The sequence below is a fragment of the Ceratotherium simum genome, chromosome 5 (genome assembly GCF_057802395.1).
Source record: "Ceratotherium simum simum isolate JZ-2026a chromosome 5, ASM5780239v1, whole genome shotgun sequence".
Taxonomy (NCBI): Eukaryota; Metazoa; Chordata; class Mammalia; order Perissodactyla; family Rhinocerotidae; genus Ceratotherium; species Ceratotherium simum.
This window is the reverse complement of record NC_141904.1, coordinates 22,087,020-22,202,667: the sequence shown is the minus strand read 5'-3', so window position 1 is coordinate 22,202,667 and position 115,648 is coordinate 22,087,020. Positions and strand designations below refer to the sequence as shown.

The 115,648-nt window shown below is 40.8% G+C and overlaps 2 protein-coding genes across 3 annotated transcripts; one reads left to right on the top strand and one right to left on the bottom strand.

Annotated features, from left to right (window-relative positions):
- Window positions 1–3,974: 3,974 nt before the first annotated feature.
- Window positions 3,975–41,759, bottom strand: BTD (biotinidase). The gene is made up of 4 exons (XM_004419394.3): window positions 41,677–41,759; window positions 11,226–11,490; window positions 6,432–6,581; window positions 3,975–5,445 (listed from the first exon to the last, which is right to left on the bottom strand). Exons 1-4 carry the CDS (start codon window positions 41,757–41,759, stop codon window positions 4,273–4,275), a joined length of 1,671 nt encoding a protein of 556 aa, XP_004419451.2. The 3' UTR covers window positions 3,975–4,272.
- Window positions 41,760–41,929: 170 nt separating this feature from the next.
- On the top strand, window positions 41,930–89,636 carry HACL1 (2-hydroxyacyl-CoA lyase 1). 2 transcript variants are annotated; one of them, XM_087430588.1, is made up of 17 exons: window positions 41,930–42,067; window positions 42,246–42,350; window positions 46,677–46,717; window positions 47,509–47,589; window positions 48,567–48,639; window positions 50,603–50,680; window positions 51,749–51,843; window positions 53,451–53,563; window positions 55,866–56,001; window positions 58,864–58,969; window positions 60,399–60,482; window positions 61,766–61,867; window positions 63,934–64,088; window positions 64,507–64,665; window positions 66,219–66,326; window positions 67,252–67,438; window positions 89,497–89,636. In XM_087430588.1, exons 1-17 carry the CDS (start codon window positions 41,978–41,980, stop codon window positions 89,524–89,526), a joined length of 1,743 nt encoding a protein of 580 aa, XP_087286714.1. In that variant the 5' UTR covers window positions 41,930–41,977; the 3' UTR covers window positions 89,527–89,636. The 2 variants fall into 2 exon arrangements, with proteins under 2 accessions (XP_087286714.1, XP_004419450.2); XM_004419393.3 differs by lacking the exon at window positions 89,497–89,636 and adding an exon at window positions 74,261–74,422.
- The last annotated feature ends 26,012 nt before the right edge of the window (window positions 89,637–115,648 follow it).

Sequence of the window (115,648 nt, the reverse complement as noted above, 5' to 3'; positions counted from 1 at the left end):
CTGCAGGATGGCTACTCTAGGTGCGGCTCACATTCCGGCACAGAGAACCTGGATAAATATCATGGCCCAACAAGAAAGGGCTGTGGGAACTGGAAGCAGGAAAAGTGAGGTCAGTGGGAGAAGATTCACAAAGTGCTGATGATGGAGTGGACCTTGAAGGATGGACAAGTTTCCCCATCAGATGAGGCCATTTCAAGCAAACACAACAGAGCTGAGACCAGATCGTCCTCAGCACATTGGGAAGTTGAGAGGACTTGGCCATGGTGGGACCAGAGAGCCGGATTCATGGTGAGGGGTCAGCATGAGGGCTCAGTGCAGGCAGGGGGCAGGTTGTGCAGCTATGAACTTCAGGGAGGTGAGAAACAGGAGAGATGGGATTTGGACTGAGGGGAGTGGTAGCCAACTCCAAGATGGTCCCCAGTGATGCTCACCTCCTGGCATCTATGCCCTGTGTCCCCTCCCTCAATGAGCAGGGCTGACCTGGGCAATCCAATAGGATAGTATGGAAATGATGAAGGGTGACTTCTGAGGCTGGATCATAAAAGACACTGTGGCTTCCACCTTGCTCTCTCTTGGATCACTTGCTCCAGGGGAAGCCAGCTGCTGCACCATGAGGACACCTGAGTAGGCCTATGGAAAGGTCCCTGTGGTGAGGAACTGAGCCTCCTGCCAGCAGCCAGCACCAACTTGCCAGTCAGGTGACTGAGCCATCCTGGAAATGATCCTCTGTATTAGTTTCCTATGGCTGCCGCAAGAAAGCACCACCAACTGGGTGGCTTAAAACATAGAAATTTATCATCTCACAGTGCTGGAGGCCAGAAGTCCAAGATCAGGTGTGGGCAGGGCCATGCTCCTTCTGAGACCTGTAGGAGGGGCTCCTTCCTGACTCTTCTAGCTTGTGGTGTTTGCCAGCCGTCCTTGGTGTTGCTTGGTTTATAGATGCATCCCTCCCATCTCTGCTCCATCATCACAAGGCCGTCTTCTCCCTGTGTGTCTAAGTCTTCTCATCTAATAAGGACACCGTATATTGGATGAAGGGCCCACCCTACTCTAGTATGACCTCATTTTAACCTACATCTTAATCACAGCTACAAAGACCCTATTTCCAAATAAGGTCACATTCTGAGGTAGTAGGTGTTAAGACTTCAACATACCTGTTGGGGGACACAATTACCAATAATGCCCTCCAACTCCAGTGAAGCCTTCAGCTGCCTACACACCGGGGACACCTTGACTGCAGCTCATGAGAGACCCTGAGCCAGAACCACCCGGCTAAGCCACTCCCAGATTCCCAACCCACAGAGACTGTCAGTTGATCATGTTCAGGACTGTCTGAAGCCACTAAGTTTTAGGGTCATTTGTTATGTGGGAATAGGCAACCAACACAAGGAGTGGTGAGGCTTGGCAATGAGAGACGGAAGGCCTCCACAGCAGTCCTGTTCACAGATCTTCATGTCACAGCAGCATTTGTTGTAAATCTGGGCCTTTTTACACGTTTCATACTATTAAAGCTTTTTAAAAAGTTTTGCGATATATAAACCCACTTTGTTGAGAAATCATTTGTTGATTTAGTGGGTAACTGGTGTTTGAGCAGTTCTGAATGTCACTGAGAACCTAAGCAGCTGACTCACCACGGTCCCTGTCGGGACAGCGCTTCTGTCCAGGCCACCTTGTAGGCTCCTGGCCAGCCCTCTGACTGGCTGGTCTTGGGGCAGTGCGTGATGGCCAGGGGGTGGGGCCCCAAGGTTCTGAGCAGGGCCACCTAGGGGCGAGGGGTGGCCCAGGTGGGTTTCCCTCAGCAGGGGCTGCAGCAAGGCCCTCCCTTTGGGAGAGGCTGTGGTGGGCGCGGCCTTGCCTTCTCTTGGAACAGGCCTTTTTAAGCCCAGTCTAAACACAGCTCGTGGTGCCTCTCACTTCCTCTGTGAGGAAAACCACAGCCAGGCACACAGCTGCACCTACATGAGAACCCACACGGACTAGCGACTTCCCCCGAGTCTGATTCCACCAAAAATACACTTGACTTCCTGCCTCTATGTGATGGTCAAGATTGCCATTGCTTCCTGAATTTCAAGATCACAGTTGACAAAAGCATATCACAACCATTAGTCATCAGTGTATTTTTTTTCCTGAAAATGATTTCTTTTACTCATTTTCCCATCCTCTACTTTATTCTGCCATCTGGCAACTACTTTTTACTGTAAAAATCACTTTGTTTTACCACCATTATTTATCCCACCCCCCACCCCCCCACCCCCACCCCAATTTCTACTACATGAGCAGTTAGTTCTAAATTGTCAGTAGAGAGTAACTCGGAAAGATCTAGGTGCTCTCCTCAGAAGGGCATCCAGCAGGTGTTTCATAAATGTTTATTGGGTGCAGTAGTTCCACCAAGTCTGTATTTAGGACTGGCCGGTCTCTCTCTTTCTCAGGCTGATTTGAATCATCTTGGCATGAAGCAACAATATGCATTTTTAAGATAATTTCTGTTTCCCTGAGGTTTGGGGCAGGGAAATTGAGTGGGCGGCGGACAGCCACATCCGGAGCCACATGCTGCCTGCCAGCTTGCTCCTCCTCGGCCGGGTGTGCGCTGGGGAGGGCGGGCGAGCTCTGTCATCTGGTGGGAGAGGGCCCGCTCCCATTCTAGGGGCCTTCCCAGGGCTTCCTCAGGAATTCTGACTGTTCCTGCTTATTCCCTGGAGACGTGACTCACTCCGGGCCTCTGCGAGGGGGCAGTGAGTCAGCCGGGGCCCCACTTCTTTCCCACATGGGTTAGTCACCGCACGTTCTACAAATGAGAAAACTGGGGCCCGAGTGGTCTATATAAACTGTCCAAAGTCTATGCAGTGGGAGAGTCAACAGTGAGACCAAGAAGTAAAACTGTTCGGTCTGACCTTGCAATCTCTGCTCTTTATTATCCTGCCTAAAAGCCAGAAAAGGGTCTGGAAGGCTACACTGCAGGGGGATGGGGAAGGAATTTCATTTTTTTCTGTATAAAATTATATATATGCACATACTGTTTTTAAAAACCTAATTTAAAAAAAGTATAAAACTAAACAGCCACAACATTGAAGAGACAAATCACAGAGGTTATCTATTCTCTTTAAAAATTATCCATTTTCCACTTTAAAAATTATCTGAGACAGTGACTAGGTATCAAGTCTAAACAACTTTGAAATGTAGGAGACAAATAACACAGAAACCAGTGACCTAAAAATGTCTTCCCACACTGAAAATGATTTTGCATCTGGAACTAATATTGCAGGAGGTCCTTGCTGTGTATCTGGTGGCTCTCTAGGCACAGCTGTTGATGGATTAAATAATGAATGACTAAGTGGGCCACCTCCACGGCAGTTTTTGCAACTTCTCTTCATGAGGCCCGGTGCCTTCTGCAAAGGGAGGGCCCTCCCGGGGGGCTGTGACTGAGTTATGCCAGCATCATTCCGTCTGCACAGTTGGGCAACTGTAAGGCTCTCGCCCAAAGCCAGCGTGATTTATTAAGGTCCCTGGAATCCCTGATGAAACACGCTGTGCCGAAAGAATCCTATTACTCATACCTTCCCATTGCTGCCCTCTCCTCAGCACTTTTTTCCAGTCTCTCTCTTTGGGGCACCGCACTCCTTCTTCCCGGTTATTATGAGTCCTGCCTGACACATTCCGTTTACTGACAGAGACGCAAATGTGAGAAAAACCTCCCTTCTATTTTTAAAAGCTGCTTCAAGATCCACAATTCTGAGGTTGCTGGTGGCTCTGGCATTACCGTTTCATCTGGATAGAATTCTGGGCGACTAGAATAGAAAGGGGCCCCACTCCAGCTGTTTCTAGTACAGCTTTTGCTTTCAGAGTTTGTTTCTCACCTTAGAAAATGCTCGAGGCTTGTGAAATACTTATATGTCCTAGGTGTCACCTGATCAACAAGAACAAGGAAAGCACACACATGCACATACACTCACAAAACCCACTGCTTTGTGGATGTGTAAAATATAAACTGACATTTATTTTTGTTTTAGCTCTTAAAATTAATTGTGTAATGAGAAATTTGCTGAAAGAAGTTGGGGGCTTGAGAAAAGATCTATGTGAGTAGAAAATACCAGAAAATGTCTCAATAATTTGCATTTAAGAGGAAGAGACACTGGGGAATCTGCCTCCCCCACTTCTTCCCACAGCTCCCAGGATGAGCTCTGGGGCACAGAGGTGGCCCCAGTGCCTGTGGGATACGGGCTGTGTGAGTGCAGGGCTGTCCATGCAGTGGCCAGAGCCCACCGCACAGTCTCCCTAGTCCCTCTCATATAGGCGCCCATAGAGTGCTGCCGTCACCAGGCCAGAGGACAGTCCACCCTTCCTCAGGAAATAGTGGTCATTCTCCCAGCCGAGCTGGTCAGGGGTTTCCAGGGTCATCCCTGAGGTCAGAAACAGAGGGAAGATATAGGAAGTACTGAAGTTCCCCCACAGGTGAAACTCAAATAGTCCCGTGGCCTCTGTGATCTCCTGCCCGCAGGTGTCAAAGCCAAGACCCCCACATTTGACCAGGGCACAAACTTGAACATAGTAAGTGCCATGTATGGTGTGGAGGCCATCAAAGACCCCCAGGGCATACAGCTCTTTGGACAAAGTGGGCCTCTGGTAAAGCAAGTAACAGCAGAGGCCATTCGCACAGACTCGGAGATAGCCTTCCTTTCCCCACACAGGGACCAGGGTGAAATTGTCGTACATCATCTCAGAGTAAAATATGGGAGGAGCATTCATGTTCCACTTGGTGGCTCCATCACAATGGACTTCTTGAGCATCCTTTTCACAGTATGGATCACCTGCCAAGATTTTTAAAAACTTAGTATGGGATGGGTCCATTTTACCTGTGGCATTCTCTGTACCAATGAGACCCAGTGGATTTTTGGCTACCTGGGCAATTATAAGGTGACCTTTGGAGTTTTCCATGTCATGGTGCCAAAAGGACTTCAGAGGGGTATGTATGCCACTTCCAGTCATCCCCAGAGACTGGTGGTGGATGTTAGCAGCCAGAAAGTTGACGCCAAAGGCAATGGCAAAAGCACTCTGAATCTGAATAGCTGCCAAGAGCGGGAGCTGGTTCATCCAGGCGGTCGGATACACAATGTGCTTCACCTCAGAGTCTCTGACGAGTCTGATGGCAGGGTCGAAGAACAATATATCAAAGCAAGTGAAGACACCAAACTTGCCAGCAAAAGGGGTATCGAAGATGATGTGATCCACTTTGAGAGGGGCATCAAAAGCTGCCTCAAAGTAGAGGTTTTGTTTGCGGTAGCGGTCAACAAGGGTTCCATTACTGCTGAACACAACATTCGTGTTAAACTGGTATCTTCCATCATTTGGGCACCCTGGGTCACTGCTGTGACAAGGCTGCTTTGTCCCGAGATTGGCCACCAGGAACATCTCTCCCTTGATGGCCATACAACTCAGGCGCTGGAGGACCTAAAGAAAAAGAAAGGTATAAATAAATGGATTTTTAAAATCTTACCTTTTGCCTTATAATTTTAAAATAGGAAAGTACCTGTATTGTGTCCATAATATATACACAGCTATCATAAATCAATAAAAAAGCAACTACTACCGAAAACATGCAAAGAATATGAACAAGTGATTCATAGAAGAACAAATGGCCAACAAACATCTGAGAAGATGCTCAACCTTATTAGTAATAAGGAAATGCAAATTAGAATAATAATGAGATACCATTTTTCACTTTCATAAGATTGGCAAAAATTCAAAAGATTATTCTATCTTGCATTGACCAAAGGGTGGGAAAACAGGCACTCATACACTATGACTGGGGATGTAAAGTGAAATCATAATCTTTTAAAGGGGAAATTTGGTACTCTCTAAAATAATCTAAGATGTGCATATCCTTCAGATGAGAAACTCATATCTAGGAATCTTACAGAAAAACTTGGACATGTTTACAAAAGTATGCAAACAAGGATATTCATTGAAACATTGTTTATAATAGCAAGCATTAAAAAAAACAATAAGCATATAGCATGCTAAAAAAGATGTCAATAACTATGAAATGCATAGAAAAGACTATAGTTGGGATGCACATCACATCGTTGATGGCAGTTTCTCTAGGAAGGGAAGTAGGAAGAAGGGTGGGGTGTGGTGAAGGTGGGCTTCTATTTTGTCACTTCTGTTTGATTTGCTTGTTTTATAAGCATATATCCATGTATTTCTTGCGGAATTAATAAATAGAATGACCAATTGATGAGTAAATGCCTCATAACACAAGACATTATTTACTGACTGAATGTTGGCACATGCAGTTTGGGGAGTTTGAGTTGATTGTTAGGATCTGAGGGTCTCCTTTCAGCCTCATTTAACATATCTTGGCTTTTGGCCCCCGGCGTGGTTCATCTCTACATGCTTTTGGCCTACTGAGGAGGAAAGCTGGGACCCTCACACACCTCTGTGTCGTTGAATCGATGGGGCTCCAGGCATGGGTTCCATTTGACCAAGCGAGGAGACGGCATGAAATCCAAAAATGGGTAAATGGATGTTCTTGTAAAGTTGAATCCATGAATGCCATCTTCTGGAAACACTATAATCTGTACACCCTGTAAGTCAAAAACATCAAAGTAGAATATGTTACCAGATAATGGGAAGCACCACTTCATTCGTTTGTTCATTCTTTCATTCATTCATCTGAGAGCCATCAAGCAGTTGCTCTGTACCAGGAACCAGAGGTAAAAAGATGGCGGCTGGACTCTCATCAGCTATCTTAGTCTTGGGGAAGCCATCATATTTGGCCTGATTCTGAGAGAATAAAGACAAAGTCTTCTAGGAACAACCATTAACTGTGTACGTGGGGCATGTCAAGGAAGGAGGGAATGAGTGAGCTTGGCTGAAGGGAGCAGGAGTTTGCCAAGCAAACAGTTAGTACAGGTTTGGAGTTCTTGGTGGTGCAACGGGAGATGGGGCCTATTATAAAAGGCCTTGAATACTGAGCTCATTAACAGACGTAATATCTCCAGTCCAGTGGTTTTCAACCTTCATTGTTCATCTAAATCAGATGGGCAGCTTCTGAAAAAACACTCTTTGTTTAGGGGTGATGCTGGGGGCCACCCCAAAAAGTCTGCCTTAATTGATTGTGGGTGGGGACCTGGTAACAGTGTTTGTTTAAAAGTCCCCAGGTGATTTTAATGTGCAGCCAAGGCTGGGACTCGCTGGGCGGGTGGGTAAAACTCAAGAGTGTTGATTTCAGCATCGAAAAAAGGACTTGCTATAACTTGCAATCCCCAGACTGGGAATTAGGAGGCTCCCTGCAGAATCCTGATCACCCTACAGGCCTTTCCCCACACCTGGAGACACCCTGGGCTCCCTGACTGTGACAGGCTGGGGCCCCCTGCGACGTCTGCAGCAACCTGAGGAAATCCAAACAGGGCAGCCCTCAGCGCCGGGGCCTCATTCTGCTGCTGCTCTCCACTCACTCGGCCTAAAACGTCAAGCCTGGAGCACTGCTCCAAAGTGAAAGGTGGGGAGGAAGGCAGAGAAGGCGTGAATAATCGAAAATAACAGGCAACTTGAGTCATTTATTTCTGGAATGCACGGCAAACTCTTTCTTGGGAATTTTTTTATAGTTCTAAAAGCTTCAAAAGCTTAACTCTAGAAAATTTGGAAAACAGAAAATATAAAGTAAGAATTTATAATCCTATAAGATGAAGATACTTATTGTTACTATCTTGGCTATTTTTATTTTGTGTGTGTGTGTGTGTGTGTAATTGAGATAATAAATACACGGTTTTCCATCTTGACTTGCTCACTACACAGCACATCAAGACTATAAAGACACTTTCACGAATATCATTTGTAATGGCCACATTATACTTAAGAGGACACCACAATTTATTCTCTATTTTTGGACATTTGAATTGTTCCCAGCTTTTTGTAATAAAAAGAAAACTGTGGTGACCATCTGCATACAGGGCGCTCAAAACACTTACTGAATGAGTGTTGTACACAAATCTCCAATTGGATTATTTCTCTAAAGTCTTATAAGTGAAAGTACTGGGTCATGGGTCAAAGGCATGAAACATTTTAAGTTCTCAACATACACTGCCAGATGATGCCAATGTACACTCCCTCCAACAGAGTATGAAATTGGCCATCTTACTGCACATTATAAAGAAAAATTATCACAAACTTGGAAATAAAGCAAGATGAAGAATGTATGCCTTCCCAAGATATACTAGCGTACTGATTACCAGGCTCACTTAAGGATTATTTATCTAGTGAATGTACCACTGTTTGACTTTGTTATTCAATAAAAGATCACCCTAAAGATTACAATTTTATTGTCCTGTAGGACATTAACCAGTTTTGTATTTATTAGAAAATTCATTTCAACATTCATTTGACTGACTGATACACACATTTCTGCTTCTCATATTCTCTTTCGAACCAGCTTTACCATCTTACTGGTTCCTGCCTTAATTAATGAGTTAAATAAAAGCTTTGACACATGTCCATTCTATATGTGTGCAGTCATGTTTTTAACTTTTTGAAAATTATACTGGGACAATATTTTCCTTTATTAAAAACAAAACTTTGAGAACATTGAATGGTTTCTATGGACAATAACATTTAAGTTATGTATACATTTTAGATTAATATTAAAATTAAATTGCATTTCCTGAATACCTATCTGCCAGGAACGAGGAGAGCAACCACACTCGAGCTAGGGCAGCACTTCGGGTCTGATGCGATGACCAATCTGTTTTAGGAATGTTCTAGGAAGTAATTAGCGTTCCTGATAAATGGCTTGAGCAATTTTCTGATAGACCTTAATGAGATCAAGAACTCCTGAGGAATTAAGGATGCCAATCCAGTGACTGACCAGCCTAATATCTTTAAGCTGGACTCTTTTCCTTCCCTATAAATGCCTCTAGCAAGAGAGAAATATTTCATTCGGCTTGTTCAGGAACCTCTGCCCTTATAACAAGTCTGATATAAAACTCTGACACATGCTTGGCATCAATTTATCTTAGCAGTTGCTTTAATACATATAACCCTGTAGGGCAGCCGAGATATCCGTAAGCACTAGGAATGACAAGAACAGTAGCTTCATCCCTGCTCCTCGACCACAAAGAGAAGGAATGGTGCCTTGTAGCTGGCATGGGTTCAACAAGAACATGGTATATGTTTGGGGGGCAGGTTCTTAAAAGGCAGTGCCTACAGGCGCAGTCTCTGGTTTCAGTACGGCATTTGCAGATGTCTTAGAATGGTCTTGTGGACAGGACGGAGAAGCAAGAGTAGGGGATATTTTAGCTCCGTGCAAGCAAACACTCTGTGCAGAGAAAGCTCTCGAGTGGGTCTGTGTCATCGGGAGGTCTGAGTGCACAGCCTGGGATCTTTTTACACTGACTTCAGCGGAGACACAAATGAGGTGTGTATCAAATGTGTAAATGACGTGAAGGTAACTGATACACGGGATGTCAGTAAAGGTCTCCAACTAGCTCAACAGGCCCGAATGATGAAATTTAACAGCATAAATGTGAAGGCCTGCTCTCAGGTTAAATACTCAACCGTATAAGTACAGGATGGCAGTGGCAGCGGGTGTATCTGCATGTGGGAAAAAGGCTCAGGGGTTTTAGTTGACAAGCAAGTGCCTTATGAATCCACAGTGAGATGTGGCTGCCGAAAGTTTTCTGGGGACGATGTCTAGAAAAAGAATGGTGATAGGTCTCCTCCAAATTTTGCTCGTCAGACAGAATCAGGAGAGCCGCATACAGCTCTGGGCACGGAGATAACCTGGAAAGTCTTTGGTAGTAGAGCTGGAAACAGCATCTCTCAAGGAACTGTGAAGGGACTGGGGACATATAGCCTGGGGGTGAGATGCCAAGGGGGCCATGACAGCTGTCCTCAAATTTGGGGAAGATGGCATACCCTGTAAGGGACTCAGTCTGTTCTGTTTAGCTCAGAGGGCAGAACAATGGGTGGCACTAACAGGAAGGCCAATTGTTGCTCACTGAAAGGAAGACCTTTCCAGAAGTTCCCACTGTCCTCAAATGGAATGAGTGGACCTGTGAGACAGGGAGTTCTGGGCCACTGCAGGTGTTCAAGGAGAAACTGGATGTCAGGCTAGGAACAAAAGAGAGGAGTGTCACCCGTCAGAAGAAGCTGGACCAGGTCTTTAAGCTCCCTTCTAACATTAGTTTTAGATACAGTATTTATATGTACCATAAGCTAGAATTTTTTAATGTAGCCACAGTGGCCGTCCAGGCAGTCCTCACCACCCTGAACAGAGACAGGGACCACGTGCGGCAGGACCTGCTGGCAGGACTGGGTCTGCCCTCCCGGACACAGGGAGGTTTTGCTGGCATGGAGTCTACCTCCTGTGCAGGCAGAGCAGGGCTTCGTCAAGCAGCTAGGCTTGGTCACCCCACCACCAGGGTTAAAGGCCAAGCTTCCCTTTGGTTATGGGTTTCCCAACAGGGCATTTTCTCTTACAGCAACATCTGGCACCGACATGTCCCTCTCTGCCCCACCCTTCCTGCCAGGAGTGGGAAATGCGGGCCAAGCAGGAAGCCTTCACAAAGGCTGGCACCATTCTCCCTTTGTCCATTTGGGCTCGGTTCTGTCTGGACTGAGACCTCAGACTGTTCATGGGCTGGTACAGAGACCAGAAATGAGCCCCCAAAACTCTGACAGCAGCAAACTGCAGTTCTGTGGACGCTCACTACTTCAGTTAAACACTGAATGCCTCAAAGAGCACGAGAGGCCATCATGTCCAGTGGTTTTCAAATTTTTCTGCACATCAGAATCCACTGGGGAGCCTTAAAAGTCTCCATGCTCAGCCCACAGCCCATCCAACTCTGTGGGCGTGGGCACCCACATATGTTTACAACTGGCCATGACTGCTCCGCACAGCTACATTTGAGAACCAGGGATCCAGCCCCTGGCTTCTCAGACTTGAGGTGCAAAGCATCACCTGGAGATCTTGCGAAAATGTAGATTCTGATTCAGCAGGTCTGGGGCGAGGCTCAAATTCTGCACTTCTCACAAGCTTCAAGGGGATGCTGATGCTGCTGGTCCAGGGACCACTGAGTAGTGAGACTCTAGCCAACTGACTGCTTCAACTCAGCTTTACCAGCTGGACTGATTTTCCAGAGGGGCTGCAGGAACCACTGACCGAGGGCTAAAGAGCAATTTGCTCTGTTCTGTGAGACAAGCTAAGGTTCTAACTCAGGAGCATTTCTTGCCTTTTGGGCTGCAGTCATCACTTGCTCTTCGTAGATGTCAAGGTTCTGGTTCATTAGCTCCAAGGCCTCCTTGCGGCTGGTGAGAGCTAGCGGGTTCGGACTCAAGATTGACTGGTGCTCGTACACGGCAGCCACGTAACATCCAACCTCTTGATGTTCAGCCACGCAATGCTCTCCGGTGTGGACTCCCAGGGCAGCCACGTAACAGCCGCAGAGAAAAAAAGCTAGCTGGCTGCTGGCTCCAGACATAATGCAGACCATACATCTGGAATGTAACGGGGCAAGGGGAAAACAGCTGAATAAAGAATCCTGCCAAGAATTTCACTTTCGCAGCTGTGATTTATTAATCCCAGCAGTTAAACTCACCCACCGTGATCCTGCAGCTCAAAGAGTTTGTTTCATGTTCCTAATAAAAGGGTACGTGTTTCTCTCCAAACACGTAGCAAGCTATGTTTAAAATGCCTCACTGTGTTAATAGCCTGATTTTAGAACATTTCCAAAACAGACCCAATGTTTGCCAGGATTTTCTTACCCAGTCTTCAGCAAGACGGCAGTGTGTCACTACACGCTTTTCTAGCTGCGCATTTAGGTTTTAGGCAATAATAATTATTCCGATTATTTTACAAAATTCTGGGACATATTCCACATCCCACTGCCTGCCCTCCTTACACACATACATCCTACAGGTCAACCATACCAGCTACCACTGTGGTGATCCTAATAATACAGCTCAGCCTTCCAGGCCACAAAACCTGAGGGATTAGAATTCTTCCCGCATTTCTTTGGTTAGTAATGCATATAAAGGCTAAGTCTCCCTTTACTGAGCACAACACTCTTTATTGGGACCAGGGAAACTGCTGACTTCTACTCAAATGCCAGCACCTACTCTCTGGAGTGGACAGGTGAAAAGAAGTCTCTGGATCAAAGCATGGCTTTTTTTCCTCCTTGAACTTGAGAACTGCCATTGCACATCAACCTCTGTCTCTGTGACTCCCGAACTCTTGGTCAAAAGCATACTCGTCTGGAAATAAAATCTTTTTGCAGGGACAAAATGCAATTTTCTAGAAGACAAACTAAAATTTTCTAGAAAGTAAACTCAGCTTGGTAGCTCCTACCATAAGAGATTAGAAGTAAATTACATCACTTATAATGACATCTTTGTGTGCCTTTTCTCCCCAAGAATAGGGATTTTTATTTCTAAGAGTTACGTGTTACTGTTTTAGAGTGAACAATCCAATTCTGCCTTGAGAATCAGCCTGCCCTCTGAGCTGAAGCCCCTCCCGTGGCACACAGACCTACTGGGGGGTGTGCCCAGGCCAGGCCACTTGCTCTGTGGAGATGTGCTGGGGCTGACCAATCGCCCAGGAATCCAGATTAAACATCAAGGTAACAAAGACAAATCAAGGAATCAAGTTGCTGCTCTTTAAAAAGAAAATGACACCCTGCCCAGTCTGACTCATAACTCCTGCGTTTGCATTTCAACACCAAACTCTCCAGGCCACAAATCTCTTTTTAATTTTCTCTCAAAAGTTCCAGAAACAAAAGTAACAATAATTATTTTCAGCAACAGAACAGGGACTAGGGATGCTCAGTCAGAATCCTCACAAAGTCCAATACCTAGAATGAGCGAGTTCTCCCCGCCAACCATGCCCCATCTCAAACCATTACTTCTTTCCCCAGGGAATAACTGTACCACCCAAATACCAAACCCCAGGACTCGCTGCCACTCATCTGGGACACTGTAAACAATGTTTTAAGATGAGAACAAGGGGCCTTTGAGTAAGCAGTCATGAGTTTTTGAGTAGAAACAAAAGTATATTTGATAAGCTTTCTTATCTGAATTTTGCCTCTGAAGACCAGCAAGGAATAATTTAAAAAGTCTCAAAATCTATTTTCCATTCCATCTCTAGTTTCATAATGATGGTAACAGGGAATGGTTTTGGGGGGAAAATTTTATCTTCAAAGTCATATTCACCATATTTCTAAAGTATAAGGCTATGGCCTCACTAAGAGGTGGGGAAACTGAGGCTGGGGGACGGGCGTGCGAACCAGTGCCAGTGGAGGCAGGTCGAGAGTTCCCGGGGCCGCGAGTGGTGTTCCCAGCACCCCCCTTTCTCAGGTAAGAGCTGTAAACCACCAATTTGGGGACACAAAACATTTGTTTAAGTTTCAAGGACTTGCAATCCTGCAAAACAAGGAAACTGCGGAACCAGCAAGATATCACATTTCTTTCTATTTTGAGAAAATAAAATTTAGATTATTTACAACAGGAGCCTGGTAGGAGAGCTGGAAACGGCAATCACTGTGTGTGAACAAAGGCAGGTCGATAACAGGAGGTTATGCAGATTCAACCAGGTATTCATGCTTGAAAGAAGCAAGCTTAATGAGGTGGGAGAGAATGAGCAATTATAATAAAAATAGGTACAACAGTTTGCCCTTCGGAAGAGTGGTGAAATAGCAGCCATTTTCACCAAGTCCGCCAATGCTGGCTTTCCCTCTTTATTTGGCACCACTCAACTGTCGCAGGAAAAACCAAACAAGGCCTGAGGCAGGGATTTTGAAGGGCTCGGCAGGCAGGAGAGGGGGCGTTAGTGACCAGGCAGGACGGGAAGGGCTGAGGCAACACCAGCCGTTTCCAGGGGTTGCCAGGTGCTGGCTCATGATAGCGAGCACAGGTGGGCTGGGGTGTGGGGGCTCCCTGGGAACAATGGGGCCTGGAAGTCAGGGGGTTCTTGGGAATCCAGCAACTGATCTATCTTGAAGGCTGGCCAGGACCTGGACCACATACAAAATGGTGACCAGAGACGTGTGCCTGGTCTGACAAGGTAGCTACGCACTCTCTGCCATCGGAGGGCATTTGCCATGTGAGACTAAACTGCAGGAAGGGCCCGGCATGGATGCACCGTCGAGGAGACAATGTGCTTCCCTACCCTGCTTCATATACTCTCAGGGCTCACCACAGCCCACTGGGATGGGGGCATCAGCTAGGGAGGCGCCGGGAATCCTGCTGCCAGGCAACAGCAGAGCTGGGAGGGCGCTCACCTCAGACACTCACGGGACACCTGGGTGTGAGCCAGACGCGGGGCAGGTGTCAGGGACACAGCAGTGAACGAGCCCAGCCCTTCCGCGTGGGGCCCCCGCTCTGGATGTATGAGGAGACCGACCACAGTCAAATACATACCTAGTATGGCGCATGGCGATAAGTGCAGAGGAGAAATACAGGGGAGAGGACAGGGAGGGCCCGGCCTGGGTGGGGGACAATTTTAAACAGTACAGTCAGGGAAGGCCTCCACGAGAAGGCGGTGTCTGAAGGAAGTGAGAGAGGAGGCCTGGGGGAAGTGTTCCAGGCAGAGGGAATGGCTCCGTCAAAAGGCCCGAGTGGGATTTTGCTGGGTGGTTCAAGAAACAGCAAGGAGAGCAGTGGGTTGGAGCCCGGGGACCAGGGAAAGGCGGCAGAAAGTAAAGTAGGAGAGAGAAACAGGGGCCGGCTCACTGGCCCTGCAGTTGCCCGTCCTCTTCCATTCTCCTCTGTTACAGCAGCCCCGTGAGAGCCAGTGAAAGCCTGAGTCAATCTCCCAGTGACTCCCCACTGCCTGCGGAGTAAAAGCCAAAGAGCTTAGAGCAGCCAACGGGAATGAGCCCGGAGACAGGAAATCACTGATGGGTGGCGAGAGAACTGCTGGGGTGACATCTTTAAGCAAGCATCCTGATCTTTTAACTGCCCTACAGAAACCCCTGCTTCTCATTTCATAATGAAAAATGATCCCCCGACGCTAATCCTGATCAGGAAGGTTCTTTCGATCTATGAGGACAAGAAATCAAAGTCTAAATTACATGGAAATCTATTTTGTGGAAATTTGGTAACATGTCAATCACTAGATATTTTTACACCAAAGGAACTTTTATTTTCCACCTTGCTAAATGACTCATTTTGATAATTAGCTGCGTTTCCTTCCTAGCCATGCTATTACAATAATGTCTTTTGCAATAAAATGAAAGGATTATTATTAAGGTATTCTTAAGATAATTTCAGAGGCAGGTGTATATATTTAAAATTTTATATATAGACCTATTCATCTTTTTAATAAAAGATCTTGTCACTCTTACTCGTCAGGGAGAAAAACAGTCCAATGATTGGAAAAAGAGGCAGGAAAAGTCAGCAGAGGAAATGTCATATCCTCTGGAACAAAGCCGGAGGGACCTGCTAAGTCACTAGGAATCAGCACAGTACACGTTTCTATGTATATCTTGACAGTGCTTGCCAAGAAAAGCCCTGTGAGGTTCCAAAGAGAGTTTTAAATTTATTCTCAAGATTTTTGCCAATTCCTTGACCAAATCCTTTTACATAAGGAGGAGAAATAATGTCCATCTCCACCTAATTTACATAATCTGAATTTAAAGCAGTCTCAAGAGAGATCTTTTAGGGCCGGCTCCGTGGCTTAGCGGTTAAGTGCGCGCGCTCTGATGCTGGCAGCCCGGGTAAATAAAATCTTTAAAAAAAAAAAAGAGAGATCTTTTATTTTCTAGAAAGCCTTTGTTTCCTGGTTTTCCCCTCTGATGATGCTAGAAGTGAGCTGTCCAGGACCGACCCCGGAAGAAGCAGCCCCACAATGGTTTTAGCTTGGACGGCTTCGTGCAAACCCATCCACCAACAAAACTGTTGACGTCTCAGTTGTAAATGTCAAGTGTAAACACTTGTGAGCGGCAACGACGATGACGTCGAAATTCAAAGCTGAACTCAAAATGGTGAATGAATTACCAAGTCCTCTGAGTTGAACTAGTAAGTTGTGATTTCACTTTTTAAAAAATTCCAGCTATTATCTTCAAACAAGAGAGTGACATACAGGAGCGTACCTTTGGACCAGGCCTTTGATTAAGGCCTGTTTCTGCTCCATTGACTAGAGTAAGTCATCTTAGGACACGAAATGAGCAATCAGAGGACCGTGACACTGGAACCTACATACGGTACGTCATCCTTCTCTTCCTCAAATTATCTTCATAATTTAAAGCAAATAAAACTTCTCCCTGAAATGCCCAGGTGTTGAATGCAAGAAGGCGCTTTCTTTCTCGTTTTGTCGTGCGGACGAAGAGCCCCAGCTGAGGCTGCCTCCACAGGCTTGCTACTGCCATCCTGTGGACAACTCGAGTATCATCAGCCCAAGTGGGTATGTGCTCTTAAGTCCCACAGTGCAGAGGGGTTCTGAAGCACTAAATGGACAGTATGTTTCTTCTTTGTCTTCTCCTTTTCACTTCTAACACTTCATCTATCTCTTTTACAGTAGAAAAACTAGAAAACATTTGATTTTCCAAGATCTGGGTCTCACGAAATCTGTTTTTTATTCGTCATGCTTCCAGGACCTATTGTGTCTTCTATAGTCAAAGTTCCAAATTTGTTGCAATTTCTTAGCTTACAGTTGTGCACTCCATAGGATGTGACTGGACGTGCAAAGCGACACGGCCAGCCACACTGTGACACACAGCACTATGCACGGGGACATCTGGCTGAGTTAAGGGATCTACAGGTTTATACCGACGTACATTGCATTTTACATGTTAACATTTTCAAACCATTTTAACATCCATTATTTCATTTTATCTTCCTGTCACATAAAGCAGTGAAAGCAGATGGTAAAATTCTATTTTCATGGTAAGAGAAAATCTCAGGACTAGTCAGTAGTGAGAACAGAGTAAAAACCAGGGCTCCTGGTTCCTGGTCCAGCCCTCCTAGCACCTGTTGAACAAGTGGGGCAATTTATCAGTCAAACCTACAAAGACCACTGTGGGGTCTTCAATGCAGCTGTAGCAGAAATAAACAGAAATTCAAAGTGGCACTCCCAAGGGAGATGCTGGGTGGTCAGACCAGAAAAGAGGTTCTCAAATGTGAGTGTGCCATCAGAATCACCCGGAGGGCTTGAACACACAGATCTCTGGACCCCATGCCCAGACGTTTTGATTCAGCAGGTCCAGGGTAGGGCCTGAGAATCGGCATTTCCTACAAGTTCCCAGGTGATGGTGATGCTGATGGTCCTGGTGTGGGGTCACACTTGGGGAACCACTGGGCTAGAGGCATATACAACCTATACTCCAACTCCTACCTTTCCCTCACGTCAAAGAAAGGCACAAGTCATAATCATCACCTTTATTTCCCAGTGCCTCTCCAATAGGGCTGATAGAATTTGGGCAGATTTTAAAGCATTTCCACCAAATTTGGTGAAAATGAGTAACACAGTATTTCAATACTCAAACTAAGGGAAAAAACCTCCCCCAATTTGGTCAGGTGCATGCCTTAGCCTTGACAGGAACGTCATTGCAGACGCAGGCTGTTTCTGGTTCTCATTTGTTTAAACAGAGTTCCTGATTTTAAAAAAATAAAACAGGGGCAACAGACAGATATTCTATTATATAGAGATATTCTACTATATAAATAGATAGTATGAAAAGATATTCTATTATACACAATATGAATAAACATATGAATAATTTATATTTATAAATTTAATTAAAATATTTTTAATTAAAATTCTTATAATTTAAATTTATTTATAAATATATATTTACAAATAAATAGGTAATCTGAAAAATCTTCCAACTATATTCTGCAAAAATGTATCAGATTTTCTTTTCAAAAGTATGTCTGAAATCCTTGGGGGTCAAAATTGAATAGCTGTGGAAGTAAGTCTTAAACTGAGTCCAGAGACCTTGACCAAAGAGCAAGGAAAGAGCAGAGAGAAGGCTTCTTTCACTGCCAGTCAGTCTTGGGAGAGAAGAATGGTGGGGCCACTTGCAGCTACTCTGCTCTTCTAGAATGTTTATGGCTTCCAGCTGGGCTTTACCTTCTTGATCCTCCAAGAATTATTATCGATTTCACTAAAACGAACCTCAATGGGTGTCAGCAAGGAATTGTTTTTCAAAGCCCTTGGGAAATTTCTCCTCCACTTCCTTGTTGGACTACCTTCAATCAGAGTCATCAAAAGAACCACCTTCTAGATAATGAGGACCTGAAGGCTGGACATCTAGGATAAACACAACGAGTGCATGGAAAATCTGATGTCCTAGAACCACAGGTCAAATTTTTCAGGGAAGATGTGCTCAGAAACGTGGGCAATTTAAAGGCTCTTCGTGATTATTAAGTGTATGGTGGACACAACGTCTCTAAGGGTATGGTGGGCAAAACATCACTACATCAAGTCCTATCACCCCTCTGCTCTTATCTGCCAGTGCTCAGGAGTCAAAACCAAATCACAGGACCACCATGATAGTGGAGATGCCCTGGATGCAGACAGTTGAGAACAATGGAATGGGTAATAGAGCCAAGGAACCGTGTTGCCCAAGTCAAAAGAACAATCCTTAATAGGACAGTCTGGAAACACTGAGAATGAATGACAGTAGGAAGTATGAAAGAAACAACAAAGAAAGCTCAAGTAAAACACAGTGCTAGAGAAAAAATGCCAAAGGCCACTTTCTCCTGTGGAGAGGCCAGGAAGCACATACCTGGGAGGGCAGAGTCAAGATCACCAAGAGAGACACAGCAGAGAATCAGCAACTAGGTCCAGAGGCTGTCAGTTCCGAGTACCTGTGGAGAATGCCCTTGACACAAGCATGGTGGGAAGATGTAGGCGACCCACAGCATAGGCAGGTCAATGGTGTTCATTTAGAGGGCAGCATACAATCAAGAACAACAATGACCTTTCCAGACCCATTCACAAACTTGGCAGTCTTCTCCATCCATGGTAGGGTAAACGTGTAGAGAAATGGTTAGTGTCTCCACCTTCCTCTCTCTTCCTGGAGGCACTGAGCATTTCTGTTTTCTTCTGCTTTGGCCAGACTGGTAATTACCTGTGTGCCTTTGTTCCTCTAGCAAAGGTCCCAGCTCAGCCATAGTTGCATCCTCGTCACTGAAACATGTGCCATTGCCCTATGCCATCCAGACCCTCCGGGGGGCAGACAGCTGACTGGCTCTCCTATGTCCAGCAGCTTTACCCGGCATGAAGGCCCAAGTCCTCCAAGCTTGGGGCTCCCTGGGGTTGGTGCAAGTGTGGGGTTGGGTAAGGGAGGTTTCAGACTCTCCCATGGTAGTTGGTGCTACATTCCTCAGCACTAGGGGAAAAGCAGAGGAGGATATTCTAGCTCTTTTTTGGAAAGAGGTTACTGCTAAACTTGAAGAAGGATCAATATCCAGAGCCAGGATTTAAGCCAAATCGATTTTGTCCAAAAGCCTACATTCTTTTTATGCCACCACATTCAAAACAATGAGAGGAAAAGTGTGATTGAATAAGTGATATTAGGATGACTGAATAATAATTTGGAAATAAGTTTAAACACTTTAGGCCATATACAAAAATAAACTCAAAATAAGGAGTTAATATTGAATGTAAGGAAAACTAGCATAAATTAGAATTTGATATGAGACGTCTGATGAAACAACTTTCTAAAATTTAAAGCAGTTAAAATAACAGCAGAAACAGATAGACAAATTAAAATTTACATGCAAAATATACACATCAAGACAACATTTATAAACAGGCAAGGAACAAGAACAGATTGAAACAGGAAGAAAAATCATAAACAAACACTTTGAAAGACTTTGAACTTATGTGCAAAATAAACACTAACTGGTACTATTCAAATATATTAAATTTGGGAAAAAATTAAGGTAAACTAGTAGAGTGATAGTGAATAGCAATTTCTTACTGGGGAAAAAAAAGTTTGACAATTTGTATTATGAATCACACACCGTCTACTTCTGGAAGTTTATCTTAGGAAGTCATTCAAAAGAAGAAAAAAGTTGAAAAAACAACACACCATGGAAGTCAAGACCATGGGCTTTTGGGTTGCAACACATCTGAGTTGAAATCCTGGCTCTGATACTTACTCATTATATAACCTTGGGTAAATTATTTTAAAATAACTAAGCTTCAATTTCTCCATCTACAAGTTGGAAATGAAAATATCTGATATAAAGTGCTTAGTGTTCAATAAGTGGAAGCTAGCTAAAACTGAAGAATAAGTCCCAATAGGTGAAAGCTGGAAACCAACAATACAGAATATGATGAAAGTTATGAAAGTTAATGTATATAAACCAGGTGGAATATCAAGCAAAAATTTAAAAGACAGTTATGAAGACTCTGCTAATGGAATATGTTTAAGATATGCTAAACACATACTGAAAAATTTTCTATATTTACAAGGATAATAGCTAAGTAAAACATGCACACATTTTTTTCTCCTGCTTCGTTCTTGAGCTCTGCCAGATAAATTTCATGTCAGTTCTTCCCTACTTAATCTATAGATTTAATGCAATCCCAGTCAAAATCCCAGCAAGTTATTTTGTGGATATGTACAAACTGATTCAAAAGGTTATATGGAGAGGCAAAAGACCAAGAACAGCTAACACAATATTGAAAGAGAAGAACCAAGTCGGAAAACTGATACTACCCGACTTCAAGACTGACTATAAAACTACAGTAATCAAGTCAGTGTGGTATTGGCAAAAGAACAGACAAATAGATCAATGGACAAATAGAGACTCCAGAAATAGACCCACGTAAACATAGTCAACTGATCTTTGACAGAGGGGCAAAGGCAACATAATGGAGCAAAGATAGTCTTTTCAACAAATGATGCTGAAACAAGTGGATATGCCCATGCAAAAAAATCAATCTAGACACAGATCTTACACTCTATGTGTGTAGTCCAACACCACCAAGCAATTAACTCAATTCTGATACTATCTACCTGGAGATAGCCTCAGATCCCAGAGGTTAAGGCTCAGTCCTACAAGATTGCCCCTCTCCCTCACTTTAGATGGCAATTGCAAATCCAGGTTGTTATCTATGCTTCTGACCGACTGGCTATAAATTGGAGGTTCCCACAACCCTCTCCTCCTTTTCGATTAATTTGCTGGAGCAGCTCACAGCACTCAGAAACATTTATTTACATTTACTAGTTAATTATAAAGGATATTATAAAGAATACAGATAAAAAGCCAGATGAAGTACATAGGGCGAGGTATGTGGGAAGGGGTGCACTCTCCCTGCCTCTCAATGTGTTCACCAACCCACAAGCTCTCTGAACTCCATTCTTTTGAGTTTTTATGGAGGCTTCATTATGTAGACATGATTGATTAAATCACTGGCCACTGGTGATTGAACTCAATCTTCAGCCCTTCTCCCCTCCCAGGAGGTCAGGGGTGTGGGGGGAGGGAATGAGCCTAAGTTACAATCCTTTAACACATGCTTGATTCCCCTGGCAATCAGAAGCCATCCTTAGGGGTTTCCTGAAAGTTATCTCATGAACATAAACTCAAATGTGGTTGAAAGGGGCTTGTTACGAATATCAAAAGACACCTTTATCGCTTTTATCACTTAGGAAATTCCAAGGGTTTTAGGAGCTCTGTGCCAGAAATGTGGATGAAGACCAAATATATATTTGTTATTATAAATTACATCACATACTCTTCACAAAAATTAACTCAAAATAGATCATAGACCTAAATGTAAAGTGCAAAACTATAAAACTCCTAGAAGATAACATAGGTAAAAATCTAGATGACCTTGGGTTTAGTGATGACTTTTTAGATAAAACACCAAAGGCAAGATTCATGAAAGAAAGAATTGATAAGCTGAACACTTCATTAAAATTAAAAACTTCTGCTCTGTGAAAAACAATGTCAAGAGAATAAGACAAGCCACAGACTGCGAGAAAAATATTTGCAACAGACACATCTGATAAGTGACTGTTATCCAAAATATACAAAGAACTCTTAAACTCAACAATAAGAAAACAAACAAACAAATTAAAAAATAAGCAAAAGATCTGAACAGATACCTCACCAAAGAAGATACATAGATGACAAATAAGCATATGAAAAGATGCTCCATGTTATCTGTCATTAGGCAACTGCAAATTAAAACAACAATAGATACCACTAAACACCTATTAAATAACCAAAATTGAGAACACTGACAACACCAAATGTTGACCAGGATGTGGAGCAACAGGAACTCTCATTCATTGCTGGTGGGAATGCAAAGTGGTGCAGCCACTTTGGAAAACAGGTTGGTAGTTTCTTAAAAACTACCATATGATCCAGCAGTCGCACTCCTTGTATTTACCCAAATGAGCTGAAAACTTATGTCCACACAAAAACCTGCACATGAATGTTTATAGCCACTTTATTCATAATTGCCAACACTTGGAAGCAACTGAGATGTCCTTCAGTAAGTGAATTGATAAACTGTGGTATGTCCAGACAATAGAATATTATTCAGCGCTAAAAAGAAATGAGCTATCAAGCCATGAAAAGATATAGAGGAAATTTAGATGCATACTACTAAATGAAAGAAGCCAATCTGAAAAGGGTACATACTATATGATTTCAACTATATGACATTCTGGAAAAGGCAAAATTATGGAGACAGTAAAAAGTTCAGGGGTTGTCCAGGGTTGGGGGGAGGGAGGGACGAATAGGTGGAGCACAAGAGAATTTTCGGGCAGTGAAACTATTCTGTATGATACTATAATGATGGATACATGACATTACACATTTGTCAAAACCCACAGAATGTACATACAACACCAAGAGTGAATTCTAATATAAACTATGGACTTTGGGTGATAATGATGTGTCAATGCAGGCTCATTGATTGTAACAAATGTAGCACTCTGGTGCAGGATGTTGATAGTGGGGGAGCCTGTGCATGTGTTGGGGCAGGAATATATGGGAATTATACTCCTGCTATACGATACGATACGATACGATATGATACTATAGCCATATCGAGTATATGTACTTCATGGTCAACTTTGCTGTGAATCTAAAACCACTTTATAAAGTATTTTAAAAATAAAGTAAAAAATAAATAACTGAGAATCAAAGCAGTTAGGTGGTACTGAGACATTTCTCAATCTTGATATCCAAAGATTTTAGATTTTAGTGGCTACACAGGGCAGAAGACAAGATCTTGAGGTTGGAGTGAGATCTGTGCATATTGGAGTGATCTCTCAATGGGCTATGTCTTCATTGAAAGGATGGACAAAACCAAACAAACATATAAACACCTGCTTGCCAGCAAAAGTAACTATCTGATGTGGAAACTTGTATATCTCATCTTGGGCTTCGAGTAGGGAAAGAAAAGCATCCCCTGAGAAGTTATAAACAAAGGTTTCCTTATGTGGGTTTAAAGATTCATATTAACACAACATACATGACCCATGTAACCCCCAAAAATGAACACAAAATAGTCTTGAGATGTTAACAGTCCTGAAGTGCTTGGAAAAGTCAATCTACATCCTCTCTAAAGGAACTTATCTTCAACCCAGGCCACCCATAAGTCCCACAATGAGAGATCAAGTAAGCATGATGTCACAATTCAAAATTATTGAACGCATAAGAAAACAAACTAGCATGCAAGAGAAACCATCACAGAAGAGAGTCAAAATAACACAGCAAAATCATACCCCCACAACAACCCCCAACAAGACTTAAATATAAAATATATATGATTATGTTTATGGAACATAATAAAAATTTTATAAACTCTGACAACATAGAAATTATAAAACTAATAAAAGGTGGGTGGAGATGGGGGAAAGAGTAGTGTAGTATGCAGGAAAGCAGAAGGAAGGAAATACAACTGGAAATTAATAAACTAGAAAACAGAAAAATGATAGAACTAATCAATAAGTCCAAGAGGTTTTTCTATTTTTTATTATTTCATTTCATTTCATTTCATTTCATTTTATTTTATTTTTTGTGTGAGGAAGATTGGCCCTGAGCTAACATCTGCCAATCCTCCTCTTTTTGCTGAGGAAGACTGGCCCTGGGCTAACATCCGTGCCCATCCTCCTCCACTTTATATGGGACACCGCCACAGCATGGCTTGCCAAGCAGTGCGTCAGTGCGCGCCCAAGATCCGAACCGGCGAACCCCGGGCCACCACAGCGGAGCGCGCGCACTTAACCACTTGTGCCACTGGGCCGGCCCCAAGAGGTTGTTCTTTGAAAAACAAAAAACAAACCAATTATATAGATAAATCATCAGCTAATGTAATTTTTTAAACAAAGGAACAACATATACAAAATAGGTAATAATGAGGAGGAAATATCTACAAATGCAGAAGAAATTAACAGAACAATGAACAATCTCCTCATTCAATTATATGCTGATAAACTTGAAAATTTAGATAAAATAGATAATTTCCTAGGAAAATGTATTTTATCAAAACTTACTTTAGATAAAAGAGAATAGTGAACCAGGCCAACAATCACAGAAGAAGTAATAAAGTTATCAAACAACTATTCCCTCCCATCTTCCACCCTTAAAACAGGCCCAGATAATTTCCAAAGGAATTCTTCCTAACTGTAAAGGGGCAGATTATCCTAATAGGCTACTTGGTGTTCTAGAACATACTAAAAGAAGAAAAGTTTTTCTTATGAAGTGATAAAGTTCTGACAACAAAACCTGACAAAGGTAGGAGCTCCACAGTGTTAGCTAGGACCAGGAGCCTTCTCTCTTTGTGCCTCTCTGTCCTCAGCACGCAGCCTCCACCTTCAGTGTCACCTTGTGATGGCAAGAGGCCTACTACAACTCCAACACCATGCTGCATGGAAGAAGAGTAAGAAGGCATCTGCCGGTTCAATTAGCTTTCCCAAAAACCCTGTCCGCAGACTTCATTTAAATTGCTTTGGCCTACAAGGAGACTCATGACCACTCCTAGCTACAAGGAAGGCTGGGAAGTAAGGTGCATTACCATCTTGAATAAAATCAAGATTTTGCCAGATAAAATACAGGAAGTCCAGTTAAGTTTGAATTTTGGATAAACAAGTATGTTAGGACATAACTTATGCTGAAAAATTATTCATTGTTTTGTTTTTCTAAATCTGGGAACTCTACTCATAAGTGACCAAGTAACCATTACCCTGACTTTTACAGTTATCACTTCTTTTATTAAAAAAAAAAGCTTTATCACCCAGTGTGCATCCCCAGGCATTATAGTCTAGTCTTCCTAATTAAATAAAATTGATATATCCTTTAAGTCTCTTTTAAGCTACCGGTTCCTTTTCCATCCCCTTTATTTCCTTAAAGTCAACTGATTGAAGAAGCTTGGTCATTTGACCTATAGCTTTTCCAACAGAATGAATTTTGTTTGTTGCACATGCATGGCGAGGTTCAAATTTTACCTCTTTCCTTGGTATTTCTTGCAAATTGGCAGCTGGATCCAGAGACTGGATCAGATCACATTCCATCCCTTAGGCAAGACTAGGGGTGGTAGTGTGTTCTTTCATCATGAGGCATATGTCTGACGCTCTTTTCATGATCTTAACACAAAAGATTAACACTTTATGCCTTTATTTATTCATTGGGGGTTGCAAAATGCCAGTATTCTAATTCTATAATTTCATTTTTATTTATTAATTGAAAAGCTTCTTATAAAGAGACATTTTATTTTATCTACTATTTGGTGATCTAGTGGTACAGTTCATATAGGAAAGGCAGGATAAATGCTAGATTCTCTCCCATTCTTTTTAAAGTCCGTTTTCAAGATAATGAATTGGTTCTTGATTATTCTCTGAAGGTGACAAATTCTTAAAAATATCATTTTTGAACTCATAGATTTAAACATATTTGATGGGTTTCTCTCCATTGAATTATTATCATTACTGAAACTCAAACTATCCCATCCTTGGCCAGTCATAGCCTCTTCAAGTTCGCTCTTGATTCCTCCTGACATTACCCTAGTAGTTTCTGATAGCTTCTTTGTAATCTGACATTAAGAGATGTCCTAAGCTTATCTTGTACATTTCCTGGCTCAGATCTGGAACTGGCCATTTCTCCAAGAAGCCTTGGGTCTAAAACTGATCCTTTGAAAAGACTAATGAAATAAACAAACCTCCATCAAGATTGATCAAGGACAAAAGCAACAAACATACACGAGCATAAAGGAAAAATTAAAACGGAACATAACTACGATTACAACAAAGATTTTAGAACTGATTATTGGATGCTCTGGAACAAATGTATATGGAATGGATATGTGGATAAAATGCATAATTTTCTGGAAAATAAAATTTACCAAAATCCTCAAAAGACTGAAAAATGAAGCAGACCAATTACCCAAGAAAAATTAAATTATCAAAGACTCAATCTAGAAACACTAATCCTGGTCTATTTTTCAGGGGAATTCTCCCAAACATTCAAAGAAAAGACACATACGGTGTCTTTTTTATACAAACATATTTATACATATGTATTTTATAGAAAATGTTCTAAAAATTTTGTGTGTGTTCTTTCCTTTTCTTATTCCAAAATTTTTTAAAAAGATGATATAACCTTGATACCTAAGCTAGATAATGATAGTTCAGGAAAGGAAAATAATGTCTGACTCTCACTCTTAAGCACAAATGCTGAAAGCCTAAATAAAAATAATAGAAAATTGCATTAAGCAATGTATAAGAAGAAAATCATCATGGCCAAATTGGGTTTATCACAAGAATGATGAATCATTTAATATGAGAAAGTATATCAACTTAATTCACCACATTAACAGATTAAATGAAACAAAAATGCTACTTACTAGTGCTTCTTATCTATATTGTACTGGAAGTCTTAGCCAGTGCAATAAGACAAGAAAAAGAAATACAAAAGCTATAAGAACAGAAAAAGAAGAAACAAAACTGTCACTTTTTTTTTTTTTTTTTTTTAAAGATTTTATTTATTCATGTTTTTCCCCCCAAAGCCCCAGTAGATAGTTGTATGTCGTAGGTTCACATCCTTCTAGTTGCTGTACGTGGGACTCGGCCTCGCGTTGGACGGAGAAGCGGTGCCCTGGGGCGCGCCCGGGATCCGAACCCGGGCCGCCAGCATCAGAGCGCACGCACTTAACCACTAAGCCACGGGGCCGGCCCAAAACTGTCACTTTTGATATGATTATCTACAAAGAAACCTAAGAGAATCTATAAACAAATTATTATCATTAATAAAAAAGCATAGTAGGGGCCGGCCCCATGGCATAGCGGTTAAGTGCGCGAGCTCCGCTGCTGGTGGCCTGGGTTTGGATCCTGGGTGCACACCAATGCACCCCGTGTCAGGCCATGCTGTGGCGGCATCCCATATAAAGTGGAGGAAGATGGGCACGGATGTTAGCCAGGGCCAGTCTTCCTCAGCAAAAAAAGGAGGATTGGCATGGATGTTAGCTCGAGGGCTGATCTTCCTAACAAAAAAATAAAAATAAAAAAAATAAAAATAAAAAAATAAAAAAGCATAGTAAAGTAATTAAATTTAAGACCAACATATGAAAATTAATTGCATTCTAATACATTGGCCCCCCAAAACTAGAAAATGCAAATAAATAAATAAAAAGTAAAGTACTTAGGAATAAATCTAATAAAATATTTTTATTGAAAGACATTACGGAAGACTAAAATAAATGGAGAGATATATCATGCTAATGGCAAGATAGACTCAATAATATATAGATATTGTTCTACCCAAATTAACCTATAAATTCAATGTAATTTCAATCAAAATCCCAATGAGTATTTTATGGAACTTGATAAACTGATTCTATAATCTGTACAAAAGAGAAAAAGGCCAAAAAATAGGTCTAGTAGACAGAACAATGGCCCCTCAAAGATGTTCACATCCTAATCCCCAGAACCTGTGAGTATGTTAGGTTACATGGCAAAGGGGAATTAAGGTTGCTAATCAGCTGATGGTGAGACAGGCAGATTATCCTGGATTATCCAGGTAGTCTCAATGTAACCACGAGTGTTCTTATGAGGGGAAGAGGGGAGTAGAAGAAAGAGAACCAAGGAGATGGCAGCATGAGAAAGATTTGACCTGATATTGCTCACTTTGAAGATGAAGCCAAGAATATGGGAAGCCTCTAGAAGCTGGAAGGAGCAAGGCATGGATTCTCTCCTAGAGCTTCCAGAAATGAATGCAGTCCCCCCAACACCTTGATATTATCCCAGTGAGACCCATTTCAGACTTCTGAACTACGGACTGTAAGATATCTTATCTTACAGACTGTAAGATAAATTTATGTTGTTTTAAGCCATTAAGTTTGTGGTAATTTGTTACAGCAGCAATAGAAACTAATTACAATAGACAAGATGGTTTCAAAAGAAGAAAGTAGAAGGACTTGTCCTACCAACATAAAGACTTACTTTAAAAATATAAAAATTAAGATAGTGTGTGATTGGTGTTGGGATAAGAAAAGAACAGAGAGTTCAGAGACAGACCACAAGTATATGGAAACTTGATATATGACAGAGAAGACATTATGGATCACTGGGATAGGAATGAACTATACCATAAATGGGGCCTGGACAATGGATATTTTGGTAAATTGATTGCAAAAAGGGCTAGCAATTATTCCTCTCTCCTTATTCATGTTCCCTTATCATGTAACTTGAATGCCATCCCACTCAGAGTCTGAGTTCAGCCATGTAACTTGCTTTGGCTAATGGGATGTTAGCAAACATGACACACAAAGGCTTCCACAATGGGATCTGTCCCCTTTTGCAACCTGTTGCCATCATATGAAGAATCCCAGGAAAGCTTGCTGAATGAGGAGAAACACATGGCTCAGTGGCTATATGTCTGCCATTCCAGTGGACAATCAGTCAGTTTCCAATGGCAGAGTGACTTAGCTGATTAGCAACTGACCACAGACACCGGAAGAAGCCCAGCTGAGCCCAGCCTCACAGGATTATAAATTCAATAAACGATGGTTGGGTTACTGCACAAAATTGGTGTTCACTTGCCCGATGCACATAAACAAGCCAATTAATTATGGCATCAGCCTTTGGGAAAAGAAATCAGCTTTATTTTGCGAGATCGATCTGCAGGGAGAACAGGGGGCATGTGCTCAGATCTGTCTTCCCAATTTAGGATTGGGGTGAAATTTAAGAGGGTAGGGAGAACAGGCTGGCATGCTGGTGGGACAGGCTTTGATTGGTGGGCTTCAAACATTTATGGTTATGTTTTAAACATTTATGACAGGGTTCTAAACATTTATGATGAGGTTCTAAACTTTAATGATAGGGTTCTAAACATTTTTGATGAGATGGGGAAGGAATTTTAACACCAGATCTTCCTGAATGAGGGATCCCTTGCTTCTGATAAGAGTCCAACTTTCAAGTTCCAGTCATGTCCCGGTCCTTGGTTCTGCGGGAAGGAGGATCTTTGGTTCCGTGGTCATTTCAGGTCAAGGTTTCTTCTTTTGTGTGTGCTCTGGCTATGTGACTTTGCAGATTTTCTGAAAGGCAATTTTTTTTTTTTGGTGAGGAAGATTGGCCCTAAGCTAACAACCATTGCCGATCTTCCTCTTTTTGCTGAGGAAGATTAGCCCTGAGCTAACATCTGTGCCCATTTTCCTGTATTTTGTACATGGGATGCCACCACAGCATGGCTTTATGAGAAGTGCATAGGTCCGCACCCGGGGTCTGAACCCGCAAACTCTGGGCCGCTGAAGTGGAGCATGCGAACTTACCCACTACACCACTGGGCCAGCCCCTGAAAGGCAATTCTTAATCACTCTGTTGATAAGAGATGGGGTCAGTTGAACTGGTCCTGGAGGGCCCGCAGTTACAAATCTGCCCTTTTTGTTGCTCATTCCTCAAACTTGAGGGACACAGAGCGATGACTGCTCTAGCTTCTTCCTGCTGAAAAGGGGTGTAGGTTGTTTCATCTCATTAAACCAGTCTCTTAGTAAGACAGTGATGCAGGTGGGCTCCCCAAGTTTGGCCTATGTTGTGTAAGCAAGTAACCAGGTATTTAATAAAAAGCATTTTTAGAGAAACAAAAAGAAAAAGAAGGTCAATAGTTGGAGCAAATTATAAACCAGTTTTTGAGCCCAGGGGGCAGCCAGTCAAAGGATTTCTAGATGTCAGAATCAAAAGCATGTTTGCAGCTTGAAATGTCTCTGATAATGTCATCAGGTGTTCAAGTATCTTTCTGAGTGGCTTACACAGCAACAGACATGAATCTCCCTTAAGCTTATAGCAATATGTCCAGCTTCAGTTTGCAAGGCTTCAGGGAAAAGGGCAGGTTCGGTTCTCAATGATTCCAAATGAAAATGATGGAAAAAATTGAAAACATTAGTTTGGAGATTTGTAGCCAGATATTTCAGGAGACTAGAATAATTCAGGATCTAGTCTAGTTAACAGATATAAAACAAAACCTCAAAGACAATTATCAGAACTAGAACCTAATATCCATGAATGTGTATCACAGTTTGTATTGAAACATAATTTTCCTCTCTAAAATCACCCTCATTTTTACTAAAGATAGCCAAATTAGGACTAATTGGTTGGCAAAATGAGTCTAGTTTCAATAAACTTGGCCCAATTATTTACATAAACACAGCAAGAATAGCAATTGATCATATAGGCTCTTTTAAATCTGCTTTGCTGGGACTTTTCATAAGGAATCTCAGATTGAGCCTTAAAGGCTCCTCAAGGCCAGTAAAGCCAAGCCAAGGACTTTTCATCAGACTCTGCCTGCAATACCTACAGATCTGGGTGAAATCCTCACTTTTCCAGGTCCCCAAAATATCCTGAGGTTCCTTGCACCTGTCAGGGAAGTGACCTTCATTCACTTGGTAACTGCTGGGAAGCCTGTAAGCAAGGTACCAGGCCAATATTTCCAAGTGGCTTTATTGCATGAAGTCCAATCTTTGTTCCTCAGAAGCTGTCTTGTCATATCTGACTCTGCAAGTTTCTCTCAAATATGACATTCCAATGAAAGCTTTGGTAATATAACCAATGTTTACAATTTTGCCCTGTTATAAGGAGAAGAGACTCTTATTGAACTTATGCAAATAACTGTATTGCCATGAAAAAAATACTCACTCACTAAGAGTTTCCAAATTCTGGAGGGATCAGGCAGGGAGAAAAAAGAAATAAATGTTTCAATTCTGCTTATAAAAGTATAATTTACCAAATTGCTATAAGTCATAGTTAGCTTAAGAGAAAAGAGAAAAAGGTTTCCTTAAATCTGGAAAAAACCAAAACATTAAAAATCAGCAATATTTCAAATGAAAAGTCATAAAAATTATAATCATCCTCATCAGTTCATTCAGTCTTGTGTAATCAATTCTTGATCTTAATCTTCTGTTAGCAGGTTCATGATATCATCAGTTTCTCTGTTAGAGTTCTGTAATTTCTCACCCAGTTCAGTTTTATGATCTGAAAGTTTATCAGAAACCTGTATTCTAGAGCAAGTGTCAGAGTCCTTTCCATGAATCTCTCTGAAAATGAAATACATCTACAAAAACATCACAGTACAACAACTATCTGCAAATGACAAAAGACTCAAAAAGGGCACTTGATAAAGAAACTTGGCTATTTCTGTGACATACAACACTTCAAGATAATAACCAGAATTATGGCTGACAGCTGGGACAGATCAGAATTTTAGGAATGTTATATAATTTTTAAAACAATTATATCAATAATATTTACCTGCATAATATCATAGGTCCCTGTGAAACAATGCTTAGTTATCCATTTAACCATAGTGACAATTAAAGATTTTCAGGCCAATGCAGAAAATTAAATAGCTGTAAGAAAAACCTTAGCACCTGTGATTAAAGACCTGATAAAAACAATACAGGAAATTTATTTTGATAAAACATAAAATCCCTACCCTTCTGGTAGGCTACTCAAAGGAAAAAAACCTTTCATAATCTCTTCAACAAGAGCAGACTAAAAGTTCAAGAAAATTATCCTTTTAAGAGTGAGAAAACCAAATTCTAATTTTGTACCAGCTTGCTTTTGACAATAAAACTGATTTACTTAATTAGATTTACTTCAATCTTAGCCAACGTGACCATACATAAAACTCTTTTTTAGGGTTCCTCTTCCACAAACCTTCTATAACTTTTTTTTACTTCAAAGTTTGTCCCATACCTTCCTTTTATTTCCCATCTAGTACTTTGGGACAAATTTATCTTTCTTAACAAAACAACCAAAAATGTTTCCATTATTTATACCCTCTTTACTGAAAACATACATCTTACTTTCCATGAATACAAAGAATTTCCTTTCCCAGCTTTAATTACGTATATTAACCAGAACTTTTAACCCTTACACACCTTAGTGAAAACTTAAGTAAGAAACTATGAACTCTCTTTTATATTAGCATTCTAAACACTTTCCATAATTTCTAGAAACGTGCTACTTCATAGTACAATACATATATATATTTTTTGCTGGGGAAGAGTCGCCCTGAGGTAACATCTTTTGCCAATATTCCTCTTTTTGCTTGAGGAAGATTCGGCCTTTGCTAATATCTGTGCCAATCTTCCTCTACTTTGTATGTGGGTCGCCACCACAGCATGGCCGCTGACAAGTGGTATAGGTCCATGCCTGGGAACTGAACCCAGGCCACCAAAGTGGAGCACGCCGAACTTAACCACTAGGCCACAGGGCCAGCCCCTCAGTACAATTTTTAATAAATTACAAGACATGTTTACTAATAGACCCAAACATCTTTTAGTTTCTTTGTAATAAGAAGCCAAAAGTAGATAAACTTAGACATGTTTAGCAATAACGTTTCAGTATTTTATCTTATTTGAAAATGACCCAGATAGTCAATGAATTTTTTTATCATTTAATTTCATCTAGCCAAACTTCAAAGTTTCAAGTTATAAGAGAGATTTTGGAAGTTATCTTAAATATACATGACATAACACATAAAAAGTTCACCCAACACTTTTATCTTTTTCACATCTATTTAGTTTATTCATTCCCAATAATTATTTGGATTGCCCACAAAACTTCGTGAGACATTAAACAAAATTAGCTATCATTTTTAAGTTATTTTTGCTAGCCAGTTTTGCAATAGCGATAATATCAGCTTATTTCACCAAAAAATGTAGAATAAAGGCTGCATGTCTGCATTATATCCAATGCTGATAACTCTGAGGACACGTCCATTATTTTTTTTTTGTGAGGAAGATCAGCCCTGAGCTAACATCTGTGCCAATCCTCCTCTTTTTGCTGAGGAAGACCGGCTCTGAGCTAACATCTATTGTCAATCCTCCTCCTCTTTTTTCCCCCAAAGCCCCAGGAGATAGTTGTACGTCATAGTTGTACATCCTTCTAGTTGCTGTATGTGGGATGCGGCCTCGGCATGGCCGGAGAAGCGGTGCGTCGGTGTGCCCCCGGGATCTGAACGGGAGCTGCCAGTAGCGGAGCACACGCACTTAACCGCTAAGCCACGGGGCCGGCCCATGTCCATTTTAATCAAACCAACAAGCTTAAATAAGTTTTCAGTTACCAAAGATTAATTTATATCACGTTAACTTGGAAGACATTTGGGTTAGTTGCTATTATATTTAGAAATAATTTATATACACACTTACTTTAAGCCAAGTGAATAGAGCTCTTTAGAAATTATACCATCTGGAGGTAAAATATCACACATATGTAACATACATATAGACATACATACACAGAGACTCCACAGCTATTGTTTTGAAATTACTGCCATTAATCAGGTACAGTAATACAAGGCTCCCTAGTTATGAATCCAAATTTTGTTTTAAGCCTTCTTTACTAATATTTGTGGAGAAGACACTCAAGATGCTAGATTTTTGGTGAGGGTGCTCTTATGGCCATTTTTCTTTCCTTTTTTCCTTCAGTCTTAGGAATTGGTGACGGCCTAGATATTTCCTGGTGAGTTTGTAAGCTCTTTGAGATAAGGGAAATGGGTGGAATCTGAACTGCCTCTAGAGCTGCATTTCCAGTCTTGCAAGGATAAAAGAGGTTGACCCATCCTTTCAGATACATTTTTTCAATTTAGAAGTTTTTCCAATTTAAGGACCCATCCTCTGACCTTTGACAAGCAGGATATTAATAGTGACTCAAACCAATAAGCATTTATGGCTTAAGTATGGATGCAATAGGCATTCCCCAAAAGAGAGTGCAAAAGAAGCAGCCCTGACAAGATCCAGAAATTCACTCCCAAAAATAATCCAAGAAAGCAAAGGCTTCTGCTGCACAGGTGGTAATGCACTGACAAGCAATGAAGGTTGAGATGACAAAGGCCCCTGATGGACTGGGACCACTCATGAAAAACACCTCTGAGAGCTGATACAGCCGGACAAAGAGAGTACATCTCGGAACCCCAGTCAACTCAACTGGCCACCAAGATGCACACCAGTACGTGCATCCTCCAGATGGCAGAGACCAAAGCAGTCACAAAGCCAAGCTCTCAAGACATAGAACAAGACAAAAGGAAAAAACCCTCATCTTATACGTACATTAACAGCTTTAACTACGCCTTGGGTCTCTTGGAGCCAGATTAATACCTAGGAGGAAGGTGTTGTGGGGCTGGGGATTGCGTGTGCTTTACAGAGTCCGTTGCATGGACATTTTCTTGAGGTCGGTGGAGGACTCATCATCTACCCCATTCCATAACCAACTTACCCTACCACAGGAGTCTTCTCGAGGTGGTGAGAGCCCTAATGGCTCTTAACTTCTCGATCTGTGCCCACCAATTTTTCAGTCTTCTATGGTTTCCAAGATGACCCTTAGCAACACCTTCTACCTTATGTGCATACTCCATAGGTGGGCGCTACAGCAAAGTTTATTGCGGCCCACCCAGACAACAGGCTTATGGAGATGCCTGCTTCTTGCCCTATGGTATTTTTCCTTTTTATGACAAATGACCCAGAAGACAGAGACATGGAAAAATAGTGAGCATCTCTGGGAGGAGAAGGATCAATAAACCAATGAGCACTTAGTAGCTCATACTACATACTCATAGCTAAAAGTTGCCCAGTTTGGGAAAATGCAGCCTAAGGGGCTACAGGTGGGGATCTGATTAGTGTTTCCTGTTGTTTCAAAATTTAGACATGGCGGGTCAAAAGTATACTTATGCTGCAGCTAGAACCAGATCATGAAAATTTCAGGTATCCCCGAAACCAAGACCTTTACAATGAAGGCCAAGCCAAGGCTTCCTTCTTATGGCTAATGTAATTCCCTTGAGGCTGACGCGGTTTGGTAGGACCCTTAGCCACAAACAGGAGTGCAACCTGCATTTCTCCTCGACCATCTCTGACCGCAAAATGGAGTGCAATCACATTTTCGTCCCACCGTAGTTTTGAAACCATCTGCACCCCCAATCCTGAAGATTATCAAGCCAAGCCCTCAGGATACAAAATAATCTTGGTAAGATTCTGCAGTTCTTTGCAAACATATACAGCCTATGGAGGCTTTAGGTTGAAAGGTAGAGCCCTTGACTCTAAAGATTTCTTTGTTTGTCGGTTTAAAAGCTCACAAGGAGCCCAAAGTGGCCACTGTAATTTTAAATTATCCTGGGTTATCTTGTCAGCTGTTTACAGTTATCCTCATTTTAGGGGGCTTTTCCCAAAGTGACTGCAACAAACAAGGTAATATCTAAAGAGAGTTTGTTACAATCACCAAGAAACTCAGTCCCCAACAGCTAATTTTAATGAATAAAACAGTCAGACATAGACAAACATGAACAGACACCAAAATCCAATACTCTGGGACCCTATCCCATAGCTCGGGACTCTAACTCAATCCTTTTGAGTGCCCCAGTGGCTGGAACCTTTTACATTGTCTCCCTTAAACCCACAATCCTAGCTTTGGGACTTTAATCCAGCAAAAATCACCAGTGGGGCCTCTAACCTACGATCCTGATGAGATATTAGACAATTTTAGGCACAGGCACATTTTAATGAGGTCACTCACCCAAAAGACATCTGATCCTTGAGCTGTTTTCTTCTCCCAAAGCAAAAAAAAGGCCTTGGGGCCTGGAGCACCGGAGCGGGAAACAGGAATCCAATCAGTCGAGCCTCTAGACAAAATCATCTAGGCGCCGCTCGATGAAAAGACCCCATACCCCATCAGGGGTTCCAGAGCCTTGGGCGGGTGGTCACAGGACCCAGTCCCTTTGTGGTCACCAACTGTTACTGCACAAAATAGGGGTTCACTTGCCCAATGAGCATAAACAAGCCAATTAATTATGGCATCAGCCTTTGGGAAAAGAGATCAGCATTATTCTGAGACAGATCTGAGGGCACACTCCCCCTGTTCTCGCAGATCGATCTCAAAGTGAACCCCAATTTTGTGCAGTAACAGTTGTTTTAAGTCACTGAGTTTTAAAGTGGTTAATTACACAGAAAATCTAATTGACATAGATATTAAATGGAAAAAAACCCCTGGATTGCTACCTCCCATCATATATAAATATGAAAAACTAAACTTTTTGATGAAAATATAGAAAAAATATCTCTGTAACCTCAGGTTAAGGAAAGTTTTCTTAAACAAGCTACAAAGAGTATAAAACATAAAGGAAAAGAATTGTCAAATGTGACCATATACCAAAAAAACCCCCACAACTTTGCACCTCAAGAGTAACTATAAACAAAGTTAAAAGGTAAAGAATAGGTATTCAGAATATATAAAGAACATCTACAAATAAATAAGAAAAAGATCATCCAATAAATAAATGGGCAAAAGATATAAACAGGTAACTCACAGAAGAAGAAATCCAGATGGTATATTGATGTCTAAATCTATATATCTAAATTCATATCTCTATCTCTTCATTAGTAGTCAGGTAAAGGGAAATGAGAAGCCATTTCACATCCATCAGATTGGCAAAAAATTTTAAATTCCACAATTGAGGATGTGGAGAAAGGGGAGTTCTCCCCCATATACAGATGGTGGGAGTATAAACTGGCACAGTAACTTGGAGACCAATTTGGCAATATATAACAAAATTGATGACGACCCACTCCTAGACACATATACATAAAACTCACACATGTGCACAAGGAGACATGCAAGAATGTTCAGAGAAAACTGTGAACATCGACAAACTAAAAACAACCTAAATGTCCATTGCCTAAAGTACAGATAATGTGGGAATCATAAACAACAAATTCAAGACAGCAGTTACCTCTATGGCATAGGGAAGGAGGCGTAATGGGGGAGGGACACACAGGGGGCTTCGTTGTATTTGTAATGTGTTTCTTAAGCTAGGGGCTGGGTTCATGAGTGTGTATTAATCTCTGTTCCTATTCATGTGTCTGACAGATGTCATAAATATTAAATATATTTTAAAAATTGAATAAAACAATAAATCACAGCTAAGCTCTGAAGAGGAACTCAAAAGTTATGATGCAGAAAGAAGTCCAAGGGCTTGAGTTTTTCATCTTGAAGATGTCCTTCACCTGGGATTACACCCCAGTTCAAATCAAACCCTAGGAATCATTCAGAGATTCTGCCCTACAGCTGATTCTTTGTTTCTTGGACAGAGAATAGGTTAAAATCAAAACAAAACAATAAGGTACAATTTAAGAAGCTAAAGGAAGGGGCTGTAATGAAGGCTAATGGCAAAACAGAAGAAACAAATGAAAACAGAAAAGCATTTGAATCCTGGTACCATGTTTCCAAGGTAATAGCTGCCATCTTCCTCCCCCATGGACCACCCCCAAGTGTGTAGTTCCATCATATTGAGAAATACTAGATTATGATTTCTAAGCCATTTGAGATAAATCTCTTATGTCCTCATAGCATGACATATAGTTGTCACCATTTCCTGGTGCATTTTACACAAAATAAAAATCCTTATCAGTGATTTAATAATTGCTGATGTCAAATTACCCCAATTTTGCTTTAAAACACACACACACACACACACACACACAAACACAATGGACTAAGACAAAGCTAAAACAGGGAAACAACAGGTTCCTTCAGTTTCTGCCCCGCAGTGTTCCCTGCTCCGGTTCTGGGTCTTGCTGGCATTAAAATGCAGAGCAAAGATGAAGGGCTTGCAGGAATCCGACCTTTCTCCAGGTCGCACGATGACTGGGAAAAACTCCAGTTCCTGTCCACTGGCTAAGGCATTAAAACTGTCCCTGACAGTTCAGTCATAAAGTTGCTTTTCTCTGGTTTTGCTTTAAGCCTCTCTCCGACCTTTGGTACTCTGCGGTCCATAAATTTAATGAGAAGTAAACAAAATCAACTTAACCTGTTTTATTTAAAGAACCAGTTTATTATATTATTTTATTTCCTGCTCTATGTTGACATATTTCCTACAGCAGATTTCCTGCTGTACAGTTTTCAATGGTGGTTTTAAAAATAGTGTTCTACATAGATTTCCTTTTTTGTTATTGTTGCTTGCTTTTTGTTTGTATTTAAAATATTCAGTTTCAGTTGTTTTATTTCAGCCATTTTACTTTTATTTTCAGCCATTCTATAATGCATCACAAATAAACCCTAATTCATTTCTTCATTTGATAATCAAATGCTTATCATTTTGATAAAATAGGTTTGTGAGAATATTTTTCACAGGTTCAGTTAGTGTTATGCCTTTAAATAATCACAAAGATTTTTAGTGACTTTGTTAGTTTACTGAAATTAAAACATACTATCATACTATTTGGGCCTAAGGAGTTACTACCTGTGCAAGCTGGATATTTTAAATCTCTAGAGAGTATATTTTCTCTAGACACTATATTTGCAACTTTTACTAAATTACCTGGTTGCCTGGACATTCTTTTCACCCTGATGGAAGAAAGCCACCAAATAACTCTCTCATAATCTCAGGTCCAGAACCCACAAATAGAGTGATCAGTATAAAGACTCTTTGATGACTGGCTCTGCACTTTGGAGAGCATGTCATCACTACCTTAGCCTTTTCTTTAAAAAAAATTAGATTTGGGCCGGCCCAGTGGTGTAGTGGTTAAGTTTGTGTACTCCACTTCGGCAGCCTGGGATTTGTAGGTTCAGATCCCAGGCACGGACCAATGCACCGCTCGTCAAGCCATGCTGTGGCGGCACCCCATATAAAACAGGAAGACGGGCACAGATGTTAGCCCAGGGCCAATCTTCCTCAGCAAAAAGAGGAGGATCGGCAACGGATGTTACCTCAGGGCTAATCTTCCTCACCAAAAAAAAAAAATAATAATTAGAGTTATTCCTCTTTTGACCTCCTTCCACCAATAAATAAATAAACAAAATTCCAATAATATATCCAACAAATAAAATTCCACACCTACCACCAATGAAAGTAATAAAGAATGTGGTTAATGCTTACAAAGCCTGCACCAAGGGCCCTGGATAAGTTACAAAAGAATCCCAGAACCCTGTAATTACAATTGGATTGAAAGGAGTTGCTCCCAGTGCCTGCTAATCCTGGGGGTGAGGACTCTCACCATTTCTGCTGAATCATCAGACCTAAGTGAACAGTGGAACATTGTACCCTGAACAGAAAGGTGTAAGCAAGTTTAAACAGTCTGACTTTTCCCTTTGCTAAAGGGCAGAATCCAGTCAGTTGAGAATTTATCCATTTGCAAAACCAGTTAATCTGAATTCAGTGGGTTTGTTCCAATTCATAGTTCAATTCTCACTAGACTTTATTACTGAGTGATTCTGTCAGTGATCCTTTTTACACAGAAGTAGGCACAAGGCCCAGGAACTGACTACCATCTGTACAGTCTGTGCTGCCAATGTTAACCCAGCCCTGAACCTGTAAATCCAAACTGATCAAGAGTATTACTTTGGTAACAGACAATCACACATTTAATTGCTATTAATTCATGCCTCTAGTATGAGTACAGAGCCAGTGGTTCTCATGTTGGGCTGCAAATCAAAATTAGGTAGCAGCTTTAGAAAAACACAGGTACCTAACTTCTCCTGAGAAGCTGATTCAGAAGATATGGGATAGGGTTCAAGCAACTGTATTTTTAAAAAGCTTCCCAAGTGCTTCTGATGCAATGTGGGTACAGATTGTCACACAGATATGATATAAACAATACTACAGAGGGGGGTTGAGTCCATGCTTCTCAAACAGGGACAGAAGACACTATGCCAAGGTGTATGGCCTGGGCCTTGTTTGTTCAGCAAGAGCCCACAAGCCCATTGCAACCATGTGTCCTTCTGGCTCCCTTCTGGGCAGGATTTGTAACCATCCAGGGCCTGGCCAGCCGGGATCTTACCTTATCTCACTGAAAGAACATCACGTCTTAAAGGGACACAGAGCCCCTCCACCTGAGCTACTGTTCCTGGGAACGCCAGTCATACCAGGGACAGCCTCTTGGCAAGCATATAGCCTTTGTGTCCCCTGCCTATATAAGCAACCCCCTCCCCGCCCACGGTTGCAGGTGCACAGTGCTGTCCAGCTGGCAGCCACTGGACCTCCCTGTAAGTAACTCCCAATAAACCTATATGTCTCGTTCGCCGTCTCTGGGTCTTTTCTTTGGTCTGTCCGCAACCTATCCTGCACTGCTCACCCAACTAGGGGTGCAGCCAGACACAAGGACTATTCAAAGCCACATGAAGAACGTTTTGCATCTTTCTGGAATGTCAATTTTACTTGACAAGTAAGTAGATTAACTAGGTTCAAGAAACTCATCTCTTGCGGTCTAAGGGCTGAACAGTGACTACAATACAAGATTGGGAGTGTGTGGCATGGTCTGGATCCAAGAGCTCTGGGCAAGGTACTTATTTCCTTGCCTGGGAACTCAGTGTCCTCATCTATAGTAATATTGACACCAGCTCAAGACAAGGTTGACATAAGGGAAGCCATATTGTAGAAAAGAAACTCTATTGTAACTTTGAATGACCTCTGATTAACCCAGCAGGATATGCACCCTCCAGGAGATCTAACCACACTGTAGATTTGACCACCCCTGCCTGTGCAAATACCTCCCAGCTGCGATAAGATAACCCCGTTCTTCTGCATTCCTTAGGAATGAGATGACCTCCAAAAAGAGAGTCTATGCTGATAGCCATCATCAAGGAAAACTGAAAGATCTGGCATGGCAACCCACAGTCTGTAACATCAGAGGGTTGATATCCCTACCCCCCTCCCTTATAATCCACCAGGCTAACTGCTATCAGATTTTGTGCCCCCTTAAGATGGTTTTTTTGGACATTAGTCAGCCAACTTCCCTCCTGCTAGTGAGCTGTAATAAAATGCCCTTTCTCTCCTACCACCTTGCCTCTTGACTTGTCTTGTAGCACGCAGATGAACCCCCTTTCCAGGCGGTAACAATACGGGAGTAAAGGGTGCATTCTAGATTTAATTGACGCGTATTACTACGCTTCACGGACTACAAAGCCTAAGTTAGGAAAGCGTAAACCAAAAAGGGTATAAGTAAAAGCCTAGAACCCAGGGGAGCAGAAGCAATGACAACACGAGCCAAACATGACCTTGCCCAACGACCCGCGACATCTAGCCCACCTGGCTCCTGCAGCCCGCAACCCGCCCCCGCCACCCCCCGCAGCGGCCGGGAAGGAGGCGGGGCCGGGAGAGTGCACCCGTGCCACACCCCCTCCGCCCCCGCTCCTAGCCCTCCTCCCCCTCAAGTATGCGCATGCGCTACTCGCCCTTCGCGGCCCGAAAGGGCTGGGGAGGTCGGCAGACATGGCGAGAGGCTGCCGAGGTTTAGCTTCTTACCTGCTCGGCACAAGCCGCAGCCTCCCGCCCGTCCCGCCTCCTCCTGACACTCTGACCCGCTGAATGGAGAAGCCGGCTCTCATTGGAGAAGGAGTGTGTTTACATTCTGCCCTGACAGCGGACTGGTTGTAGCCCCGCCTCTTCCTTCTCGCTGTTTAATTCGGTTGGTCGCTCTCCTTCTGTCAGTCAGAGGAGGGGTCCCCCCAACCGCGGCCCACCTGTCTTCCGGGTTTCTTTCGCTGGGTGACTCCGTGTCAGCTTGCTGTCCACCGCGAGAGGGCCGTGCACTTTTAGGTAGAAGATGTCGGAAAGTAACTTGGCACAGCGCAAGGACAGAGACGAGATGCAGGTGTCTGGTGCTAAAGTCATCGCCCAGGCCCTGAAAACGCAAGTACGACAGTCACGACAGGATTGAAAGGCTCCTACGGAAGCCGGCGCGGGCCGAGATGTTGTCTTGGAGACGGGGAGCGCGGTGGGAGTGGGAGGGAGGGAGGTTTGCAGGTTTTCCTTTCAGCGCCTCGGGAGGGAACGGAGTGGCGGGCGTTTATTTCGCCCTTGTTGGTCCCCAGGGTGTGAAGTACATGTTTGGCATCGTCGGCATCCCAGTGATGGAAATCGCCGTTGCCGCCCAGGAGGTGGGCATCAAATACGTTGGGATGAGGAATGAGCAAGCGGTAAGTATGGACGCTGGGAGCCGAATGCGTGATTGGGAATGATTAATAATGATGGCAAATATTCTTTGTAGACACTCAGCGCTTACCGCTATTCCAATACTTTACACATACCAATCACAACAATCTTATGAGGCAAGAACTAGTGTTAATCCTAGTTGACAGGGGAGAAAAGTGAGGCACAGAGAGGTTAACTAATGTGCCCAAGGTGACAGCTGGTATTGGCAGAGGCAGGATTCGAACCCAGGGACAGCTGGTATTGGCAGAGGCAGGATTTGAACCTAGGTAGTCTGGGTCTGGAGTCCCTGCTGTTAATTCTATACGATATTGTGCTCTGCCAAGTCTAGAGTGTCAGAATTGGAAGGGACATTTCCTGGTCTGAATCTGGGCCCCCTGTCCTTCAGTCTCATATCTGTTATGTGTCTGTTTCTGTGTATTGTTTGTCTTGTCTGACTGTCCTATTAGACTGTGAGCTCCAGGAGGCAGGGATATTATTTATTCTTGACACATCTGTATCCCCAGCCGAAGTGGTGCCTGCAGATGATAGGTGCTCAGGGAGTACCTGTGAGGTGAATGGGTGAAGGCCAAGTCTCCTGTTGTATAGTAGGCGGCCCTGCAAAGTGATGGATAACACAAATGGTAAAGCCATGGCTGGAACTCAGGTGTCCCAAATCCTACTCCAGTCCTCATTCTTCCATATCACACTGCCGCCTTTCTTAGATCTTACTGGGGAGCACGAGAAGGGAAGATAGAACATATTGTCAATCCAGTCTCAGTTTTGCCTCTGTCAGCCCTGCCTCGTCCTTCTCTCAGCAGTGCTAGCTTAACAGATCGAGAACCCACTTCTGCAATGCCGTATGCTATCAGTCCATCTAAAGCTAACTAACTGTTCCTGCTTGCCACTCCCACTGTTGTGCTCTAATTGAAGTTCTTGCCAGCTCTTGCGCAGACAGCTACCTTGACCTCCTTCAGAGGTGCCCTTCCCTGCCACCCCCTGTGAGCTCCTGGAGAGCAGGAATTGTGGTTCATTTGTGTGTTACATAACCTGTGGGAGATATAATGAAGAAATGAGGTTTAGTCTTGACTTTCAAGCTGGTCACAGTCTGGGAAGGTGAGGGCAAGACACAGAAAAAAAATTATCTAGTATAATAACTCAGAATAGATACATGTATAAGGAACAGTGTATATAAAGAGTGACTGGTTCTCTTTGTGTGGGGCAGAGAAGATTACCTGTAGAGGCAATGTTTGTTCATGCTATTTCATCAAGATAGCTTAAAGGCGTGGTGGGCTGTGAGACTGGATAGGTATGCCAAGCTGAGGTGGTAGAGAGTCTATGGCTGGAAAAAGAGTGTGGATGTTTCTCAATAAACATTGGGTGAAACTGTAAAGGTTTTTTTAAATAGGTGGGAGATGTAATTAGATTTGTACTTTAGAAAGATGATTTTCATAGTCATATAAAGTATGGATCACAAGGGCAGCTTGAAGTTTTATTTCAGTCCCTATAAGCTTAGCTGAGGGCCTCCTTCAGTCCCAGGCGCTTTGTTGGGCACGGATATGGAGATGAATGATAGACAGTTCCTGTCTTTGAGGGGCTTATAACCTGCTGTGGAGACAGACACAAACAGACAATTTTATTATAATGTGATAAGTGCTGTGTTAGATATATCCAGGGTGCTATGGAAGCCCAGAAAAGGGTACCTAGGCTCAGCCTAAGACCTCAGAGAAGGTTTGCTGGAGGTGTCTTGAAGGATGAGTAGGGACTAACCAACTAGGAAGGAGAGGATAGGCTCTTCTGGAGATGATTCCTCGGTTTAGACTTGCTTGACTGACTAAGTGGATCATGGTGCCACTGACTTAGACTGGGAATACAGAGGGAATACAGAAGGAGGAGTCAATTTGGAGGGAAAAGGCAATGAATTCAGATTTGGACATAATGAGTTTGAGATGTCTGTAGGACACTCCCAGTGCCTATGCCCCTCAGTCAGCCTGACTCTTTGGAGTAATCGAAGGAAGCCTGAGCTAGTGCCTTAACTAAGGGTAATGACCAGGTGATTGAAAGAGAATGTGAGAACAGAGAAGCCGTTCAAGAGGCAGAAGAGGACTTGGCGTCCAAGGGCAAGTTTGTACTAAAGAGAAAGGTGTAGTTGGTTGTGATTTGGCTGTCTTTCACCAGATCCTTAGAGTAATCAAGACATATATTGACCAGTATTCCAGGAAGTAAGCATACTGTGAGGAATTTCACTGTTATGGAGAGCTTACTGTGTGCAGGCACTATTCTGAGTGTTTTACGTGTATTAACTGATTTCTTCCTCACAGCAATGCTGTGAATTATGCTCATGTTATAGATGAGGAAACTAAGGTGCAGAGTAACTTGCCAAAATTACACAGTAGAAATTAGGAGAGCCAGGATTTGAATCAAAACAATTTGAGTCGGGGCCCAGTCCCATGGCGTAGCGGTTAAGTGCACGTGCTCCACTGCTGGTGGCCTGGGTTCGGACCCCAGGCGCGCACCGATGCACTGCTTGTCAGGCCGTGCTCTGGTGGCGTCCCAATAAAGTAGAGGAAGATGGGCGCAGAGGTTAGCCCAGGGCCAGTCTTCCTCAGCAAAAAGAGGAGGATTGGCATGGATGTTAGCTCAGGGCTGATCTTCCTCACAAAAAAAAACAACAAAAACAGTTTGAGTCGGGTCTGCTCTCTTAAGTACTATGAACGCTGTTCTGCCTGTAAGTAATTTGGTAGAGAAATAGATTTTTTATGATCATAAAACCAGTTCCTTTTCCACTTTGGGTGTCTGTTACCAGAGAAATATAATTTTTGTTATATGTAGTTTTGTATTTTGCATTCTGCAGCAACATTTCTCACCCTGCTTTTAGTAAGTGAGCAATGTTCCTGCGTCCAAATAAGTGTTCTTTTTGCAGCAGATATTTTATTTTATACATTGCCTTTCTTAGGAATTGTCTTAATTATTGTCCTATGTGAATTTGGCCTTATGTGCAGAAGGGAAAAGAGACAAGGGGCAATAGAGAATAGCAACACAGAAAAAGTAGAGCCTTTGTGCAGCTTCTTAGTTGGGCATATGGTAGTGGTGCTGGTTAAGAGTATGATTCGTAAAAACTTATTTTTAATTTTTTACACTTATATTCCTCACATAGATTTATTTAAGTTCAGTATACTACACATAAAGTTGAATGAAGGTTAGAAAATGCATTATTATTATTTCTAAAAAAATGAGAAGAAATAATACTGGAAAAAATGATGTCCCAGACTAAGAAGAAGGATTTGTTTGAGAGGGCATTTAGCATTTTTCCAGGTTATCTTATATTTAATTTAGCACCTCCCTTCTCTTGCTGTTATGAGCTGAAGTGCAGTTTCAAAGTAAAAACTAACTATATGCAGGCCATAAAGGAAATCTCAACAGATCTCCAAGGATTGAAAACATACAGTATATGTAGCCTGACCGTGTGGAAATAAACTAAAATTCAATAACAGATAACTAGAAAATCCCAAAACATTTGAAAATTAAATAACACATTTGATACTTGGTAAATATTTGAAAAGATTAGTAAAATCAGTAAACTTCAGGGTAGACTGATCAATAATAGAAGAGAAAAAATATAAATTACTAATATCAGGACTGAAAAAGGAGACATCACTGTGGACCCTAATTAATCAATGGGTTGAAGAAGAAATCACAATGGAAAATGGAAAATATTTTGAATTGAATGATAATGGAAAGGTGAGATGTCAAACTTGTAAGCTATAGCTAAAGCAGTTCTTAGAGGAAATAGTTTGAAATGAGTCTATTAGTCAAGAAGATCAAAAACCAATACCCTAAGCTTACATTTTAAGAAGCTAGAAAAAGAAAACCAAATTGGACCCAAAATGACAGGAGTAAAATAATAAATACAAGAGCAGAAATCAGTGAAATAGAAAACAAATGAACAGTAGAGAAAAATCAACAAAGCCAAAAATTGGTTCTTTGAAAAATTTGATAAATCCCTAGCAATGCCAATGAAGAATAAAAGAAAAAAAACACAAGTTGCCAATATTAGCAATAAAAAAGAGAACATTCCTATTGATCCTCTAGATATTTAAGCAACTGTAAGAGAGTATTATGAATAAACTAGATAATATGGACAAATTCCTTGAAAAACTAAAAACCAGATTAGATATTAAACTGTTATTTGAAATTTACAGGTAGAACATTACTTGTTAAAATGGAAAGCATTTCGATTCCTCCTTTACCATTAACTTCTAGTCTCTTACTTAGTAGTAAATTATCATACACTGATCCCAATATGCTTAAGTCCCGGTGTTTTTTCTTTGTAGGCTTGTTATGCTGCCTCTGCGGTTGGATATCTGACAGGCAGGTAAACTGACTTTAAAAGAAAGTCAATTTCTTTTAAAGACTGTCTTAAACAGAGGTTCTTAAGAAATTACTTTATAGGGGCCAGCCCAGTGTCGTAATGTTAAGTTTGCGTGTTCTGCTTCAGCGGCCTGGGGTTTGCCGGTTCGGATCCTTGGCGTGGACCTATTCACTGCCCATCAAGCCATGCTGAGATGGCATCCCACATTGAAGAGCTAAACTCTACAACTATGATACACAATTATGTACTGGGGCTTTGGGGATAAAAAAGAAAAAGAGGAAGATTGGCAAAAGATGTTAGCGCAGGACCAATTTTCCTCAAAAAAGAAAATAAATAAATAACTTTATAAATGCAAAATGGCAAACCGAATTATATGGAGATACCTTTTCCTTGAGTGCTTTAAGCTTAGAAAGTCATCTAGGGTAAAGCATTAAAGTTTGATTAAAAAAAATTGGGGCAGAACCCTCACCTGACCATGCTGGCATCCTAATCTCAGACTTCTAGCTTCCAGAACTGTGAGAAATAAATTTCTATAGTTTATAAGCTAAAAAAAAAAAGAAAAAAAAATTGGGGCAGAATGCTATATTTCAGAATTACTTTCTGTTAAAGATCAATTGGTGTTATATTTATTTGTTAAGAAATTTTTAAACAACATTTTATTCCCCACACAAAAATGTACTCAGCAGTCAAAAATTTGCTTCTGTATGCTGTCAACTTGATTTAGCCCAAATATAATAGGAACAAGATATGAAGAGGTTAGTGAAATTTAAAAAAAAATTCTGTTTTGCTTTTAGGCCGGGAGCATGCCTTGTTGTTTCTGGCCCAGGTCTCATCCATGCCTTAGGTGGTATGGCAAATGCAAACATGAACTGTTGGTAAGTAGATTGTTATTATTGAAAACGTTTTCTTAAAAATTTCAGTACATGATTTTACTTAGTGGAGCAACACTGATCTGGTGTGGGAAGACGTGGAATCAAGTGCTTTGAGGGAATGGCTTAGTAAAAAGTTAAATTAGGAAGAGTATTAGGAAGAAAATAAAAAAAACATTAGTAATTTCTTTACCTAGAGATAAACACTGTTAACATCTTGGAATATATATGTATATATTACCTGTATCTATATATGTATGTGAATGTGAAGAATTATTTTTTAAAGATCCCAGCTCAGTATGCAAGAATGTATTTAATTCTTCACTTTGTTTTGCATAGTTAGCAAGAAAATTGAAATTCTTATATTTATTGAGTTTGTTGGTTATGTTTTAATCAATTCATAAGATATTTAATCTTCCTAGTGCAAGGACATTGTTTTCTTTCTTGACATGTGTTTCTTAAACTTTCTTCTTTCTTCCTTCCTAGGCTTTCTCTTTCTTATCTACTTTAGAGTCTGATATTTTCTGAGTAACTTTAGCTTTCTTTTTTTCTCCTTGAAGGATAAGAATTTTATTGCTGAGGAATTTCTCTCATTCTGCCACTTCCAAAATAGACTCACTTCGGAAAGTGTGAAAAAATTTTCTCCTCCTCTTAATCCCAAGAATAATAGTAAGGGCCTAAAAATTCATTTTACATCACCACACCTGGAGGTTTAGCATCAGCATCTAAAAGGGGAGGGAAAGAGAGGAGCATGGAGGAAAAACATTTACTATAAATTTTAGATTTTTCTGAAATTGAGGAAGGGTTCTCCACATCAGGTTGTTTCCTAAATCTTTATAAATCTACAGTTTTTAAGGGAAAATGTAATTCATTCTCTCTCTCTTTTAACATTCATTGAGAGTTTATTATTCGTTGGGCACTCTGCTGAGTATTTTATATGTTGATCTCATTTGTAATTCTCCTTTAAAAAATGAATGTTTCAGGCCCTTGATTGTGATTGGTGGTTCCTCTGAAAGAAGTCAGGAGACAATGGGAGCCTTCCAGGAGTTTCCTCAGGTACCCAACACTAAGATTTTTCCTCCAGAGTTTAGTAGCATAGTCACACACCATTAAAATTTATGGAGAAGAAATTAAAACTTCTGGCTGCAAAATAAACAAAATAAAATAGAGGTGGCTGAGGTAATTTAAAGGTGATTTTTCTTAACTACAGGACAACCTCAGTGTGGATATTAAGAAAGTGTAGGCTTTGGTTAGGAGCAATCTTCCAAGAAATACAGCTTTTTGACAGGCTTTTAAACTCAGAAAGTATGTTCTTCAAAGAGTCAAGAAAATGCGGGAATAAAAATGATTTGGGACTATGCCTCTCAGACTGTGGAAAAGTAAAAAGTTGAGAGTAAAAATCCTACTCAAATGACTATCAGTAGACTCTGGACAAGTTCATTTTTATTTTTGAAGGCTGAGGGAAAGTATTTAAAAATTTTTAAAAACTTGAAAGAATTTATCAACAAAATGCTACGGTTTTAAGAATAGTTATAGAAAGCACATAGGTGAGAGTGAATGATTAACACTTAAATGTGAATTATTTGAGCATTTACAGCACAAAGTTATGAGCAAAGTTAAAACCATTAGGGAAAGTCTATTGTTAAATCAGAAATCATTATGAGAACTTCAAAGTATAAACATGGAATTAATATAAAATACTAGATCTTGGTATAGGTTAATGAAAAAGTTATATTTTTATACTCTTAAAAGGGAATTGAAGTTTTACTTAGTTAATGGTAGAGAATAACAACAGTTATTTACAAGATGCTGATATATTTGAAAAATAAGTAGAGAAGATGTTATTTAAAAGGAAAATTAGGGGGACCGGCCCAGGTGGCGCAAGCAGTTAAGTGCGCGCGCTGCGCTGCCGCGGCCTGGGGTTCGCCGGTTCGGATCCCGGGCGCACACAGACGCACTGCTTATCAAGCCATGCTGTGGCGGCGTCCCATGTAAAGTGGAGGAAGATGGGCATGGATGTTAGCCCAGGGCCAGTCTTCCTCAGCAAAAAAGAGGAGGATTGGCAGATGTTAGCTCAGGGCTGATCTTCCTCACACACAAAAAAAAGAAATAAATAAATAAAAGGAAAATTAAAGTTACTGCAAAAACTTGATAGATGAAAAAAGAAAGCAGAGGATAACGTTCATGACAAATATTTTTTCCTGAAAAGGGAAATAGTAGTTTATTAGATGAAATTAAAAATTTGAGGAGAAAGATCACAGATTTTATTGAAAATCCAAATATCTGTTTCTTGTGGGAATACTTAAAACTAAACAACATGACCAGAACAGATTGAAAGTTAGCGGGTAATCTTAATTCTGTCGTGCTTGTGGGATTGAGACTACCGACTGTTCCATAGATTTCTATCATTCCTGTGGGACTAACACCACCAATTGTTCCATACATTCCATACCAAAAATATCAAGAGAAGTAGTTTCTATATAATGCTTCAAAGTACATTAAACAGTGAAAAATTACCACTACTGAATTTATGTAACCCAAACAGCACAGCAACAAAATATGTAACAGGAAAACTGCGAGAAATGTAAGAACAGATTATTATTGTAATGAGATGTAAGAGAGGAAGGTGTGTATTCCTGGCTGTGGAATTTCTGGGTCCCAGGATATCCTCATTTTAATTTTTAGCAGACATTGCCAACTTCCTTTCCGTTTATACGCTCACTAGCAGTTTATGAGAGTGCCTGTTTTCCTGTGTTGTGATAGATGCTGAATGTTATCTAACTTTTTCATTCTTGCCAATCTGAGAAATGAAAATGGTATCTTATTTTTATTTGCTTCCCGAATCATATTGAGGCATAAATTTGACTGTGCTTTGCATAGGCTTTTAAGAAACAGTCCAGGTAATGCATTTTCTCCGTCTTTCCTCTAAACATAGTAGAAAGTAATGACTTCACATTTTGTCTTTCTTCAGAAGAGTAATATGATCTGTGAGCTGAAGTGGTTTTCTTTATGCATATAGGTTGAAGCTTGTAGATTATATAGCAAGTTCTCTGCCCGGCCAAGCAGCATAGAAGCTATTCCCTCTATTATCGAAAAGGTACAGTATTTAATTACAAGCCCTCAAAGTCAAGTGGTTTTTCTCAGTTGCTCCTACCAGTATTATTTTTGTTGTCAATAGAATGAGCAACATATTCAGGGCCGGCCCTGTGGTGTAGTGGTTAAGTGCACACGCTCCGCTGCTGGTGGCCTGGGTTCGGATCTGGGCGCGCACTGACGTGCCGCTTGTCAGGCCATGCTGTGGCGGCGTCCCACATAAAGTGGAGGAAGACAGGCACGGATGTTAGCTCAGGGCCAGTCTTCCTCAGCAAAAAGAGGAGGATTGGCATGGATGTTAGCTCAGGGCTGATCTTCCTCACACACAAAAAAAGGAATATATTCAGGCAGTTAAAAATGATATTGTTAAAGAGCTAGTTACATTTTAATGTTTGTTGCAATTATATTTAATTATAGAAAGAGAAAAGTTATTTTTTGGAAAAGGTTTCTCCTGTGCTTTAGTTAAAAAACTTTTTTTTTTTAATTATAGAAAAGTAAAACAAAAGATATAATGAAACCCTAGGTGCTCTTTCTCTTATGCTTTTGTAAAAGATTATTTTTGAAAATTAGTACTAATGCATATAAGACCATCTCTTAGTTGATTAAACAGCATATTATAAATTAATTTTAGTTAACCAGCATTTATATGTAAATTACATTTGAGCTGTTTCAAAAGCATGTGTTACAGAAACCATTTGACACAAAGTCACAGTTTCTGAACTTTGCTCAATCATTAGGATTAGGAAGCGGTGAAAGTACATGTTACGAAGACTTGGCAGGCAGAGCCTAGTGAATAATTTCTAAAACTAAAGAGTAATAGAATATGAATTTTAAAGCCCTAAGTGAGTATTTTCTTTCCTATCTCTCTCCTTTTAAACAAAAATATCTTTTAAAATATATAGAATTAATAGTGAGCCTTTTAATTTTAATTAAAATCATTTATTTCTCCAACTAAGGATGTCCAGAAAAATTGAAATAGTGTTCATTTCATAATTTTAAGTTTTTTTTAGTGGAATATGATAATAAGGATTGAGATTTTTAAAATATTTTCTTCTATTGGTAATAAACTTAGGCGGTGAGAAGCAGTATTTATGGTCGTCCAGGTGCTTGCTATGTTGACATACCTGCAGATTTTGTGAACCTCCAGGTGAAGGTGAATTCTGTAAAGTGAGTAATAGTTATAGTGGAGTTCTTTCTTAATTGTGTTATAATGCTTACTTTTTAAAAAGAATTTACCTAGCAGCTTATAAGTTAATCTTCATTTGTCTTTGATGATTTAGTAATTAAACTGAATCCTAGCCAACGAGCTTAATTCTCTTAATTAAAATGGTATAATTTAGTAATTATTTTGGAGTTTAATTACTAACTCAAATACTTAGAGCTCCTGAGCTCCTCATTGAAATTATTCTTTCAGTAACCTTAAATAATACATCCTCATTAATATAGTGTGGTTATTTAGTCTTCATGGTGTAAATCAAAAGATGAGATAGCTGTTAAAAAATTATTGGAACTCAGCATAAAAAATTTTAGTCTGTCTCTGATTTAAAAATATTGCAACACCAGATGTTACTATGATTTGCCAAGTTCCCTTATTCCTTAAGAAACACTCAGTGAACAATAGGTACAAGAAACATTTTTCACTGGTATCTAAGTCACCCCTGGTAAGGATGGGTACTTGGGTTAATGCATCACCCTGGGTACCATTTGGTACATTCCTGCTCTCATGGACCAAGTGGTCCTCTAGTGACTACAGAGAGACAGGAGGCGTTTCTGTACACTCAGTATACCAAGGAGCAGTTTCTATTGGGGAGAGTCACATAAAAAGGACATCTATTCCTCATCATACCTATACGTGATAATCAACATAATGTTATTGTGAGGGGGAGGGAGAGATGAGCCTCAGGTAAGTTAACTCTGTAAGCCTTTTTAAAAATTTTTGTAAAGATTTGAATGTCCTTTTTTTGTATTGTATCCTCAAGTTTTGTACAGTATAATGTTTATTAATTAGAGTAAATGAAATAAAACACTGAGGTCTTGGTGTCCAGAAATACTTAACTATGACAGTTTTAATATTTCTTTTACTAATGCATATTGTGGTACTAAAATATTGACTTACCCAGTTAGTAGAAGTATAGTTAGGTAGTTGAAAGCATGGCCTTTTGAGACAGAATGACCTAGCTCAATCTGTTTTTGCCACATGCCATTTGGGGACCCTGGCAAGTTACTTACTTTCTAAGTTTTTTTTTCCCCAGTGGTGAAATGGAGATAATGGTGATACTTGATCTCATTGTTTTGAAAATTAAATGAGAATAAATGGCACATAGTAGATGTTAAATATTAGCTTTTAGTATGTTTTTTGCTATTACTGCAACAACCACTACTACAATGCAAAGCCAGTGACTCAAATTTGCTGTCAGTGAATTACTCATTTTGCTATTAGATGATATTAGGGAATAACTGTTCATTGACTCGATGTGATAAGGATATGATAGTTATATAGGAGAAAGTCTTTATCGTTTAATGGTGCATGGGGAAGTTTTTAAGTCTTAACGTCTGTAATATACTTTAAAATGGTTCAGGAAAAAAATTCATATGCATGTTTGTGTGTGTGTGTGAAGCAAATGTGGTAAAATGATATAAGTTGTTGAACATACATGGTGGATATATGGAGTTCATTGTATCATTTTTTTTCTACCTTTTTATATACTTGATATTTTCACAATAAAAAATTGAACATGTGGCCTCTTTGAATTAACAGAATTCTTTATCTCCAGGTACATAGAGTGCTGCATGCCACCTCCTGTTAGTATGGCAGAAACCTCTGCTGTGTGTATGGCAGCATCTGTGATTAGGAATGCTAAACAGCCCCTTCTCATCATCGGGAAAGGTAGCATTGAATGGAACTCTAAATCTTGCAAGGCTTTTGAAAAAATGCTGATCTGTTTAGAAATTGTCTTCATTATTTATTAACATCTGCTCTAATGTTTGAAATTGGAATGAGAGTTCTCTTCATCCACTTAGCATTATTTATTAGTTTTGAAATCATAGAATTATTCTAGAATGCCCAGAGATCTTGCCCTTTCAAGGGAATATCACCAATTACATTTCTTTGGTCTTATGTGTAAAATGTATGTATTTTTTCCATTATAAAAGTAATATGTGATCATTATAAAAAATTTTGGAAAATCCAGAAGATTAGAAAAAAGAAAACCTTTCATCCAAAGATAACCATTTTTAACATGTAGTGCTTTTCTATTCCCTTTTGCATGTATATTTTGTATACTGTGGTCATACTATATAGACAGTTTTATATTCTACTTAATTCATTTAACATTATAACAACATATTTTCATGGTCTTAAATTTTTTTCCTAAGTATAAATTTTAATGTCTATTCATGTATATACTAACACTTTGCTGGCAAATATTTAAATCTTTGCCAGTTTTTGTTTGTTTGTTTGGAATACCTGTGACAAACATGTTTGTGCTTAAGGCTTTTTCCATATTAAGGCTATAAGATAGATTCCTGGAAAGAAAACTGAGTTAAAAGGTACTCGTATTTTAAGGCTTTTCGTACATATTGTCAAATTGCTTTCTCGCAAAGTATTGTAGCAAATTCAGCAATTTATTATAGTATTCATTATATGTTCTAGAACTGAGGGGATGTGAATCACCTATGACCATGCTAGTCAGTTATCAACTACTTAGGAACTAACTACATAGAAACTAAAATAGTTTTAATGAAAATGGTGGACAACAGAAAACAAGCATGTCAGAGCTGAGTCGAATGCAGCTATATGATGTATTAGCTTTGCCATCTTGGCGACCAACTGCTTTTAGTCTTAGTTACCTCACTTGTAAAATAGAGATATTAACTACCTCAACAGTATTGTTATAATCAAATAACAAAAGAAGTGGAAAGAGCTCAGTGGATGCTGATTTTCATTCTTCCTTTAACCAGCATTTGATGAGTGTTTATGATAAGGCAGGGATTATAGAAAATATTTGTGAGGTATACAGAGAAATAATGGTCCCTACCTATAGGAAGATAGAGCTGGTAACAAATAAGTGTGGTATACTCTTAAGTGGTGTGTGTAGAGAGGTGGGGTGGATTCTCAAGGGAAGCAGCAACAATTTGCTCCTGTAGATGGTGTGGAAAGACTCCAGAAGAGATGACATTGTGGCTACACTTTGAAAAAATGGATGATAGGTCACCAAGTGGATGAAGAGAACAAGGGCAATCCAGGAAGAGAGAACCAACTGGACAAAAGATATTGAGGCAAGAAGGAGAATACAAGGAAACTTTCTGGATGAAAAAAAGGAACTATTTTTCATCCTACGTGTATGAGAAAAGATCCTAAAAGTAGTTTTATTGGGGGGATCATTTTGTTGAATTTGGATGTACACTATCCTATATACTGGGATTCAATAGAGAATTATAAGTTCCAAATATGGTGTGATATTTTACTAGCCTTGAAAGAATATAAAACTAAATAACTAAAAAGAAATATAGTGACCTTGATGACATTAGAAATTAAATCATCCCTATATTCAAACAGTGAGTTGTTTTCATTGTCATTGAGGGCATAGGGCATATGGTTATTTTGCAGGCACACAACCATAAAAACAAATGATATGTGAGCCCTGTTGGAATCACAAAATTGTAGAGCCTATGAAGAGATCTACAGAGCTTTAGAAACTTATGCCCCTTGTTAGAATTTCCTTGCCTAGACTAGGAAACTGTACAGTCCAGATTAGCTGGTGGTGGGGATCAACATGTGAGGTTAAGGAGAGCCTTTCTCTGTCAGGGCAAAGTCCTTCCTTGCCCACCTGGGCCTACCAGTAAAGATAGTGTGTTCAGAGAATTGTGAGTAGTAATTCAGTAGAACTGTAACATAGAACAAGCACATGAGAGCAGCAAGAGATGCAAGATGCAACTTTGTTTTGGGGTAGACATCCTTCAGAATAATTGGGAATATTATGGGGGGTAGGGTGATTAGAACTATTGCTTCCTTAAACATTTTAAAATACCAAAGATAAAAACCATAGTCACAGTTTGTTTTGGGTTTAAGCCCTGTATAAGCAGGAGAATAGTTGAGAAATTCTAAAAGCAATTTCTCATCAACTATTTTAAGGGTCACAGTGCCTGGAGCTTAACTGACTTGTCCAATATATTTGCATTTCTTGTAGGTGCTGCTTATGCCCACGCAGAGGAGGGTATCAGGAAGTTGGTAGAGCAATGTAAATTGCCTTTTTTGCCCACCCCCATGGGAAAGGGCGTTATTCCTGACAACCATCCAAACTGTGTAGGTGCTGCCAGATCCAGGTGTGTGGCATTCCAGATTTAAAATACAATGACTTGGCAGATTTCAGGCTAATTTAAATTATTTTATGACTTTAATGAATCTAGAAGTTCTGAAAGAATCATGTCGTTTTAAGCACACCTGTTTCTTTTTAGATTTTTCAGTACTTTAAAGATGTTGGCCACTATCTTCTGATCTTCATGGTTTCAAATGAGAAATCTGCAATCGTTTGAATCATTGTTCACCTATATGTAATATGTTGTTTTTCTGTGACTGCTTTCAAGATTTTTTTTGTGTGTATGTGAGGAAAATCAGCCCTGAGCTAACATCCATGCCAATCTTCTTCTTTTTGCTGAAGAAGACCGGCCCTGAGCTAACATCTATTGTCAATCCTCCTCCTTTTTTTTTTTTTTTTTTCCTTTTTCTCCCCAAAGCCCCAGTAGATAGTTGTATGTCATAGCTGCATATCCTGCTAGTTGCTGTATGTGGGACGCTGCCTCAGCATGGCTGGACAAGCGGTGCGTCGGTGCGCGCCTAAGGTCGGTGCGCGCCTAAGATCCGAACCCGGGCCACCAGTAGCGGAGCGCGCGCACTTAACTGCTAAGCCACGGGGCTGGCCCCATCTCAAGATTTTCTTTCTCTTTGATTTTCAGCGTTTTGATTATATGTCTGGACATAGTTTTCTTTTAGTTTATCCTGTTTGGAGTTCTCTAATCTTGAGTCTATAAATTTATGTCTTTCACCAAATTTGGAAAGTTTTGGACATTATTTCTTTAAATATTTTTTTCTACATCAATCTCTTTCTCCTTTCCTGGGGTAACACAAATATTAAACATTTTGATGATGTCTCACAGGTCCCTGAATATCTGTTCAATTCTTTTCAATCCCTTTGTCTCTTTTATATTTTTTATTTCTCTTCTGAGAACTTCTATCTTCTCATTTATTTCAAGGGTATTTTGTTTACCTTATGGAGCATAGTTATAATTAACTGCTTTGAAGTCTTTGTTTACGAATTCCAACATCTGGGTCGTCACAGAATTGGCATCTATTCATTATCTTTTCTTGTGAGAATTGGTCACATTTTTCTGGTTCTTTGTGTACTGACTAATTTTGGATTGTATCCTAGATTTTTAAATATTATGTTGTGAGATTCTAGGTGGTATTAAAATCTTCTGTAGAATGTTTGTTTGTTTGTTTTAGCAAGCAGTTAGCCTGGTTAAGTTCATAATGCCAGTTCTGTCTTACTGTGGGCAGTCGTTCCAGGCTCAGTTCAGTTTCAGAGCCTTTGCTATGCTCCTTTGGGTCCGCCCACACATGCATGGCCCAGGGGTGAGCCCCAGATGTGTGGCGGTTCATATCCAGAATTAGGGATTTCTTTTCTCTTTTCTCTAGTCCCCCACTCTGCCTGATTTCCAAGAGTCCCTTTTCCTGGCCCTTGTACCACACAACTAGGGCTGCCTTTGGGGCAGAGTGGCAGAAAAAAAGAAAGACAAAAAATAAGGGCGATTGCCCCCATACTTTTCAGACTACAGAGGCCCCTTTTCTCAATTCCTCTTGCCTGAAAAATGAAGTTTCTCTTGGAATTTTGGCTGCTTTGGAGCTGCCACAATGCAGCTGTGCAGCAGGGCTGCCCTCAGAGCATGGCTGGGAGAGAGAAAAAGAGAAAAAGAAAAAGATCCGAGCTTTTTTCCCCCATGCTCTCTGACTTGCAAGGGCCCCTTTTCCTGATCCTCTGGCCAAAAAGACAGGGTTTCTCTCCAAGTTTTTGCTGTCTTCCAGTTCTATAAGCAGGGCTGCCCTGAGTCAAAGCCAGGAGATAAAAGAGGGGGGAAAAAAACCTTGGAAACTCACACCCTGTGTGGGTCACTTCTTTGACTCCCCTCCTCCCTCTACCTACTATGGTTTACTTTTCCGAGTCCTCAGGTAGTTGTTTTTTCTATTTTGTTGAGTTTTCCATTGTAATCAGTCAGAGAGCTAGACTGTAGTGGGCTCACCCAATCCTGGCTGGCACTAGAAGTCTCCTCTTTTTAGATTTTTAAAACACACTCTTTGATAAGCTATACATTTTTTCTTTTAATTTCTTGAAACTTCTTTATTATGAAATATTCTAAGTATACAAACAAGAAGAGAGAATAATTTAATGAACACATGTAACTACCACTCAATTTTATCAAATATAATGTAATATTAAGTAATACATTGCTTTAGGGTTCTTTATTTTTTTAAGAAATAAAAAATTACAGATACATTTGTAGTCTCCTGCATATCTTTCCTCATCTCATTCCCTCCCTCTCTCTCCACAGTTCACCACCATTATGCATTTCATGTTTTTCATATTCTCATGCATGCACTAAAATTAATTTTGATGGTTTTTAAAATGTAATCTTTGCTCACTTAATGCTTTCTTAATAGATTATACCTTAATCTGTAAAAGTATAGATTACACCTTTACTTTTTATTCATGTTACTATACATTGTATAGTAGCCAAATTAATTCTTACACTACTAAGTTGTTTTGTTTTAATATAGTTTACCTTGCGTTGAGCTGAAGTTTATCTTTGTTCTAACCAAATTTTAAGAAGGTGATATTAATGACATTAATAGTGTAAAAAAAGATTGCAAAGGGCTATAAATGAGTCAACGATTTCAAGGGTTTTAGAGCATCAATAAGAAAATCCATCCTTCCAACTGCAGTTTTTATCTCTTTGTTAAATTGGGTGCCACAGGACCAATACAGTGTATGAATCAGAAGCTGATTCTGAAGACTAATAGAAGCTCTAAATTATTTAGACTTTTCTAAATACTTTAGAAATTAATTTTAGAATAATTCAAATAGGAAATATAGATATACTTTTTGTGTTATATCAGATTTTTCTTTTTAATAGGGCCTTGCAGTTTGCTGATGTAATTGTGTTATTTGGTGCCAGATTAAATTGGATTTTGCATTTTGGACTGCCTCCAAGGTATCAGCCAGATGTGAAGTTTATCCAGGTACGCAGAGAGGAGAGATTTAAAATCAGAGCTATCTATAGTTTACTGTTCTCCCTCTCGGCCATTATCAGCTCTGCTTTCTTCTTGGCTTTTGTAAAGAACCATTTCTCTTTTTACAAAAGTAGAATTTTATAAATTGTCTAACGTAATTATAGGTACCAAAGGAAGCTGCCTTTTCAATCCTGTGAAACATAATGTACCACTTTATTTCTAACCAGAAAACCTTTCAAAATCAAGTTTCAAATAGTTTGAAAAGCATAATTTGCCTCTTCTTCATAGTTCAAGTATATTTAAAGGTAGACAAAAGAGTTTTAAGTAGGATGGTAAATTAGAACAAAGCATTCAGTATTGTTAGGTACTGAGTTGTTCTTTTAGATGCCAAAACTTTCAGACACCTTTTGGTTGGAAATCTCTAAACAATGCTGCTTTTACCTATGTCATTAAACAGAGTGTTTGGAATATACTCTGATCTCCCTTTGATGACTCTTATATCATTGTGACCCTCTTTATAAGCCAGTTTTCTTACTGGTGTGGCAAGTACTGCCTACATAGTGGCAAGCAAACCTGTTCACCCTACACAGATTGTGTATTTAGGTCTTTAGGTATTTGATGATCCAGCTGCAATTGCTATCTTCTCCGTATTTACCTTTTACTTCTTAAGAAGTCAACTTCTAATGGTCCCTTTCCTCCTGGGGCCATTGAGAACTAAAACCACAAACAAGCAAGACCTGGGTTGTACCTGGAAGATGCTGCCACTCTTGATTGTCCCTGTTGATTACAGAATATAGTGCATCCCCTTTGGGGTGGGTCAATTTCTCTTCCTTACACAAGCTATTTTCACTTGCCCATGGCCATTCAGAAATGGAGCTTCTGAGTAAGTGGGACTTAATCATGCCATGTCCTAGGAGTGGTTCTCTACTTCTAGATCCTTGGGTGAGCAGCATCCGCACCACGTGGGAAACATGTTAGAAATGCACATTTTTGGGCCACCCCAGACCCATTGAGATCAGAAATTCTGAGATAGACTTTTGCAGTCTACAGTTTAACAAGCCTACCAGGTGATTCTGATAGTTCAAATTTGAGAGCTCCTGCTCTAAATAGGAATTCTAGTGTAATTAAGTGGAACTTTATTATTGATTAGATTCAAAACTATAATTGATCAAGTCAAATGCATGCCTGTGGGTATAATGGAAAAATACCAAAATTCTACAGAGTAGATTTTAAAATGAGAGAAGATGATGAGGTTTCTATACTAGCTATGACACTCATAAAGTTGTATGGATTTTTACTTTTATTGAGAAATTTCTTCAATATCAGAATTTCTTTATCATATGTCATGTATACACAGTTCATTTATTCAGCCTTAATTGACTTCTTAAAGATTTTAAGAGTAAACATGGTTTGTTCTTCAGCCTTATCTCTTTTTTAGGTTGATATCTGTGCAGAAGAATTGGGGAATAATGTAAGGCCTGCTGTGACTTTGCTAGGAGACATAAATGCTGTCACTAAACAGGTAAGAGCTTTTGCCTGGGTTTTAGTTTATGTGGCTTGGTCTTTAGAGAATAGTCAATTCTTGAAAATGTTACAATCTTGATTCACTTGGTGACAGGTCTATTAATATCTATTTTAAACAAAATTTATTATGGAAAGCTATTTAAACATAAGTTTGGAACTTGGTAAATCCAACTCCTTGTATATAACTCCTTGTGTATACAACTCCTTGCATAACTCCAACTCCTTGTATCATTTTTATGTAAGTTAAGCAAGCATTTTTGGAAGATGATTTAAAATTTAAAGGCATTCAGGGGGTGGGGCCGGCCCCGTGGCTCAAGCAGTTAAGTGCGCGCGCTCCACTGCGGTGGCCCAGGGTTCGCAGGTTCAGATCCCGGGTGCGCACCAACACACCGCTTGTCGGACCATCCTGTGGCAGTGTCCCATATAAAGTAGAGGAAGATGGGCACGGATGTTAGCCCAGGGCCAGTCTTCCTCAGCAAAAAGAGGAGGATTGGCAGATGTTAGCTGAGGGCCAATCTTCCTCACAAAAAAATTAAATAAATAAAGGCATTCAGTAGGCAAATAGTGATTTACTAAGTAGGATTCAGCTATCTGAAAAATTATAATACAGCTTCCAGAGGAACTGAACTTACAGCCAAGAAATGGCTTTATGTACTGGAAGAATCTAACTTAGTATTTCTTTAGGCAATAAAGAGATTTTTAACTCTTCAAATTGTAATCAGTGACTTGTCCAGATTCTTATTATTTGTACATAATTTATACATCTCATTGTGACAGAAGATAAAATATAGTCACATTTATCACTTGATTTTAGATACAAATTGGTATTTTTATCATGATTGTACAATATTAGGATGCAGTCCCCAATCACATATTAAAGCCCTCTAGAGCATTTGGTCTGTATCATGGGAATCCTAGGTATTCGGGGCTCTTGGCCTTCCTGCAAGGGTGCTATGGAAGGGGTGATTTTGTTTCTTGTGTCAAAGACTGAGGAGGGCTTAAAAGCCCCTGCCTGTGTGGTGTGGAAGAGGTAGCCCTTCCACTGTGTCCTGTGGGAAGCCCGGCATCTGGCAGAAGTCCACACTGACCCAAATAAAAGCTTTCCATCTTACCTATTTATTGTCTATCAGTTGTTTGCTGCCTAGGGGAAAAAACAAAGCGTATGAGTGATGTGAAGGGCAGGATAGTAGAGCAGTGTTGTCTTCTTTAAGAAGAGATTTTTGCATTAATATGATTTAAGTTTATTTTCAAAAAAGAAAGAAAAAGTTTGTGTTCTTTTAGCTTTTAGAACAATTTGATAAAACACCATGGCAGTTTCCTCCAGAGAGCAAGTGGTGGAAAGCTCTGAGAGAAAAAATGAAGAGCAATGAAGCTGTATCCAAGGTAACACGGGACCCACTGAAACGCAAGAATGCTTCAGTTCATGGTTCATTCAGTTCTGTCATGACGTAGGCGTTCCTAAAAATCTCCCTGCCATGCGAAGTCACGCAGGAAAAACCACAGGGCTCATGGGAAAAAGGGTTTAGGGGCACAACTCTCAAACACTTTGTGAAACATTAAGATAGGAACCTAATAAAACTGGTGGCCAAGTTTTATACATGTTAAATGGTTAAGAAATATATATAACAATAAATATGGCACTTTACCTTGAAAAAGACCTGAAGCTTCTTGTGGAAGTGGGCATCGGAAGGGTTATAGCTTGTGAATTACTGTAAAGTGGTGGAAGGAGGATCTGACATTGGACAGAAAGTTGTAAGAGCCTGTGTGGATGAGTGTGAATGTGTGTCCTCGGTTTGACCTTGGCACCAAGTCACACACAGATCTTTTGGAACCTTAAATCCTGGGGCATGTTTTTCTACCTTTGAGATGTAAGTCCTTCAAGGCATGTATTTATAATAGATAGGTGTTTCATCAAAATTGAAAATGTGACCTACTGTGTAGCCTTCTTTTTCTTTTTTTTAATTTCAGCTTTATTGAGGTATAATAGACGTATAAAATTGTAAGATATTTAAAGGTACATCATGGTGATTTGATATACGTATAAATTGTGAAAAGATTCCCCCCATCTAGTTAATTAACATGTCCATCACCTCACATTTATTTATTTATTTATTTATTGGTTAGAACATTTATAGCCTTCTTTTTCAATTAACTTTTGTATCACTGCTGGAAATTCTTCTGCAACTTCCTTGTTTGCACTCATGGTTTTGCTTGATAACTGAAGGCTTTGGAAATTGTAGTAATATGTGAAACCACCAAACCATCCACTATGAGCACTAAAATGAGCCACTTCTGCAGGATTTGGCGATTTCTGTTTAAAAATCTTCGTGTATAAATAGTGTTTTCTCTTTGATTGTGAGAAAGATTGTTCCTGATTTTTTTCAGTTTTGTGTATTCCTATGCATCTTGGTTCAGCTGGGTGCAGTTTTCTGTGTTCATGTGGTATTTCTCACTGATGGAATCACGCATAAGCAAATATGAAGTTTGAGTTGTGCTCATATTGTTCCCTAATATATTAGTTGTCTTGGAATAAATTTGCAGTTTCGAAACAAGCAGAATTGATTACACATGATTCTATCTTTAATTGGAATTTTAATCAGTGACTCTTTCTCCTATCAAGAGCCAGTCTCAACTCTATTTCCTGAATGGTGTCATGATTAATCCCTTCTTTTCCCTAGGAATCACCTTAGTATAAGATGGAAGGAACTTGCCTCTCTTCTCTGGTATGGGAGTATAGGAGTGTCCCTCGTCTATCTTGGGTATAATCTCCAATGGACTAAAGTAGCACAAGTGAAGAGGCAGTGCTGGGACCAAATGGGACTGTTGCTGCTAAAGCCCCACGTAGCTTTCTCTCAGCTCTGAAAAGCAAATGGCCAGACAAAGGCATTTACCTTGCTGTTTTTTCCTCCATTCAGAGATTCTTTAGAATAGTGAATGAAGCATATCTGCTTTATCCTCCAGTGCATGTGGGGAAGAACCAGATTTTCATATTTTCTAAAATTCTGACTTACTTTAAGCTTAGGGCCATGTTTCAGATGAAAATATTCTAGTATAAAAATTTCACTTTTTCTAAGGCAGTGTTTTCCTCAGAGTGCTCAAATAAGACTGTTTAGTTTTGTTTAATCTAGTGTTTCCAGCTATCTTTACTATAGGAATTCTTGGTCTTTAATATGCTAATGTGCATTGTGGATCTCCAGGAGGAGGGACGTTCCCTGGCTTATTTGATTGTATCCCAAACTGGGACTGCAGAACCTATATTTCTTAGCATGTCCTCTAGGACTGTTCACAGATCAATTAGCTTCTCAGAGTGGCCATTTGGTGGCCGTTTGGGAACCTCGTAGTTTGTAGTTGTTGCCTATTTGCAAATAAGTTTGGTAGTAGCTTTTTGGGACTGTTTATTTTCATTGTATCTCAATCTAATTTGATTATATTTCCTTCTAATATTTTAGAAATTAGCTTCCAAGAAATCCCTGCCTATGAATTATTATACAGTATTCTACCATGTTCAAGAACAACTACCCAGAGACTGTTTTGTGGTAAGTGAAGGAGCAAATACTATGGATATTGGACGCACTGTGCTTCAGAACTACCTCCCTCGTCACAGGTAAGGCTCCTAAAAAAGAAATTATATTGAATTATATTGTGTTAAATTTGAAACTACAATAATGCAGACTAATAAAACGTTTGAGAATTATACATGTTCAGTGTTTAAGGACATATTTCATATAAAGGTATTCTTAGGTGAGGTTTTGTAGAGTTTTAATGCTTGATATGTCCTCGATATCATGTGATAATTTATATTGTCATTGTTCTAAGGATATATTCACAGTCTTCCAAGCAATCACGAGTGACTTTTTTCTCTCATTCTGTTTATCCTTGACAAATTAGTTCCTCACAGTCTAAAAACTTCGTATTAAAGGAAGAGAATGTTTTTATGGTTCTTTATTTTTCAGTGAACCATGTGAATATAACTAGATTTATAACGTGCTTCAGAGGGTTTCATTCTAATTGCTCCCCAACAGGCTTGATGCTGGTACTTTTGGAACAATGGGCGTTGGTTTGGGATTTGCCATTGCAGCTGCTATAGTGGCTAAAGATAGAAACCCAGGACAGCGGGTCATCTGTGTGGCAGGAGACAGCGCATTTGGGTTTTCTGGCATGGAAGTGGAAACCATCTGCAGGTAAAACAGCATTCTGAATCAGAGCATTTCTTTCTCCAAAATGTGAAAAATTATACACAAGACCCACTAGCCTAAGTATTTGTTAATACTTACCAGGCATTCACCATGTGCCAAGGGCCCTGTGCGTAGTGGTGTGCCGCATCCTGAGAATACTAAATAAATAATCCCAAGGTCTTTCTCATCCAGGGTAGCATGTTCATGACCTCTTTACCGCATGCCAAAAACTTGCAAAACTGTAGGGAGTGGTTTTGAGGTCACTGAAAAAAAGTTCTGGTCTGAGAAAAGCTTGTTTTCTGTAGGGAGACAGCAGAGCTTGGTGGGTAGGAACACAGCCTCTGGGTCAGATGGCCTGGGTTTAAATACTTGCTCGACCACGTCAGAGCCAAGTGACTTGGGTTAAGTCACTTAACCAAACTTCAGTCTCCTCTAAAATAGGGATAGGAATAGTAATAGCTCCTACCTCAGAGGACGGTTGTGAGGAACAAATGAGATAATCTGGGTAAAGCTCGAGGTGAATGTCAGCTTTTCAGATTGTGTTTATAATTATGAGCATTCATGGAGAAATGCATGGGTTATAGCTCCTACTGTAGAAGTATGGGGAGTTTTTCTCCCCAATTATTTAAACTCTCGTAAAACCATTCTATTCTTAGCCAGGGCTCTTATTAGGACTTTTTAAAATCATGTTTTGGGGCTTTCAAAGCTTTGGCATATAAAACTTTCAAGATTAGAGGGAAAGTATGTGCCTGTTGGAGTGTCTGTGTATGGACAACCAACTAGTATACACCAAAAAGATGATTTATGGGGAAGTCGGCCTTCTAGAGGGTAATGATCCCCTTTGAGCATGGAGAGCAGGTAGTTACCACCATCCTGTTACTTAACAGTCTGCAGTTTAGATTTGTTTTTACACCTGGTCTCAGAAATTATGTTTGTAGAAAATAAAGCCCAGGTTCTTTTGTCAATCAGTAGTGCGGTTTAATCTGCCTTTTTTTTGTCTTTACCATACTGTTTAGCACATTGTTAAATACTCTCTTTTTCTCTCGTCATTACACCGTGTAATGTTTTTCTAATTCTGGGTGAAGTGGTTTGAGAGGAGAGAATATATGCTAGTCACTTGTGTGCCTCTCACAGCATCTTGCAAGTGCTGGTTGTCTATGAGGAGTTCAATAAATAGATACTTTTCAGACAGTACTAGTGGGCACCACCTAGAAGTGATGCTTTAGAGGGTGTTAAGTATGGAAGGTGACATCATTAACACCTGGATCTATGAAAACCAAAGTTTAGAAAAGCTCAGGTGATTTGCCTGAGGTCCATAGCTGCATGGTGGTAGAACCGGGTCTGCCACCCCCTAATCTGGCGTTCTTTCTATTACTCCGTGATATTTCTGTTAATGATTTGATATTCTTATTAGGATAACATATGCTTAACTTTTAGTCTTACCCTAATATTACAAAAAAGCTTATGGAAGACTATCCATTTTTAAGTTAAAATTTCAGCCCAAAGAAAAGAAATTACTTTAAATTTAGATTTTCTTTATATTTTGCTCGTGATTTTAGGTACAACTTGCCAATTGTACTTTTGGTGGTGAATAATAATGGAATTTACCAAGGTTTTGATATAAATACTTGGAAGGAAATGTTAAAATTTGGAGATGCTACTGCAGTGTAAGTAACCCAGAACGATGTATATTTGCTTTCTCATCTATTTTAATCTTTTTTTAAAAAGTCTGCTGTATTGGAATGTGCTCGTGGTGTGAGTATTGATGTTTATATTGGCAGCCCCTCTAAAGGGCAGGAACCCTGTCTGCATGGTTTCTCTTTGCACAACCATCCAGGATTGGGTGCTTCAATAAATAGTTTATACTCAGGGAGCCACTGAAGACTCAGACGAATGAGTTTGAGTCTAAGCCTTGTTAATGGAAGGGCTTATTGCAAAATGCTCCCGGTCCTACTATTCCTACTACATCATGTAGATATGTAGATGTTTACATATTTTTATGATCCAGAGGTCTTCCTTCCTTTTTACCACTTAGCTAAATCTTGATCATCTAGTTGCAGAGCCAAACTGAGCCAGCGTAGTAGCTGGCGATGGGGTATGAGAGAGATGTGAAGTTGTGACTGGAGCAGGGTGTGGTGTGTTTGCTTATGCCTCAGTGACTTCATTTGTTATTTTGTTGTTTTTTTTTTTTTGAGGTAACCATTTCTTTTTTCCTCTTTTTCTTTTGGATTCATAATAGTTGATGGTGTAGCCTGCACTGTCCAGTATAGCCATCACTAGCCACATGTGGCTATTTATATTAAATTAAAAATTCATCTCATTTTAACTAGTCACATTTTAAGTGCTCACAGTAACAGATCACTAGTGGCTACTATACTGGATGGCACAGATATAAAATATTTCCATCATCACAAAAGGTTCTACTGGATATTCTTGTATAGACAATAAAAAATATATGGAAAGTTTAGTGTACTTGCATGTCAGTCTAAGTGTTGGACATAAAAGTATGCCGTTCAGTTCAGCCTAAAATTTTCCACAAATTATTTCAGAGAATGACTTTTTTTTCTATTGATTTGTGACCTTCTTTTTCAGGGCCCCTGCACACTCTCTTCTGCCAAACTCACATTATGAGCAGGTCATGACTGCATTTGGAGGCAAAGGGTATTTTGTACAAACACCAGAAGAACTCCAAAAATCCCTGAGGCAGGGGTTGGCAGACACAACTAAACCTTCTCTTATCAACATCATGATTGAGCCGCAGGCCACGCGGAAGCCCCAGGTAAATGCGATAGCCAAGCAGAAAGCAGAAATGCCTCTCCTCTCTCACCCCCAAAAGCATCTACCAAATAGAACACCCTGTTATTCACTGAGTCGTTTCTAAAGCATTTCCGAGTTTGGCACTTTCATTTGTTTGTTCAGTGACTGTTTGTTGAGATATGTGTTAGGTGTGCTGTGTCAGGTAGTAAGAATAGCATGGTGAGCAAAACCAGGCTCAGCCCTCACCTCATGGAGCTTATAGTACTGTATGGGAGAGGGACAGTCCAGTCACCTCACAACTGAATGCATTATGACAGAGTGAAGCATTGCGCTGAAGGAAGGGAACACGGTTCTGAATGAGCATACAACAAAGGAATCTGATTTATATTGGGGTCACAGGGAAGGCTTCTCAGAGGAAGTGATGCTGAGATCCAAAGGATAAGTAGAGACAAACTCAGCAAAGAGGTGAGGGAAGAGATGTGCAAAAGCTCTGTTGCAGGAGGGAGCATGACAAGTCTGAGGAACTGAAAGGCCAGAGTTGCTAGAAGACAGAGAGTGGAGAAAGCACAGTAGGGGATGAGACTATAGTAGGATGATTTGTGCAGTTATATGCAAAATTTGTTACTTTGGCGTCTAAAGCAAAACTACAGTATAGATTACAGCATTAAAATAAATTACAAGATGTGTAGCATGATCCTCTCCCATCCCAGATTAAGTTGCTTTTCATACCTAAGTTTGTACTCTGATCCTGGTCCTGCCACTTGCCCTCTCTTATATACCTGTCCTCCATTCTTACACCTTGCGTATCAGCTGCTGTTTTCAGAGCAGATAATTTTTTCAAGTAGTTTCTGTCTTGGGTCTTCATACATAGATCTGCTGTGAGATCTTTTTCTTTTTTGAACAAGGCAGTGGACAAATGGGTAAATAGACACCTGGACAATCAATGAAATGTAAATTAACTTGGAAACTATAAAATATATAGAATTCTACTGAAATTCTGTTTCTGTAAAAACAGATATCAGAGACTTTGGCAGAAGGAACAGAAAGGAACTACAAAACAGCCAGAAAATGAACAAAAATGGCAATAAGCACATACTTATCAATAATTAGTTTAAATGTGAATAGACTAAATTCTCCGATCAAAAGACCTAGAGTGGCTGAATAAAAAAACAAGACACAGGGGCTGGCCAGGTGGTTTAGTGGTTAAGTTCGCACACTCCACTTCAGTGGCCCAGGGTTTGCAGGTTAGGATCCCAGGCGTGGACCTACACACGTCTTATCAAGCTATGCTGTGGCAGGCGTTCCACGAATAAAGTAGAGGAAGATGGGCACAGATGTTAGCCCAGGGCCAGTCTTCCTCAGTGAAAGAGGAGGATTGGCAATAGATGTTAGCTCAGAGCTAATCTTCCTCACCAAAAAAAAAAAAAAAAAGCAAAAAAACAAGACATATCTATATGCTGCCTACCAGAGACTCACTTCAGATATAAGGACACACAGACTGAAAGTGAAGGGGTGGAAAAAGATATTCTATGGAGATGGAAACCGAAAGAAAGCTGGGGTAGCTATGCTTACATCAGACAAAATAGACATTAAAACAAAGACTGTAATAAGAAACAAAGAAGGGTATTACATAATGATAAAGGGGTCAATCCAGCAATTTTAATTGTATTTACATTTGTACATATTTGTGCACCCAACATAGGAGCACCTAAATACAATCGTCCCTTGGTATCCACATCCACGGATTGAACCAAATGCAGATCATAAACATAGTACATGATCCATGGTTGGTTGAATCCACAGATGCGGAACACGTAGATACAGAGGGCCAACTGTATATAAAGCAAATATTAACAGACCTAAAGGGAGAAATAGATAGCAATACAATAATAGTAGGAGACTTTAATACCCCACTTTCATCAATGGATAGATCGTCCAGACAGAAAATGAATAAGGAAACATTGGCTGTAAACAACACATTAGACCAGATGGACTTAACAGATATATACAGAACATTCCATCCAAAAGCAACAGAATACACATTCTTCTCAAATGCACATGAAACATGCTCCAGGATAGATCACATGTTAGGCCACAAAACAACTCTTCATAAATTTAAAAAGATTGAAATCATACCAAGTTTCTTTTCTGACCATAATGGTATGAAACTACAAATCAATTATAAGAAGAAAACTGGAAAATTCACAAATATGTAGAGATTAAACAAGGTGCTATTGAACAACAATGAGTCAGAGAAATCAAAACATGCCTTGAGACAAATGAAAATGGAAATACAACATACCAAAACTTATGGGCGCAGCAAAAGCTGTTCTAAGAAGGAAGTTCGTAGCAATGAATGCCTACTTCAAGAAACAAGAAAAATCTCAAACAACCTAACTTTACACCTCAAGGAACTAGAAAAAGAAGAACAAACAAAGCCCGAACTTAGTAGAAGGAAGGAAATAACAAAGACTAGAGTGGAAATAAATGAATAATAGAAAACATAATAGAAAAGATCAACAAAACTAAGAGCTGGTTCTTTGAAAAGATAAAATTGACAAATCTTTGGCTAAACTCACCAAGAAGAAAAAAAGAGGACTCAAATAAATAAAATAAAAAATGAAAGAGGAGACGTTACAACTGATACTACAGAAATAAAAAGGATCATACGCAACTATTGTGAGCAATTTTAAGCCAACAAATTTGACAACCTAGAAGAAATGGATAAATTCCTAGAAACATATGACCTACCAAGACTGAATCATGAAGAAATAGAAGCTCTGAACAGACTGATTACTAGTAAGAAGATTGAATCAGTAGTCAAAAACCTCCCAATAAAAAGAAGTCCAGGACCAGATGGCTTCACTGGTGAATTCCACCAAACATTCAAAGAAGATTTAATACCTATCCTTCTCAAACTATTCCAAAAAATAGAAGAGGAAGGAATGCTTCCAAGCTCGTCTTACAAGACCAGCATCACCCTGATAACCAAAACCAGACAAGAACACCACAAGAAAAGAAAATTGACAGGACAATATCCCTGATGAACACAGATACAAAAATCCTCAGCAATATATTAGCAAACTGAATTCAACAATACGTTAAAAGGATCATACACCATGATCAAGTGGGGTTTATCCTGAGAATGCAAGGATGGCTCAACGTCCACAAATCAATCAATGTGCTACAACACATTAACAAAATGAAGGATAAAAATCATATGATATCATCTCAATAGATGCAGAAAAAGCATTTGACAAAATTTGATGTACATTTATGATAAAAACTCTCAACAAAATGGGTATAGAGGGAACGTACCTCAACATAATCAAGGCCATATATGACAAGCCCACAGCTAACATCATACTCAACACTGAAAATCTGAAAGTTTTTCCTCTAAGATCAGGAACAAGACAAGGATGCCCAATCTCACCACTCCTATTCAATCTAGTACTGGAAGTCCTAGCCAGAGCAATCAGGCAAGAAAAAGAAATAAAAAGCATCCAAATTGGAAAAGACGAAGTAAAATTGTCTCTGTTTGCAGATGACATGATATTATTTATAGAAAACCCCAAAGAATCCACCAAAAAGCTGTTAGAACTATTAATGAATTCAGTAGAGTTATAGCATACAGAATCAATATGCAAAAATCTGTTGTGTTTCTATACATTAATAATGAACTATCAGAAAGAGAAATTAAGAAAACAATCCCATTTACAATTGCATCAAAAAGAATAAAATACCTAGGAATAAATTAAATTAAGGAGATGAAAAATCTGTACACTGAAAACTATAAGACATTGCTAAAAGAAATTAAAGAAGACAGATAAATGGAAATATATTCTGTGCTCTTGGATTGGAAGAATTAATATTGTTAAAATATTCATACTACTCAAAGCAATCTACAGATTCAATGCAATCCCTATCAAAATTCCAATGACGTTTTTCGTAGAAATAGAACAAACAATCCTGAAATTGGTATGGAACCACAAAAGACCCCGAATAGCCAAAGCAATCTTGAGAAAGAACAACAAAACTGGAGGCATCACACTCCCTGATTTCAAATTACATTACAAAGCTATAGTAATCAAAACAGTATGGTATTGACATAAAAACAGACACGTAGATCAATGGAACAGAATAGAGAGCCTAGAAATAAACCCGTGCATATATGGTCAATTAATTTACAACAAAGGAGCCAAGAACATACAGTGGGGAAAGGACAATTCTTCAATAAATGGTGTTGGGAAAACTGGATGGGCACATGCAAAAGAATGAAACTGGACGACTATCTTACACCATATGCAAAAACTAACTCAAAATAGATTAAAGACTTGAAAGTAAGACCTGAAACCATAAAACTCATCAAAGGAAACATAGGTGGTAAGCTCCTTGATGTTGGTCTTGGAGATAATTTTTTGAATCTGACACCAAAAGCAAAGGCAACAAAAGCAAAAACAAACAAAAGAACTACATCAAACTAAAAAACTTCTGCACAGCAAAGGAGACGATCAGCAAAATGAAAAGGCAGCCTACTGAATGGGAGAAAATATTTGCAAATCATGTGTCTGATAAGGGGTTAATATCCAAAATATATAAAGAACTCATACAACTCAATAGCAAAAAAAAATTGGATTTAAAAATGGGCAGAAGATCTGAATAGACATTTTTCCAAAGAAGATATACAGAAGGCCAACAAGTACATGAAAAGATGCTCAGCATCAGTAATCATCAAGGAAATGCAAATTAAAAGCACAATGAGATACCACCTCATACCTGTTAGAATGGCTGTTATCAAAAAGACAAGAAATAAGTGTTGGCGAGGATGTGGAGAAAATGGAACTCCTGTGCCCTGTTAGTGGGAACGTAAATTGGTGCAGCTGCTGTGGAAAACAGTATAAAGATTCCACAAAAAAATTAAGTCTAAAACTACCATATGATCCAGCAATTCCACTTCTGAGTATCTATCTGAAGAAAACGAAAACACTAACTCGAAGGGATATATGCACCCCCATGTTCATTGCAGCATTATTTACAATAGCCAAGATATGTAAGCAACCTAAGTGTCCATCAGTGGATGAATGGATAAAGAAAATCTGGTATACATACACAATGGAATATTATTCAGCCATAAAAAGAAGGAAATTTTGCCATTTGTGACAACGTGGAGGGACCTTGAGGGCATTATGCTAAGTGAAATAAGGCAGACATAGAAAGACGCATACCATGTGATCTTACTTACATGGAATCTAAAAACAAACAAGCAAACAAAAAAACAGGCTCATAGATACATAGAACAGATTGGTGGTTGCTAGAGGGGAGGGGTGCGAGGAGTGGGGGGAAATGGGTGAAGGGCGTCAAAAAGTACCAACTTCTAGTCATAAAATAAATCAGCATGATGAGTATAGTTAATACTGTATTGCATATTTGAAAGTTGCTAAGAGAGTAGATCTTAAAAGTTCTCATCACAAGAAGAAAAATTTTTGTAGGTATGTGTCATGATGGATGTTAACTAGACGTGTTGTGATCATTTCACAATGTAAACAAATATTGAATCGTTATGTTGTATACCTGAAACTAATATAATGTTATATGCGAGTTATACTTCAATTAAAAAAGAGAGAGAGAGATTTGCATTTACCTCATAGCAGAGAGGAGAGATACTCAAGAAGAAGTATGATGAAGAGGAAGATGAGCACAGAGAGACTAGGCCAGAAAGGTGATGTGCTAGGTGGCAGTAGCAGGTGGTTATGTGGAGCAAGCAGGCAGACTGTTTTAAGGTAGGATTAACAACTTTCAGAATCTACTCTGTCCTTCTGTGAGGTTATTGATTGCCTTTCCTTTTTTAAAAATCTGTTTGTTGAAATGATTTCTGCTAACCAGACACCCAATAGACAGGTTTTTAAATCTCATGTCATTTTATTTATAATTGAGCATATACTTTCTAGTGACTGGAATGTTAGTTTGCAACCCAGGATGCCCTCCTCCTGGCATCAGAGAACGGGGGAAACTAAAGCCACTGTGAGAGGCTTGATAAACAGATATTTAGAACACACACACAAAATAGGCAATCTTGAGACCTGTGTTAGTCACAAAAGAGCCCTAATGAATTGTCCCCTCTCTGCTAGTTCATTCACCTCTCCAATGATCTGCTTCTAATGATCTGCTCTCAAAGTCTCTATGAATTTTTGGAGGTATTGCTGGAGATATACAATTTCTTATCTCCTCTTTTATAATTCCAGGAGGATTATCCTTCTCTTTCTTTCATCTACCACGTCAACATTATTTATCCTCATTCCAGTAGAATTCTGCACATATTATAGTTTCTAAGCTGTTGGTTTTCATTGATTGTCTGTGTGTCCATCTGCCACTTGTCATTGATGCTGAGTGAAGGCTGGCTGCTTCCTGCTGTAATAGACGGAGGACCTGATCTCTGCGTTGGCTTAGGTCCAGGCCACATGTGTAGGATGGCATTAGTCCTGGAAAAGGCTTCTTTGCGCTGCTCTTCCTCCCCAGGTCCTGAGACCTGGGAGCTGGCCCTCTGGGCCGCTTTCATCTCTTTTCTTCTTTTGAGTGCACTTGTGGTTCTTTTGGACTCTGTTAACGGAGGAGGGCCCAGAAGGTCATTTTAGATTGTTTTGAAGACAAGACAGAAAGGTTCACTATGGATTTTTAGCTTCTTTTTGGGAAAAGCAGTAGACCAAAGACACACCTCATTTACCACCATTGTGGTAATTGTGGTTATAATGGGACTTCTAGATTTTAGAGGAAGCAAAACAGTGAGAATATAGTTTGAGACACTTATTTCTTTTGACTGAATGTTTGTTGTCTTTTCTACTTCTAGGATTTTCACTGGCTGACCCGCTCTAATCTTTAAATAAAGACGCCAATGAGTGGTCTTGAGGAGTTTTCTCTTTCCTGTAAGAGGGAACTTTATTTACCACAGCAAAATTACTATAATGTTAAAGTTGTTGTGCAAAGAAAAATAAAAAACATTTCTAAATGACATTTTATAGTAAAGTAATTGATTAAAAACAGAAAAGTAATCAGTATTCTACCACAGAAATAACCATTTACAGATGAAAGAAGAGGAAAATTTTTATTGAATAATAGCATTGTAACTGCCTAACCGCTGAGTTACATATCATTACACATTACATTACACATTACGTATTTCTTTTACGTAAATCCATTCTTAAGGTCACATATCTTTTAAAAACATCTTCTGAAGAGAAAAGCTCCAAGAATTGTCTAATGTAGAGGCATGTTCAGGAAGCTGGAGTACATGGGCTCTTTCTTCTTCATCATTTATGTGTTGACCACTTTGTACCTTAGTCTCCCCAGTATTTAATGGAGCTTGTTCTATACTTTATGAGTTGGGTTTTTGTTTTGCTTTGTTTTTCTGGAAAGAACTCACTGAGCCAAAGGAGAGGTCACACCACACCCAGACTAATAATTTCGGGGTATGTTTGGATTAGCAACCTTAGCTTATGTCTACCCCATTGAGAGCAACAGAGTCAACAGCCTTAATATATAAAGAACTTGTATAAATAAGAAAAATATTAATGCACTAATAGAAAAATGGGTAAAGGGCATGAATGCATAATTAACAGAAAAAATATAAGTGGTCAATAAAATTATGAGTATGAACAAATATAAATATGTAAGTTAGGCTGAAAAACCTTTTTTTTTTGCCTATCCACTTGGCAAAGCACTTTCTAAATTATAATTTGCAGCACGAATGAGGGCGAAGTGAAATGAGCCCTGCTCTGCAGTGGTGCAAGTTGAAATTGGTGCATGTTTCTGTAGAGTAATTCTAACAGTGCTTCTATTTGGAATCTTAAAAATGTTCATATCCCACAACTTTTGACCTAGTGAGGCTGTTTGCAGAATGTATCCTAAAGAAATAATAAAATATTTGATCTATAATATTTATATATGAGACCATTCAGCATAGTTTTATTTAGGAACAACTCCAGTATTTAATAATAAGACATTGGTTACATACATTATGATCTGTCGACATCATAAAATAAAGTTGTGTTAAAGAATATTTATTAATGGAGAAATAATCACAGTATAATATTATGTAAAAAAGGCAAGCTACAAAATGGGTGATCCAGGTCAGGATATATGCGTATACTCGTGCACACATACATACTCAGAGAAAAAAGATGGGCCCCAAATAAACCAAAATTTTAATATAGCTTGATGATAGGATTATAGGTAATTTTTATTTCCTCTTTATTTTTTCTCTTCTATTACAAAATTTTAAAATAAAAATAATTATGTAATTTTTTTTTTGTGAGGGGGACTAGCCCTGAGCTGACATCTGATGCCAATCCTCCCCTTTTTTCTTTGAGGAACATAGGCCCTGAGCTAACATCCATGCCCATCTTCCTCTACTTCATATGGGACGCCCCCACAGCATGGCTTGAGAAGAGGTGCGTCAGTGCGCGCCTGGGATCTGAACCTGCGAGCCGGGGCCCTCTGAAGTGGAGTGCGCACACTTAACTGCTTGCGCCACCGGACCGGCACCAATAATTATGTAATTTTTATTATCAGAAACATATTATTTTAAAAGAATATTAGAAATAGAAAAGTATCACTTATTTTCAGGGTCATTCTTGTTTATTGTCTGCAATTTTGTATGAATTGTAGCATAGGACTTTATTTCCAAGTTTGGCTTGTTTGCACTGTACACATCAGACTTGTCTGCATTGGCTAGTAAGGGACATAAGTGACCTCCTCAAAGTGGCGGACGTCACCTTTGAGGTGTGAACTTGGCAGATACTTGCAGGGAGCTGTGGTTTTACCCAACAGGCCCCTGAAATCAGGCCCAGTCGGCAGGTACTCCTATGTACCCCTAAGCTGTACACTAGAGAGCCTGGGCTGCATAAGAGCATAGAGAATATCAAAATGAGTATCAAATGAGTATCAAAACGAGTAGAGTGGGTAGCTCATGTAACCTCATGAGTGTCCTACTCTGTCCATGGATGCTTGCCTCTGGTGGCAAATACAAGATTTTGCTGTAAGGTAGTGTGGAGGGCTTGATGAATATTTGTGAATTGAACTACATAAATCTAAACACTAGATATAATTTGGGGAAAAAGCTGCTTCCCTAGCCGTATTATCTCAAGAGAAAAAAAAAATGTTGGCAGGTTAATAGACTGTCCAGCAGAGGTCAGTCTGAGCGTATAAAGACCAGATTAGTCCAGGAGCACTTTGATGACGCTGTCTACTGACTGCTTATTTTCTAAAAGTGATCTTGAAATTAGTCTCCTGTTAGGAATTTTTCCTTAGAAGGATAATATAGTGAATAAGCCCCTCTAAAATGAATCTGTCGATTGACAGTCAAAACTTACTTTGATAAAACATTTTGCACCCCCCTACTTTAATAATGAACACTCTTACGTCATCATGGTGTATTGAATACTCAAGTGCCTCATAAAAACTGAACTTTGAAAGAATATGGTTGTTTTCTTGATTTAGGAAAACTAAGAATCCAGGGTGGGAAATGACTTCTAAGGGCTAGTTCCTCTAATATTCTTTCCAAAATCTTTCATACTTCGTGGGGTTGTTTGGGGATTCACAAAGCTGTCCAGAAGCTCCTAGCCCAAGGCCTGGCATGAAGAAGGCACTCAGTAAATACTGCTATGTTTTAGGAAGATGTGGCTTTAGAGAAGAGGAGAACAGTGGCTAGCATTGTGTCCTGTTTAGTAGTGTGGTTTCACTTTTCAAGTAAGTAGGTCTTATTTCCCCAAGTTGATTAGTCATTTTCTAGAAAATGGGCTGTGTGTTTTTACTTCCTTACCCAGCCACCTGCTCTGCAGGGGTTCACTAAATAGTAGTTCAATGAGAATTCATGATGGTTAGAAATAGCGCAGGGGATATTTTCTATGTTTATTTCACATATGCACTTTTGAAGTAGCTCAGCTTCTCTGAAGTGAGTATATTTCCCTTAGGAAAAAAAAGTCTCAGATCTGTTACAAAGAAATAATAGGACTTTTGAACACCGAATTTTTGTTCCTTTGCTATTTTCAAGACACTTAGCTAAGCAGTGGGGAAGCAGTGCATTCCAGCGAAGAAGTGGCACGTGACTAAAATAAATGGAAACTTAGAGTGACTACAGTAGAATTTCATATGAATGTATTAAGAAAGTTGGAAACCAGTTAAATTCCGGATGGGAATTATGACTAAGAAACCTTAATAAAACTGACTCTGCGGACTGCTGTGGAGAGTGAAATGTATAGAGATGAAGTTTGAATCATCTGGGTTTTCCGGTTGCGTTTGCTGCTGCTAATATGAATAATAGACTAATGTGGATAAAGAGACTTGAAGATCCTGTGAATTCCTCCCATAGCTAGGATGCAGATAAAAGTACACCTTGGACTCACATCTGACAGGCAGGACTGCCTGCACCCTGGTTTTCACTGTGTTGTCTGGCATCTTCCCTCCACGCCAAGGCCTTTTCTTCCAGGAGAGGGGCTAGCTGGTCAGTGAACCTGCAGTAAATCCAGGCTGTCTGGTTACCCCTCCAATTTGGGAGCAGAGGAAGACACATCTAGAAACCCCTGGATCTCCGGTTTCAAAGTTTGAAGGGAACACTTTAAATTTTGACTCAGGCCTGGAAATATCCAGAGATGCATCATCCATAATTTCTTTCCTTCTATCCAGTGGTCACTAGAGCTGGCTCTGTGGAGTGGTTAATCTACAGCCATATTACAGTTCTTCTCAAGGCTCATTCCCTGGTCCTAGCATGTTCCTGGGAATTGCCTCCTCGCTCCGCTGGTCAAGGTGGGCTCAGGAAACCAGACCTGGTTTTGCCCTAGCCTGAGCTTTGCTCATGCTGTTTCCACTGCAGTTCTCTGTGCCCTCCCGCCCATTTTTGTCATGTGGAATCAGACATGTCCTTCAAGATCCAGCTCAAAAGTCACCTCTTCCATGAAGCTGTCCTCCCTCCCGGTGCTCCTGCAGCACCCTGTGTGTGCGTCTGTCACTACTCAGGATGTTTGTGGTGGATTGAATTCCCGTCTTCCTCCCCAACTCCACTGAGTACCTGTGTACCCAGATGTCACCCACCTCTCATCTTCCAGGGCCTGCGTCGTCTTGCTCTGTTTGGCAGGGTCCTCTATGAGTTCACCCCTGAAGAATCCACTTCCACATGACATATAGCAATATAAACATCACAGACGTTTTCTTGTGGGGCAGGTGTCCCAGGAGGGGTTTATATCACAAAAGCTGCAGCAAACAATTTCAAACAGGATGTAGGGTGGATAGATGAGCTACCAAGGATCAGAAGCCCACCCTGATGCCTGGGTATTAGATGAGCCCAACAGTTCTTAGAGCATATGGGGGATGGGAGTTGTCGCCATGAGGGCCTGACATGACTGAATTTAGTTTCTACCCTGGCAAAATGGAGGTCAAAATTGAAATTAATGAGTTACCAGAAATAAGTATTTCTTTCACACTGATTGCTGTGTGTGGACTGAAATTTATATCCACTCCATTCATAAAACCATTTCATAACTCATAGTGACATCCCTGCCTGCCCACCCTCCGTCAGCCACTCCATCTATCCTCTCTCCCCACCTACGTTATTTTTCACAATTTTCTTGATCGTCTTCACTTGATTATTTTTCCATATTAACTGTAGTAGTGTTACCAAACCAGGTGGGCTCGCCTCCTGGTGAGTTAAGTAAGACTCTACACCAGTGCAAGTTGTCTCACAAAGTAAAGTGTAGCAAATAGGAGGCCATGAGGAATCATTTCCAAAGTTATGGCGTCCTCGAACAAAGGGAAGGAGGAACTTTTATTTGGTTAGGAAATGAATATTCAAAAGGAAGAGGTGGGTACACTGCAGATTATGTAATGAGGCTTAATCTCCTCTTGAAGAGATCTTCACATTAAAAATAAGGTAAGGTCATGGCAGCTCTCTAGGGAGGCTTGGTTAGCTTCAGGGTGGCTACTGGTTGTCTCCTTAACATAACAGTTAAATGCTTCCAAACCCACCCTTGAGTTCCTCGGGGCAGTAGTTGGTGACAAATCCCCCCTCTAGTTTTATCCTGCTCCTCATTCTTGAGGGGCACAGGTCGAAGGTCCGTCTTCTGTAACTGCTTCCTGATGAGCATGGGTGTTGTCAAAGGGACCAGTAGAGGAGCAGAATTTACAGCTAATCTTCAAATAGGTTTGCAGGTCACCAGAGGCATAGCCCCGAATTGTTCATAAAAGTTAGGCCTATATTGTGGAAGCAAGCAATCAGATATTTAATAAGAAGCATTTGTATGGAAACAAAAGAAAAATAAGGTTAATGGTTGGAGCAAGTTATAAAGCAGTTTCTGAGTTCAGAGGACAGCCAGTTAAGAAGATTTCTAGATGTCAGCATCGAAGCATCTCTTGTAGCTTCCCTTTGAGTGGCTTACACAGCAACAGGCATGCTATCATGGTGATCTCTCTTAAGTTTATATCAAGTTGTTCTGCTTCAGTATGGAGGGCTTCAGGAAAAAGTGTAGGTTCAGTTTTCAGTGCTTCCAAATGAAAAAGATGGGAAAATTGAAAACGTTAGTTTGGAGATTTGTAGCCAGATATTTCAGGAGACTATAAGAATTCAGGATCCAGTCCAGTTAACATATATAAAAGAAAAACCTCAAAGACAATTAACAGAACTAGGATCTAATATCCACAAATGTGTACTATAGTTTCCACTGAAATAATTTTTCTCTCTAAAATAACCTTTATCAGAGATAGCCAAATTAAGACTAACTAGTTTGTAAAATAAGTCTAGTTTCAATAAATTTGGCCCAATTATTTACGTAAGTACAGCAAGAATAGCAATTGATCATACAGACTCTTTTAAATCTCCTTTGCTGGAACTTTTTCCAAGGAATCTCTGGTTGAACTTTAAAGGCCTCTCAAGGCCAGGAAAGCCAAGCCAAGGATTTCATCATCAGACTTGCCTGTAATACCTACAGATTTGGGTGAATTCTTCTCTTCTTTTGAGTTTTCCCAAAATATTGAGGTTCCAGGCACCTGCCAGATAAGTGACCTTCCTTACTCATCTGAGTACGATTGCTTGGAACTTCTGTAAACAAGGTTCAGGGCAATATTTCCAAGTGGCTTTATTCCAGAAAGTCAACCTTTATTCCTCAAAAGCTGTCTTGTCATATCTGAGTCTGTATGTTTTTCTCAAATATGATATTCCAATTGAAGCTTTGGTAATACAACCAATGTTTCCAATTGTGTGCTGTTATAAGGAGAACAGATTCTTATTGAACTTATGCAAATAACTATATTACCATGAAAAAATACTCACTAAGAGTTTCCAAATCCTGGAGGTATCAGGTAGGGAGAAAAATATAAATGTTTCAATTCTGCTTACAATGGTATAATTTACCAAATTGCTGTAAATCATAGTTAACTTGAGAGAAAAGAGAGAAAGATTTCCTTAAATCTGAAAAAAACAAAACATTCATAGAAATGATAATCATCCCCATCACTTCATTCAGTCCTGTGTAATTGATTCTTGATCTTAATCTTCAGTCAGCAGTTTCATGAAGTCATCAGATTCTCCATTACAGTTCTGTAATTTCTTACTCAGCTCAGTTTTATAATCTGAAAGTTTATCAGAAACCTGTATTATAGAGTAAGTGTCAGAGTCCTTTCCATGAACTTCTCTGAAGATGCTATTGTTTTAAAATTACTGTCATGGGGCGGCCCCGTGGCTTAGCAGTTAAGTGCATGCGCTCCGCTACTGGTGGCCTGGGTTCGGATCCCGGGCACACACTGACGCACCGCTTGTCCGGCCATGCTGAGGCTGCGTCCCACATACAGCAACTAGAAGGATGTGCAACTATGACATACAACTATCTACTGGGGCTTTGGGGAGAAAAAAAAAGGAGGAGGATTGGCAATAGATATTAGCTCAGAGCTGGTCTTCCTCAGCAAAAAGAAGAGGATTAGCATGGATGTTAGCTCAGGGCTGATCTTCCTCAAAAAAAAATAAATAAATAAAATAAAATAAAATTACTGTCATGAATCAGGCACAAGACTCCCTAGTTATGAATCCAAATTTTGTTCTAAGCCTTTTTACTTATTTTTGGAGAAGACCTTTAAGGTGCTAGATTTTTGGCGAGGGTGCTCTTATGGCCATTTTTTTTTTCTTTTTGGCCTTTCTTCCCTTTCGTTGTTTTTGTTTTTGTTTTTTTTCAGTCTTAGGAATTGGTGATGGGCTAGATAATACTTACCAGAGAGGTGATAATCCTTTCTGAGATAAAGGAACTAGGTGGAATCTGAACTGCCTCTAGTGCTGCTTTTATCAGAAAAGCACGGTAAACAAGAGTAAGGTTATTATGTAGATGTGAGGCCTCGCCTTCTGCATTGATAAGTTTCTAGAGATGTGATCATCCTCCCCTCTTCCTGGTACAGAGAGGGAGATACCTTTACAAGTGGAGATTTCCCTTACAAATGTAAATGTTTGGTAAACAGCACTTTGATTAGAATGGGCTTAGCAAGGACCCTCCCATTTTATCGATAACCAGAGTTATCTATTGTGATGGCTTGTCCGGGGGACAGTCCTCTTATCTTAAATTCTTTCAGGCAGTGAGTGGTGGGGGAGGTCAAGTCTTCCCTCAGATTCCCCTGTTCCCAAAACAATCAAGGTAAAGAGACACGTTTTGAGGTGGCCAACCTTGATCCCCCACACATACATATAGACACACATGAACACACAGGTAGACACAGACAGAGGCATTAAATTTTTGTTATGAATCAGGCGCAATACAAAACTCACTAATTTCTGAGAAACATTTGCATTTCCAAGAATGGCTCTTGGGTTCTAGAGAAGATGGGAGCAGAAAACCCACATCATAAAGACACAGAGAAAGCAGTCAAGTTTTCTTTAAATAGAGTTTCTGGGGCATAACCCATCCAGTTGAAAGTGTTTCCAATCAGTCAAAATGCACCCAAGGAGTGAGTCTCCAGGGATGCCTGGGGCACTCCCCATGGGCGCAAAGCTGATGTCCAACTGACAATGGGCTGGAGAAGGGTGCTGAGCCCATCTGTGGGCATCAATATAGCTACAAGATCCAGTCAAGTCCCACTCAGCCCAGGGAAACTAGTCCCTGAGCCAGCACAAGGCAAGCCAGGGAGACCAGAGGCAAAAGCCTAGAGGGGGCTGGGAGCCAGGGCTCCCATTGCTGGGGTTGAGAGTTAAATCCCTGGCAACATGTTTTCAATTTTACAGAAGGTCCAGGTTCTGCTCAGGTCCAGCCTGAACTTAACCTTGACTTGCTGACAAAAGAGGAGATGATGACGAGAGGAAAAAGAAGGGAAAAAGGTGATCGGGCCTTGCCTTCATGGCCTCTTCCCGAGGATTATCAAGATAAGGGTCACATAGACAACAGTTCCTGCACTGAGGTAACACAACCCCAAAGGACGGTTTACAGAATACAGGTTTCTTGTCCCCATAACTGACCAGATTGTCAGTCAAATGACTGACCCAGGGGCCAACCTGGAATCACCCCAGATAACCACAAACCAGAGGAGAGCTCCCAGAGGTGGAGCATGGACTCTCTGAAACCAGAACCCAGAGGAGAGCTTTCATTAAGACCACGAGAGGAGGCTGAGACTACAGATTTGATGAAGTTACTAGTCATTGCAAGAGCTCTCTGACTGTAGACTCTAGCGTCTTTTCTTGTGGTCTGTTTCCAACCTCTGGGAGCAACCTGTAATGGTTAGTGGTGATGCAGATGCCGCAAGGTTGTGCCAGAGGAAGTTTAGCGCCCTAATAGCCTGAAACTAGACCCAGGCCATGTAACTAAATCCTTAAAGGGAAAATAAAATGGGTGGATGCTGGGTGAAATCACTGATAAGGAGGGCAAGGAAAAAAGAAAGACCTAGGAGTCCGGAAAAGCTAGACTGTGGAAAATGTCTGGCATCCTCAACAAAACACTAATGTCGAGTGTCCTCAACTAAAACACGCAAACAAACAAACAAACAACAACAAAAAAACACGCTTGGCAACTCCAGAAGGGTTTAACCCCATCCAACAGGACCCCTCCTCTGATCACACTCACAACACAAAGACAGACTCAGTGATGGTCAGGGGTCCTCGAACCCCCACCTCATCACTCCAGATGAGATTCAATCTCCAGATGGAGTTTGACCCCTGACTAGTCACCAGAGATTGCTCCCGTTTCGCCAGAACCGAGCATCGCCCCTTCCGGAGTGGCCGGGTCATGCAGTCCTTCTAGACAGAGGGGACTCTCACTCCCCTGAGCCAGGCTACCTCCCGGTGGGGACTCAAACCCTGAAGCCAGGCCCCAACAGACAGGCTTTGTGAGACAACTTAAGAAAATAAATCTTATAGCCATGCCGTGGGGTTGGCGCCACTCACCTCCATGGAGAGAGCCTCTGAGCAAAGCGCTCAGTGCAGCCGCTGGGTCTCCTGACGGGGCAGTGATGTCAAGCAGGCAGCACAGGCACCATGAAGGGGTAAGTCCCCTCTCAGTTGCCAATTTGTTACCGAACCAAGTGGGCTCGCCTCCTGGTGAGTTAAATAAAACTCTACATCAGGGGGCCGGCCCGGCGGCGCAAGCGGTTAAGTGCGCGCGCTCCGCTGCGGCGGCCCGGGGTTCGCTGGTTCGGATCCCGGGCGCGCACCAACGCACTGCTTGGCAAGCCATGCTGTGGCGGCGTCCCATATAAAGTGGAGGAAGATGGGCACAGATGTTAGCCCAGGGCCGTCTTCCTCAGCAAAAAAACAGGAGGATTGGCGGATGTTAGCTCAGGGCTGATCTCCTCACAAAAAAAAAAAACAACTCTACATCAGTGCAAGTTGTCTCACAAAGTGAAGTCTATTTGCAGCAAATAGGATGCCATGAGGAATCATTTCCAAAGTCATGGCATCCTTGAACAAAGGGAAGGAGGAACTTTTATTTGGTTGGGGAATGAATATTCAAAAGGGAGAGGTGGGTACACTGCAGATTATGGTAATGAGGCTTGATCTCCTCTTGAAGAGATCTTCGCATTAAAAATAAGGTAAGGTCATGGGCGCAGCTTTTGTAGGGAGGCTTGGTTAGCTTCAGGGTGGCTACTGGTTGTCTCCTTAACATAACAGTTAAATGCTTCCAAACCCACCCTTGAGTTCCTTGGGACACTAGTCGGTGACAGTAGCACAAAAAAAATCTGATATTTCATTGGATTATGTTTTAAGATATAGTGTACTAATAGAAAAACTTGAGGTTCAGGAGATGATTGCTGTTGGAAAGATAGTTTCTTATTCACAGTTCCCAAGAGTAGTGGGCATGCCACACCACACAGGACCACAGGAGAAAACACCAGGTTGGCCTCAGGCTTAGAGGGAATGGGAACTAGTGGGTTGAAGCCTTTTTTATGGTTTCCTCAGGAAGAAGGAGGTGAGGCAGGGTAAACAGGTTTAGGATTGGCTAGTTTGAATAATTTCCCTGGGCTCTGGGGTGTAGGGGCTGCCCCTGGTTGTCTGGTACGTGGCCCTGGGGTGATTAGGCAAGGGGATAGAGGCCAGGAATGTGAGGGTTTGATAAGGAGTGTGATGAAGAGAGAGGTTGGGGATATGGGCTGAGGATTGGTTAGTTTGCATATGAAAGATGAGTTGTTTGCTTTCTAGGAATTAGCTAACCAGGGAGGGGCAGCCCCTCCAGGGTCAGCAAGGCGCCAGGTGTCAAAGCATCAGAAAAGAAAATAAAAAGACATGGTTACTACAGAGTGGCATTCAATGGATATTTATTAAATATTCCTGTAAATATTAAATTTAGAGAATTGGATCTTAAAATATCAATTATTTCTATTCAAGAATAAGGTATCTTCGAATATATTAAAGAGTTTTTTTCTGTCCTTCAGTGGAAGTTTTAAAGTTTTCATCATATTGGCCCTACACAACTTTTGTTAAATTTGTTCCTAGACATTAATCTGTTTTGTTGCTATTGTAAATAAGTTCTTATCTTCCACTATATTTATATCTAACTATTGTTTGCATATTTTATATATTAATTCCATACCTTAATTAATTTTTTTAAACCTCTTCTTCCATTCTCTTCTCTAGTGCCACTGGCTAGTACTTCTAGAACAATGCTACCTGATTCTGGTGACTGTGGGCATGCACCACTTTCCTTCTAGGTGTTTTAGAATCAGCATATCTTTTATCTGCTTTCTTCCTTCGGGGGCAAAAGATGACAAGAAAGTCTCCCTACAAGGAGTTACTGAGGCTGCAGAGTTTGCATGTCTTTCCCAAAGGATGTAACAAGGTCAGAAAAGAATCCGTACCGTTTCGAAGTTGGCACTTGTGCTTGTGGTTACCTGCAATAAAAAGTGACTTCTTGGCAATTGAATTAGGGCTAGTTGGGGTGCTCGTCAGTTACTTGTGGCCTACACTTCCTTCCTTCATGGCACTGAGACCAATGATGAAAGCAAACTTACTGAGAAATCTGTTTCTCTGTAGTCACTTTCAAAATCTCAGACCAAGTTCCCCCAGGTGAGTCAGCAGAAGGTGGCCTCCTTTCCTCCCTCTTTCCTCCCACAGTGATGTGTGTATGGTTGGGGCACCAGTGGGGAGGCGCATTGCTTTAGTCCAGGTCCTCTGAGAGGCAGATGCCAAGATAGGATTAAACATGGGAGAATTTTATTAAGGGAAATATCTGTGTGAGAGAAAAGAGGAGAGGAGCGGGAAAAGGCTGGGAGAGCCCTCAGACTGCAATGCAGACCTGACCCCAGGAAAGGAGGGAGGGAAGGAATGTTGGGTGGAAGCATCCTGGTTGCCACACAGTCTAATTTGGCAAGGCTTCTGTCAGGGTCTCACGTCTCCCAGGAACAGTCTCCCCTTCGTGTCCTCCTGGACGCAAACATTGGAGGGGAGCAGCACAGGGCCTAGGGCCTTGGGCTTGGTAAAATGCAGGTGGCGGATTTCAGAGAGCAGCAGCTGGGGCAGTTCCGCTCCTCATGGCTGCCACAGGCCTTCTGGAGGTCTCTTTACTGCTGCCTTTAGGCTGTTAGAGCTGAAAAATAGGCAAAGTTTGTCAGCAGGACTTAAAATCCAAGGATCTGACCCAAGTCCATCTGCAGCTTGTTTTTCAAAGCTCTGCTTTGGCGGTTATATAGCCTCTCTGAGCCTCAGTTTCCTCATCTCTGTAATGGGAGTAATAGAATGTCTACCTCATGTTTCCTGGAGCGTATGCTGTTTATAGAAATGCTTAACACAACTCATGTTTCCTGGAGCGTATGCTGTTTATAGAAATGCTTAACACAACGCCTGGCACAAGAGAGCTCCTCGATCACCATTAGCCCCTCAGCCTTCACTCCCTCTTCACACATCTGACCCCCAACCCTCACAGAATAAAGGCTCAGGGAAAAGCTGGCTTTGTCCTGCTGTGGAACCCTCTGGTAGGAGAAGTCCCCATGTCCGTATAGTTACTGTGTGCCTTTGACAGGCTGTCTGTGGCCCACTGGGGAGCTGGCCATGGGCAACATTTAATTTGGCCACCTTCCTTCCACACCTCAGCACAGGCCTGGACTGTCAGTGTAAACTCAGGAAAAGACACATTCATTTGAGCCTAACTGAATTAGTCAGGCCAGTCTGCGGCCGGGAAGTCACGTGCTGCTTTCCCAAACCAAATAGAAATTATTTTTACATTATTCACTGTTTGTCGTTATCCAGGCCACAGCTCCCTCTGTTAGGGCACATCAGAGAAAATTGGCTGTAGCCAATTAATGGATATTTTGCAAGCTATTTGTCAGTACTGGGCCTCGGTGTTCTCATTTGTGAAGAGTGTTTGAAATTGACCAGTGGTTCTCAACCCTGGCAGCATGCAGAAATCACCTGGGGAACTTTTAAAAATCCTGATTCCTGGGGGCCGGCCCGGTGGCGCAGGTGGTTGGGTGCGCGCGCTCCGCTGCAGCGGCCCGGGGTTCGCCGGTTTGGATCCCGGGCGCGCACCGATGCACTGCTTGTCAGGCCATGCTGTGGCGGCGTCCCATATAAAGTGGAGAAAAATGGGCACGGATATTAGCCCAGGGCCAGTCTTCCTCAGCAAAAAAAGAGGAGGATTGGCAGATGTTAGCACAGGGCTGATCTCCTCACCAAAAAAAAAAAAAAAAAAAAAAAAATCCTAATTCCCACGCCACACTCCAGCCCAGTTACATCAGAATCTCTAGGGTGGGACCCAGGCGTCAGTATTTTTTAAAGGTCCCCAGGTGATCCCAGTGTGTAGCCCAGTTTGAGAACCAATGAAAGATGACTTCCAAGTTTCCTTCCATCTCTAATTCCAGGGACAATGACCTTGAGGAAGGTATAGTCTACTTCTAATTTAATTCATAAAATAGGAATTGTGAGAGTGAATATTCCAGTAATTTTGTAATTTTATTTTGTTTTATTTATTTATTTATTTATTTTTGTGAGGAAGATCAGCCCTGAGCTAACATCCTATGCCAATCCTCCTCTTTTTTGCTGAGGAAGATTGGCCCTGGGCTAACATCCATGCCCGTCTTCCTCTACTTTATATGGGACGCTACCACAGCATGGCTTGACAAGCGGTGCGTCGGTGCGCACCTGGGATCCAAACCTGCGAAGCCTGCCACAGAAGCGGAGCGTGGGCACTTAACTGCTGCGCCACCGGGCCGGCCCCTGATTTTGTAATTTTATATTCTTCTTTTTTTTTTTTTTTTTTTAAAAGATTTTATTTATTTATTTTTTCCCCCCAAAGCCCCAGTAGATAGTTGTGTGTCATAGCTGCACATCCTTCTAGTTGCTGCATGTGGGACGCGGCCTCAGCATGGCCAGAGAAGCAGCGCGTCGGTGCGAGCCCGGGATCCGAACCCGGGTCGCCAGCAGTGGAGCGCGCTCACTCAACCACCAAGCCACGGGGCCGGCCCCTATATTCTTCTTAAATTCCCTGCTCTCAAGCGTGTTCCTCTTTGGCATCTTGGTCAGTCCATGTTTAGACTCATAATTAATACTTTTTTCCTACATAAATATTTGTTTACTTCATGCATCTGTCGTAATCTCTTATTTTCACTTATATAGTATGTTTGTGGCCGGTATACATTTCACGGAATTGATTAACTTTTCTTTATTATTATAATAGAAGTTAGCTCCTGAGCTCCATTTCTCCTTGTTGTCGTAAGTGTACAGCTCAATGAATTCTTTTTTTTTTTTTTTTAAGATTTTATTTATTTTATTTTTTCCCCCCAAAGCCCCAGTGGGTAGTTGTATGTCGTAGCTGCACATCCTTCTAGTTGCTGTATGTGGGACTCGGCCTCAGGATGAACGGAGAAGTGGTGCCTCGATGCGCACCCGGGATCCGAACCCGGGCCACCAGCATCGCAGCGCGCACACTTAACCACCAAGCCACAGGGCCGGCCCTCAATGAATTCTTATACAGTTGCATCCATGTAACCACTGCCCAGATCAAGATATATAACATTTCCAGAAATCCAGAGGGCTCCCTCATGCCCTTCCAGTCAACCCTCCATCCTTCAGAGGTAACCACTCTCTGACTTGTATTGCTTGAGGTTGATGCTTAGTCTCTTTGGACTAAGTGCTTCATCTAATTTAGGTTCACTCTTCTCCCCCGTTTCCTTCTTCCCTGTGGATGAACTAATTGTTGGGGGTCCTGTCATTCTGCCCTCAGGGGAGAGGTCTGCTTCAAGCATGGCTCGTTCAATAATCAATTTATGTGTAACAAACCATCCCCAAACGTCGGGCTAAATACAAGACATTATTATCTCTTACACTTTTGTGGTTTGGTGGGGCTCAACTGATTCTTTTTTCCTCACGTAAGGTCTCATGGCAGCTGGAGCCACCAGGTCCTCTGCAGGCTCTGCTGGGCTGGAAGGTCTGAGCTGCCTTTATTCTGAGAAAGTAAAAATCAGCTCAGGCTAACGATGTAAAAAACCCGCCTGGCTGTGCATCAGGCTGGAATAAGAGACATGGATAAAGTCACATGCAAATGTAACAGTAGGAAATATCTCATCCAAGAATACACTGCAACGAGAAATGCCAAATAACCGTCTTTCTTATTCATGAGAAACTTTGTTTTCTAAAAATCACAGATTATCAGAAACTTTTATCAGGAAGAATGACACACCCCAATTTTGCCTGGAAGAGCCAAGTCACTTGGACACAGAGAAACAGCCTTGATTTGCAACTTAGATGCAGAGTTGCTGGAGACAACATTCTCCATCTATCATAACTTTGGGTAAGCAGGAGCCTGGGGGCCACTTCGCGGTCCAGACCTGACGTTGAATGCTTTACACAGAGTCTGCTTTGCTTTGAGCCTATCAAAACTCTGATTGAATACTAAAAATCACTGAATCAGGGGCCGGCCCGGTGGCGCAAGTGGTTAAGTGCGCGCGCTCCGCTGCGGCGGCCCGGGGTTCGCTGGTTCGGATCCCGGGTGCGCACCGACGCACCGCTTGTCAGGCCATGCTGTGGCGGCATCCCATATAAAGTGGAAGAAGATGGGCACAGATGTTAGCCCAGGGCCAGTCTTCCTCAGCAAAAAAAAAAGAGGAGGATTGGCGGATGTTAGCACAGGGCTGATCTCCTCACAAAAAAAAAAAAAAATCACTGAATCGTACACTCTTTTTTTGTGTGTGTGTGAGGAAGATCAGCCCTGAGCTAACATCCATGCTAATCCTCCTCTTTTTGCTGAGGAAGACCGGCTCTGAGCTAACATCTATTGCCAATCCTCCTCCTTTCCCCCAACCCCCAAAGCCCTAGTAGATAGTTGTTATGTCATAGTTGCACGTCCTTCTAGTTGCTGTTTGTGGGACGCGACCTCAGCATGGCCGGAGAAGTGGTGCGTCGGTGCGCGCCCGGTGGGAACCCGGACCGCCAGTAGCGGAGCGCGCGCACTTAACCGCTAAGCCACGGGGCCGGCCCTAAATTGTATACTCTAAAATAGTGACTATTATGGTCTGTGAATTCATGACCTGTGAAACGTGGCATCTCAATTTTAGAAAATGATGGACATTAAAAGAATTGGAATGTGTATACAGACCGACATCAAGATTCTGGAATGATGTACATAAAAGTGACAGTGGCAGTTGTCTGAGTTTTCAAGTTAAAGGGTAATTTTCACTTTCTTCTCTGTACCTTTTTAGTCTGACTTATTTTTTTACAATAAACTTAAACCCGTTTTATAATCATAAACTTAACAAAGTTATTTTAATCTGAAAGGAAGAATGAAAGCTTAATTTTGCTTTTTAGTAAGAAGTCAGCTCTGCCTCCTTCTGTGTGTTTGTAACATTGTGCTTCCTGTTGGTCTCCTAGGGGTGAAGCTAAGTAGCCTCCTGGTAAAAAGGGAAACTTGGAAAAACTCCAGAGCTACTGGGAAGTCCGATTTTTTCTGGGGGGCCAGTGTCCTGGCCAATGACCACCTGAGAGTCATTCAGGTATCAGAAAAGCTTTTCAAACTGAACACCAGCATGGTAATAGTAAACTGTTATGTGTTTATACAGTTATTTTTAATAAACACCTCCTATCATTAAAAAAAAAAAAAAAAAAGAATTGGAATGTGTATATGGCTTTGAATCCACTGGCAGTTCCCAGGCCAGCCAGACACAGTGGTGTCTTATTCCTGTTGCCCGGCTCCTAGCGGATCTCCATTGCTCCAATTTGTAACTGGGCTAGGACACTGAGACCCTCTCATGCCCCTCCTCTCCCATCCTCTGTCTGCACCCCACTCATCCTCCTTGAGCCCCCTCATCCCTCCTCATATAATGAACGTATATTCTCCAAATGCTTTTCATGAAAATTGTTGGCTCTTAATGTCACTTTACACTGAGTTTCCTTGATGACTTCAATTCGATAAAGTAGTTTTTCAATTCCAAAATGAACAAACAAAAATCTCAGCTTTGTTTGTATTCCACCTAAACTCCACCCCTCCCTCCAATCCTGTACTAACTCTACCTTTGTTTGGTGAGACGCCCTGCGGTTCCTCTGGGGTATGGTCTATCTCATTGCAACGGAGCAATAAACCTGACTTCGTCAGACTACAGGTTTGTTCCTGATAGTCGTAAGCTGGTTCATCTAGGCCAGACCTGGTGCCTCCTCTTCATGAGCAGTGTCCTCCCCTCCAGGGCCTCTCCACGTGGTTTCTCTCCGCAGCTGGGTAACCTGGGCTTTTCACACAGCAGCTGACTTCTACAAGGGCTAAAGTAAAAGCTGCCTGGCTTTCTTAAGACATAGGCCTTTTGCTTCATTCTTTTGGTTAGAGTGAGTGACAGGGCCCACCCAGATTCAGTGTGGGAGGAGACTCACGGACATGACTATGGGGAGGTGTGGCTCGTTGGGGGCCATCTTTGGAGGATGACTTCCACAACTGTTCTCTCTCATGGCAGCCCCTCCTGAGGCTTCATCTGCCTTGGGTTTCATCCCCAGGCCCTGCTAATCTGCAAATAGCATCCGCTCTTTGCCAACTACTGGGGCTCTTCCTGGCAGGAATCTGTTCATTCCTTCCACGTCCCTCTGGGGCCATGGGGAGTTTCTTGCCACATTCCCCACACTATGCTGGGATGTCCAGGTCTCTGCGGGCCTCTCACAGGCCCATCTGCCTGGACTTCTCCCTCAGACATTATAATGCTCCCGCCAGGTGACGTGTTGGACGTTGGTTCTCCTTGAGGTCCATGCTCTGGGGAGTCAGGCAATGACCCCTTCTGCTCAGGAATTCCCCAAGCTAGGCTGACCTACCTACCCACTGAGGTAGTGAACGCCACTGACTCAAGGATTGGAGGGCTTTGGGAAAACGAGAAAAAAATGTGGAAGAGAAAATGGCTAAAATCTAAATACAGTCATTTGCCACATAACAATATTTCTGTCAATGATGGAGCACATAAAAGATGGTGGTTCCAAAAGACTAGTACCATATAGCCCAGGTGTGTAGTAGACAATACCATCTAGGTTTGTGTAAGTGCACTCTATGATGTTCGCACAATGACGAATCACCTAATGACACATTTCTCAGAATGTATCCCCGTCATTAAGTGACACATGACTATATTATAGTATAACTTTTTTAGGAAAGCTCCAACAGTGAGGGCTGTTCTGCTTTAAGTAGCAGTAAATGTTGATTATTGGTATTGTTGTGATCCGAATTTGAGGTAATGATAATGATAGTCAAATTCGCATAGTCCTTAAGAGCTTTCATACACATGATTTTATTTCATCCTCACAGCAACCTTTAGAAAGGAGCGATTATTATCCCCATATTACAGCAAGGAAATGGGCTCAGGGAAATTAAGTGACTTTTCCAAGGTCACATATTGTGTGGTTTTATCTTGAAGGGAAAATTTTAAAAGAGAACAAATGGGCCTGTAATTTTGAATTGAGAACTTTTCGATTTTTCCATTTTGATTATCTTGCAAAATACTGGGCTTAAAATTTAGAAAAAGAATATCTCAGGATAACCTAAAGAACAGCAGTGGCAAAGTATAAGGAACAGCAGTGATAAAGTGATAAAGAAATAGATCATAAAGTTTCTATTTAATTCAACATCTATTGAGTCACTACCATGTGCCATTTGCTTTGCTAACCCTGTGTGTGGCAAGATGTAAGCCTCTGGATTTCTTCACTAAGAAGACACCAGACACAGTTCCCTCCCACCCTGGAACAGCTAATGGGGCCACCAGACCAACTTTGGGCTGAGATTTGACTCAATAAGATTGCTAACGAAGAGGATGCAGATGAGATAGTGTTTCTCAAATTGCAAGAGAGCGTGAGGGGGACTGCTGCAGGGATGTAGAAGGGTTCAGGGCTATGAGGGATGGCCACCTAAGGATAAACCTAGCTCCTCAGCAGTAATAACAAGTGGCAACGTGCCTGACTGTGTGCAACTAAAGCTGCTCCTCAAATTCCTGCCCACATGGAACTCAGCAGACCAGGAGACAGCTTTCATGCAAATTCCTGCCCACAGTTCTCCCAGCAGACATGGGAGAGAGCAGGCTCACCAAAGACTTTGCCTTTGAGGTCTTAACTTTGAAAATTGCTTCCCAATAGATCTTTTAATACATCTTGATCTTGCCTTTAAACCATTACATAATAAACACTTTACATTCATTAATTTTTAAAAGCCAAACTCCATTTTAAATAAAAATAGACCACTAGCTAGCTGGAGAGAGAGGTGTCTCCAATAAACTAATGGTATATATTGGCGTTATTTTCTTTCTCTCTAAATGTGTTTGTAACTGTACGCCAGAACTAACAAGTTGGAGTTATTTGAATATAAACCATTTCAGCTTTCTTTGACAGCATGACTCAACTTGGGTAAATAGGGTTGAGAACGATCCAGAGAAAAGGAGAACAGATTGTCTATTTATGGAACCAACTAATAATATAAATGGAAATACTTTAGCACGTGTTCTTTCCAGGAATCTTCCAGACTGACTGAAGTAGAGCAGGAATAAAAATGGAAAATTACTTTAGAAGGTCATTTACGTATTGGATGCTACCACTTATCAGTTGCCTTGAGTTTGTGAAGTTCCTGATTCAAGAACTGTTAAGCTTTAAAAATGGAATTCAAATGGATAGGTAAGGGGGGAATTGTAAAAGAAATTTGGAATGTGTAAGAAAGACAAAAAAAAAAAAGGTAATCAGATATATTTTTAAATTGGCCTCAATTCAAAACATGTTTTTGAATTTGCAAACCACAGGCCTCTTCTAGGGTGCCTCAGTTCTGAGAATTTGTGCACCAATAAAGTGAAATATAGTTACAAACAAAAATCTGAAAATATGGTTATGTATGCTTTTAGGGTGGGTGTGATGTTTAAGGGGAGGAGAGGAACATAGGGAGAAGACAAGAGACTAGAAGAACACTGTTACAAAGTAGAATTTTCCAGGGAAGTTGTAAGTAAGTTTGTCCAGAATTCCTTGCTGAAAGTAGTCATCTGGATAAGTATGCCCCAATAATTCAGTCACTGAAGATACACTCATTTTGCTAACTGAACTCTTAGATCAGTGGTTCTTGAAGTGTGGCCGGTGGACCAGCAGCAGCAGCAGCAGCACCTAGAAACATAAGAAATGCAAATCCCCACCCAACTTCCAAGACATTCTGAATCAGAAACTGAGAAATCTGTGTTTTATCAAGTCCTGTATGTGATTTGATGCATGCTCAAGTTAGACCCGTTTACCCCAAATTCATAGGTTTTTTGTTTCAGGCATCTAAGAGAGAAAACTTGGCCCGTTTTTCTCCTTTCCATGTGTGCATGGACGTTTGGCCTCATTTCTGAAGCACAGGATGTCAGAAGGAAGGGAAGTGGGTGTTGGGTGTGAATTGGTTCTGCACAACAGTGGCATACAAGCTGAAGGCAAGAGTGCTGGGCTCAAGGGAAGGACTAGGATGTGTGCCCCTTGCAGATTCAGTGCAAAGGGCTGATGAGGATGCTAGGATCAATTTGCATGAGGAACCAAGAAGACTCATGAGAAGGCAGTCACCCTAAGAAAAGAGAAAATTGGTATGCACAAACTTGACTCAAGAAGAGCAGACGAATGGGAGAACGTGTCCATGAATTCCTTGGTACTCCTCCCTTCAAGAGATGGAGCTTAATTCTCCTTCCTTTGAGTATGGCCTCAACTTAGTGACTTGATTCTAGTGACAATGTGTCACTTCCAGGACTAGGTCACAAAAGACATCGTGGCTTTTTCCTCATTCTCACTCTTGGATCACTTGTTCTTGGGGAAGTGAGTTGACATGTCGTGAAGACTCATGAAGCTATGAAGAAATCTGTGTGGCAAGGAACTGAGGTCTCTGAAGATCCTCTAGCCCCAGTCAAGCCTTCAGATGACTGCAGAGACTGAGCCCCCTGCAACCTCCTGCAACGTGACTCAGATTGCCATAGCTCCTCCCTCTACCCACCGCTGGTCACCCACAGTTGCATTAGAGCCCACAGAAGAGAAAGATCTTAAGTCATCAGGATCTCTATGTAGGGGTGGGAGTGTATTTCTCCCTCTTTAACTTGCCGACCATCCCTGGAGGGGCGGAGGGAGGAGCAGTGGGAGTCGATACACAGCAAACATGACAGAGGATGTCTCCCTGCTGCCTGCCATTATGGCACCAAAAATGCCTTTACTCGGTGCTGGAAGAGCCACGGATGACCTGTGATGGGCAGGAGCTCCACATCTCCACCCCCTTGTGAAGGAGACATCAGGATTAATAGGTTAGGGCTATTCGACTATAGACTTGAACAGGAGTACGTCCTGAATTAGAAGGAACAGCTGGGGAGGGCATTGAGGGTCTGAACTTCCCACAGAGAGGCTGAGCTCTTATTATGAGCCTTCGTACCTCCCAGCCTGGGGAAACCCGTTTTACAAGGACAGAGGCTGCAGTTGTGTTGGCGGCACCTCAGTTGCAGTCTGTATTATACTTTTTTTTTTTTTTTTAGTGAAGAAGATTGGCCCTGACTTAACATCTGCTGTGAATCTTCCTCTATTTTGTATATGGGACGCTGCCACAGCATGGCTTGATGAGTGGTGTGTAGGTCTGCACCCAGGATCCGAACCTGCAAACCCTGGGCCACTGAAGCAGAGTGTGTGAACTTAACCACTACACCACGGGGCCGGCCCCATGTATTACACTTTTCCCCCCAGCTTTATTGAGGCATAATTGACAAATAAAAATTTTATGTAAGGTCTATGATATGTTTTGATATATGTATACACTGTGAAATGATTACCACAGTCAAGCTAACTAATATATCCATCTGCTCACTTACTTGCCTTTTTCTGTGTGGTGAAAACGTTTAAGATCTACTCTCTTAGCAAATTTGAAGTATACAATATAGCATTATTGACAATAGTCCCCGTGCTGTACAGTAGATCTCCAGAACTTATTCGTCCTGCATAACTGAAACTTTATACCTTTTCACCAATATCTCCCCGTTTCTCCCACCCCCTAGCCCCCGGCAACTGCCATTCTACTTCTTGCCTCTATGAATTTGACGTTTTTAGATTCCACTTATAAGTGACATGACGTAGTATTTGTCTTTCTGTGCCTGGCTTATTTTATTTCACTTAGCATATGTCCTCCAGGTTCATCTATTGCTGTGGTCTGAATGTGTGTGTCCCCCTAAAATTTACATGGTGAGATGCTAAGTCTCAAGGTGATGGTATTTGGAGGCGGGGACTTGGGAAGATGATTAGGTCATGAGGGTTGAGCCCTCATGAATGGGATTAGTGTCCTTATAAAAGAGGCTCCACAGAACTTACTTATCCTTTCCACCATGTGAGGACATAGCGAGAAGTTGGCAGTCTGCAACCCAGAAGAAGGCCTTCACCAGAACCTGACCATGCCGGCACCCTTATCTTGGACTTCCAGCCTCCAGAACTTGAGAAATAAATTTATGTTGTTTTTAAGCCACCCAGGCTGTGGTATTTTGTTATAGCAGGCCGAGCTGATTCAGATATCCATGTTAGCACAAATGGCAGGATTTCCTTCTTTTTTAAGGCTGAATAATATTCCATTGTATACATGTAATATATGTATTGTATTCCATTGTGTGTGTGTGTGTGTGTGTGTATATATATTTCATTTTCTTTATTCATCCATCAGCAGATGCTTAGGTTGCTTCCATGTCTTGACTGTTGTGCATAATGCTGCAGAACATGAAAGTGCAGATATCTCTTCAAGATAGTGATTTTATTTCCTGTGGATATATACCCAGAAGTGGGATTGCTGAATCACATAGTAGTTCTATTTTTAATTTTCTGATGAATTAATTTTAATTAATTATTTTTTCAATTATTGTATTGAGGTCATAATGTGTCATTTCAGGTGTACCTTGTTATTTATCAGTTTCTGTATAGACTGCATCGTGCTCACTACCAATAGTCTAATTTTTATCCATCACTATACATATGTGCCCCTTTACCCTTTTCATCCACCCTCCAACCTCCTTCCCATCTGGTAACCACTAACTATTCTCTTTATCCATGTGTTTGTTTATCTTCCACATATGAGTGAAGTCATGTGGTGTTTGTCCTTCTATGCCTGGCTTATTTCGCATAACATAATACATTCAAGGTCCATCCACGTTGTTGCAAATGGGATGATTTTGTCTTTTTTATGGCTGAGTAGTATTCCATTGTGTGTATGTACCACATCTTCTTTATCCATTCACCAGTTGATGGGCACTTGGGTTGCTTCCAAATCTTAGCTATTGTGAATAATGCTGCAGTGAACATAGGGGTGCATAAGTCTCTTTGAATTGTTGATTTCAAGTTCTTTGGATAAATACCCAGTAGTGGGATAGCTGGATCGTATGGTATTTCTATTTTTAATTTTTTGAGAAATCTCCATACTGTTTTCTATAGTGGCTGCACCAGTTTGCATTCCCACCAGAAGTGTATGAGGGTTCCCTTTTCTCCACATCCTCTCCGACCTCTGTTATTTTTTGTCTTGGTAATTTTAGCCGTTCTAACAGCTGTAAGATGATAGCTCATTGTAGTTTTAATTTGCATTTCCCTAATAATTAGTGATGTTGAACATCTTTTCATGTGCCTGTTGGCCATTTGTATATCTTCTTTGGAAAAATGTCTGTTCATATCCTTTGCCCATTTTTTGATCAAGTTGTTTGTTTTTTTGTTGTTGAGTTGTATGAGTTCTTTATATATTTTGGAAATTAATCCCTTGTTGGATATATGATTTGCAAATATTTTCTCCCAGTTGGTGGATTGCCTTTTCATTTTGTGCATGGTTTCCTTTGCCTTGCTGAAGCTCTTTAGTCGGATGTAGTCCCATTTGTTTTTTGTTTGTTTTCTCTTGCCTGAGTAGACATGGTATTCAAAAAGATGCTGCTAAGACCAATATCAAAGAGTCTACTGCCTATATTTTCTTCTAGGAGTTTTATGGTTTCAGGTCTTACATTCAAGCCTTTAATCCATTTTGAGTTAATTTTTGTATGGTGTAAGATAATGGTCTACTTTCATTCTTTTACATGTGGCTGTCCAGTTTTCCCAACACCATTTATTTAAGAGACTTGCCTTTCTCCATTGTATGTTCTTGGCTCCTTTGTTGAAGATTAGCTGTCCAGAGATGTGTGGTTTTATTTCTGGGCTTTCAATTCTGTTCCATTGATCTGTGTGTCTGTTTTTTGTGCCAGTACCATGCTGTTTTGATTATATAGCTTTGTAATGTATTTTGAAGTCAGGGATTGTGATGCCTCCAGCCTTGTTCTTTTTTTCTCAGGATTGCTTTGGCTATTTGGAGTCTTTTGTTGTTCCGTATAAATTTTAGGATTCTTTGTTCTATTTCTGTGAAGAATGTCATTGGGATTCTGATTGAGGTTGCATTGAATCTGTAGATTGCTTTAGGTAGCATAGAAATTTTAAGTATGTTTATTCTTCCAATCCATGTGCATGGAATATCTTTCCATTTCTTTATGTCATCTGCTATTTCTTTCAATAATGTCTTATAGTTTTCGGTGTATAGGTCTTTGGTTAAATTTATTCCTAGATATTTTATTCTTTTTGTTGCAATTCTAAGTGGGATTGTTTTCTTAACTTCTCTTTCTGCTAGTTCATTATTAGTGTATAGAAATGCAACTGATTTTTGTAAGTTGGTTTTGTACCCTGCAATTTTGCTGTAGTTGTTGATTATTTCTAATGCTTTTATTGTGGATTCTTTAGGGTTTTCTTTATACAGGATCATGTCATCTGCAAACAGCAAGAGTTTCACTTTTTCCTTTCCACTTTGGATACCTTTTATTTCTTGTTCTTGACCAGTTGCTCTGGCCAAAACTCCCAGTACTATATTGAATAGGAGTAGTGAGAGTGGGCACCCTTGTCTTGTTCCTGTTCTCAGAGTGATGACTTTCAGTTTTTCACCATTGAGTATAGTGTTGGCTATGGGTCTGTCATATATGGCCTTTATTATGTTGAGGTACTTTCCTTCTATACCAATTTTATTGAGAGTTTTTATCATAAATGGATGTTGGATCTTGTCAAATGCTTTCTCTGCGTCTATTGAGATGATCATGTGATTGTTATTCCTCATTTTGTTAATGTGGTGTATCACATTGATTGATTTGCAGATGTTGAACCATCTATTCGTCCCTGGTATAAATCCCACTTGATCATGGTGTATGATCCTTTTAATGGATTGCTGTATTCGGTTTGTCAATATTTTGTTGAGGATTTTTGCATCTGTATTCATCAGTGATATTGGCCTGTAATTTTCCTTCTTTGTGTTGTCCTTGTCTGGTTTTGGTATCAGGATGATGTTGGCCTCATAGAATGAATTAGAAAGTGTTCCATCTTCTTCACTTTTTTGGAATAGTTTGAGAAGGATAGGTGTTACATCTTCTTTGAATGTTTGGTAGAATTCTCCAGAGAAGCCGTCTGGTCCTGGACTTTTATTTTTTTGGGAGGTTTTTGATTACTGCTTCAATCTCTTTACTTGTGATTAGTCTATTCAGATTCTTTGTTTCTTCTGGATTCAGTTTTGAGAGGTTGTATGAGTCTAAGAATTTATCCATTTCTTCTAGGTTATCCAATTTGCTGGCATATAGTTTTTCATAGAATTCTCTTATAATCCTTTGTATTTCTGTGGTATCTATTGTAATTTCTCCTCTTTCAGTTCTCATTTTATTTATTTGAGCCTTCTCTCTTTTTTTCTTAGTGAGTCTGGCTAAGGGTTTGTCAATTTTGTTTTTCTTCTGAAAGAACCAGCTCTTAGTTTCATTGATCCTTTCTCATGTTTTTTTGGTCCCTATTTCATTTACTTCTGCTCTAATTTTTATTACTTCCCTCCTTCTGCTGACATTGTGCTTAGTTTGTTATTCTTTTTCTAGTTCTATTAGGTGCAGTTTAAGATTAGTTGAGATTTTTCTTGTTTGTTGAGATGGACCTGTATTGCTATGAATTTCCCTCTTACAACTACTTTTGCTGCATCCCATAAGAGTTGGTATGATGTATTTTCATTTTCATTTGTCTCCACATATTTTTTTATTTCTCCTTTGATTTCTTCATTGATCCAGTGGTTGTTCTGTAGCATGTTGTTTAGTCTCCACATATTTGTGACTTTCCCAGCTTTTTTCTTGTAGTTGATTTCCAGTTTCATAGCATTGTGTTTGGAAAAGATGCTTGATATGATTTCAGTCTTCTTAAATTTATTGAGGCTTGCCTTGTTTCTCAACATATGATCTATCTTTGAGAATGTTCCATGTGCACTTGAGAAGAATGTGTATTCTGCTGTTTTTGGATGGAATGTTCTCTATATATCTATTAAGTCTATCTGATCTAGTTTTTCATTTAAGTCCACTATTTCCTTGTTGACTTTCTGTCTGGATGATCTATCCATTGATGTAAGTGGGGTCTTGAGGTCCCCTACTGTTATTGTGTTGTTAATTTCTCCCTTTAGATCTGTTAATAGTTGCTTTATATACTTTGGTGCTCCTGTGTTAGGTGCATATATATTCGTTAGTGTTATGTTATCTTGGTGGAATGTCCGTTTTATCATTATATAGTGCCCCTCTTTGTCTCTCACTGCTTTTTTTTCTTGAAGTCTCCTTTGTCTGATATAAGTATGACAATACTTGCTTTCTTTTGCTTTCCATTTGCTTGGAGTATTGTCTTCCATCCCTTCACTCTGAGCCTGTGTTTGTCTTTAGAGCTGTGCTTCCTGGAGGCAGCATATTGTTGGATTTTGTTTTTTAATCCATCCAGCCACTCTGTGTCTTTCGATTGGAGAATTCAATCCATTTACATTTAGAGTGATTATTGATATATGAGGGCTTAATACTGCCATTTTATCTCTTGTTTTCCAGTTGTTCTGTATTTCCCTTGTTTCTTTTCCTTTGTATTTCTGACTGCCATTTCAGTTTGGTGGTTTTCTGTGATGGTTTTCTCTTTGTTTATGATATGTATCGCTGCTCTGATGTTTTGTTTAGTGGTTACCATGAGGTTTGTATAAAAGATCTCGTAGATGAGATAATCCATTTTCTGATAGCCTCTTATCTCCATTAGCCTAGGCAGGTTCCATCCCTTTCCTCGTCTCTGTCTAAGTTACTGTTGTCACAAATTATTCTATTTTGTGTTGTGAGTTTGTGATTAAAATGAAGTGTTTATAGTTATTTTTGATGCTTTCCTTCCCTTTATCTTTTATGTTATAATTAAGTGTTTGTTAACCTGTTCTGAAGAGGGCTGCAATTTTCTGATTTTGTCTTTCTATTTATCTCCTTGCTCAAGGCTTTGTAAACCTTTGCCTTTTTGTTTCAGGCATGAGGGCATCCTTGATCATTTCTTGTAAGCTAGATCCAATGGCAATAAACTCCCTCAGCTTTTGTTTGTCTGGGAAACTTTTTATTTCTCTATTGTATCTGAAGTATAGTTTCACTGGATAGAGTATTCTTGGCAGAAAGTTTTTGTCTTTCAGTATTTCTAATATATCATTCCAATCTCTCCTAGCCTGTAAGGTTTCTGCTGAGAAATCTGCTGAAAGCCCGGTAGGGGTTCGTTTCTAGATTATTCTCTTATGCCTTGCTGCCTTTAATATTTTTTCTTTGTCATTGACTTTTGCCAGTTTTACTATTATATGCTTTGGAGAAGGTCTTTTTGCATTGATGTAATTAGGAGTTCTCTTGACTTCATATACTTGTAAGTCCAGTTCCTTCCCCAGGTTTGGGAAGTTCTCAGCTATTATTTCTTTGAACAAGCTCTCTGCTCCTTTCTCCCTCTTTTCTCCCTCTGGAATACCTATAATCCCTATGTTGCATTTCATAATTGAGTTGGATATTTCTCAAAGAATTTCTTCATTTTTTTTTGTCTTAGTTCTCTCTCCTCCTCCACCTGAAGCATTTCTATATTTCTGTCCTCTGAATTATTAGTTCTGTCCTCCATAACATCAGCTCTGTTTTTTAAGGTTTCTAGATTTTTTTTTTTTTTTAAATCTCATTCACTGTGTTCCTCATCTCCAGAATTTCTGTTTGGTTTATTTTAGAGTTTCAATCTCTTTTGTGAAGAATTCCTTCTGCTCATTATTTTTATTTCTGAGTTCATTAAACTGTCTTTCTGAGTTTTCTTGTAACTTGTTGAATTTTCTTTATGACAACTATTTGAATTCTCTGTCATTTCGATTGTAAATTTCTGTGACTTCAGGGTTGGTGTCTGGAGACTTGTCATTTTCCTTCTGTTCCAGAGTGTTAATGTAGTTCTTCATGGTGTATGATGAAGTGATCTTTTGCTGGTGCATAGTGGTACGTACTATCAGGTCGCAGATTCCACCTCCCACCATTGGGGGGGTGGGCTGGAGCTGTGTTTTCTGAACCTGTCACATCTGCTGGAAGTTGTGCTGATAGGCCTTGTTTGTGTTTGTCCACTGGATGCAGCCGCTTGACGGGTCACACACACGCACATGCAGGCGCTCTGGTGGGGGTCCACTGCCTTGGCTGGGAACTGGCTGAGCTGGTGCACTAGGTGAGGGGAGAGGAGTGCTTTCTTTCATGTAGGTGTGGGCCTGCTCTGCACTCATGGGTTGATCACCTGGGCTGCTGTGCTTGGTGGGGGCACCCATATGGTGGCTGAGCCATGTCACTTGGTGTGGAATGTTTTTGGGGGTGGGGCTGCACCTTAGCAGGGAGAGACTAGGGAACAGCTCACTCCACCATGATGCTGACGTGAAAGTGAAAGCAGTCACGAGCAGGCCTCCCTGCTCTCCCATCTCCTCTTACAGTTGTACACCAGCTGCTGCGTAAGGACCTGCAACCTAAATTGCTGCCACTGGGGATCTGCTCACCTCCTTCCATTGCTTCCCAGGGATCCAATATCCCCACCTTCAGATGTATGGCTTTGTGGATCTCTCAGATGTCCTATTGTGCTTTGTAGGGAATCCTCTGTTGGTTAATAAATGTCCACTTGGTTGTAACTTAGCGGGAAGAGACTATAGCCATTCTAACAGGTGTGAGGTGATATCTCATTGTGGTTTTGATTTACATTTCCCTGATGATTAGTGATGTTGAGCATTTTTCTTATACCTGTTGACCATTGGGTGTCTTCTTTGGAAAAATACCTATTCAGGTCCTTTGCCCATTTTTTAATTGGGTTATTTGTATTTTTGCTTGAATTGTTTGAGTTCCTTGTATATTTTGGATATTAACCTCTTAGCATATGTATGGTTTACCGATATTTCTCCCATTCCATAGGCTATCTCTTCACTCTGTTGATTGTTTCCCTTGCTCTACTTTGCAGAAAGTTTTTAGTTTATTGCAATCTCATTTGACTATTTTTGTTTTTGTTGCCTGTGCTTTTGGGGTCATATCCAAAAAATCATTGCACACACCAATGTCAAGAAACTTTTTCCCTATGTTTTATTCCAGTAGGTTTATAGTTTCAGATCATATGTTTTAGTCTTTAATCCATTTTGAGTTGATTTTTGTGTATTGTGTGAGATAAGGGTCCAATTTCATTCTTCTGCATGTGTATATCCGGTTTTGCCAGCACTATTTATTGAAGAGGCTATCCTTTTCCCATTGTGTGTTGTTGGCACTTTTTTTGAAGATCAATTCACCATAAATGTGTGGATTTATTTCTGGGCTCTCTATTCTGTTCCATTGGTCTATATGTCTATTTTTATGTCAGTACCATACTGTTTAGATTAATATAGCTTTGGAACATATTTTGAAATCAGGTAGTGTGATGCCTCCAGCTTTGTTCTTCTTGCTCAAGAGTGCTTTGGCTATTTGGGGTCTTGTGTGGTCCCATATGAATTTTACAATTGTTTTTTCTACTTCTGTCAAAAATGCCATTGGAATCTTAATAGGAATTGCAATGACTCTATAGATGGCCTTGGGTAGTATGGACTTTTTAACCATATTAGTTCTTCTAGTCCATGAACACAATATATTTCCATTTCTTTGTGTCGTCTTCAATTTCTTTCATCAATGTTTTATAGTTTTCAGTGTATAGGTCTTTCATCTCCTTGGTTAAATGTATTCCTAAGTATTTTATTTTCTTTGAGGCTATTGAAAATGGAATTGTTTTCTTAATTTCTTTTTCAGATAGTTCATTGTTATTGTATAGAAACACAACTGATTTTTGTATGTTGATTTTGTACCTTGCAACTTTACTGAATTCATTTATTAGCTCTAACAGCTTTTTTGTGGAGTCTTTAAGGTTTTCTCTGTATAAGATCATCTCATCTGCAAATAGAGACAATTTTACTTCTTTCTGATTTGGATGCCTTTTATTTCTTTTTCTTGCCTAATTGCTCTGGCTAGGACTTCTAGTACAATATTAATAGAAATGATGAGGGTAGGCACTCTTGTCTTATTTCTGGTCTTAGAGGAAAAACTTTCAGCTTTTCACCATTGAGTATGATGTTAGCTGTGGGCTTGTCATATACAACCTTTATTTTAACATGCTTTTTTTTTTTTTTTTTTTTTTTGTGAGGGAGATGAGCCCTGAGCTAACATCTGTTGCCAATCCTCCTCTTTTTGCTGAGGAAGATTGGCCCTGGGCTAACATCCATGCCCATTTTCCTCTACTTTATATGTGGGACGCCTGCCACAGCGTGGCTTGATAAGTGGTGCATAGGTCTGCACCCAGAATCTGAACCTGCAAACCTCAGGCCACCAAAACAGAGTGCACGAAATTAAACACTACACCACTGGGCTGACCCCTTAACATGCTTTTTTAAAAGTGCTTTGTGAGAGGTTTGGGGTTTTCTGTGGACAAATGGTAAAATTAAGTGATGCATAAGATTTTATTTAAAGAGGAAAACTCAATTAGGAGAACGCTTTGGATTGACCCTTGTATTGAGGGAAAAAGTTGAAAGATCTGAATTTTTGGTGCTTTGAGGAGTATTAAGAGATATAAGAGACCAAAAAGACAAGAAATAATAAGTACTGATAGTCAGTTTATTGAAAGTTTTAGTCTCTTAAGCTTTATCACATCCCCCTTCACAGATCTCAGACAATAGTTCAAGCACAAATCATAGCTTTTACTGTTAGTTTCAGGTACTAACCAACTCTCATTGTCAGGCTTTAGAAAGTCCAGCCCAATCTATACCAAAACTTCAATCTCTCATCCAAATCAAATAGCAAGCGTTGTTAGGTGCCCACACCTAGAAAGAGGTACTGACCCTCTCTGTGTGCTTGATACTAGATAGCTGAAACCTAATCTGTTTCCTGTGCCCCCACCAGCACCGTGGTAGAAAAAAATGCCCTTAATGCATCTGCTCCATAGCAGCCTTCTTTCTCCTTGGGGTAGGACAAGGCTAAAAGGTACTCTTCTCCTCCCATCCCACCAGGAGTTCATAAGCAAGTTGCCTTGTATGCCCAAGAGGCCAAACATTCCCACATACAGGCTGAGAGGAGAACCAGCCCTTAAGCAATCTGTGTGCCAGGCACTCTCTACATTGTAATTCCTTTGATTCTCACAAAACTGGTTTGTAAATTAGGAAGTGAAAGCTCAGACAGGCTTAGCAACTTGCTCATGATCACACAGCCAGGAAATGGACTTGAATCTGGTCCTTCTAAATTGTGTCCACCCCCCCAAATTCATATTTTGAAGCTCTGACACTCAGTACCTCAGAATGTGACTGTATTTGGAGATGGAGCCTTTAAAGAGGTGATTATGGGGGCCGGCCTGGGGGTGCAAGTGGTTAAGTGCACGCGCTCCACTGCGGCGGCCTGGGGTTCGCTGGTTCAGATCCCAGACGCACACCGATGCACTGCTTATCAAGCCATGCTGTGGCAGCGTCCCATATAAAGTAGAGGAAGATGGGCACGGATGTTAGCTCAGGGCCAATCTTCCTCAGCAAAAAAAAAAAAAAAAAGAGGAGGATTGGCATCAGATGTTAGCTCAGGGCTGATGTTCCTCACAAAAAAAATAAAAAAGAGGTGATTATGTTTAAATGAGGCTTCATGGGTAGGCCCTAATCCAATCTGACTGGTGTCCTTATAAGAAAAGGAAATTTGGACAGGCACCAGAGATGTGTGTGCACAAAGAAAGACCATATAAGGACACAGCAAGAAGGTGGCTCTCTGCAAGCCAAGGAGAGAGGCCTCAGAGGAAACTAAATCTGTAGACACCTTGATCTTGGACTTCTACCCTCCAGAACTGTGAGAAAATGCATTTGTTGTTTAAGCCACCCAATCTGTGGTATTTTGTTATGGCAGCCCTAGCAAATGAATACACTGGGCTAATGCATTTTCCAGACATCATGTGAAGAATCACAAACTGTAACTGAGGGTATGTCACCATCTTCCCCTCTGAAGACTATTTTTCAGGAGTTGTTGACATCGCATTTCCTGAAGCCAGGATTGGGCAGAGTGGGTTCTTTTGTTCCAGGCCAGGTGGCATCCCTGATGTGGGAGGTTTCTGGCACATGGTGCAGAGAGCCTGGGGGAAGCAGGTGGGAGCCAAGGCACTCACTCAGTCGCCAGCTCACACAGGAGACTCTGGAACCTCACATTCACAGACCAGACTGTGTGAAAGGTGCCTTACATGTGTCATTTCATTTAAAGCTGAGGCCTCTGCAGCTGCAAATTTGTGGTTCCCTTGGCAAGGGGCAAGTCTGCTCCGAGACTTTGCAAAGGGAATGTTGGCCCAGGCTGAATTACTCTTAAGGTTTTGGATATATTGCAATGTAGTTTGTCTATCTTGTATGTACCATGAAATCAATTCATTAATTCATTCAACACGTATTGAAGGCCTACTGTGTATCAGATGTGACACTTGGAGGAATAAAGAGATGAAGGAGTCATGGGCCTTGAGCTCAAGGAATTAATAATCTATTCAGAGAAATAAAACACGTACCTAAATAACTATATTGCAAGGTTGAAAGCACAGACTAGAGCTACATTTACATTAGCACATATACATATACACAAACATAAGTATTCTTATTTCTGAATAGTTTAGATCACTCCTACCACATGGCCAGGCATTGTATAAGGCATTTTAGAAGAGGTATATTGAATCCATAATATCGAATCCACCCTGGGCCACCCCCTTCTAAATCTGTGTCCCCATGCCCTCCAAAAGAAAAGTTGTTGTCAGTCTAATTGGTCAAAACCCAGGACATTCATAGGGCCATTTTGCTAGTGGGTAGGGTCACTCTACCATAAAGATCAGCTCTGCAGCCTGGACTGCCTATCTTTCTCCTGCGCATGTGGTCAAGAGGCTTCCTAGGGGTCACTTGCCCAGGTCTGGCCTATTTTCCACCCTCCTCATTCCTGTTCCTGCAGAGGAGGCAGGTAGAAGCCCAAAGAAGGGAACTGTATAAGGCATTTTAGAAATTAAAATGGCAACCTCAATTCCTTGCGGAGGAAGCAGACAACCTCTGTGGCTTCCAAGCCTAACCCAAACCCCCAACTCAACTTTTGCCAGAATCTGTCATGGTTGTTAGCACAATTAATAAAGTGTCTCCAATTCCCACTTGGCTGCTACGGCTTGCATGGAGCCCCTAGTCAGGAGTCCTGAGAGAGAGAGATGAGTCCTGAGATCTGGCTAAGGAACCTCAAGGTTAATCCCTAACACTTCATCAGAACTCCATAAGAAACTGTTATCTCTATTGAACTCCCAAAAGTTTCCTCAGCTAGTGAGTGGTGGATCCAGGATTCTAACCAGCTACTGTTTGAGTTTAAACCATGTTGCTCTTGCCACCATGTACACTGCCTTCCAAGTGCTAAGAATGAAAATCAGGGAACACACTAGGCAAGTTCCCAGAAGGGACCACATCCCTCCTGGCACAGTCTTCCTGGAGGAGGGAACATTTAAATTTGGGAGAACTGGGAGGATTTGGACATGAAGGGGTGGGGACATGGTTCTCCAGGTGGAGGGAAGAGCAGAGATTCTGGAATAGGCCATCAGGCAGAAGAAAACACAAGGCAAAGAAAACACAAGGCAAACTGTCCCTGCTGGCAACTCCCAGTGTGAGCAGGAACTGGAATGCAGTGAGCACATGTAAAATATCCCCCCGTTGGCCAGCCATTCAAATTTGAAAGTGACCTTCTGGTATCCAGGCCACCAGAATCGGCCTGCATCTACCATCTTAGCTCAGCTCATTCTATTTTCCTCTGAGTCCTCTCTGGCCAAAAGTCCCTGCCACTGTCCTCTGAAGGGCCATGATCATGCCCACTCTGTGCCCTGGGCCGGGGCAGGTTCCCTCACCTGCCTCCCCATTCCCCGTGGTGTCTGGCTCCGGGGCTGGGTGGTCTGCTGTAAAGAACACAGGCTTCGGGATATGCAGCCAGCTTTGCGTTCTAGCTCAGTGGTCTTGGGCAGATTACCTAAACTGCCTTTATCAGCCTCTGTTTCTTTATCTGTAACACAGAGATAGTAACACCTGTGTCGCAGAGGTGCTGCGAGGCTTTCAAGAAATGATACGTGTACAAGCATAATAGGTGTTTAATGGACAGTGATGGTGATTGGTGTTGGTATTTTTATCTCTTAAGATCAGAATTGCCTCAGACTCTTCCATGAATCTACAGTGAGAACTATAGTCAAAACTCATCTCTTACCTTCTTCATCTCTTATGTCTTACCTCCCTTCAGGGAGGCCCTCCTGGTTAGTTATGTCTCTTCATTATTCTGCATTACATTGAGTGCCACTGGATTATTATATATGCTTCTCGTCTGTCTTGAGACCCCCATGAGAATGTAAATTCCTGCAGGCAAGAAATTTTGTACATTTGGTTCATGCTGAATCCCCAACTCCTAGATCTTTGCCTGGGGCACAGTAGGAACTCAGTATATATTTACTGAATGAATGAATGAATACTCTGACCTCTCTCTCACCTTCCTGAATCATTCGTTTTCTGTTGCCATCTTCTCCAGGTTAGCCTTGTCCATCCACTTCCTGAGGACACACGTGTTTTGTTTTGTTTTGTTTGAGGAAGATCAGCCCTGAGCTAACATCCATGCCAATCCTCCTCTTTTTTTTGCTGGGGAAAACCGGCTCTGAGCTAACATCTATTGCCAATCATCTTCCTTTTTTTTTCCCCCCTTTTTCTCCCCAAAGCCCCAGTAGATAGTTGTATGTCATAGTTGCACATCCTTCTAGTTGCTGTATGTGGGACGCAACCTCAGCATGGCAGGAGAAGCGGTGCGTTGGTGCGCACCCGGGATCCGGGCTGCCAGTAGTGGAGCGCGCGCACTTAACCGCTAAGCCACAGGGCCGGCCCCCGACACACATGTGTTTTTAAAACAATGCAGTTACGTTCAGCAACTTTGTATATAAGGAAACAAGTAATCACAGAATCCATGATAAGGGGAGGGAAAATTTTTATCTCTCTAGTGCTTACAAAAAATCACCTGTTCTTCTCATTGCAGATTGTATAGATACATATTTTGGCCTTGCAGATAGCCCTTTCCCTGTGGCTATTTTTAAAGCACTTTAAGTCTTTAAGAAGTGGATTAAATACAAAACATACCGAGGTTTCCGATTTGCAGTTTGTTCCCCACCAGCCTGCAGGATGGGAGAACCTTCTGGTTATGAGAGTTACAGGGCCTCATTGGAACGCAGACCCCAAAGCAGTGTGGGGCTGGGTGCCTCTGTGTGTTCTCCTCCATCTCTTAGGTTATTGTTTCCTAAAAGTCTAAAATACCCCTCACAGCTCCCGACTATTGCAATATGGGCCAAGATCTCCCTTCCCACGATAGGGATGGGAGTTTGCATAATTATACGTCGCAAGGGTGGTGCCCCTTTCCCACCCTTTACTTCGGAGTCTTGGTCAGCACTGGCCTACCAGTGTGCTAGGAACGGTCCTGTTCTAGGGCCTTGCCAGATACACAACCACATGCCCTGATCGCCACCTTTAGCTGTACAGAGACTAGATCCAAGCTTGAAAATAAATAATGCTCTGTCTTTACCTTGGGCCAAACTGAACTGTGAGGTGGTCCTTCCTACCCATCAATCTGATCTCTTACAAGAGGAACCATTGTCTCCAGGTGGGATGGTGGTGGAGGTGATGGGGGTGGGGAGTGGGGTTGAGGTAGCCGGGAGGCAATGGGGTTGGGGATGGTAATGTTTTTGCCAATAAATATATAAAATATATAAAAGTAAACATTTGCAATGAACACCTGGTAAGTACAGAGTGAACAGTAAACTAGGAACATGCATTTGGACTGGCTAGAAGAGAATGGGGTGAATGTCAACTATGTTTTCTGGGGTTCACCCTAGGGGAAATCTGGGCAAACCAACTGCCCCACCTGCGAGACTGGGGCTGAGATTTGCTATGCCCTTCAGTAGCTCTACTATTATTTTGAGCTATTTATTTCTATGATTCTTGAAATGCATAACATTAAGAAACTGGCTTTGCTCAGGATTCAAGATGTTTTCCCTTCCTACGGGCTTCAGTTCAAGAACCATCAATCCTCAATTGTCATAAACCATTTTGGGGTCTCCTCTGAAGTCTCCAGCCCTCCCTCGCTTCCTGTCATAAAAGGTGTGCCTTTCTTGTCTGCCTACCAGGAACATCGTTTTGCATCTTCAGAGATGAATGATTCTTGGACTCACAGCATCTCTGAGTCCAGCTTCAGGTGAAGACGTGGTTGACGGACGTACCCTTGGGGAGCAAGTCTAGCCCTGAGGCCTGGGAGCACTGATGGCATCTGGATCAGTGTGTCAGCACGGAGGTTCAGGTCCAGTCTTGCCGGTAATCACTCTGCCTGGCGGGCAATGACCTGAATCTCTGCTGCTGTCCCCAGAACCTCACATGATCCTGTTTTCTCATTGGTAAAATGGGAATTATAAGTCAAGTCCCACTCTCTCCCTTGTGAACATCAAATGAAAAAAAATGATGAAAGGATTTGATAAAAAATAAAGCTCTACATAATAATTATTTCTTTAGCACACCAGTAACATGTTTATTGTAAAAGATGTAGATAAGAAAAAAAGAGGGAATCAAACAGTAGGAATTAAACAAAAATGGGCTTGGGGGTCAAATACTTTTAGGGGTAAAAGCAAAGTAAATGAGTTTCTTTACTGCAGGACTTGCCAGTGATATGCTAATATATATTGTGAATTTCCAAGAGGGACATAAAATATGCAGCGTTTCTCAATCTGTGTGAACTCCTCTGCTTTTTAAAGATGAAGTATATCTTAGAATGGGTGCATCTGCAGCACAGTTTGGGAAACACTATTGGGTAAGATTATTGTCATTATTGTGATTGCATCCAGGTGGCCCAAGGCCAGCCCAGCACAGGTGTCTTCCCTGAAAGTGAGGACAACCCAGCTCCCTGCCCTGGAGGTGGAACCACAGGCTCAACGCCTGGCTGAGTCTGATTAGTCTCATTAGACTTATTAGTTCTTCTGGTTCTCTGATGGATCTTTCCTTGGCATTGCGAGGCTGCATCAGTTCTGGCTCGGCCTTAAGCTCGAGTTACCAGGGGACAGGGAGCTGTGAGGAGGGGCTTTCCTGGGCTTCTCAGCTGCCCAGTCTTGTCTCCCTCCTGCTGATGCAGCTGCCAGCTGGAGGTGGCCGGGACCTCGGCATAACTGAATCATCTTTAATTCTGGGCCAGAAAGACCAGGCTCAGAGCTCTATTCTCTGCCAGGACCAATCAATAACGGTCTGTCTGCTTCTCTCAGCGCGTCGGCAGGGACTTGTTGGACCTCAGACATGCAGGAAAGACACCTTTTTCCTTTCTTCCTTCTTTACTCTTAAGGTTGTCAAGAATTCGATTTTGAAAAAAAAACCCTTTATTTGTAAATTACAAATTAAATAATACTTGTAAAAATTTTCAACAATACAAATATGTACAAGGTTAAAAAGAAAAATTTCCCTCCTTCTTCCTTCATCCCACATACTTCCATCCCCAAGTGTGTAGTGTATATCATTCTAGATCTTTTTCTTTGCACATATAAATAATTGATAAATAGATTTGCTTGTTTGTTCAGATGTTTGGTCAGATGCACTGCAACTTTCCAGTTTCACTCAACAATATTCCATGGACAACCTTCTATGTCAGTGCATACATGTGAACAATCTTTTTCTTATTTTTGTAAAGTCGAGTTTATTGATGGAAAATTTACATAAAATCAAACTCATCCTTTTTAAGAGTACAGTTTGATGAGTGTTGACAAAGTAGACAAACAACCATTCCAATGGAGATAAGGAACACTTCCGTCACCATCAAAAATTCCCTTTGCAGTGAAGTCTCTTCTCACAACCCTAACCCCTGGCAACCACTGATCTGGTCTCCATCCCTATAGTTTTGCCTTTTCTAGAATGCCGTATAAATGGAATTATACAGCTTGTAGCCTTTTGTGTTGGCTTCTTTCACTTAGCAAAATGCATTTGAGATTCATCCATGTTACTTGTTTCAGTGGTTCATTACATTTTTTTTCTTTTTCTTTTCTTTATGTTTTTATTTTTATTTTAATTTTTTTTGAGGGAGATTGGCCCTGAGCTAACATCTATTGCCAATCTTCCTCCTTGTTTCTCCCCAAAGCCTCAGTAGATAATTGTTTGTCATAGTTGTACATCCTTCTAGTTGCTCTATGTGGGATGCCACCTCAGCATGGCTTGATGAGCAGTGCTTAGGTCCATGCCCAGGATCAGAACTGGTGAACCCCGGGCCGCTGACACAGAACACAAGAACTTAACGGCTATGCCACCAGGCCGGCCCCTGTAGTTCATTACATTTTAATGTTGAGTAGTTTCTAATCATATGCAATTTGTTTATCCATTCACCAGTTAATAGCCATTTGAGTTGTTTCTAGTTTTTGGTTATAACAAGTAAAGTGGTTATGAACATTCATGTACAAATCTTTGGGTAGAAATATGTGTCATTTCTCTTGGATAAATACCAAAGAGTAGAATTGTTGGGTAGTATAGTAAGTGTATCTTGAACTTCATAAGAAACTGCCAAACTGTTTTCCAAAGTGGTTGCACCATTTTGCATTCCCACTAACAATGCGTGAGAGTTCCAGTTGCTCCACATCCTCACTAACACTTGGAATTGTCTGTCTTTTTAATTTTAGCCATTCTAGTAGTATGTAGTGGTATTTCATTATGGCTTTAATTTTCATTTTCCTAATGACTATTGATGTCAAGTATCTTTTCATGTGCATATTTGCCATTCAAGTGTCTTCTTTGGTGAAGTATCTATTCATACCTTTTGCCCATTTCTTTTAATTGGGTTGTTTCATTATTATTGAGTTGTAAAAGTTCTTTATATATTTTGAATAGAAGTCCTTTATCATATATGTGTTTTGCAGATATTTTCTCCTAGTCTTTGGCTTGTCCTTTCAATTTAACTTTGTCTTTCCAAGAACAAAGGTTTAAAAATTTTGATGAAGTCTAATTTAACATTTTTATTCTTTTATGGTTTGTGCTTGTTATTTCCTATTTAAGAAATCTTTTTCCATAGAAGCAGAGAGTAAAATGATGGTTACCAGGGGTAGGGGTTAAGAATGGAAAGAGGTTGGTCAAAGGGTACAAAGTTTCAGTTATGTAGGCTGAATAAGTCCTAGAGATCTAATGTACATGGTGACTATAGTTAATAATACTGTATTGTATACATGAAATTTTCTAAGAGTGTAGTTCTTGTGTTCTCACTAGAAAAAAAAGGTAACTATATGAAGTGATGGATATGTTAATTATCTTGACTGTAGTAATCATTTCACAATATATATGTATATCAAAACATCATCTTGTACACCTTAAATATACACAATTTTTATTAAAATTTTTTTTTAATTTAAAAAGAGAAATCTTTGCCTAATCCAAGTCACTAAGATTGTCTCCTGTTTTCCTCTAGAAGTTTAACAGTTTTAGCTCTTACATTTAGGTCTATGATCTATCTTGAGCTAATTTTTATGTGTGGGGCAAGACAAGGGTTAAGGTTCATTTTTGTTTGTTTTGCATATGGAAGTCCCATGGTTTATTCAACCAATCTCATTTTCATAAAGAGTTAGGCTGTTTCAAATCTGAGGCTGTAATGAAAATCCTTGCACTTAAACGACTGGGCAGTTGAATGAGTATTTCTGTGGAATTTCTGGGTCAAATGACATGTGCATGTTATGTGTTGGTGGGCACCCCCGGATTGTTCTTCACTATCCACTCCCACCTACAAGGCCTGAGAGGGAAGGCTCTAACTTTGATTGGCTTTATTGGTGTAAGCCTTTCACAAATCTCAAATAATTTCCTTCTGGACAAATCTAATAGCCTATATTATTAGATTCTGAAAGATTCAAAGCCTTTCCAGGAGAATTTGAAGAAAGATGATAATTTTCTGCCTCAGTCAGTTAGGGTAACCTCATAAGAAATAGGCTCATAAAATACATGGGAAATGGAGATTTACAAAAAACTGTTTAATGAGTATGGGGCTTATAAGTACTTCCGTGCTGGGGCCTCCCCAAAGGGTAGATGTAGTAACTTTACATCAGCAGTGACTTGCCCCCTGGTGACTTGAATGTGCACGTTCAGCCTCCTGTTTGCAGGCCCTAACTCTGGGTGGCTGTCTGTCCACAGTCCCTCTCCTTCTCTCATCATACTCACCAAAGCCCTCCCTTGTACCAGGCCCGTGCCAGCCAGCTGCATGTGCAAAGGCACAAAGGGGTGCTGGGAAATGCAAGTTGCTCAGTGTGGCTGGAGCATAAAGTTATGCCATTTTTCCTACTTTCTTTTCATCCTACAGTGATGTGATTTGATCAAATTACTGACATTGTTGAGGATCTCTTAGGTGACAAGGCTTGTCCTGGGGTACACAGAGCTCTGGGACAGTCCTCCGTCTTCAGGGACTTTAACACAGGTTGAGTAGCAACACAAGGTGGTTTAGAAGCAGATCAAAACTAATATCAGCAGGTGTCGCAGGCAGGATATATTGACATAATTTGTGCCAACTGCACGGTCAGTTGTGAAATCTGTGTGCTAGAGAAGGAAGAAGTCACTTTTGCTTTGAGGAGGAAGAATCTGAGCTGGATGGTGAAAGTTGAGATTCTGGAACCAAGTTACTCAAGAGTTACCTTCCTCCCAAGTAGATGGCACCTTCTCCAAGCCACCAAAAGCCCACTGCTGGGGCTGTAGGTTTCAAGAGTTAACAAGAGCAAGCCTGAGAATTTCCTGGTTGGGTTTAGCCGACAATCACAGATTCTTCTGTTAAACATTTTGGGAGCAGCTAAATGGGGGTACCTACTCTTTAAGCTGTCCTGTTAATTTTGAATGTAACCCAAGTATATTCTTCATGCTTTCAAAAGTTTTTCTTATAAACCCTATATCAGTTAGCTATTGCTGCATAACAAATCATCCTAAAACTTGGTGGCTTA

Coding starts and splice junctions, on each gene's coding strand:
- BTD (XM_004419394.3), bottom strand. CDS start 41,759: ATGAGAGCCGGCTTCTCCATTCAGCGGGTCAGAGTGTCAGGAGGAGGC. Junction 11,491..41,676: donor CTGCGGCTTGTGCCGAGCAG/GTAAGAAGCTAA, acceptor GTTACATTCCAG/ATGTATGGTCTGCATTATGT. Junction 5,446..6,431: donor ATCGATTCAACGACACAGAG/GTGTGTGAGGGT, acceptor CTTTTTCTTTAG/GTCCTCCAGCGCCTGAGTTG.
- HACL1 (XM_004419393.3), top strand. CDS start 41,978: ATGTCGGAAAGTAACTTGGCACAGCGCAAGGACAGAGACGAGATGCAG. Junction 42,351..46,676: donor GGATGAGGAATGAGCAAGCG/GTAAGTATGGAC, acceptor TTTTCTTTGTAG/GCTTGTTATGCTGCCTCTGC. Junction 47,590..48,566: donor AATGCAAACATGAACTGTTG/GTAAGTAGATTG, acceptor TGAATGTTTCAG/GCCCTTGATTGTGATTGGTG.